At 34.5% G+C, this 115,014-nt stretch overlaps 3 protein-coding genes across 6 annotated transcripts; 1 reads left to right on the plus strand and 2 right to left on the minus strand.

Annotated features, from left to right (window-relative positions):
- The first annotated feature begins 1,553 nt into the window (after nt 1-1,553).
- On the plus strand, nt 1,554-3,224 carry LOC129235407 (methionine aminopeptidase 1). Its single transcript, XM_054869230.1, has 4 exons — nt 1,554-1,841; nt 1,919-2,525; nt 2,589-2,728; nt 2,787-3,224. Exons 1-4 carry the CDS (start codon nt 1,688-1,690, stop codon nt 3,017-3,019), a joined length of 1,134 nt encoding a protein of 377 aa, XP_054725205.1. The 5' UTR covers nt 1,554-1,687; the 3' UTR covers nt 3,020-3,224.
- A 1,780-nt stretch (nt 3,225-5,004) lies between these two features.
- On the minus strand, nt 5,005-5,474 carry LOC129250402 (DNA-directed RNA polymerases I, II, and III subunit RPABC5). Its single transcript, XM_054890030.1, has 2 exons — nt 5,254-5,474; nt 5,005-5,190 (listed from the first exon to the last, which is right to left on the minus strand). The coding sequence occupies exons 1-2, from the start codon at nt 5,346-5,348 to the stop codon at nt 5,082-5,084; spliced, it is 204 nt and encodes a 67-aa protein (XP_054746005.1). The 5' UTR covers nt 5,349-5,474; the 3' UTR covers nt 5,005-5,081.
- Nucleotides 5,475-14,283: 8,809 nt separating this feature from the next.
- On the minus strand, nt 14,284-60,724 carry LOC129253173 (choline transporter-like 2). Of its 4 annotated transcripts, none has more exons than XM_054891442.1 (2): nt 60,416-60,724; nt 14,284-16,877 (listed from the first exon to the last, which is right to left on the minus strand). In XM_054891442.1, exon 2 carries the CDS (start codon nt 16,789-16,791, stop codon nt 14,377-14,379), a length of 2,415 nt encoding a protein of 804 aa, XP_054747417.1. In that variant the 5' UTR covers nt 16,792-16,877; nt 60,416-60,724; the 3' UTR covers nt 14,284-14,376. The 4 variants fall into 4 exon arrangements, with proteins under 4 accessions (XP_054747417.1, XP_054747420.1, XP_054747418.1 ...); XM_054891445.1 differs by having other exon boundaries at nt 60,606-60,716; XM_054891443.1 differs by lacking the exon at nt 60,416-60,724 and adding an exon at nt 50,783-50,911.
- Between the last annotated feature and the right edge of the window lie 54,290 nt (nt 60,725-115,014).

A 115,014-nucleotide genomic window follows, 5' to 3' on the forward strand; every position in this document is an offset into this window, starting at 1 on the left:
TTCTTTTTGACGTGATAACGTCTTATAATTCGATTTAGCCGGCTCCACGCACGAAAAAATGTGTCGTTACCTTGTTCATTTGTCGTTACCTTGCTCATTGCCGTTACCTTGAATGAACTGCAAGCGAAAGCGCGGAACGAACGACAAAGCAAACAAAGCAAACGAACGGCAACGTTCGACATCTTGCTCTCTCCTACTTAAGTGAGCGTATATATGTATGTATATGCGCATATGTACATATATAAATTCACGTATTATTATTTGCATATGCCTTCTTATTGATTATTATTAATTTGATTTATTTGAAGAATTTAAAGTAAAACCAAGTTTGTTAATGTTGTTTTAATGTTATTATTATTAATTTTTTTATTATATATGAAGGAAAAAATGTATGGTAATATTTACCATATACCTTATAAGATATGGTGTATACTAATATATGTACATAAACATGCATATATGTACATATACAATTTCGCGCAATTTTGAAAAAGAACAAATCTATATGTAAAGATGCATACAAGTCATATGGACATATCAAATATACGAATCTATTCCGTACGCAAGCAAATGTAAGCTAATGTGCTTGAACTGCAAGCGAGAGCGCGGAACGAACGACAAAGAGCACAATCGGCCCCCGCGTTCGGCAACTTTCGACATCTGGCTCTGTCCTACTTGAGTGAGCATATATATGTATGTATATGCGCATATGTAGGTATATAAATTCACATACTTGTATTTGCATATGCCTTCTTCCTGTGTGCATGGTAATGAACCATTTCTCTGTTGAGAATAGGACGATGATAGAAAAGTTAGGAAATGAAAGGGAGTGTTTCGAGTGTAAAGTGTCTTGAAAAAGGCAAATCGATGATGGTGCCTCTTAGTGTTGTTGACTTATTAACGTCTGATGCACAATCGAAATTGAAGATATCTTTCATGAATTTGATAAATGTTTCGTCATTTTTCACGTTTGTGTAAATGTAACTTGACCTATTCCATTGCAATTCCATTTACCTCCTCCTCTATATCCATACAAAATATCTATCAAACAAATAAAATTAAAATTTTGTTTTGAAAATTGCAACCATTCCATCAATATTTTCTTATGACGTTGTCACGTTAAACTATCTTCAGTAAACCGACTTTACAGACAACCTCTTTTTTTAATAAATAAATATGAATAAAAATTTTTTAATAGTATAAAATTACATAAAAATATATGATTTAGTTCCTCTTCTCCCAAACATTTACTTAGTATGAAGTCGTGTTGATTGCATTTCTTGTTTACTTATTCTTTGAAACGTTTCTTCGAGCAAGCGAATTTCCCTAACCAATTATTTGCATTATCCCTTTTGACTTAAATTCAGATCTTTTAAGCAATATGAGAAATTATTGTGAAATGTTTAAATGGGTTTGGCCTTTTATTAATAACTTTCGACTGGAACAAAATACTTTTGTCAATTAATCGGAGTCCGATCTGGCAATGCGGCATATGTACCAAAACCAACACATTGAAATACAAAAAAAAATTATAACCTCAATGTCAAAAATTGATGTCAATTTTGGTTGGGCTTGACATTACCGCTATGCAGAGGTAACTGGTCCAGTTTACGAAAAAATTTGCATTACTATTTTTAGCAATTTTATAGAAACATAGTTTTTCCTGCCAAAGTAATAATACAGTGTAATGGCACACAAATGTGAAACACCGAATTGTGGGAAGGAAGCTACTCTACAATGTCCAACTTGTCTGAAGTTACATATACCCGGTTCATATTTTTGTTCACAACCTTGTTTCAAAAGTTTCTGGAAGGAGCACAAAGTGATTCATGCACTAGCTGGTAAGTCGTGCAATCGTAATTTTTTAAATATATTCAACTATGGTTCATTACACTGTTGCATAATTATCCATTTACAGAAGGTGCAGCAAAGCCACAAGTAGATAACTCTGAAGCTGGATACAATCCTTGGCCACATTATCGCTTCACCGGCAAATTACGCCCATATCCACAAACTCCAAAGCGAGCTGTGCCTGAGAGCATCGAGCGTCCGGATTATGCGGACCATCCAGCTGGGCGTGCTGCATCCGAGGAGGCAATGCGTGGCAACACCTCTATTAAAGTGTTAGATGATGATGAAATCGAAGCAATGCGCGTAGCTAGTCGACTCGGGCGTGAATGTTTGGATGAAGGGGCCAAAGGTATTGAAGTCGGTGTCACTACGGACGAACTAGATCGACTTGTGCATGAAGCTGCCATTGAGCGAGATTGCTATCCATCGCCGCTGAATTACTACAATTTTCCCAAGTCATGTTGTACTTCAGTTAATGAAGTTATATGCCACGGGATACCGGATTTGCGACCATTGCAAGACGGTGATATTTGCAACATCGATGTGACCGTCTATCATCATGGTTTTCATGGTGACCTCAACGAAACCTTCTTCGTAGGAAACGTATCGGAGAAACATAAAAAGTTGGTACGTGTCACATACGAATCACTATGCAAAGCAATAGAATTGGTAAGGTATGTACAAATATGTAATATGAATCAGTGAAGTGCTTCAATTGAAAAAATGAATTTTGGCAGGCCTGGTGTTAAGTATCGCGAAATAGGAAACGTCATACAAAAGCATGTAGCACCACATGGTTTCAGCGTGGTGAAGAGCTATTGCGGCCATGGTATACATAGGCTTTTCCATACCGCACCTAATGTGCCTCACTATGCCAGTAAGTAAAAACAACTTTATTTTGCTATAAGGTTTTTCATCTTTTGCTTAAATACCAGAAAACTCAGCTGTTGGCGTTATGAAAGCTGGACATTGTTTTACAATCGAACCCATGATATCCGAAGGAGTGTCGAAAAATGAACAATGGCCTGATGATTGGACCGCCGTGACGGGTGATGGCCTCTACTCGGCTCAATTTGAACAGACACTGCTGGTGACTGATAATGGATGTGAAATTCTTACGGCTCGTCGCGAAAACAATGGCCAACCATGGTTTATGGACAAAATGTAGAATATATGCAAAGCATCAGCGGCTGAAAGAGTTAATAGGGGGATATTATGCTGACACAAAATTACACTACCACCAAAAACATTTCTTTATACTGAGCGTCATTGCCAAGCACTTCTCTTTTACGATTTTCTTGTTTCGTTCAAAATTTATTACTCCTTAGAGGTGCGTTTTTACTTACAAGAAATGTAAATTTTAACAATTAATAAGGGAAAATACCCATGTGTTCTCCCGACTTTTTTAAAAAAAGGGGTATAAGGGGGGGTAGAGGGGGTATTCTACTATCCAAAAGTGAAAACTTCACTTGCCGGAGCCTTATAGTTTTTAAGTTATTTGAGTTTAAAAATTGTAAAATTGACCAAGAATCCTCCTATTTTGGTTACTACAACCAGCCGAAGTGCTGCCAGACATCGTATAAATAAACAATTTTAGAAGATAATAGATGACTAGAAATACAAAATTTTACAAATTATTTCTATATTATATACGTCTATTCATATATATATATATATATTTATTATTATTTATATACATATATATATTAATGCTTGATTTTCAGTAAAGTATGTTTGATTGTATGCATTTTGAATATATGATATATATATATGATATATATATTTTTAATTCCAAATTTTCACTATATTATGAATATATGATATATATCTATACATATATATGTATATTTAAAAAAAAAGAAAAAAAAAGCGCCGCAGGCGAAAATTTGGAATAAAAAATCGCGCGATTTTTAATTCCAAATTTTCACTATATTATACATATATATATTTAAAAAAAAAGAAAAAAAAGCGCCGCAGGCGAAAATTTGGAATAAAAAATCGCGCGATTTTTAATTCCAAATTTTCCCTATATTATGAATATATGATATATAATTATACATATATATATTTAAAAAAAAAAGAAAAAAAGCGCCGCAGGCGAAAATTTGGAATAAAAAATCGCGCGATTTTTAATTCCAAATTTTCACTATATTATACATATATATATTTAAAAAAAAGAAAAAAAAAGCGCCGCAGGCGAAAATTTGGAATAAAAAATCGCGCGATTTTTAATTCCAAATTTTCACTATATTATACATATATATATTTAAAAAAAAGAAAAAAAAAGCGCCGCAGGCGAAAATTTGGAATAAAAAATCGCGCGATTTTTAATTCCAAATTTTCACTATATTATACATATATATATTTAAAAAAAAGAAAAAAAAAGCGCCGCAGGCGAAAATTTGGAATAAAAAATCGCGCGATTTTTAATTCCAAATTTTCACTATATTATACATATATATATTTAAAAAAAAGAAAAAAAAAGCGCCGCAGGCGAAAATTTGGAATAAAAAATCGCGCGATTTTTTATTCCAAATTTTCACTATATTATGAATATATTATATATATTCTTTTTTATATATTAAATATCTATATATAAAAAAGAATAGTTAAAAAATTTTAAAAAGAATATATACACCTTAGAGATTGTAAACCCCCATTCCCTCATATTCTAACAGAAAAGAGTGTGTTGAAATTATGTTCCTATGTTGCTTCGTTTTCAATCGCATTCTATTATTTTTTTTTTATTTTTTGCTTCTGGCAGCACTCCATTCAGCCATGCTTTTCAGTTATTGTAAATTTAGCTGGCATATTTGGAGTTAGCAACTTAAAAATGCAATATAAATGGTTAATTTGTGGTATAAATAAATAAAAAGAGTTAAAAACGTGTGTGTATGTTAATATAGTTTCAATATTTATTAAAATAAATGTGATAAATGCACTTATTCTATCAAAATTTGGTGAAGGTAAAAGACAAACTTTATCAACAAATAACTTAAAAACTATTATTAACAGAATAGTGTTGGTGCTAGTTTTAGCAAAATAAGCACGAAATGAACATCTCCTGTGAATTTCATTGAAAAATTCGTAATATTTCTCTCAAAACAAGTGAGGGGAGAACACATGGAGTCGGAGCCATTAATAAAGCGTTGCTACTTGCTACACATCTGTCTATTTATTTACACTAAACCTAAGTTGGATGTCTACAATCAGTAATTCGGCGAACGCTCTTACTTCTCCAAAGGTGCGTAATTGAGTAATTTCTCGATCAGATCCACATGCCCCAATAACATACGTCGACAGCAATAGCGTTTGAGACCAAGTGCATCCAAAGCGTCACTATAAATAAAAGATATTGGCTATACAAATTTTCTATGGAGGCTCATAATGTGATAAACCTACCCTTCTGTATATTCGGCTTGCAGTAAGCCCAAATATGATTCCCATTTGTTGCCGATAACTTTGCCGCAAGTAAAACAACGGATCGGAATAATCATTTTTAGCCCTTGTTTTGTAACACTTACTGAAAATGATAGATAATTTTAACAAACCAGTTTATTTGCCAACACGCGATAATAACTAAAATCTGCAGCAATGTGAAAACTAAACAGACTTTCTTCTGCTTCTTTTTATATACAAGTTCACAATTAAGACAAGCATTCACAATAGTTCGTAGTGCTGCGATTAGTGTATGATTCGTACTCGGTTTTTTATATACTCATGAAACCCATTTCCTACCAACAGCATTTGTGTTTGCGCTTAATAAACGCTAAAGTTTTACTTATTACTCGTATGTCCAAACGAACGGACCAAATTTAAAAATTTTTATTATTTTTGTATAAGATTACAAAAAGAACATGCCTCGTGCACACGATTGTTTTACTTTAATACAAACACCAAAAACAATATTCACTTATATCAACTCTTTATTGATGGAACACGTGGCTAAAAGCATTCAATGAGAAAGGGTTCGGGCCATAGGAAGTTTTTTTGATTAATTTTTTATAGTAAGATATTAATAACATTGATAATTTGAAATCAAGTTTGCCGAAGAAGTTGCAATGGAATATGGAGCCATAACACAGTCGAAGGCAACTGAGTGATTGGGATGTTTGAAGATGGGAAGAAGGGCTTGCGTCTAGCAGTAAATCCGGACAACGTTCGGTTAGCGGATGCTTTGATGATTCTAGTGATAAGGAAACTTGTCTTCTAAGTATAGATTTTTGGCGAGGGTATGATTGTCTGTCGGAGTGCAGGTGGGTTTTTACAAAGAGAAGTACTACACCACATGCAACTTTTCGAATAGAAGAGTTTATGCGGAGGCCGGATATTATGGCCCTTATTATGAGCAACATTCGATCTTCGACTATAGGCGAAAGTGCTGATCGAACGAATTTTCATTTGGTATTAGGGTGCTCATTCGTTGAAGAATAGGACTATTGTGAATTTCGAACGCTCGACACATTTACAATAGATAATTTTTTCTCAGCTGATACAGCAAATCAAAATAAAAGAAAAACCGATTGTGTTGAAATTCTTTGCTAACAACATTTTTAAAAGTTAAAAAAAAGTATTTTTTGTGAAAATGAGTATAACGGAGTTGTGGTTCGACGATTCATCGGACAATGAAAGATTAGTGGAACTAGCTAGAAGTAGAAAACAGTTGAGGGACACATCCAACCCCCCTAGAAATGGCTTCCACTGAGTAAGTTTAGTATTTTCAAAATGTGTTGACGTACTTAATATTACAGAAATTTCCTTACAGTTTTTTAAAGAACTTTAGATTATCTAAACAGGCGTTTATGAACCTACTGCTCAGTATAGAAAACCAGTTGCAGCAGTGCACCCGAGCCAAGAGCTCTTCACTATTCTCCAAAAAAAGCAACACAAATTATTAATGTGTGTGCAGCTTTGCACAACATTTGCTTGTTTTATAATGTTCAACTTCCGGATGATGCTGAAGATATTGAAGTGGAGCCAAATAAATAGAAACCTGTACGCCACAGTTTCTGTTTTATTTTTGTTATAAATTTTCTTTATTCAATTATTCGTCATTCGAAAAAAATATGTATTTCAGTTCCTCTACGTATTTCAGCCCATACCTGCCAAGGGGGAAAAAAAATTATTTCTATAAACATCACAAAAAAAAATCCATTATTAACTTTAATCCATTTTGCTGCCATTCTAACTGGTGGTCCCAAGCAATTCAGCTCCGTTGTAAATTCCTCCCATTTTTTCGCTGCTTGTACTTTGGTGGAAATCCCTTTTGCGAATTGTGGATTCTCTTCCATTAATGCAACTAGGCTTTCTAATTGCTGTTTGGTACTCACGACTTTCGACCTGCATAATATTAACAAAATTAGTATATATTTATTATTTGCTTACTATAAAACCATAAATAATAGCAAACAACTTACATTTTAGCAAGTTTTCCCACAATACGCTACACAATCGAAAGCAAAATTGCATTCGACTCTAAATTCGGTATACAACGAAAATTTCGACAGCGTTGCACCGCTCATAATACCAAATTGACATTCGATTTTCGATCTTCGACAACCAACGAATATCGAAGATCGAATGCAACTCATAATAGGGGCCTATATTGAACAAAAATATAAATTTTTCAGGTTATTCAAAGCTTAGTCTATTTAGTTCATTAGCGGATAAGAGAACTCTATTGACAGTTTCGTTAATTTTTAATCTTGTTTGCGGCAAGATTAATTTCGAGTAAATTTTTATGTTCCATGCAGAACTTTTTGTACTTATGAAGTTTTTGTGTTTGGCACAATGGGACAGTCTAATAATACGTTCACATATAAGTAGATTATCTATTTCTTCGTCTTAACTCCCAATCAGTATTTAAAAAGCGAGATTAAAAACAAAAAAAAATAAATAATTGGCGCGTACACTTCTGTTAGGTGTTTGGCCGAGCTCCTCCTCCTATTTGTGGTGTGCGTCTTGATGTTGTTCCACAAATGGAGGGACCTACAGTTTCAAGCCGACTCCGAACGGCAGATATTTTTATGAGGAGCTTTTTCATGGCAGAAATACACTCGGAGGTTTGCCGTTGCCTGCCGAGGGGCGACCGCTATTAGAAATATGTTTTTATTAATTTTGCTTTCACCGAGATTCGAACCAACGACCTCTCTGAGATTACGCATACACAATTTCTCTACCGAAATCTGAGATTATAAAATAATCCTAGATGATTAGCACACTTTTTTAAACACAACCCTGTGTTAGTGATAAATATTTTTTCGAATGTAAGGAGACATAATTCTATGTTTGTAGACATAATTCTAAAAAAATGTTTTTTAAATATTATTAATTATGCATTACAGAAAAAGCGTGTGCCCATAAACCCTCTGTCCAGTTATTATATACTTATTAAAAAATGTAATTATGAGTTTCGCATTCGTATTGCTGCCATAATTTTTTGAAACCTCAGGAAACGTCGTTTATGAATTTCATCTAACTGATTATTGCTAGCAGCCAATTGCGCAATTAAATTAGCTATTCCTTCTCCTTGTCTTTTCTTCATATCGTTAATAATAATTAAACGAACCAAAATATTCCACCAAAGCAATTTCTTAAAATTATAATATAAAACAGAAATATATTGAATTTCATGGCATTTATTTTTTGAATATGGAATCCGGCATACGTCCTCCGAAGCAGTCGATCAGTCCAATTCTTGACAAATTTTTTCAATAAATCTTAATAGTAATTTTAATGAGCCTGATCACTAACAATGCGACGCAAACGATAGTCATGTGGCTTCAATTCTTGCACGAGCCATATTTGATATTCACGTAAGGGGTTAGGGGTAGTCAGAATTTTCAAAACATTTGATTATTTTTTGCACTTTCTTAAAGTATAATAGCTTAAAAACATTGTGTGAAAATGTGAAGTGAATCCGACTAATACTTTTCGAGTTATTCAACAATTAACAAAGGGTGCTCGGGCGCTCCGGCCCCAATAACAAAACTTTCAATACGTTTTTCTTAAAACTATGTTTTTTGAACTGCTGATCACTGTAACTTAGAAACCGCTTGGTAGATTTCAATAAAATTTATACTGCTTTTGAAAACATAAAAAACTCGTGCCTGATCGAAGGATTTTTTTTCCAAAAATTTTGATTTTTTTAATTGTCGGTTTTTTTCTCGAAAATCTGAAAAATATTTACTGAGGCCGCCATATTATTAATTTAATTATTATTTATTATAGGATTGCCTATTTGCCATATTATTAATTAAGGATTGCCTATTAATAAAACTAATTTCTTTTGTCCGATTGATTTTAAATGAATCTCCAAGGACTTGTGATGATCACCCCAAGAGACTTATGGAGAAACGGGCTCCACACAAACAGCGATAACTTTTACAATTATTTTTTTTTTTTTTTAATATTTGCTTAAGTCACGTCAAAACATGATGTATTAATGCTTTGTTTTTATTTTTGTAAAATAAACCAATTGACTAGCAAAAAAAACATATTATTGAAAATCATCATTTTTTCGGGCCTCTGACTACTCCTTACCCCGTAAGCCAAGATCCTTACGTAAAATGTTCAACGTACTCAAAGTATAAAGGCCAACAAGTTTAGAACGACGACTTATCGACATTTCGGCATATTCTTCAACACTTCGCTCTATGAATTGCGCGAATAGATGTTTCTTTTAAAGTACATTTCCATAATTTGGAAGCGTTGTTCTGGCTTTAAACGATTCATGATAACTTGCCAAACCCTAAAAAATAAAATAAATAATTGGCGCGTACACTTCTGTTAGATGTTTGGCCGAGCTCATCCTCCTATTTCTGGCGTGCGTCTTGATGCTGATCCACAAATGAAGGGACCTACAGTTTTAAGCCAACTCCGACGGCAAGTATTTTTTTATGAGAAGCTTTTTCGTGACAAAAATACACTCGGAGATTAGCCATTGCCTGCGGCGACCACAATTAGAAAGAAAACTTTTTCTATCATTCACAGCAACGTGCACTAAAAAGCCTCTGACCTAGCATATGTAGAAGGTGAATTCCTCTCAATTTCTAGGTTATTTCAAAAAAAATTTTAGTAAACTTGCTACACGATGGCAAAAAATATGTTGTAAATGTTATATTAAATAATTCTGTAGCGTCAGCTTTCAATTTTTTTTTTGTTGGGCAGGTCATCTTCCGGTCTGTTTTAACCCTAGAACACACACCCAGAAAATACCACGTAAACACATACGTTTGTACCCGGGACCTTATTTTGCGGTTTTTTTAATGCTTATTCAACCGATTTCTATGATTTTTTTTTAAATGTATATTTTAATATATAACAAGTATTTTGTCTTTTGTTTCATTCGAATATTCCTACTGGTTCCAGCGATATGGGCAAATAAAGTCAGGACTTGCAACAGTGGATTTTTGTTTTTGTTGTTGCCCTGATAAATAATAAAAAATAATAAAAATAATATAATTTATAATAATATACTTGTAGAGTAACAACGAATACACATTTTGGTTTTTATTTCATTGAAATATTCTACCTGGTTCAAAAGATATGTGCAAAAAGGTCGCGCAAGGTATGGGTACGTAGGTAGCAAATACACTGGTATAACTGGTTTTTGTATTTTATATGCAGCTGCAAGGGTTGTTTTCACACGAGGTGTTGCTATAAATGCTGCCTGTTGATATTTTCATTATTGTTTTGGTGCTCAAAAGTGTAAGAAGTGAAAATATAAGTGAAAATAAATATAACTGAAACTATAAATAACTGGATACGAAATGACTTCAAGAAGAAACGAATATTTATCAAGTGCAGCATATAGAAGGTAAAAAATGTAAAATAAGCAACAATGTAAACATATACTAATTTTTTTTATTATGCAGGCTAACTGAGGAACAGCGAGAATCATATATACAATCTTTATTTGATGAAATTTGTGACGATGACGCTCCCTATGACTTTGACTCAGAAGATGAAGAAGAAATTCAATTCAATGACATTGAAATTGCTGATGACGATGCTGAAGTTTCGCAAAGTGCCGCAGAAGTATTACCTGATTATGCGGACTATGAGGATGATGAAGAAGACGATGAAGAAGAAGAAGTAGAAGAAAATAATGAATTATCTGCTAGTGGCGAAAAATTGGTTGCACGTGATGGTACTGAGTGGATGAAAGAACCAAATGTAAGTCGTCAAGTACTCAGACAAAATATTATAAGAGAACGTTCTGGACCAGCTAGATGCACTGAAATGTTGTCAATAGAGCAAACATTCAAATGTTTCATGAACGTTGAAATGGCTGATATAACTATGCGCCACACAAATAAGTTAGCAAAAGAAACTTATAATGCACAACAATGCGCATCCAAACACAACTCCTAAGTCTTGGACGCCTGTGTCAATAACAGAGCTGTATGCATTTTTTGGCATACTTATTATGACTGGTGCGAACCATAGCAATGGAGAACATGTTCGAGATTAATGGAGCGTCAAAAACTATCCTTTATATCGCGCCACAATGGGAGTCAACCGTTTCTGTTCGATATTACGGTTCCTAAGATTTGACGATAAAAACACTCGTGCAACACGCTTACTAACTGATAAAGCAGCACCGATCAGTGAGTTGTGGACGATGATGAACAATAATCTTGCTGCACATTACAAGCCCAGCTCATGCTTGACGATTGATGAACAATTATTTCCTTACCGTGGACGCACACGGTTTACGCAGTACATACCGTCAAAACCTGCTAAATATGGTGTCAAGGTTTGGTGGTGCATATCCACTGCATGGACAAATATATACTGGCCAAGCAGAAACTGGTAGGGAAACGAACCAAGGCGAACGAGTGGTGCAGGATTTGTCTGCCAAATACCAAGGAAGTGGCCGAAACATTACAATGGACAATTTTTTTACGACCTTGCCAGTTGCAGAACTGCTTCTCACCTGGAAACTCACGATCGTTGGAACTTTGCGCAAAAACAAATCATATATTCCTCAAGAAATGAAGCAGAACAAAAACAGGACAATTGGTTCAACGACATTTGGCTTCAGAAATAATGTGACAATGTGCTCTTATGTTCCCAAAAAAAATAAAGCAGTAATTTTGCTTTCGACCATGCATAATGATGCTGAAATAGCTGACAGTGGGAAACCTGAAATAATTGAATATTATAATCGTAACAAAGGTGGTGTTGATCGAATGGACCAAATGTTTGCGGAATATCCAACACAAAGGCAAACAAAACGATGGCCACTAGCGATGTTCTTCAACATGTTGGACATTACAGCTCTTGCAGCCTACATTGTCTACGATTTGAATAACCCTATGTTGCCTTGGAGAACAAACAACAAGCGTAAGCAGATCCTGCGCAGCTTGGCTGAAGCATTGTGTATGCCCATTATTAAAGCCAGAGCCATAAATCGTCAAGTGACGCGAAATTTTTCGACTAAAATTGCTATTGAAGCATATTTCAACCGACCGCTGGAATCAATGGTGTCAACAGCAGTATCAACATCTGCCGCAGCGCGCACGCCAAAACCTGTGTCCGGATCTTGCTATTTATGTTACGCACAAGAGGAAAAACGCCGTAGAAAAACCAGAAAGCTGTGCGCCAAATGTAAGAAGCCATGTGTCTTGAACATTCGGTCACATCAACAAATTGCTCTATTTGCCATGATTTTCCTTAGATATAATATAAGATGCATTTTTATAATAAAAGTCAATAACATAATATGTGAAATGAATATTTTTAATTTTTCAAATAAAAAAATAATATAAAAAATGTTTTTTTTTATTATTATGAGGATTTTTACTATTGGGCTACAAACGTATCCCGGGTGTGTGTTTACGTATATAATGTGTTTGGAAGGCTGTAGCTCCTGAACCGATGGTCCGATCTGGTTCAAATTTTGAATTTGAACTCAAAACTAAATAATCTTCCTAGATCCGAAGTTAGCGGTATAGAGGTATAGCGGTTCAAAAGTTACAACACCTCAAAGTTGAAGTGGATACATTTGTACCCGGGTGTGTGTTCTAGCGGTAAGAAGTTAACTGACACATATTTGCTAACCAGATATTGAGAAACCACTTTTTTGCTCAACTGTCGGTTGTTCTGATTAAATGCTTTAAGCCAGCAAATCTTAAAACTAATTTTTGTGTGGAGTTCTAGCTTTAATCAGACTTAAAAAAACGGCAGCAAATCATTTTTTCTATCATTTGGTGTTTCATATCCACAACCAGGACCAACCCAAGCGTTAGAAAATATTTTATATGAGATGTTCGGGTTTAGAGCCACCCATTGGGTGTTTTTCTTACCGCTGTTTAAAAAACCTAATACTTTTTGCATTCAAAAAACACTACGCTTTAGATTTAAAAGTAATAGAATTTTTATTTTCCTTCTAAATGAGTTTAAACATACATATATATATATATATATATACTGCTCTTAAAATTTCATTTAAAAACAATTATGTATTATTTATTATATACCAACATACACGCATATGTATGTTATATATTACACATACTTATATATAATATGCACACATGCAGATAAAGCAAGCACATATAATATTTCAGACTCCTTCAGTTTTCACTGTTTTTCAGTCAATTCTTCTCCAATTATTGTTGTTCAAAAATTCAAACCGTCTTTTTGTTGTAGTCAATATGAAATAGTTGAGCATATCACTTTGAGAAAATTAACTTTAATTTTTATGAAAACTAATTTATCAAAACTGTTTAGGGCATTTCATTAAAAAGTCCTGTAACAAAAGATTTTGACATAAGTATGTAAATAAAAAAGCGTATATATGGATGTGTATAAGAATTTATTCAATAAAATGTGAATTCAATCAAAAATCGATAAGTGAGCATAAATTGTAAATATTAAACTAAACCTTATTAATAAATATTTTGGCATTCATTTATGAAATTCAAGTTGTCTTTCTTAGCTCCTTGTATCGCAAAATTCAATCAATACAAATCACTTTAATCAAGCACCAATCAACGGTAAATTGTAAATCGTTCGCACTTAAAGCTAATCGTAACACAAAAACTTTCTGTTTTAACATTTTCAATTACACATTTACATCCATACATATTTATATGTATATGTAAGTAGTGGATGCGGTAGTAAAATGTATGTAGTGTTAAAATAATAAATATTATATATTCCATATTAGATCACCTAAGTTTAACTAATGCACTTACATACATACATAGATATCGAGTATACATAATTGTATAATATTGCCATTGGTTTCGATACAACATTTTCAATATTTAAAAATTAGTTTTAAAACTATCATAAACTTTTCAACCTTAACATTAACTGACCCGAACAGTAACAAAACTTTCAAATATCTCGTACTTAGCATCCTTTTGTGCACAAATTCAATTGAATGAAATGTCTTTATGCGCTCTCATTTAACGCTCTCATTTAACGCTCTCATTTAAACAACCATAACGATAACTCCTCATGCTCAACCTCTCTTGTCCTTCAACTTTTTAAAACCACATCGGTGTCTTCTTAGATGTTGCTACGTTGCCGTGGAAACTTGTTGCGCTTGCCCAGTATGCGCATGAGCTGTTTGGACATGTAGAAGGGCTTCTCAGGCGAGCCATCATTGCGCTCACAGTCCTCCAGAAAGCACAAAAATAATGTATCCACCGCCATTGAGTATACGCCAAAGAAGACCGTAGTCATGAGAAAGGCCGCAATGACGACAAGTGTCACTGGCACCGCGTTGTAGTGCAGCTGTATTAGATGTGGGCTATGCACCACAAAGTAGTAGGTGCCGACGCCAGCAGCACCGGTTAGCAATACTTTAGATAGGAAAAAGAGAAAATCGGTGACCTTGTCAACGGCGATGACACGCAAGAAGTTGCGCATTATTAAATTGAAAGCGTCCCTGGCGCTGACACAAAAATTCTTGCCGTGTATAGCACACATGATGTACGCGTTGCGATTGAGGAAGCGTAGGAAGGTCTCGAGTAGCCAGAAAAAGCATTTCATGCAGCAGAGTATGGCGCGAGTTACCGTATTATCGTATTTCTTTAGCTTCGAATCGAGATATTCCAACGCCACGCGTATCATGCGACATACAGCAAGGATTAATGCACCGAACGCCAGTGTGCCTAGATGATAGAAGATGGTCTGGCGGAATGCGCGTCCTAATGTGAAAAATGGCACATCTCGTTTCTTGAAGGTCCAATACCAGGTAGCGAATGTAAGCGCCAAAACCATGTCACTAAAGGCCGCAATGAAGAATGTCAGCCAGAAGAAACCGAAGACATTATAGACGATAGACCAAGTAACAAATGGTGGATGCTCAATTTCTGCGAAACTACATGTAGTGCGCCTGCAAGGACTGCGTGCGAAAAAATCGGTATTATAGCAATTCTGCTCAAAAATTTGTGGATCACAACGTCCGCCTACTTTGTATTCCACAGCCGGGCCTGTACAAACGCAGTTCTCGTTGGAAACACCAGTTTGGCTATTGGAGTCCAGTTGGCGTATCATGCGGAAGGCAGGCTCACCTATAGAACCCAGATACAGACCAACTCCAATAGCATATGCGACGGCCAAAATGAAAAGCACCCAAGAGAATATAGGAAAGAAGACAGTGGAGATGATACTCGAGACCGCTTTGCTGCCTTCCTTCGTAAGCGCAATGGCGATACTGATGCGGCTACGCAGCACAATTACCAACAATAGAATGACGACGAAACTAATGCTAAGAAATATGCTTAGATACAGCCAAGTGTTAGCCTCCTGTAATATATTCTTCACAGCCGCCTCCAAATTAAGCGAATGATTGGGCACCGTTGCAGTGTCACGCCAAAAACGATACTGTTTCACGCTGTAATAGACACCAAAGCCTAGACCGATCAGCACGCCAAATATTGATATCCATAAGATCGGTGCAGCGAACCAACGCATCAAAGCGATCAAAATTAACGAAGCAACCAGGGTGCACATTAACGCCATTAACACCACGTACCACGAGTTCATAATGTCTTCTACGATCTCTTCCCCAAGCTGCTGCGCATCGTGTGTGCCATTATAGAAGTGCGCAACCATGTTGCCTACCAACTTCGCCAGTCGCGTGTCCGCTTGACGCACCTTCTGTTTGATGGTCTCGGCCTGTTCGGTTCGTCGGCGACATTGTATCGCAGGTTCTTCGACGAGCTGCTGCTGCCTTCTAATCGGTGTTTCAGTCATTGCAGTTAAGGCCAATGCTTCCAACTTCATTTCAGCCAAATTTGCATTATCACCGATTAACCCAGCGGGAAGATCGACTGTGTCAGCAATAAGTGTGCTAGCGTTTTGTGGTCCATCTGAGGCGCGTCTGTTACGTGGCAATAGTGACAATGGTATAAACTCACACAGTTTTGGTGAAAACTCCCACATACAACGATTCAGAAATTGTGCGCTCCTCACGTACCAACGGGCACATCGTTGCTCGTCAATGGCGCGTTGAATGTCATTTACGCTTTTCAGATTGTTTTTATCTGCGTCTGTCAAGCAAATCATACGCTCCTTTAACTCTGCAAATGAAAGACTATTTTTCATTGTATCCCAAATAAAAGTCTGTGTGGGGCAGCTTTCGACACAGACTTGCGGCGTGGGACAGCCTGTGAGCGGTACAACCGGATCAATGCATTTGCCCAAATCGAAGAAAAATAAATACTTCTTATCCAGCACCGACGAGTCGATACCGCATTTGCGGTTGAATGAATCAGTCGGCACAACTAGTTTATTGAGATCACCATTTCGTACCGCATATTGTGCTATAAAGCCCCATCCGCCTAAGAAAAGTATGAAGATCAGTAGGCAGGGCACATCTGTGCAACTTCGATTACGCCACTCCGGGCCGCGAAAATTACGATCATATGGCATTGGCTGGCCATATTTTTCGATCAAATCACGATCTTCGGCCATTGTTCATAACTTTAGGAGACAAATACCAAGAGCTGGACGAATAGTTCACACGAGTTGGCTGGAGGAATACTGCTGTCTTCTGGTAGCTGCAATCAAAAAGAGCACACAAAAAAAAAAACAAATTAGTTTTTTAAAGATTGCAAGATTATAAGTAAACGTATGTATGCAATTTTAAAAATTTAGAATTCTATATACTTGTACGAGTATTTAAATATTAATGACGTCCAACAAATTTAATCACTCGTTCCACATACGGCGTCAGCCACGAAATGAAACTAATTTCATTGTAGCGATAACGTAATCTACTGCAAGACGCTTTAATTTGCCTACCGGCAGCAGATATGTAGTTAGGTGTTGCTGGCATAAAAAATACTTAACGAATGTAGCCATAATCTCAACAAGTAAATACATAAATTCTCGCAAGCCTTATGCAAATACATAGAATGAAAAACTCGTTAGCAGTGTCTATGAGCAGAATCGAAGTTTATGTACCCAAGGCACGCTTCATTAAAATGTCAGTATGACAGGCTGATAGATGCCGCTGCTTAATAAAATTGCATTCCTGCGGCCCGATTCCATCAATCACGCCTAAATGTAACCCCATGTAGAGAGTGTTTCATTCCAGCCCATCCAGATTGAACTTCTTTTCGTCACTAAATACTACTTTTTTCCATTCACCGAGATTCTTATTTGTAAGAACTCCAAGCCATGTGATTAATCCCTTTCAAAATCGAGGCGACGTTCTTTGCGAAATTTATTCGAAGGTAGTATTTCTTGTAATTTTGCATGCTTCAGATGAGGCGCTTTTAGAATAGCCCTTTGCACGGAACGGTGCATTTGCTGGAATTTGATACCAGCCTAAGTATTTTTCGAGTTTTCTTCGATGTACAAGCCATCGCAGCTCTGCCTTTGTAACTCTTACTATAGGAGGCACATTGTTTTAATTTTAATAACCATTTTATTCCATAAAAAACAAGTGAACCAGGTTATAGTACTATTACTATGATTTGCAGGTCATTATTTCATTGTTTTCTGTACTGCCGTTGACAACCGGTAAGACTCTACAAATATTCGGCATAAACAGTTGGAAATTTGGTTGTACTCTTATTGAAATGTGTTAAATTTTTGTGAATTTTGTAAGATTTTTAGTTATATTGTTTTTGTTGTTAAACACAACAAACCAATAGTTAAAACTGGGCAATTATGATGAAAACATCAATTAATCAAGTGACAGAAAACTTAATAAACAACCGAACATTAAGAGGACATCGAATTCACTAGATATGGCTCCCTGTAATTTTTTCTGGGTTTGATCGAGTCAAAAAACCACTATGGGGAATTTGTTTCACCAAACGAAAGGAAGTAATGCAAAAACCGAACACGGCTCTGTCGGCTATACGGAAAATAGAGCTCCAAAAATGTTTCGAGAGCTGGATGAAACGCTGCCATAAGTGCGTTGCCTTTGATTGGGAGTACTTTGAAGGCGATTATATCATTTTTGAGGAATAAAATTGTATTTTGAATTTTCTGAATATATTTCGAGAACTTTTTGATCATGTTGGTATTTCACTCTCTGGCTATACGTACGTGGTATATTTAGAGCTTATCTGCAGTCTATAGTTTTCATCGATAATGTTTCACAACAGTCGATAATGTTTCAATAGCAGCCTGACTAAAGGAGTAAAATTTCACTACTTGCAATAGGAGAGAAGAATTGGTTAGCCTTGGCCTCGGCTGTGATCTTAACCCGAAAAAAAAAATTGTAGTAGTGCTTCACCTGATAACCAAAGTTGAATAAAGCCCTTGGCAACTCCATTTCGGACACAGTTATTTAAGTAATATATTTATTTGCATAATCTCGTCTACTTGTATTATATGTTTCCTACTAATTGAACTGTTTTAACCCTACTTTGATAACAGTACTGAAAGTTGCTGAAAAGATAACCATACATATGTGAGACTTACATACTTTTCCTGGTTTCATTTAAAGTGTGAATATCATTTTATACATATTTTTGTACTCAAATGCATTCTTTAAATATTTCCTCATTATTTAATATATATGCATTAATTTAGAAATTTTTTCTTTATTAAAAGCAAGAATTTAATTATTTCTAAAAACATCTACCGAGTGCGAGAGGAAGAATTTTCAAAACGATTACGTCTCGAAGATGTAGGTCATCAAAGCAGGAATAATATAATAATTTAACCGACAATTTTTGTTTTAAAATGTAAGCAAACTGCAACCTTGATATCGAATTTGACGATAAGTAACCGACACTGCGACGACTCTTGTCGGTTCTCAATTTAAACCAGAGGTCGGCAAAATTGGCTTTACGAGCGTGTTTGTGAGCACAGAGTTATCGCACTGCGCAACTGTGATTTAAAACAATAAATACAGTAGATTCTGTTTTTATGCGGTTTTTTTTATGCGGTTTTAAAAAATTAAAAAATGCATGTCGACCTATCGGGAATTGTACATATAAACAAGATTCTAAACCAGCTTAGCAAAAACTTATCACATATTATATCAAAAATGCTAACCCTACAAGTATGGAACCGCCTGATCAGACGTGTACATTTCCTCCAGTGACGGAAGTGATTTTACGCCAAATCCTAAACGAATGCGCAACACGCGGGTATTGTCTGATTCTATTTCTGACTATGTAAATTTATTTTTCGATTCTGACGTTTCTTAAATAAAGATATAATTTTCAAAAATAATATTTTTTGTATATGCGATTTTATTTAATTATTTCAGATTCATGCGGTCTATGGAACGTATCTATAGTTATAATATGGGACTAGTACCCTTTTTTTATGCGATTTTATTACATTATTTCAGATTTATGCGGTTCTTAGCACTTTCGAAACGTACCTATAGTTTTACTATAGAACTGGTAGCTTTTTTTACGCTGTTTTTTTATGCTGTTTCTTGCGGAACGTATATACCGCATAAAAACAGAATCTGCTGTACATTAAGATCGCGATTCGAGGCCTTTGATGGTCTTTCACCGTCTGGCTATTGATAAAAACACAAAGTTGGTCACTCAGGATGAATTAATCTACCGTTACTCGTTTTTAGTGAATCTGAGCAGCTTAAAGGGCATTCAAAAATGATATAAATAAGATTGCGTCCATCAGAGAGTGCGTGACGTCACATTGGTGCAGTTGCATGAAAGAGATGTGAAAATGCAAACAAGAATGCAATAAGAAGAAAAAATAACACAAACAACACACGAATAAATTGCTCGAGTGCGGCGTCACACACACAGCGATTTTGTCAAATTATATAGCAGAATCGCAAATGAAAACGTCATTACTTAACAATTTTTTGTTTTGTTGTTATTGTTTTTTCTTGAACGCACTGAGTTTCTTTATAACTCTTCTTTGCGAACTGCCGACGTAAGAGTTCAGCTCTGCCACATACATACATATATATTGTACATATGTAGGTATGTATGCAACAAGCGACTTGTTGCCCCAGCAAGAAGAGTGGTGGTCATGTTACCCTGCACATGACCTGCACGCGTGGTCGTTAAACTGTCACTAGCCCCGCCCCTTTACAATCACTTTGTTAAGGCCGTTGGGAAAATTGTGCCAAATTTTTTGTGTACGTGTGATTTTTTATCCCTTTCATACATATGGATTCGTTTGCCAGTGCCAGTTTCATATAAACGTAGCGACGAACAAAATAACTTTTAGGCCAGCGGCGACAGCACAGCGCGATAGCCCAGCGGCTAGCAATGTGGGCTTCCGATCCGAAATCCTTGGTTCGAATTACAAAAAAATTTTTTTTTTTTTATACATTTATTTCATTTTGTTTTATGATATGTTTATGAGCAGATTTTTTTCATGGTAGAAATACACTCGGTGTTTTGCCATTGCCTGCTGATGGGCGACCGCTATTAAAAAATGTTTTTATTAATTTTGCTTTCACCGAGATTCGAACTGACGTTTTCTCTGTGAATTCTGAATAGCAGTCACGCACCAACCCACTCGGCTACGGCGTTTGTTTACTTTGACTGATTTAAAAATGAGGAAAAATATATGAATGAAATTTGCTTACTGCTTACATATTTGCCAAAGGTTGACAATTTGATTCTCGGCCTACTTTGATATCAAAAAGAGAGAAAAGATATCTTTTTGACTTATTGCTTTGACAGCCACTTGCCGTTTTTTTTGTTTTTTTTTCTATTGATGCAAAAATGAGAAAAAATATATGAATGAAGTTTGCTTACTGAGAATAAAAAAAAAAAAGTCGATTTCCAAAGAAATACGAGTGCATATGTGTTAGTAACATACAAAAAAGTGTAATTGTGTGAGAGTTTCGGTCACGCAGGTTTTGCTGGGGCTTTATTCGAAAGTCGCTGCCACGAAAACATATTAATACGCAACAAAGAAAACCAGGAGTTTTCGCAATGCATTCAGTTTACATACACACATACGTATGGGCATACGTCTAACGGTTGCAATCTAAACATTGAATGCACGTAATTGAATTATCGGTACAGTAAATGGCTTATTCATAGAAAGTGGTTAGGGGATCCATATGTTAATTTGTAATGCAGACTTTCGGTAGAAGACAATTTAAATTTATCACTTTTGATAATTTCTCCAAGATGAACATCGAAAGTGCACCTTTTGTTTTTGTATGCAAATATGTAAGTGTTATAATGGATCAGCAATTTCATACAAATCTGAATAGTGATGGACGGGGCAGCACTCGTCCTCACAAAGATCTTGTGCTCAACTTGCCTCTCCTAGACTTGTTAGACTTGGTAGACAGAATGCAGGTAGTACTGTAGTAGAGCTGCTCGGCTAGCCCTAACTACGCGATTTAGGTAATGGACACTCGGCCATAACACTCGGTCACGGTCCAACTAATAGGTTATTAGTACTAGAATTTCAGCTGGTCGTGCGTGAGTTGACAATAAAACCGGTCGGAAAAAACTGTTTACGGTTATTTACTGATGAATCACTGCTTGACGATAACGTTGGCTTTGGCGTCTACTGTAGGAAGTCAAGAGTAGGCATTACGGCTCATCTTTCTAATCACTGCAGCGTATTTCAGGCTGAAATTCTCGTCAATAATGAGGTAAATGTTTGGTTAGGCAAAAATTGTTATGTTTACTTTAAAGAAATCGGTATTTATTCTGCTAGCCAAGCGGCAATTAAACCTCTTGGTGGGGTTGTCACTAACTCCATCATTGGTCGCAAACTCCAAGCATCTTTTAACAAGATGACGGAATATTTCCACATCCTTTTGATATGAGTGCCAGTGCATAGTGACATATAGTACAAAGAAATTGTAAGGCAGACAAATTAGCGAGAGAGGGCATTACCACTCGCCACCCTCTTGATATGGAGATACACCTCTCAATCTACAAAGTGAGTGGTACAAGTAGCATTGCCGCTTTAGCCAACACGAGATGAGTTGATAATCTGATATGTGCCGCTACAAAAAGAATTTGGCCAGAATGAAACGTCAGGCGCTGAAAGGCGTCATTCAGTTGCTAGTTGCTTTGATCATTAAGGAAAAAGATTCTTCCTTGTCACTGTTTTGCGTGCCATGCGACTAGTTTAGATATCAGGTTAGTCCATAAGTTCGTGCGTATTTTACCCATAATTTCACTTTTGTACGATTTTTGCATACAAAAAACTATTCGTGGAATATAACGGAACTACATATTTATATTTTCTTTGATATATTGTGCATTCAGCAAGTGATTTTAATCGCGGATAGAAGCACGTGTTGTTAAAAAGTAAAATGGAATCTTTGAACGCGTATAAGAAGCATATTTTGTATTTTTTTTATAAAAGTGGTAAAAATGCAACAACTGCGGCTGCAGAAATAAACACTGTTCACGGAGAGAATACCGTGAGTGTAAGGACTGCGGACTGGTTTTCAAAATTCCAAAGTGGTAACTGCGATGTGAAGGATGCCTGGTCGTCGCGCTGGTCGTCCTGAAGTCTTTAACTCCGACGTCTTGCTCGAACTCGTGGAAGCTGAGCCAAATTTGACAGTCGATATGATAGCTCAGAGATTAAATTCCTCGCATGGAACAGTTCACAGGCACCTGGTACAGTTGGGAAAGGTTTCAAAGCTGGGAAAATGGATTCCGCCTAGACTTTCCGTCGCCAAACGTCAGCAGAGAATGAATGTGTGTTCTCAGCTGCTGCAACGGCTTGAAAATGAAAGCCGGTATTGTTTATTATGAACTTATGGAACCAAACCAGATGGTAACTGTTGATTATTATTCCCATCAGCTATCAAACCTGAATGACGCAAAGTTTTGTTTCACCACGACAACGCAAGACCTCATACCGCAGGGCAAACATTAGGCAAGCTGAACGAGCTCGGATGGGAGCTAATGCCGCATCCACCATATTCTAGGGATATTGCTCCTTGTGATTATCACCTTTTCCGGGGACTTCAATCCCATATGAGTTACAAGAACTACTTTGGCTCCAAGGACAAACAATTTTTTGAGCAGGGAATTAAAAATTTGCCTAAACGTGGGAATACATTGTAAATAATGAAGGAAAATATATTATTGATTAATAAATAATTTAAACATATTTTTTATTAATTTTAAAACCACCTTAAAAAGCGCACGAACTTATGGACTGACCTGATACTTCGGCTCATCGTTCTTGAATGATACTGACTATGTTAGGGATGACACATAAAGATTAGATTGCACTTAAAGCAAGATGGTTTCAGTGTGGAGTAAGAAAGAAAAATATCATATTTTATACTTAATTTCAATGCCACGTGTAACTAAAATCAGCACTAAAGCACTAGGCAAAAAAAAAGTATTTTAGTAGGACATGCACGAAAATAAAAAATTTGATTTTAGAAAAATTATTAAACTTGGAGAAGAATTTCAAGATAAATTTAAAATATATCTTTTTAAATATGAAAATTTGTTAAACACAAAATATTCACTACAACTCCATAACTACAAGTTCCCGGGCTGCCATCATATATCATCAATCAGTGGCGCTATATTTTAAATCTGGGCGTATGATCCTACATCCATTATAGATGTCGTGTTTAAATTTCAAGACATTCGGTCTGATAGAAGCTGAGTTATTACACCTAATGTAACAGTACTTTTGAACCATAGGTCGCAAAATGAATTTTGAACAAAGAGCTAATATCAAATTTTGTAAAACGCCGTCCGAGATGTATAAATTGGCGCAAAAACCTTTTAGAAATGATTACTTATCTTATACGTTCCTTTTACAGTGATTTGAAAACTTTAAAGGAAATCGAGATGTTTCGAAGACGAACGAAAAAAACTTTGAAGTTGTGCGCGTATTCATAACAAAAAAGTCACCATCTGCATGTACGGAAATGAGCCAAACGCTTAATGTTGTATTCTATCTTGGTGTCGTGAAGCGTTTGCTGTCGCGAATTCATCGTGTTCGGCCAGAATACCGTGAACATGGAAGGTAGCGATCTACGATAATGAGCCGGATCTTCGTTCAATTTAATAACGGATCGTTTAGCTAAAAATGGCATTCTGTAACCACTCCCACGCACTGGCTCTATACTTCTGTAGTTAGGCCAATCTTAATGTATGGAATACTTGTATGGTGGCCATCTGCTCAAAAGGTGACTCACGCTAAAATCATGAGTAAGGTCCAAAGTACAGATTTTGTATGCATCTCTGGCGCTTTAAGGGGTTAGGGGTAGTCAGAGGCCCGAAAAAATGATGATTTTCACGAATTTTTTTTTGCTACTTAATTAATTTATTTAACAAAAATAAAAACATAGCATAAAAACATCATGTTTTAACTTGACTTCACCAAAATTTCAAAAAAAAAAATTAATAATTGCAAAAGTTATCGCTGTTTGTGTGAAGCCCGTTTCTCCAGAAGTCCCTTGCGGTGAACATCACAAGTCCTTGCAGATTCATCTAAAACCAATCGGACAAGAAAAATTAGTTTTATTAATAGATAATCTTGTGCCTGATCGAAGCTTTTTTTTTTTCAAAATGAACAAAATGGCGGCCTCAGAAAATTTTTTCCAGATTTTAGAAAAAAAAACCAACAGTTAATTGTTAAAAAAAAATCGAAATTTTTGAAAAAAAAAAATCCTTCGATCAGGCACAAGTTTTTTGTTTTTCAAAAGCTGTATAAATTTTATTGAAATCTACGTAGCGGTTTTTAAGTTACAGTGTTCACCAGTTTGAAAAACATAGTTTTGAGAAAAACGCATTTAAAGTTTTGCTATCGGCTCCGGAGCGGCCGAGCGCCCTTTGTTAATTGTTGAATAACTTGAAAAGTATTTGTCGGATTCACTTCAAATTTTTACACAATATTTTTAAAACATTATACTTTAAGAAAATGCAAAAAAAAATCGATTTTTTGAAAATTCTGACTACCCCTAACCCCTTAAAGACTACCCCAAACGAAGCGCTGGAAGTGCTTATCAACTTACCTGTCCTAAATCTGGTAGGGCAAAACGTGGCCGCCGCCTCGGCGCTCAGACTCAAGAGTATGGCGCTATGGAAAGACCGGTGGTTTGGCCACGCTTCTATTTTTCACTCTCTGAATAGTCACAAACAAGAAATAGACTACTCTATCCCTAGACTCACCTTTGAAAGGCTCTTCAAAACGAGTATACCGTCAAAAAGGGAGTGGCAGACACCAAGGCCATGGAGAAGGGGGGAATTAAATTTTTATACAGATGGTTCTAAGCTAGACGATAAGCTTGGCTATGGAGTTTTCTCGATGGAATTAGGACTGGTACTATCCGTTCGACTACCAGACTACTGCAGCGGTTCTAGCTATAAAAGAAGTGGCTACATATCTAAATACGCACGCCGTAACACAAATGACTATAAATATATTCCCGGATAGCCAGGCGGCCATCAAATCAATGAATGAGGCTTTACTAAGATCGAAGGTTGCACAAGAATTCCGGGCGGCCCTAAATGATATTAGTGACGTATTCAAGGTCAGCCTTATTTGAGTTCCGGGGCATAGAGATATTGAGGGAAACTGTAAAGCTGATGAGCTAGCCAGAAAAGGTACTGCTCTTCAACTGCTCAGTGATAAAAGTACCATTGGCCATGGCCACGAGTAAACTAATAATAAAACACCACATTATCCAAGAGGCCAATAGGTTATGGAGAAATGAAGACACGTGTTTAACAGCTAGGCTACTATGGCCGCAAATAAACAAGAAAAGAATAAAGGAATTGCTTAGTCTCTCAAGAGACAATATCTCGAAGGTTGTGGCTTGTTTAACCGGTCACTGACTATTTGGCAGGTATTCCAACTCCTAGTTTTCTCCCATGAATATTGCAGAAATTGCAGAGATGAGGAAGAGGAAGAAACAGTTGAGTACTTCTTTTGCAATTGTCCAGCCCTGGCTAAAATCAGAGCAGGTTGTCTAGGTAAATACTTTTTCAATTCTCTTACAGAGCTGTCTGGCGTGGGGTTGGGATTGATAATACGTTTCATAAGAGCCACAAAATGGTTCCAAGAAGGAAGATAAATGAGGTTCCCGTGTAGCACATTGGTATCACAATGGACCTGTAAGGTCTAAGTGAGTTGGTCGTGCAGATCGACTACCACCATAACCTAACCTAACCTAACCACTCTCAGTGCTGACCTGATTTAGTGTTAATGCTCTCTGTTTGGAAAATAGCATTTGGTTTTGAAGCGAACGCGTTATACGGATATTGAAGACGTTCAAAGGTCGACGACCGCAATCCTGAATAAAATTTTCAAAAATGAGTTAAAAAAGTTGTTTTATATGCTTTTTGACCGAGCAAAGCGGGGTATAGAGTTCGCAGGGAATTACCATTTTTAAATAAAAAAAAATCAAATTTTGAAGCAGTCCGAGATCATTTGCGATAGACCGACCTTGTGCGTACTATATTTATCATCATCACTCAAAATTGTAACTCTCAAATTCGTTAAATTTCCTTGAATTTCGAGCCGTATTTGTGAAGTTTATTTATGTGTACACACATATGTATTTACTGTATCTCAGAGCATATAGGTACATACTTATGTATGTTTGTATGTATACACGTACATATGTACGCACAAGCAAATCAGCACAAGGAGAATCTACTGTACGTGCCCGTTGATTGAATGTCCAAATAGTACAATACATACATACATCATAAATAGGCTTACAATTAAACCAGCCAGTCATTACTCAATTTGGAAAGTTATAGTCACTAAGTGACACCTGCATTTCACATTAAGGAATTGCTTTCAGTTTTTGTTAACACGTTCACCTCTACCTCAAATGGGTGTGAGTTACATGTGAGTTGAAAGATACTACAGCACAAATGGAGTATATATTATATATGTACATACGTACGTATGTATTTATTTATATTTTATATGAAAATATGCCAGCGTATATTCCATACTACATTATATATGTGTGTATATATCTATACGTACATATATACATACAAGCCTTCTACAGTCAAACCTCTATTAGCCGACACCTCCCTTCCCATAATCCTACAAAAGTCCAAGAACCTAGTTTTACGTTGCATTTTTAGAACAAATCCCCCTCCCTTTTTATGCTCTAGTAAATAGACGCTGAACTCTCGGATATGGCTAAGCAAAATATATTGCTGGACAAAAATGTAAAAAAACCATAAAAAGACTCCGCGGACAACGAAGATCAATGATTGAAAAGAGTTAATAAAAATGAATTGATGAAATCTACATACATATATATGTACTACTGGGAAAGACAAATCTACGGGTTAAAAAATCGCCAATAACCAAAATTGAATACAAATTTGCTTGCTTGTTCTAAAGGGTTTTTCAATAAGGGCGGGTAGATGTTGAAATGGAATAAAATGGCGTTTGCTGTGTGGCACGTAGCGCCGTCCTGCTGGAACCACATGTCGTCTAGGTCCATATGGTTCAATATGGGCCATAAGAAATTGGAAGGGCCACCACGTCTACCGAAAAATGGGCGCAATGCGCGCAACGTTTGCCTTAATGAACACTCATTTTGATAATAAAGTTTTATCATTTGAACGTGCTGTTCAATCGTGTAACTTGCCATGGTGATTTGGCATAAACAACTGAATAATAAACAAAAGATTTGACAGATGTCACCAAAACAAAATGGCTGCCACAGGGCGCCAAAAACCCTTTAGTTTTGCGAAAAACCATATCCAATTCAAATCGCACAAAAGTATCCCAAAGTGAAACAGCGGGAAAGTTTATTCGTTTTATTGAAAAATTTAATATTATATTAGATACTTTCAGTATTGTTAGAAATCTAAGCAACATTTTGCAATGAAGTGGTTCAAGCACTCTACAAAATCAATTTACTCAAAGGAATTCGTTCCAGTGCTATTTGGTTATGTGCCTACTATCTTACACTAACAAAAAAATTAAAATTAACTCAATAATTGAATGCTATGGTGCTCACCGTCACCAACGCATCGTAGTCCCTTTCCGTTGCTCGTAGGATACACAAAATTGAGTAAAACTTATCCCGTAGAAAACAACTGCGTTCTTTTAGTTACATATTTACATAATGCATCGGGTTATGTGTTGCCATTCATATTTTTTCATACACACATCCGCATTATCAGTTACAATTCCTCATTGTATAACAAACCAAAGTTAAAAGCCACCAAATGCAAATAGTTCATTTATTGTTACGGCACAATGAAACGCCAAGGTGGAAATGTGATGGTATGGACGTTCTTTTCAGCGAGATGAGTTGGCCTATTCGACAAATAAATAAATGTCACGGTACATTCTAAATGACCACATGCTTCGAACTGCCGAATAGGAAATGTGACTTCGATAGATGTTTCAACAAGATAACTATTCGAAATTTTTCGCAGTTTGGTCAAAGATTGGTTATGTGCTAATGTGGTTCAAGTCTTGGCTTTGCCACCTCAATCTCTTGAACGCCATAGAAATTCTTTTTAGTATAATGAAGCTTAGAGTTGGAATTGGAAGTCGGCAGACGGCAGACGGCAGACGGTAGTCGGTACTTTAGGAAAAAACATGAGTCTATTTTCTGACAACTTTTTTATCAAATCTCATGGAATGCATGAAAAAAATATTCGGAATTCACAGAGAGAAAATAGGTTCGAATCTCGGTGAAACACCAAAAATTAAGAAACACATTTTTCTATTGGGAGGTTGAATTAGTTTTAAAGGTTTTTTTCGAAGATTTGGGGCTTTATTGTGAAAAAACGGTACAAAATATTTTATTCGAAGTATTGGCCATCGCTAGCTACAACTTTCGCCCATCTTTCGGGCAATTTCCGGATGCCGTTTCTCCAAAATTCTGGCCGCTGCTTGGCTATCCATGACTCAACCCATATTTTGGTAGCCTCGTACGAGGAGAACCGCTGGTCCGCCAAATCGAGACTCATATGCCGGAACAAATGATAATCGGAGGGAGCTATGTCTGGACTATACGGCGGGTGGGGTAACACTTCCCAGCCAAGCGTTCCAAGGTATTTTTTGACAGGTTGAGCAATGTCCCAATGTCCTTGCTTTTTGATCATTCCCATCGCTTTTAGACGCTTGCAAACGGTTGATTTATCAACGCCCAATGATTCAGCAAGCTCTTCTTGGGTTTGGCACGAGTCGTCGTTTACCAATTCCCCCAATTCCGCGTCCTCGAACTTTTTGGGCTGGCCAAGACGCTCCTTGTCTTCGGTGTGAAAATCACCACTTTTGAATCGTCGAAACCAGTACTCACATGTTGAAATCGACGGAGTATGGTCTGGGTAGGCCTCCTGCAGCAATTCACGGGCTTGGGCTGTATTTTTTTTTTCAAATTGAAGCAGAAAAGCAAAGCTTCCCGCAAATTGCGTTTCGACGGCACGAAAGTTGACATACTCGGAGTACGAAAACACTGCGTTGTTTATACTTCAGCGAAATGACAGATACTGATAAACAAAGCCTAGGGATGAGGCTTTGTCATGAATATATATTCAGTATTGCCAACGCGATAAAGTGATAAATAGCGCCATCTGTGTGTCACCTTTAAAACTAATTCAACCTCCTAATAATAGCGGTCGCCCCTGGACAGGCAATGGCAAACCTCCGAGTGTATTTCTGCCATGAAAAAGCTCCTGATGAAAATATCTGTCATTCGGAGTCGGCTTAAAACTGTAGGTCCATCCATTTGTGGAACAACATCAAAAATACCAAAACTAACTGTAACTGTACCAATTAAGCAGCGGAATTCTCTGTGTTTTGTTTTTTTTTTTTGCATTACAAAGAAATGAAGGGACACTTTTTTGTATTTTATGTTGAGAAATAAAATAAAACAACAGAAATAAAATATCTGCCTACTATGTTTTTCCATTTTCGCAAAATATTATGATATATAGAAAACTTTACAAAAAACTCGTATCTGTATCAAATAAGGTGTGAGTGACTGTAGTACGTAGGTATTTGTATACAAACATTTTTACTAACTCATAGGTATTTAGATACATATTTATGAATGACTGTATGAACTGTCATAATTCTTTGATCATTTCATAGCAAAAACTAAAGCAACTTTTCCCATCTAATAAATATGCTATGCTTATATGTATTTTGCTGCAATTATGGGGATTCCATCAGCAATAATAAAGTAAATAAAAATTCATTTGCCCATATCCACAATATAAACATACATAAATGTAATTTCAAAAGGAAATTAGACTCTTGAAGCTCAAGGTAGCCATAGTTAAAAACCAAAAAACCATAAGCATATTTGCGCATACGTATGTATGTATGTATGTACACATGTATATGGTATGTAATAGGAAATGGTGCCAGCTACAAAGTGCTGTTAGTGTTTTTTAGCATGAAAATGAAATCATCGGCCAACACACACCAGTTATCCAAAGTTTTCATTTTTTTTAATAATTTTGATGTCTGCTTCTGCATACAAACTTTTATTTTGAAACATATGTATATGTACAAATGCAATGTTAACAATTAAACCTTAATTGATCTAAACTAATCTTATTACTTTCAATGAGGAACTTCTGTATGAGTATAACGGGTGTTTTTTTAATATATAGAACTTTCTTTAAAATATCTGTTAGTTATTTTCAACATGCTTTAAATTTGTAATAGCGTCTTTACAAATCGTGGAAATTTATTTCCAAAATTCACCCATCAATAAGTGTAAGATTTTAAGAAAAGATCTTGCTCTACTTTCATAGGAAATCGAACTGATATAAGAATTTAAACCACTGAGTCATCGTCACATATTTGGTAAATGAAAATGAAGAAATAGATTTCTAGTGTAAAAAAATTTAGCCAAAAGCTCAAAAAGGTTTTCTTAAGTTGAAATTTAGGCAGCCACATGCTAGAAATTATTTAGCAAAATGAAATGCCTCAAACCTTGCAATCTAATAAAGCTAAACTATTTTTATGTTTTAATCGAAAAAAATATGAACAGATGTTGGCTATTACAGATTTGCCAGCACTGGAGGTGCTTCACATATACAGTATGTATCAAAAGAAAAGAACCTTTTTTTTCTTGTAACTTCAAGATATACATATTTAGTTATGCTTTTTGCTGCATAACTCAGGTTAGTATCGTTGGAAACTTTCCCATAAACGCAACAAAAGAAAAATGAGTGAGAAGTATGCGAAGCGTTTTGAGGAGGTATTTTTATGCGGTTCATGAATAATCGCGGTTCCTTTTTTCTGACACCAAGCGTTAGCAAGTGGCGAATTGATAAAGTAACAGGCATAAATAAACATATGTTAGAACCCCTGGAGCTAAATATTATATTTGAGTATTAGTAGGATCGTGTTCATACCGGACAACTTTGTTGCTTCAATCGTTGCTTGTGATGTTCGTGCTCTGTCAACAACATTTGTGTACTTGTCCTTCTCAATGAGACAATTTGCAAAGTTAAAGCAACAAAAGTTTTCTGTATGAACGCGGTTTACTGAAACTAGCCAAATATCAGAAAAGTCCATTGGCAGTAATGAAAATAGTGAGTTATAGCGTTGACAGACGGCGTCGTTAGTCGGGATTACCGGGGTAGTTAATCTAATTAAAATTTTAGTGTGGCAGACGGTTGTTACGCGGATTAGTGAACAGCTAACTTGTTAATTGGATAGTTTTGTCAGTAAATGATGAACCGCAGGCAACAAATACGGTTATACTAACAATTAAATTGCAATTTCTCAAACTATAATTTCGAACGTGTTAGTGCAAACTAGCATTGCATCCAGTCTTATTTGTTCTTCTTCAAAAGCTTGATTATTTTTCATTCACAATAGAGATTAACTGTCGTGTTTCGGCAGTTTGCCATCGAAAATTCCCCTATTCTGCTTAAATTATGGGAATTAAGGGATAACACCACTGTACACGCCTAAAATAAACACGATTTTTAAAGAATTTTTTTGTATAGAAGGAAAGGGAAAACAACCACTCTGATTTGGGAAGTTATTACTTATATACTAAAATACAAAACTACAAAGTTTGATCGAAAAATTTTGCAAAATGTCGGCATTGGAGGCATTTTTGTAATGTGGTTTCTCTTGAAGGAGCTCCGCGGCACGCAGCACAGAGGGTGCAAATTTTAATCTGGAACAAAGAAACATTTTTTTTCTTAATCTAGATAAGAATAGCTAGAGAAACACGTAGGGGATTTAAAAAATATTTATTTTTGTGGAATTAGCAAGCATTTGAAGGAAAAAACTCTATTTTGGACTAAAAAAACGGCACTTAAATAATTATAACAATCGTTTAAATTAATCTATCGAAAATCCCCTACGCTCTTCTCTTAAGAAGGTTATTATACAGACGTAGTGAAAAACCTGATTAAAAATATTTAAAATTGTTTGAGTTATGCTGCGTGCCAATTTCAGAAAACGTGTTTTGAGAAAAAACGCGTTTAAGGTTTGGAAATTTGGAGAAGTTGTTAGGTAGCAGTCACTAACGCTTGGTTAAAAGCTTAAAATATTTATGAAATAAATTTCGGTAACGTATAAAACTTTTTGTTCTGTATTTTAAAAGGTTCAAAGAATTTTTTAAGCTTATAAAAAAAATCAATTTTTTGAAATTTCTACAGTGGTGTTACCCCTTAAGTCTGGTAGCTGATCCGGATCAGTTGCAATTAATTCCTGAGATAATTCCGAATTAAGTCATTAATTCCGATTAATGCCAACGTAAATCTATGCTATTATACCAGTTTTATAAGGTATATTCATGTTGCCTAGCGGCGAATCTTGCTCGGTAGCTTTGTTGCTGCTTTCACATGCAAACTTTTATAAATAAACGTATTGAGCAGAGAAGTGGTGAATTGAAGGCGCCTATAGAAGTGTTCCAGCGATGTTCGAAGTAACATAATATTAGTAGAACTGTCAAATAGTAAAATAACTCTCGCAAGGTAGAGTAAGGGGATAGCAATTGAGAAAAAGTGCTGGAGCGCAAAAAGCTTTTTGCTCGCAAATATGTATGCATACATATAAATGTCGAACGACTTATTCACAAAATTCTGAAATTCTTAAGCACAAATTATTGATTTCGTATCAAAAAAAATTTTCTAAGAATTTAATGAAAGAACTTAAAATCACGGCTCCCCATTTTTGAAATTTTAAAGCTCGGAATTTCATGTGTGCATCAATTCTATATGTTGCTTGCCGGCAGCTTCAACTTCACTATGAAAAAATAAATACATTTAGCGAGTTGGTTGAGCTTTGGGAGTTTAAAATGAAAGACCAAATTATGCATTTTCGCCATATTTTACGGTTTTACTTTCGCAAAGGAAAGAAAGTGCAGCAAGCTTGTGAAACCCCATTTGAAGCGCCGACATTTCTTCGTCTAAGCTATGCAAACTTTATGTTATTTGACTTTCGCTTTGTGTTATGAAAGGAAATCATAAAGTTTACAATGTTGCTCCAAGTGTTTTAAAACACAACTTTAATTGGCAAAACTAATCGTGAAGATATCAAAAGAAATTGAATAAACAAGGAGGCCTGCGCTTATTTAATGTAGCTGTTCGATTTTCATTACTCAAATGTTGCATACTAGAAATTAATTTGGAGTATTGTCATTGCAGCCGGAAGCCGACCACCGCCAGTAAAAGCATTGCAGAAAAAACTGTTTTTGTGGTTACGACAAGCGTACCACAACGTTCACACTAACCGTCGATATACTCGTATGATACTATGCACAAACATACACTGGAACGTCGACTATCAATTCTCATTTAAATTTACATATTATTTCGCCTTTAATGTGTATGCGTAACAATGTGACTCATAAATTAAACAAAACAAAAAAATAGACCTGTACTGATAAGAAAATGTACAAGAAAAGGAGAAAATATGAAAGACAATTCTTTTTGTTTGAAATTGCAGCTTTCAGATTTTAATAATTCATCATATTCATGGTGTATATTTGTTTTTGGATTTTATTTGACATTTTAACGAGATTAACAATAGGGTCATTTTGACCTCTCTCAAATTTTTTCCTTAATTCGATTCAAAAAAGTTCTTACCATGTTTTATGAAAATATTGAAATTAATTTTTGCTAGCAATTTTAAAATAGATATAATTTTATTTTTATAATTTTCAAATAGAACTTTATTAGCTCCAAATATTTAGTAGAAGAAATTACTGCATTGCTACATGTTACTAAAATGAGTTCGTTTCGTCGATAACTGTATAGAAATAGTTAAAATGTTCGCCAAATTTTCAATGCTTAATCAGTTGAGCCCAGGTTTGCGACCCCGCATGAAACAAGAAAAAGTTATTTTTAATAGCGATCGCTACTTGGCAGGCAACGGCGAACCTGATATTTTCTTGCCACGAAAAAGCTCCACATAAAAACCACCTGCTATTCGAAGGTGGCACAAAACTGTAGGTTCCTCCATTTGTGGAAAAACCTCCAGACACGCACCACCAAAGGAGGAGGAGCTCGGCCAAACACCCAAACAAGGGGCGTAAGTGTCAATTATATTCATACATATACGTATATATGTATATATATCATCCCGGTACGATTTATTCGAAGAGTCTGGGTCGACAGACTTTGTACAAGGCATCAGAGCTTGCTTACATCGGCCGTTCAATTGAAAGGTCTAAATTTGTAAATGGAACGGCATTCACAGCAATAGGGCTTGAAATTAATTGAAAAAAGGAAGATTTTTATATCGACCTTGAGGTCTTTTCTGCCCTCTACTCATCCCAGTACTTCACCTAAACCCAGTTCCCTCAATAAATCTGGGATAGAGCTGGGTTGACTAAGCGTGTGTGCTTTTCTTCTGGTCGTACCAGGCCAAGATGTATATTTATTTTTTTCGGTATGGTATCGTATTTGAAAAGGTGTGTTGGAACTTCCAGGTGATTGATCGCAGAGATGACAGGAATCGGTGGATCATATATTCCCCTTGCGCAGAATGCCAATAAGAACTCTTAGTTCACTCTTAAGGAGGCTTATACGAAGCTTAACACTCTTTTAGTTATACTCTCCCAATAAGGACTTCACCTGGTGGAGCCTCACAGTTAAGTGGCAGTTTACGTCTCGTAGCCTCAGCTATTATCTTCTCGCTTCTAAGCGCTTCCTGATGGGATGTTTTTCCATTGCACGGAAGAGATTGGGTCCTATTAGTAACGAGACAGAAGCCTCTATCTGGTCAATGCATCCAGTACTCCGTTCCCAAAGATCCCCTATGTTCTGGGACACATAAGAACCGAATGCGATTGTGCACTCTTAGTAATTTTAGTTTCTCAATAGACTCTAGGACAAGTGAGGAATTAAGCTCAAACAATGGCAAAGTCTCGATTTCGCTCAGAATGACAATTCGCTCATTCCGGGGAGGTTTCTCTGCACATAGACAGTTGGCTTCTTGGCACTTCCGAAAAATAAAAATTATGCCCAACCGTCATCGAAAATTTCACAAAAAGAATCAAGTAAGAGAATCTCTAAGAGTGCGCATGGGGTCATCAATAATATATTGCATAATTTATCATACATAGTTCATGGGCCCTGTGATGAATTTCCAACCAAAAAAGGTTTTTTTTTTTATTTAAATTTAACAAAGAAACTTGAGCTGGAAAGGCCCTGCACACTCTGAAAGAACTGACAACACTTTTCAAGCAAAAAAAGGCACGAGTCTTCTAAGAACAGCTCATGGTAAAGGACGCCAAGGAATATTATACACAGCTTTCGAAAATCTAACTTTTTATAAGAGGCGTATAGGTTTATCTCTACCACACCCTCTAACCTAACCTAATTTAGGATATAATGGCATACGAAATCAGAAGTACCTAACATCTGAAGTAATTGTTCAATAGTTGTATATGTAATAAATACCCGATTGTTCCTTTCAAGAAAATAGAAGAGAATAACATAAAACATGTCAAAAATGTTTGTTACAAAAATCGGCAGGCACTGTGTGCATATACCTATTTAAATATACCGAGATTTACCTATTAATATTTTTTTAACAAGTTTATTTAATTTCCAAAGAGAATATACTCGGGCAATATGGCAGTTATTTTGACATTTATCAATTTAAGAGGTAAGCCATCAACTACCAGTCCAATTCGAAGTGTAAGAATCGAAGGGTTTGCCCGGCTTCCTTCTTTTGTGTCCTTTAAGAAACAATTTGAAGCACTTGCATTGTACAAAGTAGCGCAAAATCAATCATCCAATTTTGTTTTGAATAACTTTTTTACTAAATAAAAAAAAAATGTTTTTGAGTGATGGAAATCTTTATGTTGACCTTAACGCGCTCCATTGCTTCATTGATTAGTTTTGCGCCACCTTGTATTTAAAGAAGAATAAATGCTACATTTTTAATAACAGAAAGAGAGAAATTGGTTGAATACTTTTATAATTCTAAGCCGCAAGCTTAGCTAAAAAAATATGATGCGTCCAATTTTGAAAAGAGTCCATTAAGCCATGAAGAAATTATTAATACTTTAAAGGGAATTGGTGCATTTGGATGGGACTTTCTTGTTTGGTGTATCACTGATGCCTTGAAATAATGAAGTTTAATTGTAAACGAATACTATTATTAGATAAAAACTAAAAATGTATAGGGTTTTCCAATAAGAGGTGTTATTTTGATATTCAAAGAAAAATGCTATTTTTTTAATATAAATGATTGGATGTTTATTTCATTATACAGAGGAAGGTATTCCGTTAAGGGGGGGGTAGGGTTTAGCGCTAAAAAAAACACTTTTTTTTTGAATTTTTTACAGAAATATGGCTTAAGATACTTTAATAAAATCAGTTGCATGTTATTGTACATCTTTTCAATAAGTTTTTAAAAAATATTAATAATAAAATATTGACAAATAAGCCCATGACAGAGTTTTTTTGGAGATATGTTTTTCGAGAGGTGCTCTGCGGTGCCAATCGGCATTCGTCGTAGAATCATCTGAAACTAAAAAAGTCGAATTTTTCAGTTAAAGTATGACGTAATGCTCCCCTCTACATTAATAAAATTTTTTTTTTTTCATCTTTGTAGTTTTGGTGGCAAACAAACGTAAAACGAGCATTTTTGGCGAAAAATTTCGCCATATTTGTAAGTGAAAAAAAACCTTAAAAAAAAAAATGAAAAAAAAACAGTGTAGGGGGGAGGTATTTTTGATTTAGAAAACGTGTGCCAAATTTGAAAAGAATCGGTTGAATAGTTTCGGAGTTGTGATTGGCACCGACTTTTAAGAATTGGTTTCGGGAAAAACGCGTTTGAAAAAATGACTCTGAGAAATTATCGATGCTCCGCATTCGAGGTAGAGTGCCTACAAAGGCTATAACTTTGAGAGTTCTGTTCCGATCCACTTAAAATTTTGACACAACATTCTTGAAATGATTTACTATAAGATGAGTGAAGAAAAAAAATTTCGATTTTGTGACCCTACCCCCCCCTTAATAGTAGATCACGCTTACAAGACAATATCTTTTTCATGAAATTTTCCATAACGGAATTGCAAAGTGTCTGCCCTATGTCCTCGATAACCTCACAAATTCCATCTTTGAGGTATTGAATCAACCCTGGGCTGTTGGCGTAAACCTTCTCTTATACGTGGCCCCAAAGAAAAAAGTCACAAGGTGTTAAATCACAAGATCTCGGTGGCTAATTGTGATCACCTCTTCGAGAGATAACACGGTCCGGAAACTTTTCCCATAAAAGATCAATGGTTTCGTTGCTTGTGTGGCACGTAGCGCCGTCTTGTTGAAAATAAACGTTGTCCAGATCAATACCATCCCATTCCGGTCATAAAAAATTGTTAATCATCTCTCGATAGCAATCACATTCAAAATAACACCTGTTATTGGAAAACCCTATATGTGTATGTCTCAATTTGTTGAATATCGTTCCGATAGACGACCACAAAGTCATTGTCGTAAATTCTTTATTATTACTTTTTTATAGTCATTTTTAGTGGCCAATCAAAAGCAAATAAAGAGTCTTATCTATCTATGTATCTATTTATCTAATTCAGATGTGATTCGATGATTTACTTCCAAAAACATTGTACAATAAAAAATAAAACTTCGGAAAAAAGTTGAAATTATGTGATGACTTTAGTGTTAGTTCCCTTCCAGATTTGCCATTTTGCAGAAAATACTCGAAATCATATCTTAGATTGTAGAGAAATGCCCTGTTAGGAGGCATATTTTCATTCTTTTGAGAAAATTGATAGTTTCTGGAACATCCACGCACAACTCACACGCTGCTTCTACAATAAGAGACACACGAAAATCTCATCAGTTGAGAAGCAGTTGTTTTTCGTGTGTAGCGTTAGTTGTAATAAGTAATTAATGATCAAAACAATTATTTTATGCTTAAGTCATAAAACCGGACATATTTGGCACTGTTTGCTCACATTCGCATGGGTCGGTATTTTCATTACACACACACAGTTTTCAACAGTTCTCCGTAGTAAAGAAATTTCGCCAACAAAATAGCAGCCCAAAACGAGGTAAATAAAATTGACGTCAGCTTAGAATTTATAGATATTTAAAATCCATATGTAGGTTTAACACAATTCGTAGAGGCTTTGGTTGCGGTTCACAAAACTCTTTCTCAAACATTTATAAATGAATACCACAGAACTATGCAAAAAAACACTGTAATATCGTTAACTAGCCAAAGTATTGCTGCCGGCAAAACGCACACTTTCTTAGCAAAAGCAATTAAAAAACACAAATGGAGAGGAGCGTCACAATATACGTATGTTACGAGTTAAAACAGATATTTGTTTTGCACACTTTGTTGTTATAATTGATATTGTTATCTAAATATGTACACAAATAACTTATGTATGTATGTATTTCGTGTCTTAGCTTCTTCTTACTTAAAAAATGATTTTGCTATAAGCTTGTTGCTGTCTGCTTATTCACTCAAGTAATTTAAATTTAATTTAATTTTTATACGGTCGTTGTATTATGCGACCGCGTAATTCGCCGCGTTTGATGTGTTCCACTGATCGCGTTCAACTGTGCTCCAAGACGCACTGACTGGCAAGGCAATGTCAATTTGGTTTGGCGATAGCGATTGTACAGACGATGTACAGGTATACTTATTTGTATATACACATACATACACACATACGAGTTAAATTTATTTTTGAAAATAAAATAAATTTGTTAAAGTTTTATTTTTATTAGTTTTATTTTTATTAAAATGGAACAAGTTTGATTACACTTCAAAATAATTTGTTCTTTACTCTTCAAGGTGACTTTGAAGACTACTTTTAACATTAAAAACTATACTTATTCAATTTATTTTAACAGTTAGATTTATACTTAAAATGAAGAGAGAAAGAGTTCCCCATTTACTATTACAACAATTACAACAATTAAATATATAACTTACATAGCTATAATAATTATTCCAGTTAGATAATGAAGAGAGCGAGAGCGAAAGGGGAAAGTTACTTATAATATATAACTCGCCTCTCCTTAAAGAATTCGAGTCTCGTCGAATCTTTTACAAATATAATATACAATCCGAAAATTTAATAGTTTCTTATAGTGATACAGATTTAAATCACACTTAACTAATAACTTGAAATATATTTAAGTTGTTTAGCGGTTTTTTTCCAAGATAAATATTAAACTATATTAGCCATAAATATTCATTTCTTATTCTATAGTTTACATTTTAAAAAAATAAATATAGTGTGATTTAATATAAAAAAAATATTAACGAATAGTTTTCCATGTTTTGCTCTACAAATCCATTTCATTTTTTTTATTATTATTATTTTTTTTATTTATTTTTATTTTATTTTATAGACTTTAATGGGCGTCTAAATTGTGCAGTGTCTACTTTATTAGGGTTGCTGTGGTGGTATCTGTTAAATCTTTTAGCAGTTTTTTGTCTAATTGCAGTAGGATTTTTAATATATAAATTAGATTTTTGTAAATTAAGTGTAATATTTTCTCTTTTAATATTTTCTCTATCAATGGTTTTCTTTTTAATTGCTTCAGATCTTACCTTAACCTCTTTTAAATTTATGTGTAACTTATTTATAAAATCAATTGGTTTTAATTTAGTCGTGCTGTGAATTGTATTATTATAGAAATTAACTGCTTTTAGTACTAATTCTTCAGAGTCATTAATATTTTCAGCGTTTTTTAATATTCTTATATGCTCTAAGAGAGTCGAATGCATTCTTTCTACATCTGAATTTCCTGTGTGCGAATTCGGTGTTGTAAAATGAGTTTCTATATTATTTTCTTGACAGAACAGCTTTATAAGTGCATTATTAAATTCATTATCCATAATAATTTTATCAGGTTTTCCTAAAAATGCGATTCGCTCTTCGATTTTAGTTTTAATTGTTACCATATTTTTGTCATTTAGTTTATGTGCCGTTCCTAATTTCGTAAATTTGTCTATTGTTGTCAAAAAACTAGTCTTTTGTATCTGAAAAATATCTATATGTACTATTTCATTTGGTTTTTCTGGTGTTGGAGTATGTTGAAATATTTTATTTATTGGTTTTCTGTCATATTTGTTTTCATTACATATTCTGCAGTTATTGCAATATCTATTTATAAATTTTAATAATTTAGGATTATAATAATTATCTTTTAATTCTTCGAAATTCTCCTGGATTCCTCTATGGTTACCTTTAATATGAATATCATCAATGATATTCAATAAAGATTCCTCGGATTCAATATCACTAGCAACTTTTGTACAATTTATGAAATTTATTTTATTGTTACTAGAAAATAATTCAATTAATTTGTTCTGTATTATATTATATTTATTATTGTCAAGCTCCGAGTATACCCCAATTTTTCCTCTTTTTATTTCACGTCTAAATAAATCATTCAAATAATGAGTATTATTTAAGTCATTCTCAGACACATATATTATTTTATATTTTTTAAAAAGTATTTCGGTTTCTTTATTTTTATTTTTAACTATTCTTATTTGCGTCCTATATTTATTAACAATTTTATTTATTCTAAAGAAATTAATATTTACATTTTCTTCCGTACTATGATTTACTTCAACTCTGCTCAAAAAATCAGCTACCTTATTCTCCTTTCCCTTAATATATTCAATATCGAGATCAAATTCATCTAATAATATTTTCCATCGGATGATTCTAGAATTGGGCTCTTTAAGTGAATAAAGCCATTTCAAAGGCTGATGATCAGTTTGAACTAGAAACTTTCGACCAAAAAGGTATGGACGGTAATATTTCACTGACCATACAATGGCTAATAATTCTTTTTCCAGCGTTGAGTAGTTTTTTTCATGTCCATTTAAAGTCCTACTGGCGTAACTTACTGGTTTGCCATCCTGGCTCAACACCGCGCCAATAGCAGCATTGCTTGCATCCGTGGTCAATACAAATTTTTTATTAAAGTCTGGATAGCATAATATTGGTGGATTTGTTAAAATTTTCTTCAATTTTTCGAAAGCGTCAATATAAGATTTGTCATTAATATCAATTTTACTATTTTTTTTTAAATATTTTATTATAGGGCTAGCAACAAAGGAATAGTTTCTAATGAATTTCCGGTAATATCCGGTTAAACCTAAAAACGATTTAATTTCTTTTACTGACTTTGGTAGCTCCAAGTTTTGTATTATATTAATTTTCTCGGGGTTGGGCTTTATCCCATTATTTGTTATGATATGACCAAGAAAGTTTGTTTCTTTCGATAAGAATCTACACTTATCTATTTGAACCTTTAAATTGTAGTCATTCAGTTTATTAAATACTTTTTGCAAGCTTTCTAAGTGTTCGGTTAGCGAGGTTGAAAAGACTAGTATATCATCCATATAAATTATACAAATTTTATTTATATAATCAGCCAAAATGTAGTTTAGCATTCGCTGAAATGTAGCGGGCGCGTTTTTGAGACCGAAGGGCATTCGAATGAACTCGAAGTGACCACGGGGCGTTGAAAAAGCCGTTTTCTCAATGTCGCTTTCCTCCATCAAAACCTGATGAAAGCCTTTCGCAAGGTCCAAGGACGAGAAATATTGCGCCTTACCTAACTTGTCAAATAATGACTCTATATTTGGCAGAGGAAATTTGTCATCCACAGTTATTTCATTTAGCTTCCTAAAGTCTATAACTAATCGCCATTTCTGCTGGTTCGAATTATCGGACTTCTTTTTAACAATCCACAAAGGGGAATTATAAGGCGATTTGCTGGGGCGTATTATATTTTCTTTTAACATTTCATTTATTTGCTTTTCTATTTCATTTTCTAAAATCTGTGGATGCCTATAATTCTTGCAGTATACTATTTTATTAGAAGTAGTTATTATTTTATGTTTTACACAGGTAGTTGTAGTTAAATTTTGGTTTTTAATATAGAACGTCTTTTTATTTTTATGTAAAAAATTTTCTAATAACTTATTTTCTTCCTTATTTAAGTTTGTAGGCATTAAATCTTTGAATTTATCCAGCTCAAATTTTTCTATATAATTAATTTCCTCATAAGAAATGTTAAATTTATAGTCAATTAGTTTTATTTCATTATTATTTACTTTAAGAGTATTATTTTGAAAATCTATTATAGCTCCAAAGGGCTGTAAAATATTTATTCCTATTATGCAATCGAATTTTTTATCAATAAAATTAATTAATTTAACAGACATGGTGCTATTTTTTTCTTTGAATTCATCCGGCACATTTACTATCACTTCATCTATAATAATATTATTACCGACCAGAGTATTTAATAAAATTGGTTTTATTAAACTTTTCTTTATTCCTATATTGGAAAAAAAATTATAATCTCCGAGGGTAGTAGCAGCACCACTATCAATTAGGCATCTTGTTTTTGTATTATTTATAGTTAATATTACTATGGGTAATGATAATTTCGAGGCTGCACAGGAAAATTTTCTGTAACGTGAATTGCATCAATTTCCATTGGTTCTTCATTATTACTTAAATGTCTATTATATGAATTTTGTTGATTTTGTCGTAAATTACTAAAATTTTCTAAGTCATAATTTTGGGTTTGTTGTTGCTGATTATTTCTGTTAAAAGTGTTAAAAGTTTGCGTTTGAAAATTTCTGAAATTTCTGTTACAATTATTAAAACCACCACTATTATTTCTGTTATTACGGCTACTATAATTAGGAAAGTTGCTTGAATTTTGAAATCTTTGAAAACCATTCCTATTTAATGAATTATTTGCATTTTGAAAGTTATTATTTGGAAAGGTATTGTTATTTGGATAATCATTATTGTTTTGAAAACTTTTATGCGCAAAACTATTCGCTTGTTTATTATTTACTAGTTTTATATCTTTTAATATATTATTTTCTAAATAAAATGTATAAGCTATGTTAATAGATCTAATATTATTTTGTAGCAAAAGAGATTTAATACTAATAGGTAAGTAGTTTACATAAATATCAAAAATTAGTTTTTCATTATGTTCAGGTGTATACAAAATGTCAGGTTCTAAGCTATACTTTGTGTTCATTAAACTTAAAATTTTACTTAATTTATAATGTAATTCCTCAATGTTCCTAGCTTCTTCGTTTAGTGCGTCACTTCTTAAATTAAAAAAACTTCTTTTTACTCCAAATTCCTCCTTAAGCTTAACTATTATACTTTCCCATGTAGGGTTAAATAAGGTTTCGACCGCCTTTAACGCCTTACCTTGCAGTCTATTGCTTAATACTGTTTTTATTGTCTGTACATGTTCTGCTGGCGTTAGCTGCAACACAGTTGCGACGTCCCTCAGGTAGTTGCTGAGCGTATATTCACTGCTCCCGTTAAATGCAGGCAAGCTCCTCGCTTCACGCAAGCTCTCAGCTAGCGTCAAAGCCATTGTGGGTGTTGTTGTTTGTTCTAAGCAAACGCTGCTCTGCTTCTTTCTCTAATGATAGCTGGCTTGCTTTCTCTTTCGTCTTTCACGCCGTTAGCACTGGAATGCACACCGTACACTTTCTTCTCTTTTTCCGTTAACTTTTAACTTCTAGTAATTTCTTTTCCTTTTTTTTTTTTTTGTTTTTTTACGAAGCCAATCTTTTTTCTTGTTTGTCAAAGATTTTGTCCGCTTTAAATATATATATGTACAGTAGTCATATCAATTTGGGCAGTAAAATTGCTCACAAATTATGCACAAATTTGCCGTTTTGCACTCAACTGCGCTAAGTTCAAATTATTTTCAACGATCATAAATTTGTTAGAACTATTCTTTCGGATTAGTTATTACACGAAATATTTTTTTTTTTTTTTTTTTTTTTTTTTTTTTTTTGGTTTAGTTTTTAGTTTTTAAGTTTACAAAAATTTCGCTTTTTGCCACACTTTAGTAATGTCCACTTGAATTATTTGCGGTTCACATCGGTTTGTTGAAAATTTTAACCTTTTCTTTTCCCGATTATCACTGGATATGTTTTAAGTAACATATCCCATCCTCGTCGCCAGTTAAATTTATTTTTGAAAATAAAATAAATTTGTTAAAGTTTTATTTTTATTAGTTTTATTTTTATTAAAATGGAACAAGTTTGATTACACTTCAAAATAATTTGTTCTTTACTCTTCAAGGTGACTTTGAAGACTACTTTTAACATTAAAAACTATACTTATTCAATTTATTTTAACAGTTAGATTTATACTTAAAATGAAGAGAGAAAGAGTTCCCCATTTACTATTACAACAATTACAACAATTAAATATATAACTTACATAGCTATAATAATTATTCCAGTTAGATAATGAAGAGAGCGAGAGCGAAAGGGGAAAGTTACTTATAATATATAACTTACGTAGTTTGTAAAACTGAAATGACAATGACACCGAGAACAAAAACTCAACGGAAGCAGCAATACGTACATATGTATATCTAGTTGACATAAGCAGCGAAGAGCATCATTTTTTTTTTTCAAGTTACAGAACATTGTTATTATTTTAAATGCTGTAAATATATGTATGTATGATGAGTATATAGTATATGTATGTAGATACATTGATCATAATCACCATTTTCCGAATTTGTGGATTCTGAGTAGGAGTTCGAAGCATAGCCTAAACCTTGTTAAGGATTTGCGCACTATCTACTTATAATATTTTACCTGCTTTTCAATGAACCAAAGAATTATTCTTCTTGTTCAACACTAGACGAAAACCAGCAAAACAAAATTTGTGTACCTTTAGGATGTTTAAGTGCAATACACGATTAAATGAGCTGCATAAATTTTGCGAGGCTCCATTTTTCGTAATTGCATATGTGTTGGGATGCTGTGGCAGTACTCCCACTTTAATATCGAGTGAAAGCTGAAACAACTGTTTGAAAAAATATACTTCAACCCATCGCCTCTCTTACCCACAAAGAGAGTTTTTTTACTGGCACTAGTGTTAAAAACTCCCAATGGGAATAAACCCTGGCATTATTGTTATCTTGACATTAATCCACAGGTGACTCATCCACTTTCAGTTCAGCACGGAGTTTGCGTCATTTCCTTCGTGTCCTTTAACCTTTAAATGATGATGTAAATTTTTTAACGTATGTATGTAGAGGTGGTAATAAATTTTCCACGTTTTTGTATTAAAATGGTTAAATATTTAAATAAACCCATCTAAATTAATTCCAGTTACAATATTCAGAAAGATAAATTAAAAACTTTCTGTATTTCTCGAAAAAATTGGTAGCTTATTTTAGAGATGGTATGGAAATCAAATGCAAGTATCACAATGGGTCTTAGGGTCACCGAGTGTTTTGTCCTAGACAAGCAACCTGACTAACCTAACCTAATCTTAGATCTCTAACCGATCGAGCAGTGCTAGCAGCTCTAAACTTGCTCGAATTTTGTTCATTTCCTAACTGTTTAAATGTTTGTTGGAAATTTTCAAGCTTTTTAACGATTTGAGAACCTAAATAAAAATTGTCAACATTTCTTTAGCTTTCCAACGACGTTACCACTGTGTAAGAATAATTTGTAAAACTTGAAACTTGCTCTTGGGTTCATCATTCCTACAAAATTCGCTTCATTTATAAGCGAGATATCACGTTTGTTGCTTTTTTGGAAATCACATTACTGACCGATTTGGGATACCAAAATACTCGGTCAATCAGTTATACGTGTGTCAAGTTTCATTGAAATATTGTTGATTTTAGCTCAAATTATCATGCATACACCATGGTGATAAGATTTTTAGAGGTGTACTACTATTTGACAGACATGCCAACGTCATTCGTTTTGTGCTTTACACTAGCTTTAGCTTCGACACTAGCTTTAGCTTAGTGAAACGCAAAACGAATGACGTAAAAAAATTTTTTTTCACCATACCTACTGAGCAAACTTGGTATCTATCATCCTTGTGTATAGGCATGCAAAATCGACTCCTCTCATCATTCTGAGCATTTGAGTTTATCTACAAGGTGGCGCAAAATTAATCACCCAATTTTGCTTTTGAGTAACTTTTGTACTAAGTAAAAACAAATGTTGAGTGATGGAAATCTTTACCTTGAAGTTTGCTGCCTGTTTGTATACTGAGTCTATCTAGTTCACTAGTGTCAAATATGACGACATGTGCCAAAATTATATATAAATTTCCGAAAGGGTGATTAATTTTGTGCCATCTTACGCCACCAAAATTATAAATTTCCGAAAGGGTGATTAATTTTGCGCCATCTTACGCCACCATATACGTATACGTTCTTTATTTTTTTTTTATTTTTTTTTAAGTGATTAACAAAAATGTATACTTTTAATGATTACAAAAGGCCTTACACCACTTTCAAAGTCAGCAAAAACTAAAAATCTTACATTTACAAAATATTATAATAACATCGAGGTCATAATAGAAAAAAACCATTTTTTTAATGAATTTTTTTAAATAGTTCAACTATAAATATTATTTAACTATTAATACTACTATTACTATTAATATATTTTAACTTTTTCCGTTATAATCAAGTATTCAAAAATAGTCTTGTTAAAGTGCTAGTACCCGTGAGAGCAATAAACTTAGTAATTTAAAATCAATCATTCAACAAATCTCATCCAACATATCTTCAACCAATTTACTTCCTCTCCATTACTATTTTTTCGGCTTTTTAGAATCGCATCTTCTAAGGGTTTTGAAGAAACAAAATCAGCTTGGTTCATTTCATGCAAAATAAATAAACTGTTTATACTTTCGGGATTGCTTTATGATAGTATAATAGTATTTAGGGACATACAATAAATCTTTTTTTCTTAGTGCTCTCGATAATTCCAAAATCGGTATCATTTGGTAGATAAAAGTGCCCAGAATATAAAAATTTATGGTCGATAATTTCTACGCCGTTCTTGAGGCACTGACCAACTTTAAGCCACATTAAAGCCAGTTTTAAATTTCTATTACATGTTATTGAGTAGTTACAGTAACATTTTCTAAAGGCTTCAAGCCAGAAGGAGCAATTTCTTGGGCACTGCTGGTTGACTTTACTATAGGCCTCTTTTTTTTTGCCAAGAGTTAGCAAGTGGCAAATAGATGAAGCAACTGGTGTAAATGAGAGCCGCCTTAAATTACATTTACTTGTAAGATAGTGAGTAATATTATTTTAATGAGGCGAATCTTGCTCGATAACTTTGTTGTTGCTTTCGCAGGCAAATTTTTCGTTAAGTTAATCGAGCATAGAGATAGCGAGCGGGGAAGTGAAGGATAGAGGAGGTCTTATATATTCTATAATAAACGGGGAAAACCCGAAATTCCGGGAAACTAATATATAAAAATGTGTATGTCATTTACAATGTTGCCACACAAATAAAAATATACTAAAGAAATTATGTAATAAAATTTTGAACTAAATAGCAGCATGTCTTTGGAGAAAGTGGACTTATACCATTTTCAAAATAATTATATTTGTAAATTCATTAACTACGAAAATTTGTAATGGTAAGAAGAATGAAACAACAATTAATCAGATTTTTTTGAAAAAAGTTTATAAATAAAAAGTTCAAAGTAAATTGTATTCATTTTTATCATTAACTAATTTTTTGTGAAAATCGACTTACACCACTTTCAAAGAAAAACGGTTCATATCATGATGTCAGGTTGTTTGCTCTTGATTTTGAACTGCCCTAATATAAAAGCATAAATTAATTTCGTTTTTTAAATAGATTAACGATTCAAAAGTTCTTGCCCATACATACGTACATCACTCGAAGACAGTAAAAGAATGTATCGACGTTTTGACAGAACTATCACAGTACTTTGTATTAAACCTGCTCTAGGTGCCGGGTCATAGAGACACAGAAGGCAACTGCAAAGCAGATGAACTGGCGAGATTGGGTACCACATTACCAATCCAACCAGACAAAGCGAACATACCTATACTTTTAGCAACTTGCAAGATGCTTATAGATAAACACACTATCAGTGCTGCCAACAGGCTATGGTCTCAGTCCCTGACCTGTGCAACATGGGCCGCACAAACCGACTGTTGTAACTAAATAGGAAAAACATGAGAAATATTATCGGGGTCCTAACAGGGCATTGTCTGATTGGCAGGCATGCCAGTAGACTGGAGCGCCCTATAACGACTATTGCAGAAGCTGTGACGACATTGAAAAAGAAGATACTATAGAACACTTTCTATGTGGGTGCATGGCTCTGGATAGAAGAATAGTTCAATATTTTAGGAAAAAGCTCCCTGAATAACTTGGCAGAAGTAGCCAATATAAAAATTAAAAGTCTTGTTAAATATATCAAAGCCACAGGTTGGTTCAATGAGGACGATGTAGAGTGAGGAGAGGCGACAGCCCCGGTGGTATCACAATGGGTCTACAGCAGGCCTAGGTGTGTCAAACGACAACCGCTATACTTACCTACCTACCCTACCTACGTATCTCACTCATTTAGACGACTTCAAACCGTTTACCTTTCCGATGGATGTTTTGAACATTTACCAGCAAAATAGCTATGTATGAAGCAAAAAAGCAAATAAAATGTTCAACAATATTTTAAAAGTGCCGCATCATTAATGCAACCAGTATTATTTTAAAATAACAGCTCAAAAAATTTAATCGCAGATTAAACGTTTAGAAAAACTAGAATATAATCAAGTTCGACTATCTGTACGAAAATTCATTCCATTCATTCCATTCATTCCATTCACTCGTTAATTCATTGGCACTTTTCTTTTTTAATTGAATTGCTAATATAGGGCCATTCCATTGTGAGATCGTATCATATGCCGCAAAAGCATCAATTTAGTAAAAAAAAGTGTTCGCTGATACGAATATTAATACCCTCAGAAATAGATCTTGACTTGATTTGGCTTTATTTTGTTTCTTATGACAGCAATAATTGAATTTCAGACCCGCAAAGCACTGAGGAAAAATAGAAGATAGTCTTTAAACTTACTAAAGTTAAAGAAGCGCACAATTAAGTCACAGGAACGTTCTGATTTGAGAAAAATCATATTTGCATAAGGTAAATTGTAATGTTTACATTCACAAGTTGGAAAATATTTGCGAAATCATTCTCTAACGTTAATGTCATGAAACCTTTTAAAAAATCAAATTTCTCTAACAATATTTTATATTTATGTCATAACCCTAAACCTACACAAAAATTGCCAGTTAATATTATCATAAGTATGTATGTATGTATGTGCATATATAATTACTCAACTGATGAAATTATTTTAATGCGCCCTAATGTGCATCATTTTCCCCATTATGCTTCCTCGAAAGATATGCAGATGATACATACATACACAAACATGTAAATATTTGTGTGTAAAGATATGGTTTTCAAAGGAAATGATGAATAGACATTTAATATAATTAATCGACCAGCAGGCCGCCTCATACCAATCAGATGATGCATATTTATCAGCACAACACAACAACAAGTACTCTCCATGGTACAATCAGGCCAGACATACTTATGTATATATATATTTTTTTCGAAAAGTTTGCGGCGAGAAGAGTAGTTTATAGTATATTAAAAATTAATATTTTTTAATTGCATTGTCTTGTATTATTGCTGATGGCTGTTATTTACATGCTTCATGTGCTTGTTTGCTATCTTTTGTATTCGGTTACGTATATTAGTATATATAGTATGTATGTAGGTAAGTAGTACATACTCGTACGTATCAATTTCATTGAACACAGTTATGCAAATATTTAAGTCCACACAGCAATGTATTAATAGCAAAATAAATAAGTAGTAAAGTTGTTCAGCGCCAGAACTATCGTATCCGCCCCCCATCAACGGCAAATAAAGTGAAAACAATGAATACCACTCCAACACCGTTTGACACTCTGCAAGCTGTGGTGGTGGCGACGACTTCATCGATGTAGCGTGATAAGGAACGACGATACGGAAGGTTATATGGAATTTCTACTGACGGGGGTGGCTATGGAAATACTTTGGGGGCTGCACCGACCGAGTAATTCTGACTACTGGCACAACTGTCACGACTGGCTACACGCTATCCCACAAATGCAAGCAGCAGCGAAAGTCAATTTACTTTCAACTTTACTACATTTTTATTAAATTTTATACTCCAGTAATGCATTGTAGCAATTGCCAACTTACACACACAGCAGAATTTTTTTTTTAATTAACAACTTGAGCGGGTCACTCTCGATTACTACGGTTCGCGCGCAAATTACTCGAACACCTTTTTTTATTCCGAACACCAGCCGCTTTTATACTCCGCTTTAGTCAACGCTTCGCAAATAACTAACTGGTTTAAATTGTATAACCAATCCCAACTTCTCTGCCGCAGTCATGCTCAATGCGTTCCAACTAATACTGATACAACCTTTGTTGTTGTGCCTTTATGAGCACTTAAGCTCCCCAATTGAGCGTTGTGAGGCGGTAAACAAAAAATCACACCTACAAACTAACAAAAACGTTACAGTAAAAATGTGTACGAATACTTTAAAGCAAGAATGCAATAACAAAGCGAACGAATCAGCCACCTGGAAATTTCCCCTTTACCATCTCATAACTGAGCTAGACATTGTGTAAAAAAAAATTACATTCAACCAGTCATTTTCAATGCAGACAACAAAAACTGGAAATTTGGAAAATCTCATAAAGAAAGTAATCACACCTACAATATCAACTGCAGCGAAAAAATTGCAAACAAAGCCAAGCACTCGGTTCATAAGTATGTATGATACATTAATATAAAAAAGTAGAGAGTAAGTGAGTGAATGAGTGAATGAAGGAGTATAACATACAAAGAGCTACTATCTGTCTTTATATTTATTGTGTGGCGACCAGCACGACTAAGTGCAATACCCTGCACCTTTCTCTAAATCCCTACTGGATGCTGGCTGGCTACGCAAAGGCAACGCACTCTTTATTTTATAGTTCTATTGATTTCCTTTGTTATGAGGAGAATTGCAACAGTAAGAAATTGCATACAAGTATGTTGTTGATATATGTACATATACTATGCGTGCTTCTTGACTCTTATTATATTCTAATTTAGTTTTTTTAAATTCATACTTAACCACCGAAGTGTTGGTTTTTCTCTTTGTTTATTACTTTCGAATCGCGAAGCCACTCTCTGTATAATTTTATATATATATTGTCAATGGAATGACTTAGGGGGGACTATAGGAGAAATATGCACAATTTCATCGCTTAGATCCATGCGATATCGGTATCGTGAACTCTGCCGAACTTGCACTTATCCAACCATATTAGGTAGCAACTTTAACTGCACCTACTCTGTTCCCAGAAATTCGGAATATCTCAGCCAACATTGTGACGAGCTTTCCTGAAAAATTTTGGCTTTCAAAATAATATAGCAAATCCAGAATCGAGTCGTGCATTTCATATGGATAGCTGCATGTGTATGTATAAAGCTAGATGGCTAAGCTAACCTCAATTTTCTCAACTCTCAATTTTCAGCGACATTTTGTTCATCCCGTATCAATCGTGTAAAATGGCGAAAATGTATTTTTAGGAAAAAAATGTCTGTGAATTGTGATATTGTATACAATTTCTAGTACCGAATTCTATTTCGGCGTAGCAAATATATTTTGTTGAGGAATGCAATGTTGCATAGTGTAATTATTTAATACTCAAAATCGAATAATTTTGGAACATGTTGCTTTCCGAAAACCGCTACTTTGTTCTTGATGAATTTGGCAATTGAGTGCCGTCTGTACAGAAAATTAACAAACCTTTGTTCACAAGTTATTTATTTGTGCATATTCAGTGAATACTTTGCAGTTTTTTCGTTTTCTCGCCGAAATGTCATGACAAGAAAGTGGGTAACTAACTTAATCTTGAGTGTAATTTACATGCATCACTTTACAGGCTCTCTAGAATTTTACAAATATAGATGAAAGAAAGATGACGAAATTCTTGTATATGCTGGTTTCTACATTCTTTCGCTTACTTTTCCATTTTTTTTTTTTTTGTGAGCTTCCTGAACAGAAAGTAACGGATATGGTTTTAATAGAAAAAGTTCATCGAAGACAGTATTAAAAACTATTGGGGTCTTCACACCATTCCTTAGCCCAAAGAGCCTAAGCAATCCGATCAGTAGGTTATCAAAATAACAATCAGCTGTTTGGCAATTGGAAATTGGTGTTCAATCACGAATTTTAAATTTAAAATAGGAAAAAGTGAAGAAAAAAAGTAATAAGATATTTTTACAGAAAAAAATTTGATATTTTAAAAACATTTTCTGCCAATGAATGAACCGAAGCTAAACTGCAGGGGCTTCAGGAGCGACAGAGCATTACCAAGCGAACAGAAATAAGTCGAAAAGACAGAAAAACACATTTGCAGAACTGTCAACTAATAAACCGGTAAAGTAACAAAATTGGTGGAGTTCCTGATGCCTGTTTTTCATTATGGCATTTTTTATGACAAAAATTGACATTCTAATGAAAATACCTGTCATTTAGGTACATTTTGATATAAAGCCATGACAAAATTTTACAATGACGACATGTTGGCATTTCGGGTCAAATTATGTCGCTAAAAAAATGCATTTCAAATGTACGAGTCATATCTCAAATTAATTTCAAAATCTATGACTACAAGTCAAAATACATTAAACACGTAACATCAGCAGGGTTGAAATTTTTATTGTTTTCTATTTATTTTGTAACGAAAGTGTAAAATTTTGTTTAACCCTTTCGACCCCAACGTTGCCTGTGACCAACTTCGGCAGTTTAACAGCTTACTGAAAGCGTTCGTTTTGTTTTTGTCTGTTCGTTATAAATGATAACGGTACTATTATGTATCTACTCAAAATATGACAAAAAAAAAATATCATTTGTAGATCATTTAGCGAAGTTATGTTGAATAAACAGCAAGTGCAGCGAGAAAATTTGTTGTGAAATTCAAAAAAGTTTTTAAAGTGAGTTTTACAATAATGAAACAATTTAAAAAGTGAATATGCCATGTTTTTCGCAAGGGTTCAACTTTACGAAACTGAATTTAAATTTGATTAGTTAAAAATATTAACCGGGTGAGTAATTTTCAAAGTTGAAAAAGTTGACCCCAAGACACTAAAGTGGATAAAAAGGCCATTTGTACCTCCGGAAACCAGTTGGGAAGAAAATACTTTGAAGGTCGACTATGTGATGACGCCAGTAGAATATTTCTGGACTTTTCTTAATAGCCAAGTTTTTGATTTGATCACACAACAAACAGATTTGTGTGCGCTGCAAGAACACGGTTTTAAAATTGCCTCAACCCAAAATGGCATGGTCAAAAGATTTAAATCTTACCGCTATAACAGAATCAACGCCGCGCGGAAAGTTTGAAAAAATAATACAACGTTTACATTTCAACGATAGCACTAAACAATCCAAAAAAGGCGATTTGAACTATGACAGTTGTACAAAATACGTCCTTTACTAGGCAGTCTCAAAGAAAATTTTGAAAAGCTACCCCAGGAAGAACATCAAAGCATTGAAGAATAAATCATTGCGTTCAAAGGTATACATTCATAAATGTCATAATGTCATTTTAGTGTAAATTTTTGTTACAGGTCGATCGTCATTTAAACAATACAACTTTACGTTGTATGTTGGTGACGGAACCTGTTCTGCTGATGGATTGGGCCTATCTTCGGATCTATTTTTATATTTGGCAAAAGGTCTTCTTAAGGGCAAACATTTTAAGCTTTATTTCGATAATTGGCTTACGTATGTAAGCCTTCTATTCTCGTTGAAAGAAATGGGCATATTTGCAACAGGAACTGTACGTAAAAACCACATAAGCAATTGCCAGCTACTTTCAGATGCTGAGTTAAAAAAGCGTGGAAGAGGATCTTTCGATATGAAATGTGAAATCTACAATAATATTGTATGCGTCAAGTGGTTTGACAATAAACCAAAGCCAGTTCAACTTATATCCTCGTGTGAAAGCATTGAACCTGTTGATATATGCAAACGTTGGAATTTAAAGGAAAAAGTTTATACTGATGTTGCAAGACCTGCGAGTGTTGCTTCTTACAATAAGGGTATGGGAGGTGTGGATTTGGCTGACATGCTCATGGAGCTCTACAAGGTCAACCACCGTTCAAAGCAGTAGGACATAAGAATCTTGTATTGGTGCCTCGGAACATCCGTTACAAACGCATGGCTATTGTATAGAAATCATTTAAACTTGATAAACCCGAGGCAAAAGCATATTCCTCTAATAAAATGTCAACTAGAAATTGCGCATGAATTGCTTACTGCCACTACTTCGCTCGGAAAAAGGAAAGGCCGACCATCGAATGTTGAAAGAACTAGCTCGATCCCTGAGCTCCCCATCAAGCAGCGTGTCTTCCCAACAGTCGAAAAAGTACAGGTTCTAACCGAATCCTTCAGTCTCACAGCGTTACGATAAAATGGAACATTGGATAGCCTTTAGTTAAAAGGGACGATGCAGATTGTGCAAGACAGGAACCCCAATGTCCAAATACCTTAAATGCAAAGTCCCCCTTTGCTGTAATAACAATAAAAACTATTTTTTGTCTTAACATACCTAATTTTTCAAAATAAATAAAAATCATTAAAAGTTGTTCGAAAAAAAAATTTGTTTATTTTGTATACCACCATTGCCCCAAGTTGCTCACAAGCAACTTTAGGCAGCGCTCAAACAGTGGGCGTGACAACTCAATATTGTGGGCAATTGCTTCTTAATCAAATACAAAAGGATTAAAATAAAAAAAAAAAATTCGTTCCGCAGGAAAAAAGTTGGGGCCGAAAGGCTTAAGGGGGGAAGCTGGTCTAGAGCGCAAAAAATGGGCATATTTTATGAATTTATTTTGACTCAACAAAGGAATCAATCGAAAATCTGTGAAATAGGTTTAATAATATAGCTTTCATGGTACAAATACAAAATTTTTCGTCTGAATTAATTTCAAAATGGCCGCTGTCCAGCAGTTCTCCTAAGGCGCCTTTTTTTCTAGTGGGTCCATTGCCGAAGACGTAAACTCCTTAATTTTTGTCCTGGATCAAAAAATAAAATTTTTTTAGTCTCTATATAACAACAGAAAGAGACGTACGTAGGATTTTTTCGATATTTTGTTTTTTCGCGAAATGGTGCACGTTTGAACAAAAAGTTACAATTTTCACTATAAAGAACGACATAAAATTGTTGATTAAAAAAAAAAACTATGTAATATAAATAAAAAATCCTACGTACGTCTCCGGAGAAAGGTATTTCGAATGTATTGTCAAAATTTCGTAAGAATCGGTAAAGATTTGTTCGAGTTATGTCTTCGGCCAGTTTAAAAAAAGTGATTTCGAATGAAAAATTTGGGCATTTAGACATTTTTGCTGGCATCCCTCATTTGGTATATTATTTCTAAGACCCTAAAGCACCTTTTAAGACAAAAAAAATTTTTCGATTTTTTCAAAATTCTAGACCAGCTTCCCCCCTTAAGTTACGTTCATACAGTTAATCTTGGCTTATAGATTTTGATATTCTAGAGACCAAACGCGAAAAGAAAATACCAAAATCTTAATTATTTGCTCTATTGGTGCTATTGTTCAATGTGTCTTGACTCCAAATATTTAAAATTATTTCAGGTTTTTGACTATGTATGAGAAAAATAACTAAAAAGGGCACTAAACCATTAAATTTAGTCCTTAAAATGCCAAGTTGGCAACTATGCATAAACTTACACGCATACAATCTATTACTTTTAAAATATTCTATACTCACTTTAATTTAATGGATTATATAAACTGAAATGTGTAACATCCCACTTACCATATGTAAGTACAGTGCACTCGCGGTAACTCGAATAGCCGCTAAGTCGAACGACGTGCTAACTCGAACACATTTTTTCCCCTATTGACTTCTTTGTAACTCGAACAAGAAAAAAGCGCTATAACTCGAACAAAAAAACAAATTTATTTGTACACACATTCTTTTCAAACATGTACATTTTGTACATAGATACATATGTAATAGTATATGTATATAAATTATATGTATACTAGTGTATTGTCCATATGAATATTTCGGCGTTAATATCCCGTTAGTTTTCTGGGAACAACATCTTGCATTGACCAAATTGCTTTAAATTTGTCATTTGTAGTGTATCAGTGCACGTGAGTAATGGATCGTAAAAGGTTGAAGTGTTTAACATTAAAAGAGAGGGCTGAAGTCCTTAACAAAATTAAACGTGGACGTAGTGTTACTTCTCTAGCGAAGGAATATGGGGTAGCCAAGTCCACCATAAGTCTTATAAAAAAGAAAGATAAGGCAATTTATAGCTTGCACTAACGCTACCGGCAACCATAAGCTTAAACTTCTCGTTATTGACAAAGCAAGAAATCCTCGTGTTTTCAAAAATTTTAACTGTCCGGTGGAGTACAAAAATTCCAAATCAGCCTGGATGACTTCGGCGATTTTCAAAGACTGGTTTCATAATTCGTTCGTGCCGCAGGTAAAATCCAGATTCATTAAAACAATTTTTTTAACCAAGTTAAATGACTTTAATATTTAGGTAAGAAAATATTTGAAAGATGGGGGACTACCTGAGAAGGCTCTTCTTCTAATTGATAATGCCCAATCACATCCCAACGAAATCGAATTAAAGTCCGAGGATGGTTTAATTTTAACTATGTTTATGCCGCCGAATGCGACACCATTGATCCAGCCAATGGACCAAAATGTAATTCGTATAACGAAACTATACTACAGAAATTTTCGATATCGGTGACTGTTTTTTTAACATAGCACACTCAATTGATAAGTCGAACAAATTCGATAAATCGAACAGCGCCTGTTTTAATTAGTTCGAGTTATCGCGAGTGCACTGTATATACATTGCGTAAGGAATAGTAAAAAAAGAGGTTGTCTGTAAAGTCGGTTTACTGACGATAGTTTAACGTGACAACGTCATAAGAAAATATTAATGGAATGGTTGCAATTTTCAAAACAAAATTTTAATTTTATTTGTTTGATAGATATTTTGTATGGATATAGAGAAGAAGGTAAATGGAATTGCAATGGAATAGGTCAAGTTACATTTACACAAACGTGAAAAATGACGAAACATTTATCAAATTCATGAAAGATATCTTCAATTTCGATTGTGCATCAGACGTTAATAAGTCAACAACACTAAGAGGCACCATCATCGATTTGCCTTTTTCAAGACACTTTACACTCGAAACACTCCCTTTCATTTCCTACTTTTTCTATCATCGTCCTATTCTCAACAGAGAAATGGTTCATTACCATGCACACAGGAAGAAGGCATATGCAAATACAAGTATGTGAATTTATATACAAATGCGCATATACATACATATATATGCTCACTCAAGTAGGACAGAGCCAGATGTCGAACGTTGCCGAACGCGGGGGCCGATTGTGCTCTATGTCGTTCGTTCCGCGCTCTCGCTTGCAGTTCAAGCACATTAGCTTACATTTGCTTGCGTAAGAAATAGATTCGTATATTTGAATGTCCATATGACTTTTATGCATCTTTACATATAGATTTGTTCTTTTTGAAAATTGCGCGAAATTGTATATGTATATGCATGTTTATATACATACATATATTAGTATACAACATATCTTGTAAGGTATATGGTAAATATTACCATACATTTTTTCCTTCATATATAATAAAAAAATTAATAATAATAACATTAAAACAACAGGTATTATTAACAAACTTGGTTTTATTTTAAATTCTTCAAGTAAATCAAATTAATAATAATCAATAAGAAGGCATATGCAAATACAAATACGGGAATTTATATATGTACATATGCGCATATACATATGTACATATATACGCTCACTTAAGTAGGAGAGAGCAAGATGTCGAACGTTGCCGTTCGTTTGCTTTGTTCGTTCCGCGCTTTCGCTTGCAGTTCATTCAAGGTAACGGCAATGAGCAAGGTAACGACATATGAGCAAGGTAACGACACATTTTTTCGTGCGTGCAGCCGGCTAAATCGAATTATAAGACGTTATCACGTCAAAAGATAAAAGGGAAATGTGACGGTTCCCTTCCGTTTGGTAATTGGCAGACAAGGAGCTCGAGTGACGTTATAAACTCATACATACCGCGAGCTCCAAACTTACATGTCGCATTAAAGCAAATGATTTAACCACCTCTTTTGGTTTGGCTTCGTTTGACTTCCTCGGCAGGCAACAATAAGTCTACAAATGTATTCTTATAGAAAATAACCGTCATTCGAAGGCGGCATAAAATTATGGTATGTTCATCAGTGGAACAATATCACGGAAGCACAAATCGAAATATGATAAAGAGAACACCTTGGCAGAATATATGTCATGTTTTGACGTGATAACGTCTTATAATTCGATTTAACAGGCTGCACGCACGAAAAAATGTGTCGTTCCCTCGCTCATTAGTGTTACCTTGCTCATTGCCGTTACCTTGCTCATTAGTATTACCTTGCTCATTTGTCGTTACCTTGCTCATTGCCGTTACCTTGAATGAACTGCAAGCGAAAGCGCGGAACGTACAAAGCAAACGAACGGCAACGTTCGACATCTTGCTCTCTCCTACTTAAGTGAGCGTATATATGTATGTATATGCGCATATGTACATATATAAATTCATGTATTTGTATTTGCATATGCCTTCTTATTGATTATTAATAATTTGATTTACTTGAAGAATTTAAAATAAAACCAAGTTTGTTAATAATACCTGTTGTTTTAATGTTATTATAATTTTTTGACGTGATAACGTCTTATAATTCTATGTAGCCGGCTGCACGCACCAAAAAATGCGTCGTTATCTTGCTCATGCGTCGTTACCTTGCTTGAACAGCATGTTATGTTATGTTATGTTATGTTATGTTATGTTATGTTATGTTATGTTATGTTATGTTATGTTATGTTATGTTATGTTATGTTATGTTATGTTATGTTATTATATGTTATGTTAATGTTACCTCATGCTCTATATCCATACAAAATATCTATCAAACAAATAAAATTAAAATTTTCTTTTGAAAAATGCAACCATTCAATCAGTATTTTCTTATGACGTTGTCACGTTAAACTATCGTCAGTAAACCGACTTTACAGACAACCTCTTTTTGACTATCTATGAGAAATGCGTGTACGTTACGTTTGAGTTCAGAAAAAAACACTATAAAGGGCACTAAACGGGGCTTTTAAGCTCAAGCTCAAGCGATAAAGGGCGGTATGGCTCTCAGTGCTTTATTCAGATATAAGATGAACCAGCTTCACATGTCACCCTTTATAATAAATATAGAAAACAATTTTCATATTTTTCCTACATATTCTCAACTTTAAATGTCGGCAGCGGCTTTTGCCAAAAGTAAAAATAAAAGGACTACCGTATTTCGGTTTCCAGTCCACTGTTAATCGGACAGTAGTGTATATGCTATGTCCCATCTCACATGTGAGTAACTAACTGTGTGATTAAAAATGATACCAAAAACCAGAAATGTCTAACGCTTAAATCTATCAGCACAACCTTATTAAAAAAAAACTTGTTTATTACAAACTTACATATTTCTTTGTATTAATATAACTTAGTTTTTGGACTCTTTGTTACATAAATGGTATTGTATACTAACAAAATGAAGTCACATATTCGAAATTACATCATTTTTCTAGTTTCCGTAACTGTTTCCCGGTCTATTATCTACGAACATGTTCGTATATAGTAGAAAATTCCTATGCATTTTTAACATTTACAATTTCATAACTAATATAATCGTTACGTACCAGGCAGTTCAGCAGCTAAACCAATACTCGTGCTTGCAAGTAATACACCGTTTCTGCCTACAGGCCTATATCACTATAGTTCTTCACACTGAGTACATACGAATTTATAAATAACCAACAAAACGTAAAAGGTCGCAAGTGTAAATAAAACTGTAATATGATTACATTTGATAGACTCTTTGGCGCTCACATTTTTAGTAAGATGTCATTTCGGTAGTAATTTATTAATTAACATTACACAGCACACTACACTACACTATTTACAGGAAGCTCAAGTAATGTTTTCCTTTTGATTACTGGGCCATGAAAGCAGATGTTATGGCAAACAGTCTCGTATTTAACGAAACTTCCACAGCTGTGCGGAAGTGTTGCTAACACCACACAACATACAGTACATGAAACTTCCCTCCACATTGAATATTCTATCAAGTTCAAGTGGTATCTCATTTTAACAACGCAAACCAGTTTAGAAAAACATTGCTTAATATTTTGGCTAGTCAAAAGATAATACTGAATTTTACAAACTGAGAGTTATTGGCAACAAATACGATCAAGATTTTTAATTGTCAAGAAAAGAAGCAACACTGTGTTCGAAACCACACGAGCGCCATCTAGGTGTGATATTCATTAAAATTAACCTTTAGAAACTTATTGAAAATAAATTAAATTAAGTTTAATGTAATTCCTTTTAATCCCCGAATTAAATAACGCAAATTAAAAAGAGGTTGTCTGTAAAATCGGTTTACTGACGATAGTTTAACGTGATAACGTCATACGAAAATACTAATTGAATGGTTGCATTTTTCAAAAGAAAATTTTAATTTTATTTGTTTGATAGATATTTTGTATGGATATAGAGAATGAGGTAACATTAACATAACATAATATACTTTAACATAACATAACATAACATAACATAACATAACATAACATAACATAACATAACAAAACATAACATAACATAACATAACATAACATAACATAACATAACATAACATAACATAACATAACATAACATAACATAACATAACATAACATAACATAACATAACATAACATAACATAACATAACATAACATAACATAACATAACATAACATAACATAACATAACATAACATAACATAACATAACATAACATAACATAACATAACATAACATAACATAACATAACATAACATGCTGTTCAAGCAAGGTAACGACGCATGAGCAAGATAACGACGCATTTTTTGGTGCGTGCAGCCGGCTACATAGAATTATTAGACGTTATCACGTCAAAAAATAATAATAACATTAAAACAACAGGTATTATTAACAAACTTGTTTTTATTATTTTAAATTCTTCAAGTAAATCAAATTAATAATAATCAATAAGAAGGCATATGCAAATACAAATACATGAATTTATATATGTACATATGCGCATATACATACATATATACGCTCACTTAAGTAGGAGAGAGCAAGATGTCGAACGTTGCCGTTCGTTTGCTTTGTTTGCTTTGTCGTTCGTTCCGCGCTTTCGCTTGCAGTTCATTCAAGGTAACGGCAATGAGCAAGGTAACGACAAATGAGCAAGGTAACACTAATGAGCAAGGTAACGACACATTTTTTCGTGCGTGCAGCCAACTAAATCGAATTATAAGACGTTATCACGTCAAAAATAAAGTTAAATTAGATTAAATTCAAAATATAAGAGTATTCAAAATTAAAAGACATTAAATATAGTAGAAAATAGAATAACAAAATGAAATGAAATTGGAAATATTGAGTACTAAATATATTAGAACTTGAAGCATCATACAAACAAAAAAATGAAATTCAATTATTTTCTAAATAAACAAAACGAAGTAGTATAAAATTAAAATTAAATAAAACAAAATAAAATATAGGTCAATAGGCCTAAAACAGTGCTTAATATAATAATTTATTATTGTATTTCTACCAAATAAACAAATAAAAATAAAATAAAATTATATTAAATTAAATTAGATATAATAAAATGAGACAAACAAAATGTATAAACATAAATAAAATAAAGTAAAGATAAATTAAATTAAGCTAAACTAAATTACATTACATCAAATTTAATTCGGTTAAATTAATTTAAATAAAACTGTAATATTTATGTGCATACATGCTTACATAGCTAAGTAGGTGAAATGGTTCAAGTGCCAGTCTGGCAGTCCTCAAGTAGCACTGAAGCGCTGTTTTGATACAATTACGAGACCTCCAACAGGCAGTTATCTACAACCAGCCAGATCTGTTGATATAATGGAGGATATTGATTGGTTTAAGGTTGGCGCACTGCCTCAGGCTGGCGAAGAAAGGATAACCCAGTGACCTTAATCGTCTAGCTGCCAAACCCGAACATTTACAGAAAAAGTGGTCAACAGGCTCCTTCTCTGAAAAGTTCCCACAGCTTCTGCAATGGGAGTTAAATGGTAACCCAAGCTTTTCCGCGTGTGTGGCGATCGTCCAGTGACTGGTAAACACAGCTACGAGTTTGAAAATTGAATGGCGAGGAGTCCAAAGGACTTTCTGAGTCCTTCGTATATTGTATTGGGGACAAAGGGTTTTCGAAATAGCACACGAAGAAATGGAGCTCCATCTTTTCTCCGCTTTCCTGAGAAATAATTTGTGCAGTTCCCCTTTAACAACTGTCAGGGGATGCCGATGACCGGGTAGGAGGTCTCTGAGGCCAATTCGGTCCCCTTCCTGGCAAGCTCATCAGCAATTTCATTTCCCTCTATGTTCCTATGTCCTGGAACCCAGATCAGATAAATGGTACCTGTACACCCAGGAGATTTGATCTCCTTCTCACAGGAGTTTATTAATTTCGTTCTGCACCATGGCGTCGTCAGAGCCTTGATCGCGGCTTGACTATTGGAGAAAATGTTAAAATCTCCCTCGCTCCCGCATTTTGCATGGCTGCAGGATCGCAAATACTTCTACTTCAAAAACACTAGCAGTATTCGGCAGTTTAAAGGGGATAGATAGAGAAAATTCCTGCTCCGACTCCCGATTTCATCTTGGAACCGTCAGTGAAGATAGAGGTGCAAGCTTCTGCAGATTTGCCTCTCGATCCAAGCCATGAAAATGCTCCCACGTCCTTTGGGAGATTGCCTCCAGAGGCATATATACTTACATACATAATGTTTGATTATTACCCCAGTTGTTAGAAATGCATTTAACTCTGCAAACTGGGCATAGATACATGGGTATAAGATAGATAAAATTCTGTCTTTAAAAGCACACCTCGAGTATGCCAACGAAAAAGCATCCAATACCGTAACACCGCTCTTGAAGCTCATTGCCAATTGTACGAGAACCAAAAAAATATCGCCGTCATCTCTTGACTAATGCCGTGAGAAGCAAAATTTTGTACGGTGCACCTATTTGAACGAATAAAACGCAACACGTATCATACTTTCGAGGATTGCAGACTTCCTAGCCCTAGTAATATCTGACATATACCTACCCATACCATACCCTTGAGACATACTTACAATGAAAGTTGCGCAAACAGCGAGATGCAGAGGCCCATAACCTCATCTGCCTTAAGAGAAAACTGCATCGTTAAGTGGCAGACAAGGTCAGTTAACTATAAAAGCGTATTGGGCTCACAAATGCATACACAAACTAAAACTTTGGCTGATGAGGCCTTATGGAAAAGTAGACTTTTACCTGACCCAATTCTTGAGTAGACGCGGCTGCTTCAAAACATATTTACGATGAAAATCACTACTGCGACGTAAACGGTACAGAAAATGTGCACCACATATTCTTCCCATGCTTGCGCTCCCATTTTGGATACTTACATATGTGACATGCGGCATGCGGCTTGCTGACCGAGACTATGAAGGAAAAGGCGTCTGGAAAGACTGATGCTGGCAACACTCACCGACGTACGTAATTCCTTACCGCACCCCCTATAGAGCACAAAATTGAGCAAAACTCATCCCGTAGAGAACAACTGCGTTCTTTTAGTTACATATTTACACAATGCATCGGTTTGTGTGCGATTGAGTATGTGTCTTGTTGTATGTACACAATGTTGCCATTGATATTATTGCTAACACACTTTTTCACAATCCTGCTATAAAATCTACGATACTAGGATACGGAAGTAATTTTTCATTTACATGGGGTTCTCATTAGTTTGACCGTAACAGCTGACAGGGGACTGCGTTTACGTCGGTGAGTGTTTCCAGCATTAGTCTGGTTTCAGAAGTCCACTTGAGCGTAGCGCGCTGTCACAACGGCGTTGAAAAAAAACATATGTACATACATATATGGATGGGTTTAAGAGCTGAATAGATGAGTAATGAACATTTATTTATTATTATTGAATTTAATATGTGCCCAAATTATAATTATTGCCTACTTTTGCATATGTATATACATACGAAGTTCCCTACGTGCGCAAGCACAAACAATACATACATATGTATATAAATATTCTTTGTGAACATAATCTATAATTAACCTTATAGTGTAAACACAAATTATTTTGCTATCTAAATTTGTGCGTATGCGTCCGAATTACATACATACATTTTAAACTAGTGTGAACGTGACAATCCTCGCCGCGTCATTGGTCCACGTGGCGAAAGTAAACAAGCACTTGCAAAATATCGAAACTAAAATGTGTGTATGATGTGTTGTTGTATATCGAATGACCGGCCGGCCTCGAGTTGACAGTCATGAATTTTCGATTATATTTTGGCACTTTCCCAGAAATGTATTTATGTATGTATGTATGTACTATATCAATTCTCCAAGGCAATCCCAGACGTGTTACACACTTGGTCAACAAATAAACAACTGCTAAGATTAATCTTATTATCTACATACATAAACTTATATACATATATGTATATGCACATATGCCTGCATATACATTTGCATTCACCGAAAACAAATTCCTAACCGGCGAATGCGTTTTCTATTTCTGACAGTCATTTGCGGAATACAATTTGGCTAAAAAATAGGAACTTCTAATTGTAAACAAATAATACATACATACATACCTCCATACATACATATGTATGCATATGCATTCATACATGTACTTCTGTATACATTTTTGTATGCAAACAAACAAACATTCAAGGTCAGCACAATAAAACAATTGCGTACATAAGTATATTTTTAAGCATTAAGTATTTTTTAGAAATACAGCTGTATGTATGTATGTAAATTTTTATAATATATGACCGTATAAGTGTATAAAATAACTAATTCATACCATTAGAATGGATATGAGCCAGAATTATTTTTCGGAAAAGAATTATAAAGTTTTTTTTGTCATAGGTATAATAGGCCAGGTACTTACTCTTGCAGTATTTCGCAGTGCTTAAATTTTATTCCAACTTTCACAAAGTTACCAAATTAACCTATAATGTACCCCTATGCAAGAAGTGATTTTGCATTAATTTTTATTTTTTATTTGCTCATTTATTTTAGCTAATATTTTACAAATCTAAACCAAGTTCAGTACTAAAAAACTATTTTGCTGATATGTATGCACTTACCTACATATATAATTTGATTTAAAAATATAATGAAAACACTGCCCTTAAATTTTTCGAATCGACTTTATCACTTACATAGACATATGGTCATAAAAATAGGTATCCCCCGCGTTCATACGAAAAAAAATAGTTTAAAAAAACTAAAAAACACGCTTTTATTGCTAATCGAACTAAAAAGTAGAAAATAAATTTTAATGACAAAGGGGCCTATAATGAAGTAATAGCAAATCGAACGATCAGTCAAAGTCAACTACCTCAGAACAGAATTATAACAAAAATTAAGATACAAATAGAGTAATTCAAATTAGAGTTAAAAGCGTGGGATGCATTTTGCTTCACTTTCATAACCCTCTGTACATAGGTAGTTGCCAATAGAATGATTGTAATATTTACTATATCAAGCATCCCACGCTTTTAACTTCGGCCGTGATAAAGAAGTAATCGGGATGAAGAACTTATTTCGTGGAGGGAGCCTGAGAAACTGATTTACAAGAATAAATAAAGATTTTTCATTTTACAACCAAATTCACCTTACTTTTTGCCCACAGTAAAAAAAAAGAAAATATTAATCCTGGCAATCCTAATAAGGATAATGGAAAACTTTTATCAAATTATTGCATTGTCATCAGTCCTTGATACGTGTGCAAAATTTCAAGTCGATCAGATTTTTAGAAGCCAGTGAAAATTAAGCTCAAAGATTCCGTTACATACATACATACATACATACATACATACAACCCGACCTAATAAAAGTGTGTTAATGACAGATTTTTAAATTAATAATAACAGATATTCGAAACTGGATAAAGAAGCAAATCGAATGGGTCTTGGTGGTGCACGAGAACAAAACGAAGTACCTCCTGTCATCAAATAAACAGTCGGCGCATTCGCATATCGGCACCCACGTCACTGTTGACAGTTATGATTTCGAGGTGGTAAGAGACTTCATTTATTTACGAACCAGCATTAACGGCGCTAACAAGGTTAAGTTAGGTTTTTGTGGCGGCTTAGAGTAGCCAAACTCACTTAGACCATGTAGATCGGTTGTGGTACCACAGTGTAATGCGGGAACATTACTGTTTTCATGCAGCCAATTAGACTCTTTTGCTGGACAATTCCAAAGGAAGTGTTCTACTGTGTCTTCCTCTTCCTCGTCTCTACAACTTCTGCAGTATTCATGCGAAAATATTCCTAGCCTAGAAGAGTGCCTACCTAACAGCTGATCACCGATAACACAAGTCACGATCTTCGAGTTGTTCTCTCTTGAGAGGTTAAGCTACTCTTCTGATTTTCTCTTATCTATTTGCGACGGCCGCCGTAGCCGAATGGGTTGGTGCGTGATTACCATTCGGAATTCACAGAGAGAACGTTGGTTCGAATCTCGGTGAAACATCAAAATTAAGAAAAACATTTTTCTCATAGCGGTCGCCCCTCGGCAGGCAATGGCAAACTACCACCCAAAGTATTTCTGCCATGAAAAAACTCCTCATAAAAAGATCTGCCGTTCGGAGTCGACTTAAAACTGTAGGTTCCTCCATTTGTGGAACAACATCAACACGCATACCACAAATAGGAGGAGGAGCTCGGCCAAACACCCAAAAAGGGTGTACGCGCCAATTATATATATATATATATATATATATATATATATATATATTTGTGGCCAAATTAGCCTTGTTGTAACACAGGTAGTTTCTTCTCTCCATGACCTATTGGCCTTCTGGAGAATATTATTTTTATTATTATTTTTTATTCAGAGACACTCTCTTGCCAACAAGTGAGTAGTAAAGTCCTCTCTCGACGAACAAAACTAACACTCTACAAGATTCTCATCATGCCGCAGAAGCTTGGACAACATTCGATGAGACGTCACTTGGAGTGTTTGAGAGAAACGATGAGCTGTATGAGCTTTGCGATGATATAGACATAGCGCAGCGAATAAAGATCCAGCAGCTACGTTGACTGGGTCATGTCATCCGAATGGATACGCTTCGACTCTAAAAGTATTCGATGCGGTGCCAGCTGGTGGTAGCAGAGGAAGGAGACGGCCTCTTCTACGTTGGAAAGATCAGGTGGAAAAGGACTTGGTTTCATTTGGTTTTCCAACTGGCGCCAGTTAACAAAATTTTTGGACCGTCTAAGTGACTTAGCGATAAATTTGTATGTTATTTCTTTTGTTTTCGAAATTTGATTACAAGCCTCCGCTTCTCAACTGTGCAATATCGCGCATGACCCATCTTTGAAAGAAATTCATATTAATTATTAAATGAACTTTGTAATTCGCTTCTTAAATTCGCTAGTTAAAATGCAAGAGTTATACGCAAAGTACCTATTTTAGTGGCGACACAAAATTACATTTTATGAAAATGACGGTGCACACAGTAATGCAATTAAATACTAGTATTTTAAATTCACAACGAAGCAGTGATGCCATATGTTGCGAAATTTCATTAATATCCTTAAATTTTTCCGAGCGGCACAAGGAATTCGATAGATAAAAGGAGCGTACCTATTGTTTACAATATATTGTGATCAGTGGTTAACGGTTTTTTTGTTTTGTATTACATTTCATGGTCTATTTTGTCTCACTCTTATTTCGGACACACTTGGGTAAACAAATTAGTTTTGTGTGGTAATTTGTTGAAGTGGTAATTCACCAGGAATACAATTAGCGCTTCCGCTCTAGTTTGTTGCCACATTCTCGTTACCAACAAGTTATACGGTTATTCCTTCACGACTATATCCAGTCTGTGCGATTGAGAAACCTATATGGTTGTTTACGTCTGTACCGCCCAGCTCTTCGAGGTTTTCAAAAAGCGGTTTACCTAGGGTTAACATCCTCGCCTTCCATATGGCAGGGCATTCACAGAAGAAGTTGGAGATTGTTTCTTTTTTCTCCGCTTGATTATAACCGGATGCCCATTTTGGCTGCCTGATCTCCTATGGACCAGAAGCCAGTTATCACTGCCGTAAGTCTGCAGGCATTCCTTTGTTTCATATTTATCAATGTTTACGTTTGTTTGTGGATGCAGATGGGTCATAAAGTTCTGATAAGTTTGCATGCTGTCTGGTCTCTCCATCTACAATCCGCAATCCGTAGATATTTTGAGGAGATTGCATTCCTTATTGCACCTAGTGGTGTGAATACCGATTCTGCAAGAATCTTTTTCATGGCAGATCCCCCTCTCTTGCCAGTTCACCTGCTTTTTCGTTTTCTTCAATGTTCCCATGGCCCTGGACCCAGATCAAGGTAATGATATTGTTTACGCTCAATGTGGTAAGGCTATTTCTGTTTTGCTCCACCAGTTTAGAGGTTGTTGTAGCCGGAACCATTGTCTGGATTGCAGCTTGGCTATCCGAAAGAATAGCGATTTTGCCCTTAAAAGAGAGATCTGCGATTAGCCTACAAGCCTATTGCCAATACTTCTGCCTGGAAGACACTGCAAGTATTAGGAAAACGCACGGATATTTCAATTCAAAGTCTATGAGAATATATCCCAGCTCCAATACCACAGTCCATTTTTGAAGCATCTGTGTAGACTGTAGTGTCGAAGTTGTTTAGTTAAAGTCGCTTACTCCATTCCTCCCGAGAGTGGAAAATTATTGTTGAAAGTCACCATGGAGACGATGTAATCAGTTCTCCCGAGGTGAACTCAGTTTTTCGCAATAGTAGACTGGCATGAACATAAGTTTTTTCCTTTCAGCGACCCGGTTCATTTAACCTAAATGCACTATTACTGCTATTTTCTTGATATATATATCTACCGGGATAAAATGTATCAGTGCATTGAGAGCCTCCCTATGGCCTGATCTAATTTCACCGAGCGTTACTGCACAGACTGATCTTTGTATTCTACCAAGTAATTTGATATTGTAGTCACTTCTAAGAGCTTTCAACCAAACTACGGAACCGAGGCCATGAGAACTAGCCCAACTTCTGGCATGGAAGCGCTTTTAAATTTACCACCACTACATTTAGCAATACAAGAGGAAGCCGCTATGCAAGCACTCTCTTTTCAAATGCAGTATGCATAACCCAGGCGAATGACCACACGGAACCCGTACTCAATTTTATAAGGAGATACAAGGTTACAGAGCAATTTCTGCTTTCCTTACTCATTTTTCCGTATTCAGTTTCCAGCTAAGTTTGAAGTCCAAGATTACTCAGCAGCAATTGGGAGAGTTTGTCCATTAATTAGTGGTAGGGCAAAATTGGGTACCTTGTATGGTGGTAAAAAGAGTTCTGTTTTACGTAGGTTCAAACTTGAGCCGCAGCCTACACCAATAATTGAGCTCTCCTAGCACCATTGATCGTGTTAGGAAACGTCCTGATGTCATTACCGCCACATCATCAGCATACGCCACCACTTTTATCAGGTCAGTCCATAAGTTCGTGCGTTTTTTAAAGGCGGTTTTAAAATACCTCACTACTATTAAGTTTAATTAAGATTTAGCTTATGACACATAACCAAAGAAGTGGGGATGAGGTGTATTATGTGGAGTTTCCCTATTGGCCCTCTTAGTAAATAAATATAGGATATTATTTTATTCAATACTAATAAGCAAAATGAGCCGCGCTAAACGTTGGTAGATTGATAAAAAATAAAAAAAAAACAAGGAAAAACAATGGAATAAATAGCAGAATTAATGAAATGTTCAAAGAAAAAAGTTTTTAATGCTATGCTGAAACTCGAGGAAGCAAATATAAAATTCTGAGAAGAGAAAAAAAGACTCACTAAATTTACAATTCATAAGTCAGCCAGTTCGATACAGGTTAGTAGACGCCGGATTTATTTATTAATTTATGTCAGTAGTACAGTGTAAAACTTAGGCCTTTTAATAGTATTTCAACATTATTATATGCAGCTAAAATGATTTTAAAATTCATTAGCAAATCAATACTATGATATCAATCTAAAATATTTGGCGAAAAGGCTTTTTATTTTCTTAATTTGCCTCAATTGTTTGAACCTATAAGGCTTCCAAATATCCGGAAAAAATTGCCAAAAATTCCATGAACATACATATTTGTGTCTGTTATATTTTCCAGCAGTACCTATACGTAAAATAACACTTAAAAGTTTGGTTGACATAAAACGTAATCACTAAGAAATTGTTGTTATCTATAAGTATACATATAAGAACTTAATCACGAGGCTTCATTTTAGCAATTATGGCAAAATCGAAAAAATAAAAAGTATTTAAAGCAAAATTCTTATCTCTCTGCGAGGTTTCTGGATCCCCAGCAATTCGCTATATATTATTCACGCATGCAAACTACACTCACGTGCACATGCACTCTTACATACATACATACATATGTATGTAAACACGAATTCGAATATTATTTGGTAGATAACTTTGTTGGGACTCTCTTCACACATACACAGGTACGTTACTGATTTCTACAACAAAAGTGGCCTTTTATTGTACCCTGCAGAGAAAATTGGGACTAATGAAACGAATCTCTCGTTCAGAACTAATATGTACGATGGCTCAATTGTTGGGTTGGTTATTATGTCAAATTTGAATTTTTATTAAAACGTAAATTATAAATTATGAATAATAAGGCGCCAGGTTAGCAGGAGAAAAAAACGGCTGGCGCACTTTGTTAAGCTCAACCAAAATCGCTTAAGCGGTTATCGCACCAATCAATAAGAAGAAGGAGCTGCTCATACAGGATCGGAGAGCCACTCATTGTATGTATTTCAAGAAGTGTCGTCAGATGGGTTATGGGAACGTAAATTAGTGTACAGTAAATATTTTAGAAATATTTCATTGCTCTTCGAGCTCAATGTTTTATGAAATTTTCTATAATAGAGATTTTAGACAATTAAAAATAAATACCTATTAATTTTATTTATCAATTTATAAAATTGATATAATATAAATGTATTATATATATAAATGTACACATAAAAACGCAGCACTGGCTACAAGGCCTTCAGCCGAAAATACATATTGAATTTTAATATCCTGCGAAGTAGGTCGAAAAGCTGGTTGGATATTCGCCCTATAAACTTTTCGAACAATAATAGCCAGCTGTATTTTAGAAAACGTGTTCGAACCACCCTAATGCACATTCACATTACATAATTGAATGGAACAATGGTTTTTGGGCTTATTTACAGCACATGTATGTGATTGATTTCAATTAATTTCCTACACATAAAATTATCTACTGATGTTAATAATTATTATATACATTCATATGTACATATTGCATAATTTTGATATTTTTGATTTTAAATTTTAGACCAATAGCCGCTAGGACCTAGTTTTAAACAGATAATAAAATTAATAATTAATTTTAAATTTATAGTCATTTAATTTTAGTTATTGGTTGATTGTTTAAAGTAGTGATTCTTCCAGAATCGAACTAACACAGTTTTATTGCCACATCCTAGTTACCAACTTGTTTAACAGCTATTTACAGTAAGACTATATCCAGCCTGTGCGGTTTAAGAACCTTGTTAGGCTGTTGACATCCAAGCCAGACAGTTGTTCGAGACTCTCGAACAGCGGTTTACCCAGGGTTGACATTCTCTCCTTCGATAAAGCAGGACATTCATAGAGGAAATGGAAAATCGTTTCCTTTTTCTCATATTTTTTACAATTATGACAGTAAGTGTTGTAAGGGATGCCCATTTAGGCTGCCTGTTCTCCAACAGACCAACCGCCAGTTATGACTGCCGTTAGTCTCCAGGCGTTCCGCCTTAATGTTATCAATGTCGACGATTGCTTGAGGTTGTAAGGCCATAACGTTCAGCTAATTTTGCATGTAGTCTCTGGTCTCTCCATCTACAATCCGTAATTCGGAGTTACGGGGCCTGGTTTACGCTCAACGTAGTAACGCTATTTCTGCTTTGCTCCACCAGTTTAGAGGTTGTTGTAGTCGAATCCAGTGCAGCCTGGTTATCCGGAAGAATAGCGATATTGCCCTTAAAAGAGAAATCTGCGATTAGAAGTCTACAATCTTCCCCAATTGTCAGTACTTCCCACTATAAGAATATATACCAGCTTCAACACCTCAATCCACTTCACTGCCATCTGTATAGATTCTAGTGTCGAAATTTTTTAGTTATAGACGCAAGTTAAAACCAAGCATTAAAATTTTAAATTTTTCTCTATGTTAAAATCAACTGTCACACAAAATGTGATTGAACAGAGGAGTTATAAGTATTGTACATATTTTAATAAGAGCATCCTGTGCCAGCTGATTTGTTGAATATGGAGGTGGAGCTACAAGACGTAAGTTAAGCCAAAGGCTGTAATAGGCTACAATATAGACTAGGCCGAGTCGATTTGTGGGGAGGCAAAAAAATCGCCTATTGCTCTGTGTGATCAAAATATGAAACTTTGCCGAAGGAACCATATCTCTAAAACGAATTCTGATGTCCCCCAATTTCGGTCGAACTTTTTAGTTTCTTTTCTCATGTAAAGGGCAAAAATGGTGATATTTTGAAATTATTGTATGGGGAACCCCCCAGGGGAGTTCCAGGGCGTGTGCCACTGGCATGGGTGGATCAGCCGTCCAAAGTTAGTGGGGGTCGGTCATACATTTGGACTCGATTGGAGCACTCTAAATGGGTCAAAGTGGGATTTTTCGTTCGACCCAAATTGGGGGACATGAGAATTCGTTTTAGAAGTATGGTTCCTTCGGCAAAGTAGCTTATTTTGATCCCTAGAATACGATTTTTACAGAGCAATGAGCGATTTTTAAATCGACCCGCCCTAATATAGACGCTTATAATTTGTATTTCCAGGAATGGGATGATGCATCAAATGTTCAGGAACAAGAGTTAAAAGTATTCGCATAAAGGTTTGTTTTATGTGGTTCAGAAAAAACAGGACGCTTAAGTGAAACTCGAGAGAAAGAATTAAGGTTAACTTTCGCTAAAAGAAATATGCTAGAAATTGTCTCTGAGGGCGCTTAAAATATAAATATTATTTCTAGTATTTTTCTACGACTAACAAAATTTGGAAGGTTGATAAGTTTTGGGCGACTATCGGATGGGGAAAGATCATATAGGGAGTCTTATCGAAATTCTTTCTAGGCAAAAAGTAAAAACTATTTTTGAATGAATAAATTAAATATTCATTTCAGTTGTTTAAAGTTAAGTATCATACGTTATTTAAACCACAAAACGAAAATGCAAGGTGATTCAAGATGTCTAATTTTCACCCTGTGTCGACCATATTGAGCTATATTATTTAATAAATACCTAATGTCCTCTTGGAAAATATACTTTTTGTTTTAGAGCAAATTCTAAAGAAAAAGTACACAAAAGCATAGAAATGAAAATTTTTGGTAAAAAAATTAGCAAACAAAACTGTTTTTGTTGTGTCGTAAAACGTGGTCAAAAGAGGGTGCTAAGTTTGTTTATTTCGCAAAAGGCAAAATGAAAAAAAAGACTGGGTGAAATCGTGTAGTAGTTTATTGAAATAGAGCAAAAAAGTTTGCGTGCATCACTTTTCGGCAACGGATTTCGAGGTCGTGCCAGATCGGAAGAGGGGAAAGTTGTCTACTGATGCTCTTCTGATGTCTATCGATATTTTGCATTGCTGGTATGAGCCCATCCTTTGGTTGACGCTTCTACGCAAACAGAGTAAATTCTTTTTTATTTAAAAAGTGTGATTTTATATAATCGAATTTTAATTTAGATCATATACTAATTGTCGTGTGTTTCATCTGGAAAAAGAATTTCACCATTTAATGAAACGACTTGTGAAATTGAATAAATTCCAATCCCACGTCAGCCAAACGCAGATCCAACGAAAAAAAATCATTGATATGGCACCGGAAATATCCAAAATTCGTGCACGGATTATGATAGGTCTTCTGAGAATGTGAGAAGCATATTTTTTGTGAAACATACCGAAAGATGCAGAAATTGTTAAAATCCAACAATTAAGTTAAAAATACTAAGTTAAGCTACATTTTATTTCTCTATGATTTTGGTTATCACAGTTGTTTGTCAAACTAACTTTTCAGAAACATAGTTCTCCCTTTTTCCCTAACTTCCAAATTGCAGCAATGGATTAAGTAGCATCCGACATGAGTTGTCAAGCTTTTCACAACTTTTGACAAAAAAGACTTGAACTGAAAGCCTGAAATCCACTTTAACCTCATTCTAAACTGAGGAGGGCCTATATACGTATTTTAAGTTGGCTGTAACTCAGTTAAAATGACATTTAATTTAAAACAAAGTTTCTATCGTTAAAACCAGCTCTCATTTCTTTCTTAAGACTTCGAGTGTTTGTGTGCTTACCCTGATCAAAAATAGAGATGCCGAATAAACTAAGAAATGCATCTTTTCGGAACCCATTAAATTTTCCACAGGGCAGATACTTAACAAATATGAAAGTTTTTCGGCTTTGTTTAATTTTTTGCATGTCATTTTGCTCAAGTTATTTGTACAAGTATGGATGGACGCACATTTGTATTTTTAACACATGGGCTGAAAAGTCTCGGGCTTAACAAAGAAAACAGGTTTTTTTTGTTCAAAATTAGCTTTATTCATCAACGAAATTTCCATAAAGAAATTCAATACCATTTCAATACCACTTTTGTAGAACGATTTATCTTTTGTCTCAAAATAAACCTCAGTTTCAGCGATAACCTCTTCATTCGAGCGCAATTTTTTACCAGGGAGCAATTTTTTATGTCTGCAAAAATTTAGTCGCCAGAGAACAAATCTGGCGAATACGGCGGATATGGGAGCAATTCGAAGCTCAATTCATGTAGTTTTGCCATCATCAACACGTTCTTGTTTTTGGTCAACAGTGAGTTTACGCGGCACCCACTTTGAAGAGAGCTTTTTCATGCTCATGCACTATAAAGCCAACACGCTTTTTTGATATCTTTACAATACCAGCTCACTCACGCAATTTCTCTTTTCGATCATTCAAAACGATTTTGTGGATTCTTTTAAGTTTTCTGGTATTACCGTCTCATTTTGACGTCCCCTTCGTTGTTCATCAACGGTGTCTCTACGACCCCGTTTGAAGTCAGCAAACAATCGTTTTATTGTTGTTTCTGATGGAGTGGAGCCCGCATAACACTTATCAAGCCATTGCTTTTTTCCATTAAGAAGCAGTGTAAAATTAAAACACGCGATTCTTTTTGATCCATTGTTTTGAAAATAACAAAAGAAGCGTAACTCTTAGCACAATAACTCACGAACTAATATATAGAATATCATGAAATTTTAACACCTGCCTTTTTAAGGTTAGTACTAACTGAAAAAGAGGTGAATGCAATAAAACTAATGCTATCTATGTGTTAGGCCCGGGACTTTTCAGCCCATGTGTTATTTGTTTGTTTTTATGATTGCAGGTGATAAGCTGGAATTCAGTAAGTCAGCACAGAAAAATTAAAATCAAAATCATGTTGATAAGCACACAGCTGCGAAATGTTTTTAGTGCTATTTTTTGTTATTTTCTGCTGTTGTCTTTATTATTTGAGGCGCCATTGAAAAATGTTATCAGCTTCTTACACAATACTCTTAATATGAAAACCTATATGGATGTACGTCGGCATGCATTCATAAACCTATTCATAAATATAACATGAAATGTTAAGTTTATTTAAAAAACAATGTTGCATTTGTTTATAGCCCACTAATTTTAGAATTCTTTCTAGTATATGTATGTGATATATGTATGTATGTACTTAGGAATAAGTATAAGTAACGATAACAGGGGTTATTTATTTATTTATATTAACGAAACGTTTTAGAAGTAGTAGTTTATTTGAACTTTACTTGAATCTAATAAAAAAGTACTACGACTATGCTAAATTTGATTAATTTAATTTATACTGCACGAAATAATATAAGATCATTGAGATCAACAAGGGTAGCGTTTAATTAAAAAAAAAACGAAGTATTTATAGGCAAGTGTTTATTTCATATCTCTAGGAATTGTGTCCTATGACCATAGGTATTTACATATCTCTATATATTATGAAGTTGGGGAAAAAGTTCGAGCGTTTTCATATTTTCTTTTAGTTTACAACGATTTGTTTGCTGTTTGGCAAAGGGTGAGTATTCATTCGATAGAACTCTTTCCCCTCTACAAAACTATGTTAATTGTACAAAAATTTCGAGTTATTTAATTTTTTATTAATTTTGAGGCTTAGAAATGGAAAATTAATATTTTCGACACCTGCTCTTCTTTGCTTTTCATTGAGGTTAAAAAGCTGCCGAAGCAGTCCATGACATTTGCGACGTGTATGGAGAAGGTGTCATAGGCGAGTCTGCAGCACGGATATGGTTTTCAAAGTTCAAAAATGGCGACCTTGACATCGACGACTCGTCCCAAAGCAGAAGGAGTTCTGAACTCGAATTCTTCATCCAAAAAAGATCATGATATATGTTTGGTGGAACTGGGAAATGCTCGAAAAGAATGCCATAGTCAACAAGGGGCTCTACATTGTCCAGCTACATCCGGGATTGAGGTTATTCGACTGGTCAAACCGCCTGGCCTCAAAAGCCACAGCCCAAGAGCTGTAATGGTAGGTCCTTCAGCATCCACCGTATTCTCCAAACCTTGCACCGACCGATTACCATCTTTTCCGCTTTCTGTCAAGCCATATGAAGGCCGTTACCTTCGATAACAAAGAGGTCCTTAAAAACTGGCTCAACAACTTCTTTAACACCAGACCAGGCGATTTTTGGCAGAACGCCATCAACAAAGTGATCGAGAGATGGGAAGAGGTTGTAAACAGCAATAGTGAATATATAATTTATTAACTTATTGATATAATTACTATTTTTTATTTTTTTTTTTTTGTTGTTTAAATAAAAGTACGACGACATAGACATAGCGCAGCGAATAAAGATCCAGCGGCTACGTTGGCTGGGTCATGTCGTTCGAATGGATACAAACGATCCGGCTTTGAAAGTATTCGATGCGGTATCAGCTGGTGGTAGCAGAGGAAGAGGAAGGCCTTCTCTGCGTTGGAAAGATCAGGTGGTGTGTCCAATTGGCGCCGGTTAGCACGAGAAAGAAACGACTGGCGCGCTTTGTTAAACTCGGCCAAAATCGCGTAAGCCGCCAATTAAGAAGAAGAAGATATGTATTGTATGCTATATCGCATTTTAGTTGTAAGAATGTACATATGTAAATACGTACACCCATCTTGGTGATCGAAGGTATTGATTAATTTCCTAATGAAGCATTATTCTGTTGTTATTTGCCTAGAACACCTGAACTTTGTCAAGTCAATGAGAAATTACGAAGCACTAGGTTCTACAGCTGGGAACTGTGCACGGTGGAGAGCATTCAGAAGTTGTGGTCAACATCAGACCGTTAACCGGCTCTCAGCGATTTTGAAGGAACCTGCTATTTTTTTTTACACAGAGGTTAGCAAAAACTGAGATTGTGTTGATAACAAAAGAAAAAATTCACTCGGTCACTGCTGATGTTGTAGTACTTCGTTGTCGTCTGAACCCTAAATTAGACGAGATGCGAGACTCTTATTCTTGTGAGATTGGATATTTTTTAAACAAAAATTTGAAATTTCCAGTTTGCACTCGGCCATTGAGGTGCGAAAGCGACGCATTGCCGAATGTAGGGTTCCGTATTCGGTTCCCCAGTAGACCCATGTCATCCGCATACACATACAATGTACAACGTACAATAAATAAAAATAAGCGCAATCAGTATAAAATACATAGATAAGTAAGATTTAACTCTAAATGAAATTATCAAACATTGAAATACAAAATAATGAAGGCGGATAACATACATAGCTATAAAGGAATATTGCACTCCTGAATATAAAACAAAAAGTGGATAACAAAAACATTAAAAATAAGAAGTTAAAGCAAGATAAAAATAAAAATAACGATTAACGAAAATAACATTTCGTTTTTATAAATTAAAAATATAGTTAGCAAAGGATGCTTGCAAAACATCACATCAATTAAAGTTCAAATTCAATTTAGTTATATCCGCTTTTAAAGCGAAAGATATAAAATATTTGTTTATTTTTTTTATTTATTTTTTATTGCACACTCATATTCACAAAATACAACACCTAGTTTTCAATAGAATTATTTAAGTATTTTAGGTACTTATACATACATACATACATACATATATCTATGTACATATATTACTATATGAGCATTAATTAACTGTGAGTTATTTAAACATTTGTCCCCCTCTTTTATTTGAATACAAGGTGACACAAAATTAATAGCCCTATCGGAAGATTTATAATTTTTGCACATAACGTCGTATGTCAATCATGCTTGACACTTGTGAACTACATAGACAGGTGCAGTATGCAAACAGGCAAGGAATAGAGCGCGCAAACGTAAAACTTTATATTTCCATCACTCAAAATCATGTTTTTTATTTAGTAAACAATTTATTCAAAAACAAAAAAAAAGATTATTCATTTTGAACAACCTTGTATAAATTCTTGCAAAATATTTATATCGCGGTATTAACGTATAAACAAACCATTTTTTTTTTTTTTTTTTTTTCAGAAAAACTTCAGGTACTTTTGGTGTCTTTTTTGTGTCAGCCAGCCATTTTGTCTTTCAGCTATTCATCAGCCCTGGGAGTGGCCAAGCGCTCAAGCGAGTGCCTGGGCGTGCTCTCACATAAAATGATAGAGTTTCGCATCTAGTAATCTGTAGTCTGAAAAATCTGTGCTGGAAAAGCAAAAGAATACATGTAAAATGAGTGGCCACAATTCTGTTACACTCACAATTTTGCTTCGGATAACCAACCTTGTATTTTATCAGCCTTAGGAACTGTGAGTGTCACGTGCTTAGACATGTACCCATATAGGTCGAGACTTCCCTAGATGTGCTTTATCTTATTTGAAAAGAAAAAAATTACCAAAAATCAACGCGGTTTTTGAACGAGTTTAAACTTACTTTGCATTGTAGATACTAAAATTAAATTTGCTATAAAGCTGCAGTTTTCTAAAGATTATGTTTAAAAAGTTGAAAAATTTTAAATGAATATTTTTTTAAATTTCTTGAATTTTTGTCACTCTCGTACAAAGTTTGAAACTTTAATTTATGAGATTTTATTATATAGGGTGGTTAAGTTTTAAGGGCCGGTGTTGATTTCGAATAAAATACAACTTTTTTAAGAAATTATTGTCATTTCTCTTTATTATGATAATATTGGTATGGCTCAACTACGTATGGAACAAAATATCGTCCAAATGGCCGCCGCGACCTCGGCGGCACACCTCCGTCCGATGGTCCAAATTTTCGATGACGCTGAGACATAATTGAAGTTCTATGCCGTTAATGTGCCGAATTATCTCATCCTTTAGCTCTTGAATTGTTGCTGGCTTATCGACGTACACCTTTTCTTTCAAATAACCCCAAAGAAAGAAGTCCAACGGTTTCAAATCACATGATCTTGGCGGCAAATTGACATCGCCGCGACGTGAGATTATTCGGCCATCAAATTTTTCGCGCAAAAGAGCCATTGTTTCGTTAGCTGTGTGACAATCCATATCTTCCACATCCATGTCTTCCAATTCAGGCCATAAAAAGTTCGTTATCATCTCACGATAGCGAACACTATTCACAGTAACTGTCTGGCCGTCCTCATTTTGAAAAAAATACAGCCCAATGATGCCGCCGGCCCATAAGCCGCATCAAACAGTCACTCTTTGTGGGTGTATTGGTTTTTCGGCAATCACTCTTGGGTTATCATTCGCCCAAATGCGGCAATTCTGCTTATTGACGGGTCCACTGAGGTGAAAATGTGCCCCCTAACTGAAGATGATTTTCTTCGAAAATTGGTCATTCACTGTTGCCATTTCCTGCCAACATTTTGACCATTGACGACGCTTGAAATGGTCAAGAGGCTTTAGTTCTTGAGTTAATTGCACCTTTTAAGCGTGTAAATGCAAGTCTTTATGCATAATGGTCATCAACGACGAGCGTGAGAGGTGCAATTGGTGGGCACGACGACGAATTGAGGTGGACGGCTCTTCAACCACACTATCGCGAACAGCATGAATATTTTCTGCAGTACGAGCTGTACGAGCATGCACTGGTGTTTTTACATCTCCTACAGACCCGGTTTGCTCAAACTTTTGCACAATTTTTCCGATTGTACGCACATTTGGACAATTAAATTGACCGAAAAAATCACGAAGTGCGCGATATGCATTTTGATTTGAACGCCCGTTTTCATAATAAGCCCGAATAACTTTAACGCGTTGCTTGATTGTGTGTCTTTCTATGGTTCAAATTCAGTTAGTCTGAAATTGAAAAATGTCAAATGAAATGCAGAAAAAAACTTGACGTTTAGGTGTGGTTTACATTCAACATCGGCCCTTAAAATTTAACCACCCTTTACAATGCACTATGTTTTTATAAAAAAATGTAGGGACAAAAATGTTCCATGAAATTTGTTACAAATATGGTAAAAAGTGAAAGCGACTTAATTATGTAAGCACAAACGTATGCACATATGTACGTATACATACATATGTATATTGCACTATTGCACTTCCTTCCGCTGAAGTATGTCACATATCGCTTATAATTAAAAATTTACGCACAACCTGTATATTAAGTATTCACATAAATAAATATACCCAATAAACATTTGCGTTTGAAATTAAGTTCATGTTAAGTTTTTATGTAGAACGATTAAGAAACATAACGGTACGAAACTTTTTTGTGAAATTCCTTAGAGGTTGCGGAAAATGCTCTTTTGGTAGTGGGTATCTACTCACTAATATGTATACTTATAGTATATGAATGTGTATCATAAACGCATTGTTAAATGTTGCATAGATATTTCCATGCATATTTAAGTACATACATATGTATGTATGTATGTATCTGCAATAATAAATTTCATATTTATTTCCCGGTCAATTAAATTCTGCTTCCGCGCCGAGTGCATCACAAAGTTGATACTAATAAACAAAAACATTTATTTAAAATTAAACAAAGTACATATTTACGGACATACAGTAATGCGAAAAAACAAGCGACGATTGCAGCGTCGAAATTTGAAGCAAGATTCTAGAGTTGCTAGTTCTAGCTAAAAAATTAGATGCAAGATTTTCGAAACTGAGAAACATTGAAGTTTTCTTTATTCTATTAAATTCTACCTTAAAATAATTTTAATTATTTTTTTTTCAGTTGATTATTTGTGCAAATGCTGCCAAGTGCCGATCTCGAATGAATGACGCTCTTTGCGAAACTGTATTCAGCATATGTAATTTTTTTCCTTGTTCACGCCACTCGGAAGCATAGGGCCTCGACAAGACTCTTGTCTTGCGTTGGTTTCGTTAATGTATTTGAATTCTGACAGGGTAGGTGATTAGCCTGCCGCTAACAGTCCTAAACAGTGGGAATGCCCACCTCTCGTTGCTTAGGAAAAACGCCTTCTTACTGCTTAGAACGCCATCTATGCTTCACATTTTGCTGCCAGAAGGATCGCACAGATGGTTGAGGACTTCGCTAAATTTGGTGGGTCTGCGCTTTTACCGCGCTTGCCCGCTTCCTCTTGCTAGCGCCACTGATGCAAAGTGCAACCGTGTGTTTTCCTTTGTTGTTTGCTTGTTTTAGCAGCCACAATGCAAATAATGCACTGACTATTGTGCGGGAGTAAGGATGGAAAGGATTTTTTTTTTTGTTTTTTTAGAAATAGGGAAAGTAGGTAACTTTGGAAAAATCTGAGGACCGTGCTTTACGTGGGAATCGAACCCACAACTTCTGGGATGGCAGACTAGTGCACTTACGCTAGACTACCGAGGCCGCTAAAGAAATGTTAATATTAGCGGTTGCTGTTGATCCTAGATAAACTGGTATACGTCCCGGCACTCCAGTAAATTCAATAAGCCTATATACAAACTAAAAGCATTTAACATAACATATCGTGATTTTAAGTAAAAGTTAGTTCTGACAAAATTTGCAGAGAAAAAGGTGTTTCAATGTTATTCAGTTAGTTCAAAGATTAAAACATATCTCCTTAAGTTCAGGTTTAGAAATATCACCCTTGTGAAAGTGCAAAAACCAAACTTTTGAAAATGGTTGTTTATATTAAGTACAATACAAATAGAAAAGCGTGCAAAAAATTGTGTAAAAGTACATGCGGCAAATGGGAAATTTAGGGATAAGTACCGCAACTTTAAGAAATCGTGTCAGATATGTCCAGCCCGGATATGTCTCTCGGGTTTTATTCAAATTATTAACGGCTTCTGTGGGTTTTTTCGTTGTAACAAAATCTGTTATTAGCGACTGTTTTTGCCTTTCTTTATACAAGGTGGCGCAAAATTGATCACCCTATCTCACGGATAAAACATTTGTATAAGGATAATCTACGAAGTGTGTTCAAAAAGTGTCGCAAATTTTGTGTTTTTTTTTCAAAATTATTTACTTATTCACTAATATCTATCTTGTCCCCTTCAAAGTAATCCCCATGAGATATTATGCATTTGCGCCAAAGTTTTTTCCAATCTTCGAAGCACTTCAAAAAATCATTTTTTTATCTTGTCCAACTCCTCCTTCGATGCCGGGTTTATCTCGTCAATCGTAGCGTAGCGTCGTCCTTTCATGGGCCTCTTCAGTTTCGGTAACAAGAATGTGACTTTTTCCAGATCTGGGGAATACGGTGGCTGTGGCATCATTAGTGTGTTGTTTTTGGCCAAAAAGTCGCGCACAGGTACGATATGTGAGCAGGGGCGTTATCGTGATGCAAAAGCCAATTTTTGTTCTTTCACAAATCCGGGCGTTTCTGGCAGATTGCTTCGCGCAAATTACGCATAACTTGCTGGTAATATCCCTTATTGACCGTTTTACACTGTGGCAAGAGCTCATGATGCACAACGTCCCTGAAATTGAAGAAAACGGTAAACAAAACTTTTACATTCGACAGAACTTGGCGAGCTTTTTTCGGTCTTAGTTCGTGCGGCAGCTTCCATTAGGATGACTGAGCTTAGGTTTCCACGTCATAACCATAAACCCACGATTCGTCACCAGTTATGACCCTCTGGAGCAAATTTGGGTCGTCGCGGACAGAGTCCAACATCTCATGAGCAATGTTCATGCGATGCTGCTTTTGGTCGAAATTGAGTAGCTTTCGTACGAATTTTGCGGCGACCCGTCTCATGCCCAAATCATTGAAAGAAATCGAATGGCACGAGCCAATCGATATTTCTAGGTCCTCGGCAACTTCTCCAACGGTGATTCAACAATAGGCCAATACCATTTTCATCACTTCATCAATTTTTTCGTCTGTTGTTGAAGTGCTCGGGCGTCCGGCTCGCTTTTCGTCGTTCACATCTTCTCGGTCTTCTGAGAGCATTTTGTACCACCGATAAACGTTGCTTTGGTCCAAAGTAGCTTCTCCGTATAACACAGTTAACATTCGGAATGCATTCGCGCATTTAATTTCGTTTTTCGCACAATACAGGTTCTTTGATCCATCTTTTTGAATAGGTAAAAATCGAAACACGTGCAAACAAAGCAGCTGTTAATAATTAACTGAACATTCAAAATGACCGAACTCGTCGGCATGAGTGAGAGACATCGAAATTCGAATATACGTAACCTGCGAAAATTCAAAATTCGCGATACTTTTTGAACATACCTCGTAAGCTTATTGCACTAAAAAAACTATCGACAAAAACATTCATCTCAAACTTATTTTATAAATTTTTACTTGAAAAAAGTATTTCACACGAAATATATATTAGTATATTACCCCAAGATTCATATCTTCAAAAATGCGAAAAAATAAAAATACTTCGGGTTTTAACGAAAAATAACATTACCAAGATTTTACACGGGGTGGGTCTTGATAGAGTTCTGATAAGGTTCGGGAACATTTATAATTTTTGTAAATGGCGAGATTTTCATCACTCAAAATCATTTTTTTTTTCTAAAAATGTTGTTCAGAACCAAAATTGTGTGATTAATTTGGTGTCATCCCATAGTTACTTTGTTGAAAATTCTCCTCTATACGGGTAAAAAAAAGGTTCCATTAACGGAATTATTCCCATTATACTCGCATCAAGTTTTGATTTTTGATACAAAAATTACTGTCTCTATTAATTTTCACATAACTGTATTTGCACTCGTATGTACTAATGTACATATGTATGTGCCCATGCATCCCCTGCAAGAAAGATCTAAACTAATGAAATTAATTTTGTGCGCACAACTTCACTACTCATGTTGCAGGCAGCTGTAGCTGTCCTCAGAGTGTTACCGTGCCAATGCCGAAAAGTAAACGTTGGAAAAAGCCACGATCATGATTTAAAGTACATGTATGTATATGTAGGTATATTATCAAAGAATTGCAAAAAAGCCACGCTGTACAGAATACAAAGGTGTGGCCAACATCAAACCGTTAATTGACTCTCAGCGAATTTGAAGGAATCAGCTGATTCTCTAAGGTAATAAATGATATTGACAGCGGTTTGTTAGCAACATAGGTCGGTAAAAACTGAGATTGTGTTGGTGATATAAGAAAAAACAACGCAGCCATTGCTCATGTTAGGTACTTCGTTGCCATCGCAACAACGTCTGATTGGAAGAGCGTAAGAATGCGTGTAGAATGAGCAGACAGAGTTGTACTTTCAAGTTCTCTATAATGTTGCAACCAAAGTTACTCTCACATTTTTATTTCGGTTGGCCAAATTGGGTAATCTATCATTGTTGCCTTTCTATCAATTACCCTTCTCCTATAGTACGGACTGTTGGTGTTATAATTACTTAGTGGAAGATAAAAGTAAACTTAAAGCTATGTTACTAGCAGCTAGAAGTCAGTCGTCCAATAAATATTTCGCCTTTTTTACAATAAAATTAAGTTATTGTGCTTCGACTTTCGATAAAATGAAAAATATCAAAATTTTTTACATATTTTAAATTGGCATAGAATAGTTTACGATAATAAGAGTCGATTTTGTCTCAACAAAGGGCCGATCGAAGGTTCTGCTGTATAGCATCTATCCTCTCCACAATTTGTGACAGTGGCAGCAGTGTGAGTCAGACCGCTGTTTTGTTTCTCATATAGGTAATGTACAATGTACATATATTGCATGTATGTACTTAAAATTTGCCGAGATCAGAACTAGAAAAAGGCATGCAAAACGCACTACATCTGATCTATCGAAAAAAGACGGGTGCATGGATCGAGGGCTAGAACCCAAAATATCCACGTCGTAAGGTTCAATAAAAGCAAATCAGTTCCGAACAAGTGGATTTCCTTGCAGGGTTTTAATTTACGTATGTGCTTACATTGCATACATACATACATAGGTGTTTTTGTATGTATATATTGAGTATTTTAATTGCTATCTATAGTTCAAACGGGGCGTCCCCAATGGTGCAATACCACGTTTTATTTTATTATTTGTATGCATCTAAACACATACATACATACATACAAGTTATATATTATAAGTAACTTTCCCCTTTCGCTCTCGCTCTCTTCATTATCTAACTGGAATAATTATTATAGCTATGTAAGTTATATATTTAATTGTTGTAATTGTTGTAATAGTAAATGGGGAACTCTTTCTCTCTTCATTTTAAGTATAAATCTAACTGTTAAAATAAATTGAATAAGTATAGTTTTTAATGTTAAAAGTAGTCTTCAAAGTCACCTTGAAGAGTAAAGAACAAATTATTTTGAAGTGTAATCAAACTTGTTCCATTTTAATAAAAATAAAACTAATAAAAATAAAACTTTAACAAATTTATTTTATTTTCAAAAATAAATTTAACTGGCGACGAGGATGGGATATGTTAGTTAAAACATATCCAGTGATAATCGGCAAAAGAAAAGGTTAAATTTTTCAACAAACCGATGTGAACTGCAAATTACAAGCGATTTTGGTGTACCAAAAAAGTAGCGCTAAGTAGAAGAAGAAAACGGAACAGTAAAGGAAATTTTTTAATTCATCTGTAGAAAAAGTACGGTTAAAATTGTAAAAGTGATCGAAAAATATATAAGAAGGACGAATTGGTAAAAGTCGCTAAAGTGTGGCAAAAAGCGAAATTTTTGTAAACTTAAAAACTAAAAACTAAACTAAAAAATATTAAGTGTAATAACTAATCCGAAAAAAAAGAATTGCAAATAAGAAAAAAGATTTGCTTCGTAAAAAAAAACAAAAAAAAAGGAAAAGAAATTACTAAAAGTTAAAAGTTAACGGAAAAAGAGAAGAAAGTGTACGGTGTGCATTCCAGTGCTAACGGCGTGAAAGACGAAAGAGAAAGCAAGCCAGCTATCATTAGAGAAAGCAGCAGAGCAGCGTGTGCTTAGAACAACAACAACACCCACAATGGCTTTGACGTTAGCTGAGAGCTTGCGTGAAGCGAGGAGCTTGCCTGCATTTAACGGGAGCAGTGAATATACGCTCAGCAACTACCTGAGGGACGTCGCAACTGTGTTGCAGCTAACGCCAGCAGAACATGTACAGACAATAAAAACAGTATTAAGCAACAGACTGCAAGGTAAGGCGTTAAAGGCGGTTGAAACCTTATTTAACCCTACATGGGAGGGTATAATAGTTAAGCTTAAGGAGGAATTTGGAGTAAAAAGAAGTTTTTTTAATTTAAGAAGTGACGCTCTAAACGAAGAAGCTAGAAACATTGAGGAATTACATTATAAATTAAGTAAAATTTTAAGTTTAATGAACACAAAGTATAGCTTAGAACCTGACATTTTGTATACACCTGAAAATAATGAAAAATTAATTTTTGATATTTATGTAAACTACTTACCTATTAGTATTAAATCTCTTTTGCTACAAAATAATATTAGATCTATTAACATAGCTTATACATTTTATTTAGAAAATAATATATTAAAAGATATAAAACTAGTAAATAATAAACAAGCGAATAGTTTTGTGCATAAAAGTTTTCAAAACAATAATGGTTATCCAAATAACAATACCTTTCCAAATAATAACTTTCAAAATGCAAATAATTCATTAAATAGGAATGGTTTTCAAAGATTTCAAAATTCAAGCACCTTTCCTAATTATAGTAGCCGTAATAACAGAAATAATAGTGGTGGTTTTAATAATTGTAACAGAAATTTCAGAAATTTTCAAACGCAAACTTTTAACACTTTTAACAGAAATAATCAGCAACAACAAACCCAAAATTATGACTTAGAAAATTTTAGTAATTTACGACAAAATCAACAAAATTCATATAATAGACATTTAAGTAATAATGAAGAACCAATGGAAATTGATGCAATTCACGTTACAGAAAATTTTCCTGTGCAGCCTCGAAATTATCATTACCCATAGTAATATTAACTATAAATAATACAAAAACATAAATAATACATAATTGATAGTGGTGCTGCTACTACCCTCGGAGATTATAATTTTTTTTCCAATATAGGAATAAAGAAAAGTTTAATAAAACCAATTTTATTAAATACTCTGGTCGGTAATAATATTATTATAGATGAAGTGATAGTAAATGTGCCGGATGAATTCAAAGAAAAAAATAGCACCATGTCTGTTAAATTAATTAATTTTATTGATAAAAAATTCGATTGCATAATAGGAATAAATATTTTACAGCCCTTTGGAGCTATAATAGATTTTCAAAATAATACTCTTAAAGTAAATAATAATGAAATAAAACTAATTGACTATAAATTTAACATTTCTTATGAGGAAATTAATTATATAGAAAAATTTGAGCTGGATAAATTCAAAGATTTAATGCCTACAAACTTAAATAAGGAAGAAAATAAGTTATTAGAAAATTTTTTACATAAAAATAAAAAGACGTTCTATATTAAAAACCAAAATTTAACTACAACTACCTGTGTAAAACATAAAATAATAACTACTTCTAATAAAATAGTGTACTGCAAGAATTATAGGCATCCACAGATTTTAGAAAATGAAATAGAAAAGCAAATAAATGAAATGTTAAAAGAAAATATAATACGCCCCAGCAAATCGCCTTATAATTCCCCTTTGTGGATTGTTAAAAAGAAGTCCGATAATTCGAACCAGCAGAAATGGCGATTAGTTATAGACTTTAGGAAGCTAAATGAAATAACTGTGGATGACAAATTTCCTCTGCCAAATATAGAGTCATTATTTGACAAGTTAGGTAAGGCACAATATTTCTCGTCCTTGGACCTTGCGAAAGGCTTTCATCAGGTTTTGATGGAGGAAAGCGACATTGAGAAAACGGCTTTTTCAACGCCCCGTGGTCACTTCGAGTTCATTCGAATGCCCTTCGGTCTCAAAAACGCGCCCGCTACATTTCAGCGAATGCTAAACTACATTTTGGCTGATTATATAAATAAAATTTGTATAATTTATATGGATGATATACTAGTCTTTTCAACCTCGCTAACAGAACACTTAGAAAGCTTGCAAAAAGTATTTAATAAACTGAATGACTACAATTTAAAGGTTCAAATAGATAAGTGTAGATTCTTATCGAAAGAAACAAACTTTCTTGGTCATATCATAACAAATAATGGGATAAAGCCCAACCCCGAGAAAATTAATATAATACAAAACTTGGAGCTACCAAAGTCAGTAAAAGAAATTAAATCGTTTTTAGGTTTAACCGGATATTACCGGAAATTCATTAGGAACTATTCCTTTGTTGCTAGCCCTATAATAAAATATTTAAAAAAAAATAGTAAAATTGATATTAATGACAAATCTTATATTGACGCTTTCGAAAAATTGAAGAAAATTTTAACAAATCCACCAATATTATGCTATCCAGACTTTAATAAAAAATTTGTATTGACCACGGATGCAAGCAATGCTGCTATTGGCGCGGTGTTGAGCCAGGATGGCAAACCAGTAAGTTACGCCAGTAGGACTTTAAATGGACATGAAAAAAACTACTCAACGCTGGAAAAAGAATTATTAGCCATTGTATGGTCAGTGAAATATTACCGTCCATACCTTTTTGGTCGAAAGTTTCTAGTTCAAACTGATCATCAGCCTTTGAAATGGCTTTATTCACTTAAAGAGCCCAATTCTAGAATCATCCGATGGAAAATATTATTAGATGAATTTGATCTCGATATTGAATATATTAAGGGAAATGAGAATAAGGTAGCTGATTTTTTGAGCAGAGTTGAAGTAAATCATAGTACGGAAGAAAATGTAAATATTAATTTCTTTAGAATAAATAAAATTGTTAATAAATATAGGACGCAAATAAGAATAGTTAAAAATAAAAATAAAGAAACCGAAATACTTTTTAAAAAATATAAAATAATATATGTGTCTGAGAAGGACTTAAATAATACTCATTATTTGAATGATTTATTTAGACGTGAAATAAAAAAAGGAAAAATTGGGGTATACTCGGAGCTTGACAATAATAAATATAATATAATACAGAATAAATTAATTGAATTATTTTCTAATAACAATAAAATAAATTTCATAAATTGTACTAAAGTTGCTAGTGATATTGAATCCGAGGAATCTTTATTGAATATCATTGATGATATTCATATTAAAGGTAACCATAGAGGAATCCAGGAGAATTTCGAAGAATTAAAAGATAATTATTATAATCCTAAATTATTAAAATTTATAAATAGATATTGTAATAACTGCAGAATATGTAATGAAAACAAATATGACAGAAAACCAATAAATAAAATATTTCAACATACTCCAACACCAGAAAAACCAAATGAAATAGTACATATAGATATTTTTCAGATACAAAAGACTAGTTTTTTGACAACAATAGACAAATTTACGAAATTAGGAACGGCACATAAACTAAATGACAAAAATATGGTAACAATTAAAACTAAAATCGAAGAGCGAATCGCATTTTTAGGAAAACCTGATAAAATTATTATGGATAATGAATTTAATAATGCACTTATAAAGCTGTTCTGTCAAGAAAATAATATAGAAACTCATTTTACAACACCGAATTCGCACACAGGAAATTCAGATGTAGAAAGAATGCATTCGACTCTCTTAGAGCATATAAGAATATTAAAAAACGCTGAAAATATTAATGACTCTGAAGAATTAGTACTAAAAGCAGTTAATTTCTATAATAATACAATTCACAGCACGACTAAATTAAAACCAATTGATTTTATAAATAAGTTACACATAAATTTAAAAGAGGTTAAGGTAAGATCTGAAGCAATTAAAAAGAAAACCATTGATAGAGAAAATATTAAAAGAGAAAATATTACACTTAATTTACAAAAATCTAATTTATATATTAAAAATCCTACTGCAATTAGACAAAAAACTGCTAAAAGATTTAACAGATACCACCACAGCAACCCTAATAAAGTAGACACTGCACAATTTAGACGCCCATTAAAGTCTATAAAATAAAATAAAAATAAATAAAAAAAATAATAATAATAAAAAAAATGAAATGGATTTGTAGAGCAAAACATGGAAAACTATTCGTTAATATTTTTTTTATATTAAATCACACTATATTTATTTTTTTTAAATGTAAACTATAGAATAAGAAATGAATATTTATGGCTAATATAGTTTAATATTTATCTTGGAAAAAAAACCGCTAAACAACTTAAATATATTTCAAGTTATTAGTTAAGTGTGATTTAAATCTGTATCACTATAAGAAACTATTAAATTTTCGGATTGTATATTATATTTGTAAAAGATTCGACGAGACTCGAATTCTTTAAGGAGAGGCGAGTTATATATTATAAGTAACTTTCCCCTTTCGCTCTCGCTCTCTTCATTATCTAACTGGAATAATTATTATAGCTATGTAAGTTATATATTTAATTGTTGTAATTGTTGTAATAGTAAATGGGGAACTCTTTCTCTCTTCATTTTAAGTATAAATCTAACTGTTAAAATAAATTGAATAAGTATAGTTTTTAATGTTAAAAGTAGTCTTCAAAGTCACCTTGAAGAGTAAAGAACAAATTATTTTGAAGTGTAATCAAACTTGTTCCATTTTAATAAAAATAAAACTAATAAAAATAAAACTTTAACAAATTTATTTTATTTTCAAAAATAAATTTAACTTACATAAAAATGCAGCTATTAGAAATTTGTTTTGTTATTGACATCTGTTTTCTTCTCTATCACTGCTTTTTGTCTATACATTCGTTTCCCTTCACGTGCTCATACGTATGCATGTTAATAGGTATGTATGTACGTATGCCTGTTTCTTTGGACGATCCCCCAAATTCTAATGCTACCCGCTTCTCAAGCAGTCGGCGCGTTATATCGACTTGTTTGGTGTTTACCTGCGCAAAGTAAATTATATATACATATGCACATATACATATACATCCGTTTTGTTTAGATTTTCAAATATTTTTTAGCTTGTTGCTACGTGCTGCTGGTCGCGTTTTGAATGCATATGCATATATCTACATCAAAACCCTGCAGGAAAAATCTCACTTAGGGGTCAGCTTGCGCTGGCTTTTTGTAGTAGTTGGAGAAAAAGAAATCCATTATTGTTGATCGTTAGCTCCTGGGCGATGCTACGACTACTAACATGCCGGTCAACTTCGATTAATTCTGTGATTTCATCGACATTATCGACATTTTCTTTAACATCAAAAATGTCTGAAAGGAATCGACGAAACCAAAATTGATATTACAGTTTCGACACCACTCACAATTTCAGCGGTCTATGTTGCATTTTCGCCTTTATCAAAGAAAAACTGTAAAAAGTATCAAATTTTCTCTTTGTTGACTTCTAACACACAACTGAATGGAACAAACAAAAAACAACAAAAGAAATTGTTTAGTGTAAAATTTCACTTTGACAACGAGCATACACTTCAAATTGTCTGATCGATACTTTACGAGACAACGATCTCTACAGCCATCTGTGAAGCATCTCTTTTTCTCCCAAACTAACATTTTGTTTTGGAAATATCTCTTTTTCTTTCTTAAACAAACTTGCGTTTTTTTTTTTGAAAACCTTAATTAAATATCGTAAATAAGTCAGGCTGTTATAATCAATTAGGAAGATAAGAACGAAGAAAGATACTGTCGCTAACTACGAATAATCGAAAATGTGATAGTCGATATACATTAGATGTCATAATTCCATGCTCCTCCATTTTTTAAATACCATTTGCCAATGAAATTATAAAGGTAAGTTCAAAAAGTCATGCTGGCGACAGAAAATTATGACCCCAATGCGTCGCTACCTTTTCTAAAGGTAGTCATTTTCATAATGCGTAGTAAGCCGAGTAAATGTACGCTCATTACTTGAGGATTCGCTTTTTTTATTATTAGGACGATTTTTTGGTAAGTAAAATTATTATTTTTGTTTAGTAATCGGCCGCCGAATAGTTGGTGCGTGACTACCATTCGGAATTCGGAGTGAACGTAGGTTCGAATTTCTATGAGAAACCAAAATGAAGAAAAAGTTTTTTCAATAGTAAATCTCCGAATGTATTTCTGCCATGGAAAAGCTCCTCATAAAAAACCATTTGCCGTTTGGAATCGGCTTAAAACTGTAGGTCCCTCCATTTGTGAAACAACATCAAGACGCATACCCAAAAAGAAGCGTAGACTAATAAGACTAAGTGTATTTAGCGATATATTTCCTGTAGGATATGCATACTCGGGCAATACAGAACGTATTTATATATACATATGTACATAGGGACAAGTTCGAGAATGTTAGTGTTATAATTTACGTGTGTACGGCCTTGTTATTTAATGGTGTACTAAGCTGTTGCTGTTGCTAGGCGCACAGCTGAGACTTCTGTTTTTTGTATATTTATATATACAATGTAGTATGTCAATGTATATGTAAGTATGCACCAAAAAATATATATATAAAATAAAGGGCGAAAAGTGCAGAAGGCATAAGATACAAGAAGGCATGCATATGTATGTATGTATGTATGTAAGTGAATGCAAGTAAATCAGTTGCAACAGTTGCTGCCAACGGCGCTCTGAAAGAAAAAGAACTAATTTGTTTTTCGCATAAAAAAAATTCATACAGACATACTCAAGAGGCGCATACATCTTTTGTAAGGTGTCTGGCCTAGCTTCTCTTCCAACTTGTGGTGTTCGTCTAAAAATAGAGCAGCATCAGTTTTGTGCCGCCTACGAATGATTACGCCGGCCGCATAATCTTAACCCTTAGACGCCGAGTGGTAATAACAGAAACTATTCAGTTTTATTATGTCAGTAAATAAACTCATTTTTTAAATAAAAACAAATATTTAAATATCAAACGTATAAGCGATGCTTAATAGTCTTCGGGTCCGTGATGAACTAATTTACAAAACAAAGAATTGAATACGACCCGAAATAAATTTATAAAAAGATGGGCATGTAAATGCTAAACGCTAAAAGAAAATATCATTTAATTTTAAATGAAATCCTCATCGAAAAGAAATAAATAATTCGAACATATACATATGTACTTATGTTTAACACTTTTATTTAGTGCTTTTCATTTTTTCAAAAGCGTTTATTATTTTACTAAATTTCCTAACTTGCTGGAATTTAGTTTGGGTAGACTGAAGGCATTTGCAAATTGCGAAAATGTATACCTATACATACGTATATGTATAAATATATATATAATAAAATAATTTTTTAGCGATTTAGCTAAGCTTCTCCTCCATTTTTCATATTAATATTGATATTGTCCCACAAATGGAAGAATCTTCAGGTTTATAACGACCACAAATGACAATTGTTTTTTTTTTTTTTTTGACTACAAGGTTTGCTATTGCCTTTAGAGAGTGGCCCACAGATTGAAAAAGTTGTTTCTAACGTCTTTTGCCCCATGTCCCAATGGGACTGACCGAGTGGTAATCAAGCAGAAACCTAGATGTTCTGAGCAAAAAATTGGTGCAAGTATATTTTGAAGGTCGTTATCGAATACAACTTAATTCCATTAAAGATCTGCAGTGTCAAATATATGTACATATGTGTGTAAATGAAATTCTGAGCATTCAAATCAGCATACTAAGCTTCACAGTCAAACACTCTCAATATTTTGTCAATACAAATTCGCTCGGTTGATATTTTTTTCACTGTAAATTCATGTGATGCACTCACTTTTCTTCGTATACCCAGATTTTTTCAAATAGTGAAAATGGTTATAGACTATAAATATTTAGTCATAATGTGATGACTACTTATGTTCATATGTACATACATATGAGCGGGTTCTCCTCAATGCTTCCCATGATTTCAGTGAGTAGTCAACGTGAGCGAGGTTCTTCTTTAAAATTGAAACATTCTGCTTGAAATCCAACAAACCATTTCGTTGCTGTTTTCACGAGGTATGGCAATTAAGTTTCAGAAATTTAGTTTTAACTCATTCTGACCACTTTGCTTCTGGCTGTCTGTGTGTCTCCAAAATTAGAGTTTCAAGCCAATGCTTGAAGTCGATAGCTTATTTCGTATATGGATGTGTTTATCAAAAGTAACGTTTTTGTAGTGCCACGAAAATAAATTACTCATATTACGAACAGACTATGGGTATCCAATTTTGAAAGAAATCTAGTGACGGCACGCATTGAATGAGTCGTGTAGTGACTAGAGATGAGAGCTAAGGGTTTTCCAATAACAGGTGTTCTTCTTGAATGGATTGCGCTATAGAGAGATGATTAACGATTTTTTATGGCCGGAATTGGATGGTATTGATCTGGACAACGTTTATTTTCAACAAGACGGCGCTACGTGCCAAAAAACCATTGATCATTTACGGGAAAAGTTTCCGGACCGTGTCATCTCTCGAAGAGGTGATCACTCACAATTGGCCCCCGAGATCATGTGACTTTTCTCTTTGGGACCAAGTTAAAGGGCAAAGTCTGTGGTGTGCGTCTTGATGTTGTTCTACAAATGGAGGAGCTTTTTCATGGCAGAAATACACTCGGAGGTTTGCCATTGCATGCCGAGGGGCGACCGCTATTAGAAAAATGTTTTTCTTAATTTTGGCGTTTCGCCGAGATTCGAACCTGCGTTCTCTCTGTGATTTCCGAATGGTAGTCACGCACCAACCCATTCGACTACGTGGCCGCCTGTTAAGGTACGTAATAAAATTTTGCTCGTAACTCGTATTTTATTGAAATATATCCGGAACTTAAATATTACGATTGTCGAAAAAATCAAGCTACAAAAAGTCAAAAGATTTTAAAATTAGTCCGCTGAACGGACGGAAATTCGTAGTCGCTGTTGCATGCCTATAAACCAAAGCCATTGCACCACTTGTAAAACAACATTACCTCCTCAGTTCCTGGTGTGGTAAAAGTAGTTATTACAGACTAAAGCTTTTATATCAAAAACAAGTTGAGAACCTTAGCATTTACGATAGTAATGCAAAAAAGGAATAAGAATTGATTTAACTGTCACAAGTGCGCGCAGGCATACAAATCGTAAAATATATTAATTTTAACAAACGTATTAAAATTGACTATTGGATTTAGCATTCCAAAGCGTATACATAAAATTGTGGTAAATTTAAAAAAAATTGATAAATAATTACAAAAGAAAATTTGCCAGGTGGTTAACCGCAACTAAGTACTATGTATTATAAAAATAAAGTAACTAATTGTGAGTAATTTTTTTTATTGAAAAGTATTCGCAACAAAAATGAAGTATTTAACTTCGAACACTTTTTTCTCAAACACTCAAACAAAAATAAATAAGTGAACGGCTAATAAGTAGGTTAATGCCGTACGTACTTGCAGGTAAAGTGCCACAATGTACGAGTACAAGAATGCATATATGTATGTATGTATGTAGCTAAATGTACTTTGTGACTCGATATACTCGTAAGTGTTCATTTTACTTTGAAATACTCATAATTCTACGCACTTTCCGCTTAACGCACGAACATCCATACGCACACATATAAATACTAGGTAACGATTTATAAGCACCAGATTTGTACTTTAAAAACATACATATATAAGTATTATACGTTAATTATTAAAACAAATTTGCACAATGTGGTCTCTGAATCCTCCGTTCATAAGGGCAGTTAAGTTGGAAGCGATCACGTGCCGGTTGATTAGAAGTGAAGGGTGGAGGTAAAATAGCCCTCCGTTGCTTTAAATTAATTCAAATCGACAATTCTGGGTAAACAAATTTTGGTGTGGACTAATACACAATACTTCATGTGTATAAGCATATTTATGTATGCACGTATGTTAGAAAAGAAATTACTTTACTTTCTCAAGGGTTTTTATTTTCATTAATTTTGTTTAGTAATTAATCGCACAGCAATGAAGTTTCAAAACTAATCCGTAGTGAAAATATATATAAGTATATTTTTAATAATAAAATAAAATGAGCAAAACTAAATTGCGTCTGATGTACATATATTGCGGCTTTATTGGAAGGAACTAACTTATTTATGGAATACGAGAACCCATTTTTCCCGAACCTTATCTTCGCTTTGGAGATCTGAAACATCCAAATAATATCGGCGCTTATCAAAATACCACGACAACAATATACCCGCGGCTCGGAGGCGGTCAATTGAAATGCCCAACACTGTTGATGCTGATTACTGAGGTTGTGATCATTAATCTGCAGTACTCATCAGTGACCAATGTAATGCTTCCGGCAACAGTTTTAGAAACTGGGCAAATTGATGGAAAACTTCTAAAGTTCACAACAGGCTGTAGCTCTCTGAGGATGCATTGGCTTCTCGAACATAAGACGCGACGACTTAGCTTGACCACTCATTCAGGATAGCCACGATAATGAAAAGTTCAGCTCGTCAGAAGATATTATTTTTCATCCGAGTTCGAGGTCCACTTGAACTTCTGTAAGGCCTATACTGCAAACCGTCCTGAACTATAAGAGAAAAACTCTCGTTATTTTGATGCAAAAAATGAGCCAATGTATATGATTCAGAACATACCAACGTGCGGAGCACACAGTACTCAACAGTGTCTTTGAATTGATTTTATTGTGTAATAATTATTATAACTCGTGGTCGGAAATTCGGTCAATAATAATTCTCCTTGTAAGTAGTAGTATGTTTTTTTCAATTGAACAATGTAATTATGAGCTGTATGAGCTTTACGACGACATAGACATAGCGCAGCAAATAAAGAACCAGCGGCTACGTTGGCTGGGTCATGTTGTCCGAATTGATACAAACGATCCGTCTCTGAAAGTATTCGATGCGGTACCAGCTGGTGGTAGCAGAGGAAGAGGAAGGCCTCCTCTGCGTTGGAAAGATCAGGTGGAGAAGGACTTGGCTTCACTTTAGCACGAAAAAGAAACGAGTGGCGCGGTTTGTTAAACTCGGCTAAAATCGCGTAAGCGTTTATAGCGCCAATTAAGAAGAAGAAGAATGTAATTATTCAATAACATTTAATATTTCTTGACAAAAATTAAGAAACCCTGTTTAGAAGAGAATTTGTTTGGGATTCCTGAGTTCAAAACGCATTTTTTGAATTTTCCTGCGATAAAATATATGTCAATTTTTATTTTTTAAGCCCTGGTAGCGATCCATAAAAATTGTTTTAAGATTTTGAGATTTCCGTTGATTCATTTATTTTGTATACACGATGTGAGATTTAACTTTGTGTGAGATTTGCCACGGCCCTTTTCAAATAACTATTAGAACTAGAGTACCTTCGCATATGCGGTTTGAGAGCAAAGTCAAATGAAGGTTTCAGTTTACATGGGAGGTGTCTCGTCCCCTTTTGCAAACTACCACTTTTTACCATATTGGCAATTTTTCACCAGATATTGAAATTTATGTAACTGTATCAAATTTCATTATCTTAGCTTTAGTAGTTCCAGAGAAAAGCGATTTGGTTATTTCCGTTTATATGGGAGGTATCACACCCTTTTTCCAATACCTACCACATTTCACCATAAGCACGGTATATACAATTTATGCATTCGTGCCAAGTTCCAGCTCCCTAGCTTAATTGGTTTTAGAGATATATTGGTTTTCACATTTTCGTTTGGTTTATTTTAAGTCTAAAACTTAATTATAATAGTTTTTACAGACCACTTAGAGCTAAGTTAGGTTAGGTTAGCCTGGTTGGCATTAAGCCACGCGTAGACCTTTTGGCCCCTAGCTATACCAAATGGAGACCGACCTCTATGAATACTGAAAGTGACATGAAAGACATTATATCAACGCTTTTAGCGAATCACAGAGCTAGGAGATCCGCTTTTGAGACGTTCTCCAGACCCTCGAACAGTGGGACTTCCAGGTATTTTAAACACGTTTTTAATAATGCCGGACAAACGCACAGAAGGTGTTCTAAAGTTTCCTCAACATCCTCTCTGCATTTCCTGCATTTGTCCGTGCTAGCAATTCCTATCTTGTACGCATGTGCAGCCAATAGATTATGATCACTTAGAGCTACAATAATATGAACTTAAATTACTACAGATATTAAATAAATAAATTTAAAAAATAGTTCAGAATTTCATAAAAATAATTCTTTGACACCGAAAAGTCTAGCGGAATAGAACTCGAGATAGGGCAATAGGATCATTACGCGCATAATTCGTGTTAAGCAATTTAAGAAGAAATGGTTAAGTGTTGCGTAGAGATCTATTAGGGATATGAAAGGTAATGCTCCCTAATAGGGATGAACAATCAATTTCTCATTTAATTATACCTAAACCAAAAGACAATAAGAGCATAGATCTTCTACTCTCTAGAAAATTTAAGTTAATTAAAATCAAACGGCAATTTAGGAAGAGATATATACATATGTATGTAAGTAAGAAGTTTTCTGATCCTTACACGCTCAAATTACTTTTTACTTCCTTGTTCGCTCTAGATTAGAGTATTTAACATTTATCAGGAGGTCCTGCCACCAATTAGCAATTTAGAGATTTAAACGTGTTCGGAAGATGTTCCTTAAATATGCGCTCAAGTTGTTATAAGAAGTGAAGATAACAAAGTTAAAGTCACATTTTGGCCAATATGTCAGATGCCACGCCCACATTTTTGCTCTAAAGTAAGTTATTTCCTTTAAATCGGTGCATGCTTCATTATTTATATAATATAATGTATAATAAATGCCAATGCACTAAAACTTTTTTCGAAACATCGTCTCTTCTCTTTATAGAATGAAATTTCGATCAACATTATTCACTGTCCGTTACTGGATTCCCTTTTTCACCTTTTTCACCTCTTTTTTGATTTTTTTTTTTTCAAGCCTGTTCCTGGGACCATTTTGTTTTGATTTTGGGGCTTATGCGGGCCACAAATCATGAGAATCGGTTGAAATTTCAACAGTTCGACGTGTTTGTGGGCGTGGTTAACAACAGATTGAAAGTTGACAAATAATTTTTTTTCTTGCAATCGGTTACGTGTGTGTGGCGAAGTTTCCGGGTTTTGGTCTTTTATTCTGAGATTTCGAAGTGGAAAATAGCAACATTCATAATAAACACCACCATACATGGCACTTACTTTCTTTCCACGCTTCATGTTTACTCAGCGCGAACGACGTGAAGAAAAATTTGTCAACCAATCCAGTGTGTGTGAAACTAATTTCAACTGATTCTTATTATTTGTTGCCCTCATTAATGAATATAACATTTAGCACTTATTGATGTATTGTCGATGTGTCTCCATAGGATGAATATCCATATTAAGACTATTCTGCCAATATATGACCTTATGAAACCGTATGCCCGGCTGAAGTCGGCAAGAGGCGATTACATGACGTTCTCCCATGGAACCCGGCGGACAAAGCTACTTACATATGTATGTATGTAGTATGTACAGTGACGTCGATATGATTCACAATTTCACGAATAATACCACGTAGTGTCAAGCCAAAAATTTTTGTTTTTTTGTGAGAAACACCTTTATATCTTCCATGGCCTTATTATTTCTAAAACATTTATGGTGTTTTCTACCATTTTTCCTTTTCATTTTGGATAGGTTACCGGTTTAAATATTTGCACGAATAATTGCGATTCTTAAATTATTTTACTGTACATTTTATCAAGTTTCAAATATGACTAATTATGATTAATTTTGCGCCACCTTGTATAAACAACTCTAAAAAGCAAAAAAAAAACAAATGCTAATAACAACGAAAAAACCAGCAGAAACCGTTAACAATTTGATCATTTAATTTTGGTCCAGTCCATAATAAACGTGAACGCTTGTTATCAAGTAGCGATGAATACTAATTTCAATTTCAATTTTTATGTTTTAATTTAATGTTTTTTTTTGTAATAAAAATGAATTGAATACAAAAAAAATAATAAATACTCATAGGTATAAATGGATTTCAATATTACTTCTTTTGCACGGTTTTTTGGGAAAATATTTGAGTTTTTTCAACTTACACGATTTTTTAAAGTTGTGGAACCTATGTCAGATTTCTTTACACGATTGTTTCGCACGCATTTCTAAAGAACGTATCAACCATGTAAAAACAGAGTTGGGTGTATACATAGGCACATAAGTATACACATCCATATGTACATCTTCACAAGCATTATTGTGACAGCTTTGAGCATTATAACTGCATATCTTTCTAGTGAATTCAAAAAAACAAAAATAAATAAATGGAATGTTGCTGATACTATAAATATATTGTAGTAGAAGCGCAGCAATGTGCACGCAACAATAGATTATTCCAAAATTTCAATAGATATAAACACCTACATACATACTCAAACGTGTAGACAAACCAAAAATACAAGCTGATGATTCATCATCAAATGAAAACTGAGCTCGGCTACTGGTATGCGGGTGAATCAACAAACTGACAGCGCTGAACCTCTGATTGGTGATTCCGTAATTTTGCACGGCCAAAGCAACTAGTGAATACACACCCTGTAGAGAAATCCACTAGGTTAATCTACCACCGCTCTTCGTGGGCATTAAGAAGTAGTACTAGTAGTAGTATTTTTGCATTTGTAATTAGTTTCATCAAGTTTTCATTCACATATCAGCCCTTTTTTATCACTTTTCCAAGAAGGCAGCCCATCTCAGCAAATCTAAAAAATCAGCTGAGGTAATCGCTCAGAGCCAACTCAAACAAAAAACAGAGATTTTTGAGTGAGTACCATTCGGAGGGTTTGGGTTTAAGGACCGCATTGAGCATTACACCTCAAATTATAGATGAAGTGTTTTTCTAGGGTTTTACGAGAGCAGTTGTACCACGAAAAAGATTTTAATAAAAATTATCTGAGATTCGGAATCGACATTAAACTGTAAGTCCCTCAATTCGTATGCCAACACCAACACGCACACCACAAATTCGGGGGAAGCAAAGTGTTATTAATGTATTGTCGTCTTATTGCAACTATGAAATTAACATAGTTCTGTACATACAAACATACTAATTAGGATTAACCGAATTCCTTTGCCTAATCTTTCGTTCCTGCGAACAGTGCTTACATACCAGTACAACTTCACCTTATTCATGTCGACGTTTTCGATGGTTGTCATTAGAGCCACCATTTTGCATTTGTGCTCGATACTGTATTAGGTCCATAAACAGCATCGATTTTTGTTGCCGCCTCCACTGCCTTTTCACCTTCGTTGTAGTGGTACTGAATATTGTAGCGAATTTTATATTTTATTTTACTCCATTCTGAACGCCTGAACACAAAACTGTCAGATAACTTTTTTAAAGCGTAATGACACCTTCAAAATGAGGCATACGAGTAGTATGGCCCGTCTTGAGATATTCATCGCTAAGAGATCTAGCAGAAAATGCCCAGGGCTCGTATATGTGTATATACATACGAGTATATAATCTAAAACACAAAAGGCGCCTTGTTGGCATTTTGTAAAATTATTGAAAGATTATAGAAGCAATAGAGAATAAGTGATGTAAAGGCCCTCTTTCTTTTATTAAATTGATATACATACATACATATACCATATACATATTTTAGATTCAAAACCAGAAGTGGAAATTTTGCACTCACTTCTGTTTACATTCTGAACAAAGGAATATAATATTAGTATGTACGTATAATTTAACAGATTATAATTATAAAATTCTACACGAGAAAAGGGGGCTCGTCTGGTCCAAAATAACTGTGTGTATGTACAACAGTGTGTGTAATACATATTCTCACAGACTACGCAGAATTCTAAACCTATGTAGTATATGAGAAAATAATTGACCTAAATAGTTGATGAAGTGGTACTAGGTGGCATAAAATCAACAACTAAGGCATTGAAAACCAGACAGATAGGAGCATTGACACCTTAATTGCTTTTGGATGAACCTGCATGTTAAATAACTCAGGATGCCGAAGCATTTAAGATTTTGGCAACAAATGAGCACTCTAAAAAAGATATTCTAGTCTCAAGGGTATCCAGACTAACCAGAAGGCACCGAGCAGGATATGTGGGTAATGACATAGAAAAATTTAAAGATCGGTAAATAAAGCTAAGAAAAACTATTTGAACTCTCTCTAAGCGAGGGAATACTGAACAGTTTCGGCGAATAAATGATAACATTGAACGAGAAGGAACATACTTAGCGTGGCTATTGATTGTTAACTTGGAATCAAATACAACTCCAAGATTTTTGATACCAGCTACGAGTTTTAAAGCAGAACCAGCGATACGGAACGATGCATGGAATGTGTTTATGTGTTTTGCGAACATTACGTAAAAGCATTTATTGATATTAAGCAAGCACCTATTCTTAAAACACCAACCATGAAGTCTGAGTTTATGGCATACCAAAGTCGATGGCGGCCGACGTAGCCGAATGGGTTGGTGCGTGATTACCATTCGGAATTCACAGAGGGGTCGTTGGTTCGAATCTCGGTGAAAGCAAAATTAATAAAAAACATTTTTCTAATAGCGGTCGCCCCTCAGCAGGCAATGGCAAACCTCCGAGTGTATTTCTGCCATGAAAAAACTCGTCATAAAAATATCTGCCGTTCGGAGTCGGCTTGAAACTGTAGGTCCCTCCATTTGTGGAACAACATCAAGACGCACACCACAAATAGGAGGAGGAGCTCGGCCAAACACCTAACAGAAGTATACGCCCCAATTATTTTTTTTTTTATTTTAAAGTCGATGGTGGTGACTTCTAGTTGCTATCGCAAATATTGACTGCTATGTTGACCCCGTATAAATATTTCAGACCCCAAATATTTCTGAAACAAATATTGCAAAATTATAAACATACTACTATTTTTCGAAAAAATTAATTAATATAGTTCATATAATTCGGCCGCCGTAGCCGAATGGGTTGGTGCGTGATTACCATTCGGAATTCACAGAGAGAACGTGAGTTCGAATCTCACTGAAACACCAAAATTAAGAAAAACATTTTTCTAATAGCGGTCGCCACTCGGCAGGCAATGGCAAACCTCCGAGTGCATTTCTGCCATGAAAAAACCTCTCATAAAAATATCTGCCGTTCGGAGTCATCTTGAAACTGTAGGTCCCTCCATTTGTAGAACAACATAAAGACGCACCCCACAAATAGGAGTCGGAGCACGGCCAAACACCCAAACAGGGTGTATGCGCCAATTATATATATATAATAACAAAAACCATATAATTGTAATTGTTTTAAAAATGCACCAAAACTTTCAATTCTTTAAACAGAAAATATTCAAACGTGTAGTACTTTGTATGGAAGAAAAGGCATTACGACTCAAAACTCAGCCATAACAACAAAAATTTCAGAAATCAACCATATTTTATAGTCACTTAAAACATACACTTCGTTAGACTAAAATTCAATGGGTTATAAAACTGTATACCTAAAAACGTTCCAAAACAAAGTTTTGGCTAAAAAATTTAAGTTATTCCCTCCGTTTGTTGAAAAACATAAAGACGCACACCACAAATAGGAGGAGGAGCTCGACCAAACACAAAACGGTTGTAAGCGCCAATTGTATATATAATTAATACAATCAAAATCGCAAATATATATAAAAAGTTTAAAGTTTTGAAAAATTATACGTTATACGACTTTTATTGTACAAGGTGGCGCAGAATCACCTTCAGGGAGGATTTATAATTCGCAAATAACGTAGTACATCAATCATATTTAACACTTGTGAACTCGACAGCTGTAGTATACAAACAGACAAGCAATGTAGCACGAACAAGTTAGAACAGAGATTTCTATCACTCAAAATCATTTTTTTAATATTTAGTAAAAAAATTGATCAATAACAAAATTGGATGATTAATTTTGTGCCACTTGAAAAATAACTTTAAAGCTATACCCTTGAACTGTAGTTTTATAAAAACAATAGTGAAATGTTTATAATTTTCCAACAAGGTGTATACGAGAAGAAATCTCAGGGGTGGGAATTAATAGTGGTTAGGTCAAATATACAAAATAGATATAAGCGGTAAAAGACATACGTACATATATACATACTATAGTAAACATTTAATTACAGAAATTTTAAAGGTAACAAGTTTGAAATATTGTTTATTGGCACAGTCTGTGTCAGAAGAAAAGAACCAATTTTTTTTTCGTTCTGCTTTGTACTGCATAATAGTCCCACTCAAGGACTAAGACGCCAATGCTAACTCAGGTTAGTGTCGTGTGAGAAGTGCGCGAATCGTTTTGAGGCAGTATTTTTATGTACGCATTCGAAAGGGGCGAAATTATCTTACACCGCTGCTGCAAAAGTAATTAAAAAATCAAATAAGTTTGTTGTGATGTGGAATCAGCGGTATAAGGTGTACAAAAATGTTGATGACTTTTCCGAGCGCGGCTTGAAGCGAGTGACGACAAAAAAGTAGATTAAAGTAGGACCCTTCTTTGTGACTACGCCAAGCACGATCAGTTCTTGCTAAAAAGGGAATATTTACATGTGAGTATCAACACCATCGAACGTCGACTGAAGGAGGCGAACATATCCTACCGTCCCACATCATCAAAACCACTGCTTTCAGAAAAACACATTGAGAAACAACAAAACATGAAAATGGCGTCACAGTTTTGGGCTGGTCTTCCCAGTCTCCAGACACCAACCCCATTGAAAATGTGTGGGGAACTATGAAAACGCATCTTGCCGGAAGTCCAGTCCATGATTTAAAGCAACTCGTGCGTCAAGTTCGCAAAATCTAGCTGGTTCAAAGGATGAAGGATATGCCAGGCTACACTCGACAACGAAGAAGGCTACATGGCTTATTGAGTAATGGCGCTTGTAGTTTTGAATAATCGCGGTTCCTTTTTTCTGGCACAGACTGTATGTATGTATGTATGTATATCGAATAGTTATTTTTGGACGCATCAAACTAATTAGATTTGTCTCAACATTTTTTTATATTTTTAGTTCGGGAAGGTTGTTAGTGATTTAATAGAAGTCCTTCTTTTTGGAAAATCAAACAATACACTAGACTTTAAAAATACTCAAAAAATCGCACAATAAAACAACAAAGGTAGCATAATATATTTATTTATGTATTTACTATGTATATGTTGATATGTATATGCATGCGTATGCACTTTTATGCCGTTAATAAATCTCTGCAAAATTATATTAAATTCGCTACGAAAAATGTGGGCGTCAAACAATGAATGCCTACGGACTGTACAAACAAAAGTAAACGACGGGCAACTGTTGCATTGTCGCCCGACTTCCATGTGTCAGCAAATAAAGCGGCGACAATTCGTCGTCGGTTATGTCGATTCAACAACCTTTCACGAACGAAGGCGAGATTACTTTTGTTAAGCGTAAGCAAAATGCAATAAATATTACATGAAAATCAGAAATGCATACATACATAGATATGTATGTAATCGGTGTTTCTTCGGAGACATGCAACTTTTTCTCGAATAAAACACAAAAGCCAATGAAATGGTTAAAGTTTTTGCTTTATTAGCTTGTTATGACATGAATGGTGTTTTTGCATTTCTTTATATTCACATTTTAAGTAGTCAGCTGATTTTCAAAGCAACCAACTCCTCTTAAGGATGAAAATTTGCCTCTTTTGCTGGTCCTTGACAATGGCATATTTAGAATCGAACAGAAAATTTTTTCGCCGACTACACTAATTTTGAAATCGAATTCGGAAAATGTAAAGAACAATAAAAAGGCAATACTTATCTTCAGGCATGTGATTTTCTCGCCAGGGCCACTTTTTCACTTTTTTTGTGATAATAACGTTCCGAATGTCGGCTTCCAGTTGGCGATCATAACTAATATACATAGTTTATTAACACATACAGGGGAATTGACGTATGTATCCCCCAGTGATTTGATGATAACCGGGCACCAAAATGGGTATTGCGTGGTAAAATTCTCGGCTGAAGACAAATTCACATTTAGTTTTTTGCACAGCATTTCATAGAACGTGCAGCAAACGATGATGTTTGATACAATGACTTCAATTCTAAAATCGATGAAATCTTCTAAGGATGCGTTCATTGTAGTTGTTCAGAATGTAGTCGAGTTAACAAATTTGTGTCATCTGTCAGACTGTTCTACTACAATGATGTGTTCTTCGGCAAGCACTGTATGAGCTGGTATTGAATAAATATTATTTTTCGTAATTCGATTAAACTGCACGGATTGGCTGTTATGAATTTCACAATAAGGGGAAATGCCCTGTGACTTTCGTAAATGAACTTCCATGAATTAAAGATGTCTTTCGGTTATAGAGTAAACTAAGTAGAAAAATTAAAAGCATATGTTTACTAGGGTAGATGGTTTGACAATTACCTCATCAAAATTTATATTGGTATTAAATAAACACCCATTACAACATACTATATATGTAGATACTAAGTATGCAAAATTCCTATAAACTTTTGTATATATGGGTATATGCGTAAGTTCATACATACATACATATGTACGTATATTCAATGTAAAATGCATATATTCTGATTTTTCTGGAGGTGTCTTTGTTACACAGCTGGTCACTTGTTAAAATAGAGCTGTCATAACAAGCAGGTTGTTTTATGCTGAATTGCCTCAACTATATATGTATGAATGTGCATTCGTAAATACATATTTACATATATATGTATAATATGTAGATGATTTGTAAAAATTATTCAAAGGAATACGAAATCTATAAACTCCGTACGGCAACCTGTAGACTCTTATTGACTTTTGGAGCTGTGTCCAAATAGTCCACTTCAACAAAACAAAACACAAAGTCAAAATTTGAATTATAGAAGATAAATCGTTCTCGGTGCGGTTATCTGCATATACGACTCAAAAAAATGTTTTTTTGGATTTTAATGCTACCCCCTAAATTTATTCTCAAGTCAGAAAAATAAGACTATGAAACTTGGTAGACTTGTTACTGTTTGTCCGCGCTATATTGTCAATGAAAATACATAGCAGAAATTGGATCAAAATTACGGTACTTTTGGAAAATGCAGAAACTGCGACATTTAAATAACTATGTCGATTGAACTTTAAACAAAGAATTTTGTTTTGCATAAACTACTTATGATGAAATAACCGCATTAACCGCTTAACCGATTTCATCCAAACACATACTCGTATTGCTGCTGGACCCACTCAAAAATTCTTTTCAATTTTTTGAAATTAGACAACAGCGATATTTTCGCAAGATGTATTTAAACTCTGCGATTTTTCTTTATGCAACTAGGCTACATTTCTCAGGTTTATATTTAGATTCATAAAATGATAGAGTTCATGAAAATAACTAGGTACCGTAGAATGCCCAAAAGTTATCGACCGGTATTAAATTGACGTAAATTGACAAAAATATAGAACTACAAACACAATAAGCTCAATTAGACTTTTCACAGTTTCCTGCTTATTCAAAAGTAACTGGTTTAATAAATTTGTATTAGATGCAACGCCCGATATTTTCCTAGTATGATTGAACCTAAAATGCTCCATGTTTTTGTTTTTGTTTTTCACTTCCACTTCCACCTCAAATAAGTGAGTAATAGGCTAAAGTGCATAATTAATCACGGAAGCTGCGAGATTAGCGAATTTTGTGTACAGTTGTCGAATACCGATTTCGATTCCTCGATACCTGTACTTGCAAGTAAATACTCGATACTTTTTTTTCGTAATTTTTGTACTGGATGCTTTTTTCGAGTTTGGTACTTGGTATCCATACTTTTTGGCGGTATTGAATATATGGCAATGGTCTATCATTTAACATAAATTCCTCCCAAGGCAAATCTGTTAAAAGTTGTATCAGTAGACCAGCTGACTTTTTAATTATATGACGAAGAGCCGTTCCATTCGCACTATCGTCGTATGTTTCAGCAAATGCGTGCCGGCTGTTCAATGCAGCTCGTACTTTTATTTTTCCCTTAAATTTTCTTCTGTATCGACATTCCAATATATAAAACTTTGTTGTTGGTCTAGTGAAATCACCTTTTATGAATGCGCCTTGATTCCTTCCATTCAGATAAAGTGTGCTATGGAAATTTCAATTTGCCGTTCTTATTTTGTGTTTGCTTTTCTTGTAATTTCTGCGTGTAATTGATTCTGAAAAGTTGAGGTTTTGCAATGTTCACAATATCTTCCGCTTGGATTAACATCGAAAAAATAATTATAATATTGACGAAGTGAATCGCTATCTGAATTATGGAATACCTAATTCAAAAGTGAAAGCGGTGGCCGTAGCCAAATGCGTTAGTGCGTGACTACCATTCGGAATTCACAGAGAGAACGTGAGTTCGAATCTCACTGAAACACCAAAATTAAGAAAAACATTTTTCTAATAGCGGTCGCCACTCGGCAGGCAATGGCAAACCTCCGAGTGCATTTCTGCCATGAAAAAACCCCTCATAAAAATATCTGCCGTTCGGAGTCGGCCTGTAACTTTAGGTCCCTCCATTTGTGGAACAACATCAAGACGCACACCACAAATAGGAGGAGGAGCTCGGTCAAATACCCAAAAAGGGTGTACGCGCCAATTATATACATATATATATAATTCAAAAGTAAATCCATAGAGGTATTGGAAAATATACAATATGTAAAACTTTCTCTCCGTTCCTTTATAAGACGAATTTAGTTGTCGTGGCATCTTCTGTTCCGCGCGAAAGACCTTCTGTAAAACGTGAAATATAGGTACCTTCACAGAAAAGAAATCGTCACTCAGGGTAATAGAGAATCTTTCGACTAATTCTTTTATATTTATTATTAGTCAAATGATCAATAAATTCATACTGACTACTAAACAAATAAGCTTAAAAATTAGTTAAAGTAATTAAATAAGAGGCTGGGAACTGGATAGCATAAAGTAATGCCGGATCCCAATCAGGGGTATTATTTAGTTCCAAGGGACTCTTAACAAGGAACAAAAGTAAAAGTTGTAATTTTTGTATACATATTTCCCTTTGCGAAAATTAAAATAAAATCGCTTAGTAATAAAAGTTAAATATTATAATAAAAACTAAATAGTGTCTAGTTTTTATAGTTTCAATTTTTTATTCGAACCTTTAATATACACTATGCTCTTTACCTATATTTACTCAGTACTCGATACTTTTCTCCAATACCAGAAACAAGTAAAAGTGTCGATACCAAGGATCATTAGATGGAATGATCAGGAGTAGTGCGTTCCCACGGCTGTCGGTTCTATGTTACCGGAACGACCCGGGCTTATATCCGACCAACGACTGTCACTCCAGCAGCATTCTCCGTACAAGTATAGGGAATGTTTATGCTACTACAACAACAGAGAATAGTAGCTCACAGTCTCCAGATACAAAAAAATAAAACAAAGAAAGTTTATAATGATTAATTTGTCCAATTGTTTTAAACATTATAAACAGATCAGTGATGAATGGTCGTATTTTATTGTCAGTGTTTTATTTATAAAATTAATTCAAATTAAATAAAAATTAAGAAAAAAATGTACATTTCAAAGTCCATCATCCAATAAAAAAGCGCGCACTTTGTAGCTGTTAATTCGGACTAAAAACTAATTTCGGGTAAAATTTTTTACATATATTTGTAAATTTTTTTTCACATACTTAAACTTTTTATAAAAATGTATGCTATTCGAAATTCCGCATATTTTTTTACAACATAAATTGAAAATCTTCCCATTTTTGCAAAAACATCCATTAAGGCTAGTATTAACTTCACAATCGTGAAATTTCGCCATGATATGTGACTACTACCATTGATTGTCAGATGAGAAGAAACATCAAATTTATGCGCATTGCCCCAAAAGTGTAAAAATGCCATGTGTTCGGACACTTGGTATTTGAATTCAGGCACTTCACTCGTAAATTAGTTTCGCATTAGTTTGCATTTTAAAAGGTGTGAAAAAATGTTGTTGACATGTTGCGAGGCATTCTCACGGCGCGAACACATTTTACCGTGAGATACATACTATACATACGAAATTTCAGACATACAGGTATTTCACGGCAATGCAATTTGTATATATTTTGACAGCCATTTTACGTGAACTCGAACTTTGCATTTAACTTCCCATGAATAAAAACAGCAAATCTAATACGAATAAGAGATAAGCTCTTCTTGATTGGTATGTCTACGGGAACCAAGTGTACTACATTGGAAAGAGATGGCTTCCTTCTAAACAGCTGTCGCTGGTCGCTGGTAAATATTTGGCGCATGCGTACTTCTTCGATAGCAGCGTGAGTCAAGATTGGATTCTATCTTCATTTTGTCATTTATTTGGATGTATTGAAAATTAAAACAGTCATTAAATTAATTGCTCACAAAAAATACTCTGTGAGAACGGAACAAATCTGATATGATAATCGTTAATTTCGGCCTTGGAACTTGTTCATTTACAATTCCTGTTTTTAAGGCTTAAGACATTTTTTCAGTATTTTACAGTAAAGAAAAAGAATGTGTTTCTTTTGCCATTATTCTTATTGATAATTTGAATTGATTTGTATTGCGAATTTCGTTCACATTATTGAGTCACCTAATCAGTTCCGGGATTAAAAATAACAGTTACAATAACGGTTTCTGAACTTAAACAAAAATTTGCTTTCATAACAGTTACTAGATGAGAAATATTCTTTCTATTAGTAATAAAAGTTATTTCGATTTTGAAAAACGACAAATAAAAATAAATGTGACAAACTGGACGAACGAGTGCTGGATTAGGTACGGCGGCGTGCCAATAATGAAACTGACTTCATGATATTTTTACTCAATGATTCAACTAAGAGAGTGAAATGAGCAGAAATAAGGAATTTGAAATTGATAAGTATATGGGATGTTGTAACATTGGGTTAAGTTAAATTCACACTTCATATTATTGATAATTACACTGTACAGCACTCAGCTGGGTATTGGACCAAACCATTTTTTTTTTTTAAGAGTGAAAATTAAAAATTTTGGACCGATTTTTGAAGTGAAACTTCTTTAGCGGCGGTCTGATTTTTGAGCGAGAATGGAGAGTGAATTGGAAAAAATGTAACGTTTAGAGATTTCGTTACGCGAGAGAGAAAAAAAGATACAACGTAGAGAGAAGGAGAGAGAGGGCTATAAATTTTCTATACCTAAGGCATAGGTTTCGTTGTAAGACAGAGTATACAGATATGTAACATAGAGAGAAAGAGAGCTATACATCATAATGTTACGCGACAGAGAAAAAAAGTTGCTGGTCATGTTGCAGCGCATAATATCAGTAAAACAGCGGTACCAATCGGACGACGCACATCAACAATCCCGCTTAACAACAACAAAACGATTAACGCTAAACGATCACATTTACCATTAGTTTGTGCTTGTGCGACGACCATTCACAAGTCTCAGGGAAGCACGTATTCTGAAGTTGTTTACGAATATGATAAAAAACATTCGCAATCATTAGTTTACGAGTCACTTGTATTGAAGGCTTGTGGATTATAACGAACGGAAATGATTTTAGATTCTACTATGGTCGACGAGCATCAGTTAGTATGTCTCATTTACAAGATGAATTTCAGAGACTATCGTTAAATAGACTGGAAACTGTGGATAAAAAAATAATCGATTTCATGACTCAGAGAAGAGGGCAATCTGTATATACTCTTAATTGTCAGAGCCTACGAGCACATTCCGCAGATTTAACAGACTCTGCCATCCGCAAATCGAGTATAGTACTTTTGTTCGAAATTTGGTTAAACGATAACGAGGATATTAGTATACCAAATTTCAATTGCGTCATCAAATATAAGCGACTAAACGTTAGAGCTGACGGTGTGGCAATCTACCACAATCATGATGATAGCGTAAATATCGTCACACCAAACATGGAAATGACTGCAAGGCAGTCTCAGTCATATTCATCAACAGTCACACCAGTTGGTGATGTTTGCATTGCAAAATGTCAAACGCTGAATGGAAAAACTATTGTCATAGCCGCCACCTATGTCTCACCGAACCAAAATCTTGATGACATAATATATTTCATTCACCGCTCACTACTGGTTTACAACCACGCAGGTGCAAATGCACTTGGAAGAGGCGAAGACAAAATTCCATTGATTCTCGGGCGAGATTTCAACGTAAATTCCGGATCCAATGATTCTTTGCCGTTGATTAAATTTCTTCGAGAAACATTCGGTTTGTAGATAAACAATAACCCTAAAGAATCAACAACAAAATCCGGAACTACACTAGATGCAATTTTCACACGTTATCTAGAAAATATTGAATCACGTACATATATTTCATATTTCAGCTATCACAAACCAATTATATCAGTATTACCAATTGAACCACCAACAGATGATAGCATAATGCATATATAGTTAATAAAATCGAATTTCGGTTACACAAATTTTATACTGTTGTATTTCTTTTGAAATTATCCCTGTCTCCTTCTCTTCCTCTCTCACTCTTTCTCTCTCTCTCTCTCTCTCTTTCTCTCTCTTATTCACACTCATTCACACACAGAAGTTTCACTTCTACCACGTGTACGATGCTGCACATAATTTTTTTTTTTATTTTCTTTAATATGTATAATTATATATTTTCTACATAAAAATTATTATTTTTGTGTAATAAAGAAAAACCTATTTTTCATTAAAATATTTAACAAAAAAGAAATCACTAATTAGTAATACTATTGAGTGCTTTAACAATTAAAAACCGAGAACTACCTTTACTTTATATAAATTGTTATGCAAAAAACTAAAAACCATGGTGTTTTTCGTTTTTACATGCCATACTATAGACTTATGTTTCATATAGAGTGTATTACACAATTAAAGCTCATTTGCAAGCTTTGATATTTCATTCATTTTCTTTCAATTTCATGTTAGTTTTTAATAAAAATAAAGTCCACGTTTTAGGAAAACTTCTATAAATCAGAAAAGTTCAGAAAGTTGTATCAAAACGTTCAAGCAGTTTTATAGATGATATGTATCATTATGGACATCCAATATAAACGTGAAAATATTTGATTATTTCTACTCATATAAACAGACTTGTTGGTCATTATGAAATTACCAAATATCAGTTAAGGGGTTATACGCAGTTATGACTTTCAAAAAAATCGATTTTTTATTGCATTTTTGTAATGTACATATATTCAAAAGTATACGCACGAAATTTGAAGTAGATCTAATCAATACTTTCGGAGTTATACCTAAATATGTAGAGATGCCTCGGCACGTTTTAAGGTAGGTATTGAAACTTTAAACGTGTTTTTTTCAAAACGGCATTTTTCAAGTCGGTGTACACGATATCTCGAAAACGGCTTGTTTGATCGGTCAACCGTTTTAACTCAATCTTTAAAGATAATATACATTTTCTAGTAATTAATCGTTCCTTTTGTAAATCTGATACTTATTTTCCATTTTATAAAATCGAATCATAAAAATCGAAATCATTTCTTTTAAAAGCTGCCATTTTGTGAAAATTCACTATTTTGATTAGCCGAACGATTAATTACTAGATAATCTAATATATTAACCAAATTTGTTTGGTTTTTTGATTTCAGATAATCCAATCCTGAGTTACGATGTACACCGTAAATCGTCTTTTTTTTAAAGGAGGTTCCAGAAATCGCCTGCAGCGCGCTCTATAATCAACATTTTCATAAATAAAAAATTTTGTTACGTTCTTGAAGGATGCTTTTATAACCTCCAAAAATTTTCAAATTAAAATATTCTGAAGTTTCTTCAGGATAAATCCTTGACAACCCGTCTTTTATTTGCTTCATAACTGCGTATAACCCCTTAATCAAGATCTTTGTTTCACCATTTTCG

The sequence above is a fragment of the Anastrepha obliqua genome, chromosome 1 (genome assembly GCF_027943255.1).
Source record: "Anastrepha obliqua isolate idAnaObli1 chromosome 1, idAnaObli1_1.0, whole genome shotgun sequence".
Taxonomy (NCBI): Eukaryota; Metazoa; Arthropoda; class Insecta; order Diptera; family Tephritidae; genus Anastrepha; species Anastrepha obliqua.

Excerpts from the sequence above, each read along its gene's own strand:
- LOC129250402 (XM_054890030.1), bottom strand. The coding sequence starts at position 5,348 with ATGATTATTCCGATCCGTTGTTTTACTTGCGGCAAAGTTATCGGCAAC. Across the intron at positions 5,191-5,253 it reads CAAGCCGAATATACAGAAGG|TGACGCTTTGGATGCACTTG; the intron begins GTAGGTTTATCA and ends TTTTATTTATAG.
- LOC129235407 (XM_054869230.1), top strand. The coding sequence starts at position 1,688 with ATGGCACACAAATGTGAAACACCGAATTGTGGGAAGGAAGCTACTCTA. Across the intron at positions 1,842-1,918 it reads AGTGATTCATGCACTAGCTG|AAGGTGCAGCAAAGCCACAA; the intron begins GTAAGTCGTGCA and ends ATCCATTTACAG. Across the intron at positions 2,526-2,588 it reads AAAGCAATAGAATTGGTAAG|GCCTGGTGTTAAGTATCGCG; the intron begins GTATGTACAAAT and ends GAATTTTGGCAG.
- LOC129253173 (XM_054891442.1), bottom strand. The coding sequence starts at position 16,791 with ATGGCCGAAGATCGTGATTTGATCGAAAAATATGGCCAGCCAATGCCA.